Source organism: Saccopteryx bilineata, chromosome 5 (genome assembly GCF_036850765.1).
Source record: "Saccopteryx bilineata isolate mSacBil1 chromosome 5, mSacBil1_pri_phased_curated, whole genome shotgun sequence".
Taxonomy (NCBI): Eukaryota; Metazoa; Chordata; class Mammalia; order Chiroptera; family Emballonuridae; genus Saccopteryx; species Saccopteryx bilineata.
The window spans coordinates 131412792-131556970 of NC_089494.1; the positions used below are offsets into that span (position 1 = coordinate 131412792).

General features: G+C 39.7%; 1 protein-coding gene across 3 annotated transcripts; it reads left to right on the forward strand.

The window, feature by feature from the left end:
* The first annotated feature begins 2908 nt into the window (after positions 1-2908).
* On the forward strand, positions 2909-74437 carry ITGB1 (integrin subunit beta 1). 3 transcript variants are annotated; one of them, XM_066279173.1, is made up of 17 exons: positions 2909-3063; positions 27099-27165; positions 30128-30213; positions 33751-33973; positions 41257-41427; positions 42577-42815; positions 52112-52267; positions 56007-56102; positions 56521-56610; positions 58355-58495; positions 58692-58891; positions 60043-60281; positions 60497-60719; positions 61366-61598; positions 64334-64500; positions 65448-65532; positions 73248-74437. In XM_066279173.1, exons 2-16 carry the CDS (start codon positions 27099-27101, stop codon positions 65520-65522), a joined length of 2406 nt encoding a protein of 801 aa, XP_066135270.1. In that variant the 5' UTR covers positions 2909-3063; the 3' UTR covers positions 65523-65532; positions 73248-74437. The 3 variants fall into 3 exon arrangements, with proteins under 3 accessions (XP_066135270.1, XP_066135272.1, XP_066135273.1); XM_066279175.1 differs by having other exon boundaries at positions 65448-65528; XM_066279176.1 differs by lacking the exon at positions 65448-65532.
* Positions 74438-144179: the final 69742 nt, after the last annotated feature.

The following is a 144179-nucleotide window of genomic DNA, read 5'->3' on the forward strand; positions in this document are numbered from 1 at the left end:
TAACACTCACATTTTAGATGTCCTCAAAGATAATGTAACCAATAGATTTGATTTTACTAATGGTAAGGTGACCAACTTTTTTACAATGAAAAGGACAAAAATAAATTGAAGAAAACAATATTGTAAATAAAAGAAACATTCATTGCAACAATATACAGTATAATATAAATGCATAATAAAAACATTTGTAATATTTTATATTGTAATTATGCTTACATGCCTATTAATTTTTTAATAATAAATGTAAGAAAAGAGTGCTCATTTAGATACAAATATGTCACATCTGTATGGCCAGTTGCCGCAGCCACCATCACAGCCACCTGGTCCATGCAGGTTCGCATTTGATTAGGACAGAGGGTAATGAAACAACAGAGCCAAGAACTGGCGGGCCATTACCTGTATCCTAGCTTGCACCCAGCGGATGAGAAATATACACAGTGGGAAACACTTCCCTTTCCATTCAGGGCTCCCCAAACCACTGATTCATCCAAGTTTCATAGAATCAAATGTTTCTACCTCACCAGTCTTATTCACCTCTGTAAAGCCAGTAGCCGCGGCCACCATCACAGCCACCTGGGTCGTGCAGGTTTAAATTTGATTCAGACAGATGGTAATGAAACAATGGAGCCCAGAACTGGTGGGCCATTAGCTTTAATCCTAGCTCACACCCGGCGGGCAAGAAATACACACAGTGGAAAAACACTTTTCTTTCCATTCAGGGCTCCCAAAGCCACTGACTTATCTGAGTTTCCTAGAATCAAAGATTTCTAGCTCACCAGCCTTATTCACCTCTGTTCCCCATCTTCTTTTCTCTGCACAAACTGGCTTTTCCTTCAGCACTCCACTATCTTGGCTGCTTCTCCTCTCCTCCACATGGCCTTTCTCTGCTCACCTCAAGCAGGGGCTCCTCTGCCCCATTTTATAGTGTAGAAATCAAAACCTTTAATTCAATATACAAACAAGTAAGTCTCTGATACAAAGTCACTTATCTGAGGCATAATGGGATTCCTCATCAGAGTGTACCAACCCACATCATGCAACAGTCAAGGGTGTGTGTGTGTGTGGGGGGCAGGGGGAAAGCTTAGTTTTGAAAAGATTTTAGGATTAAAGGGGTGGGAAAGGCTTAGTCTTAAAACTAAGCCTTAGGCCCATAATGGCGAACCTTTTTATAAAAACCTCCCACTTTTGCAGTGCTGGTCAACCTGGTCCTTGCCGCCCACTAGTGGGTGGTCCAGCTTTCATGGTGGACCAATTGTGGTGCTGTTTGGTTGCTCCACTACCACCCACCATAAAAGCTGGAACACCCACTAGTGGGCGGCAGGGACCAGGTTGACCAGCACTGCAAAAGTGGGAGGTTTTTATAAAAAGGTTCACCATCAGGGTCATAGGCTATATAACTACCCTGCCTGCTTACAGCCTGTCCCCCACACCCAATGCAAACTATAAGCGAGCAAACATATACTTTATTTACAAACTTATTTGACCAACAACCTCTATTCCCCATTCCTTCTCCTAATCTGCCATTCTGACTGCCTCCTCCATGAGGCTTCCCTGCCCTGCCTCCATGGGCTCTTCCTAGAATGTAATCACCCTTCCCTGAACAATGTGATCTCCCTTCCTTTTAAAACCTTTTGTTGCAAAAAGCCCTCCCTCAACACACATTAGTATAACTACACCCAGCCCAAGGAAGAAGGGCAACTGGTATCACCTGGGCAACAGGCATCCACGTGGGCAGCTCCATCTTCAACAAAGTGAGCACAATATATTTTATCTGCCCAAATCATTACACGCAATGGATTGACTCTGCATAGATCCAATACAGACATTTACAAATTAGTCTTCCAATATGAAAAAGCAGGACATGTAAGAGGACACTTTTGGAAGGAGGATGGAACTTACAAAAGAAAGGCTGGTCACCTTACTAATGAGGAATGTGCAAATGTTCCACAGGTGGGATTACTATACTTTTTCCTGTCTAAAAGGGCAGCCAAATGGGTACCCTAGCTTCTGAACTGCTACTTTTTCAGTTTCACAGATCTCAGCATCTGAGCTCTGCCCCCAACAGGGTGCCTCAACTCACCAGGTGGCAACGCACATCGTCAGCTTGCCAGCAACCTCTTCTGAATTACTGAGTTTCAGTATAATATTGGTTGGTACAGGTTTCACTCAACCTACCAATTGTGTCCAGCCATTCTCATAATGAATGCTACCCTTCTCTCTTAAATGTTCCTTCTCCAGCCTCCATCTCCACCTACTAAAAAAAAGTGATAAATAGAAACTGTATTCCTAAGGATGAAACTTTTCCTTCTCATCTCCGCTTCCCATAAATGGACCGCCAGATTCATCTAACAAAGAAAGCAGTCTCCCACCCCACACACACAAAAAAACTTGCCTCCTCTCCATCTTTCCCGGTACCTGTCTCTTTCCCCAGTCTTCAACTTTCTTGTGGACACAGGTCAAGAAAACTATTACTCCAGAAAACCAAGAATGGCCTTAGCTAATAATTCCTTTTTCAAAAGAAAACGTTTGGGGCCCGCGGAGCACTAAGGAGCAGCGGACTGAGTGTCCTGCCTTGCCCGGGGCTGCAGGGGTGCCCTGGACGGTGCGCTAGACAGTGGTTGTGCGGGCGCAGACCCAGCCCTGGAGAGCGAGCCCAGCCGCCTGTTCCCGGGGCGCGGGAGTCCGGAGTGCAGCCACACCTTCCCGACTCGCGGAGGAGGAAACCAAGGCCACGACCCACCCTCCCAGTCCGACGCCCGGGACAGCCCTTTGTCCAGCCGGGCTTCCTGCTCCCGGCCCCGCGCGCTCCCGCCCGCCCGCGCGCGCTGCTGACGCGGCCGGGAGGAATGCGTTTCCGCAGGGAGCCGGCGGCGGGGCGGGGCGGGGCGGAGAGGCCGGCTAGGGTCGCTGGCGGCGGGAGGCGGCTCCGGCCCGCGAGTCCCCGCCCCGCCATGGAGGAGGAGGAGCTGCCGCGCCCGAGACCGGAGGCCCGGCTCCCGCGGAGAACCGAGCGGAGCGCGGAGGAGCAGGCCCGAGCCAGCTCGGCCCGGAGCCACGGGGAAGGTAGGGCCAGGGCCGGGGCGGGCGCGGGCGGGCGGCGGTCCTCGGTCCGGGGCGGGTGGGCTGCAGCCGGAGGGGCGGAAGTGCGGGCCGCCCGCGCTCTCGGACGGTCCCCGCCGCCTCCACGCCCCGCAGTGGCCGCCAGGGGAGGGTCGGTTCCGGGTGCCTCCCCTCGGGGCCGGGACTGGGTGCGGGGACCGGGGCGCCCGCCGGTCCGAGTGGTCTCGTTGCCGCGTGGCCCCGCTCCCCGCGCGGCGGTGGGCGCGCCGGCGGGAGCCAGTGGAGGCCGCTCCAGACCGGCGGCCCCCGGCGGTGCACTTCCCCGGTCGAGGAGTTGTCCGCGTGTCCTGCGCGCGGCGGCGGCGCGGCTCTCGCCCGCGGGAAGTGCGGGCCCGGCGGCGGGCGGTGCAGGCGCGGCCCTATGCTCTCGCCCTCCGGGTTGGGAGCCGCGCTCAGTTCCCGGCCCTACGCTCCGGGCGCGTTCTCACGGGGCGCCCCTTCCCTTTCCGACGCCCTGGGCCGGTTCACTCTGTGTCAATTCTTAGGCTTCATGATGACCAGTGCTGTTTGAAGCAGGACCAGTGTTTAATCGCTAAGCAGTTTTTATGGGATCAAATTTGTGCTTTTGAGTCAAAACCTAGCCCAAGTTTGTGTGATCACTGGTAAATGATACTTTGGGCTTCCGTTTTCTCGTCTCCAAAATGGGAACAAGACTACCTACACCAACAACAAAAGTAATAATTATTGTAATAACGACAGTGAGGACCATCCTTAGCTCTGTGCGCTTTATCGGTGTTCTCATGTAATCCTGAAACCGATCCAATGCGGCAGGGTCTGTTTCATCCCCATTTGTAAAATGGTGAAACTGAGGCACAGGGATCATAAGTAAACAATTTGGTCGTCCCGCTGGTGAATATAGAAGCCATAGCATGTAGCCAAGAGCCCGTGTTTGAGTCACAGGTCACTTTTGGTAACTGCAGTACAGTTGTGAAGATCAAATGTATAAACTGTAAAACACTTAGATTCGATGCTTAAGAGTTGATTCCTCATCCCCTTTTGGTATATTGCAAAGGTTTTTAAAACTCTCACTTACATAGCATGTAATTAATAACCTCACTGGTAACTTTTTGTCGGGTCTGCATCCACATACATACTTAGTTCACAAAATTGTTGGATGGTTTGACTTCGGATGGCACAGAGATAACATGCTAAAAGGATTTTGATTAGGCATCGTTTTTCAACAACACACCACCTTTAATATAGATTGTACAGTTGACCACTTTTACGAGTGATTAAGGAATTTTAATTTAAGTTACCTGGTCTACATTTGGGGTCATCATGGTCCAGAGTGGGCAAGACTCATCGGAGAGTCCCACTATAATGTTCATGTTTTTAAATAATTTTGGTTCAGTGATCGATATTAAATGAGTGACTGAAGATGAAATGATAAAGAGAAAACAGATGAACCAAAGTGGTATTTTGATCACAGTCATTTGAGAAGAAAGCCATTTTACTTACCCTAAAATTTGGTATAAAATGGAAGGTGTTGTTAGAATGCTAGTTTAAAAGACGGGATGTGGTTAATACTTCTATACATAGAAAGCAAATTAACAAGTCATCTGTGTTGACTTCACAGATCTAAATTTTTAAGTTTTTATCGTATTAAGATTGTTTTCTAAATCTCCCTCAACTTTCTGCCCATGAAAAGTAGAGAATCAACAATGCTGAAAATTCTGGGTTTAGTAATATTAACAAGCTTTCTTAACTTGCTGGTTGCTAATTAAAATCTGCGCCTATTTGCCACCATTGAGTGAATATGCAGTTCTATATTCATAACAATAAATTCCGAACTCTAGGAGCGACTCTGGGAAAGGACATCTGGTTGCTTTATAAAATGAAAATTAGCCTGACCGGGTGGTGGCGCAGTGGATAGAGCGTCGGACTGGGATGCGGAAGGACCCAGGTTCGAGACCCCAAGGTCGCCAGCTTGAGCGCGGGCTCATCTGGCTTGAGCAAAGAGCTCACCAGCTTAGACCCTAGGCCCCTGGCTCCAGCAGGGGGTTACTCAGTCTGCTGAAGGCCCGTGGTCAAGGCACATGTGAGAGGGCAATCAATGAACAACTAAGAAGTCGCAACGCACAACGGGAAACTGATGATTGATGCTTCTCATCTCTCTCCGTTCCTGTCTGTCTGTCCCTGTCTATCTCTGCCTCTGTAAAAAAAAAAAAAAAAAAAAAAGAAAAAAAAAAAGCAATAAAAAAAAAAAAAATGAAAATTAACCAAATAGTTTAACATGGTGCAGGTTTCCATGGAATGCTCGCCACTTTATGTCTTTATTTGGCCTCTTGACAAATAAGGAGTGGCTCACAGCATGGAACCGCAGCATAATAGTCTATCTAAAGCAAGTTTTTCTTTAATATCCTGTCAGTACACTGGCTAACTCTTAACTGCACTGCTAGAGTGATGAGATCAAACACCTAACTGCTAAATATTTCAGCACTTTGAGGTCTGAGAATTTCAATTTCTGAATGTGTAACCAGCTGAACTTATCTGAGGATTCACACAGGCTGTAGTTGGAAAGTTAGGGTCGGCCAGGTTGTGGGTACACCATAGAGGATTATATGGTTAAAATATGTAAATGTCTCTTACATTAGTAGGTCTGTTCTGATTTTGGTAACATATATGTGGGATTTTTCTCTTTTGTGTTGTTGCAGAGGTGGGAGTCTCCTTGGGTAGGGAGGATGCATTGACAGGGATAAAGGTGGGAATCTAAAAGGTCATGAAATAGCAGTATCTACAGATGTAAAAAGTTGAAAACTGTTACAGTGTGTACCTCAGTTAAAGGCAGTGCAGTGCACAGCCTTAGACCAGGGGTTCTCAACCTGTGGGTCGCGACCCTGGCGGGGGTCGAACAACCAAAACACAGGGGTCGCGTAAAGCCATCGGAAATCCGCTGGGGTCGCGACCCACAGGTTGAGAACCGCTGCCTTAGACTATTTCAGTTGGTTGGTAAGTGAAAAGAATGTGACTTTTCAGGGGCTGTGTGCAAAGGGGTCCAAACCATACTTGGTAAATTCTCATCTTTTTAAAGATGGCTCATTCTAAGACTTTTACACAGTTTATTTTTATTAATGGAATAATAAAGTGTGGGTTTTTAGAAGTCAGTTACCTTTAAACTTTTTTTTTGTGACTTTAGAAGATAAGGTTAACTGTTTAGCAATATGCTAAAATTCATGCGTATACCATCTCATCGTGAAATACGTGTGGGCTAGGTCTGGGTAGATGCAAAGGTGTCTAAAAAAGCATTTCCCTTCCCCAGGTTCTAATTTCTTTGTGTGACAGTTCAGTGAGTGATTTAAGTGTTTGTGGGTTTTCCCTTTGATTGGCATGCATGAGGTTGAAGCCAGACCTGGTAGTCTTTTAAGACAATTCGAGGAGCAGTTTGATGCAGTCAAGGTTTCTTGATTGAGAGGTGGAAAGCCTGGCTTTCATGCAAGCACCACCATTGCCTTTCTCTGGGAGCTTAGTGAAAACATTTCACCCCATGGTTTCTGTGTCTACACCAGAAAGTAGTGGTCTCTCTGTCTCCCTCATTCTGTGAGCAGAAGGCTACCTCCTGCTCAGCTTGAGCAGTGCATAGAGTAGCTCTTCTCTGTCCTCCACGAAGACCATTTTCTTGTGTCCTCACCAGAGATGGGGAGGAGCTGTGCCTAGCACTCATCTAGAGAACACCTGACAGTGCTAACCAGGCAAATCCAGCTCTTTGTGGGGACATGGCTCTGTGATCCATTGCATTTTAACCTGTGTATTGAGTGGCTGTTACCCAGGAAATGCCAAGCTGAATGGGTGAGCAAGAGGTTTGACATGGGCATTGTTGTTATGTATATTGTGGAGTTGGGACAAGTTGTGTGCCATCGAAGGAGACATAACAAATACCAAAGAATATTTTATACAGTGTGCAATATCAAATATTCTCTAATAGGTTTGGAGAAAACTATCAGCCCTGGGGGAAGTGGTGAGGGGAAGGCGTTGTAGTGGAGCTTGCCATGGTTGAGAGCAAAGCTAGGGATGACGGATGGGTCTCTAAGGACAGTGTGGTTACAAAGCAGAACCCAGTCTGATTTAGCAAATATTGTGTGACTACTTTTACAATTGAAGACCTAGATCAGGGGTCCCCAAACTACGGCCCCGCGGGCCGCATGCGGCCCCCTGAGGCCATTTATCTGGCCCCTGCCACACTTCCAGAAGGAGCACCTCTTTCATTGGTGGTCGAGAGGAGCATAGTTCCCATTGAAATACTGGTCAGTTTGTTGATTTAAATTTACTTGTTCTTTATTTAAATATTGTATTTGTTCCTGTTTTTTTTTTTTTTTTACTTTAAAATAAGATATGTGCAGTGTGCATAGGGATTTTGTTCATAGTTTTTTTTTATAGTCCGGCCCTCCAATGGTCTGAGGGACAGTGAACTGGCCCCCTGTGTAAAAAGTTTGGGGACCCCTGACCTAGATTCTTGCCCTCCAGCCGTGGTGTAGTGAGGTTCACAGCCGCACACAGCTACAGTAGAAGTTGATGATAGAATTAAAATAACACTCTTATTGAGCATCATTAAAGATCTGTTGTTTACTGGACTAGGCACTATGAAGATGTTTTTTGACCACAAAGAAAGGAATAGTTAATCTGCTTATTGTGTTTGGTGAAGAGGTGAAGAGATGAAGAGCCAATGAAGGCCAAAAAACCCCCAAAAAACCAGAAAGGTAGAAGAAAAATTAGTATTTAAGTTTGTTGTAGGGAATGTAATTTCAGTGGAGTGATGAGGAAAGTACTTACATGAAAAAAATGTTTTGGAATGTACCATATGAAGTATGCTTGTCACAGGCCAGTGTACATATTTATTGAATGAATATGGAAGTGACTTAGCTTTCATATTCTATGAAATAGGGGTAGTAATTTATTAGCTGTCCAGTGTTTTCTAGCTTATGTGTGATTTATTTCATAGTATGATTTTAATGCTTCTTTAAAGAGGTGGTGGTGGGTCATACTTGATTATTGCAGGAGGAGGTTGTAGTTTGTAAAAGTGCATTTAATGTTATGTTACAGTAGGAAAACACAACAGAAACAATAGGAGATGGATGTGTGCTTATAAAGAAGCATGGGTTTGAAAAGATTAGGAACCATTTATTAGCTAGTCACTTAGGTTCTTCTGTTTGGAGGCCTACGACCTGTGAATGAGTTGAAAACTAAGAAGAAAATTCAATTAATCAAGTAAACTGGTCTGTACATCACTATAGAGACATTTGTTGCTAAGGATTCATATTCATGGTCATATTTTATCCTTACAACAATTCTGAGGTAGATATTATTCCCAGCTTAATGCTTCGTAAAATGAGAAAAAGTTATTTCTCCCTATGTTTAGTTAAGTTTTAAAACATTATACATTTAGGCCCTGGCCAGTTGGCTCAGTGGTAGAGCGTCGGCCTGGCGTGCGGGGGACCCAGATTCGATTTCCGGCCAGGGCACACAGGAGAAGCGCCCATCTGCTTCTCCACCCCTCCCCCTCTCCTTCCTCTCTGTCTCTCTCTTTCCCTCCCGCAGCGAGGCTCCATTGGAGCAAAGATGGCCCGGGTGCTGGGGATGGCTCCTTGGCCTCTGTCCCAGGCGCTAGAGTGGCTCTGGTCGCAACAGAGCGACGCCCCCTGGTGGGCAGAGCGTCGCCCCCTGGTGGGCGTGCCGGGTGGATCCTGGTCCGGCGCATGCGGGAGTCTGTCTGACTGTCTCTCCCCGTTTCCAGCTTCAGAAAAATATAAAAATAAAATAAAATAAAATAAAACATTATACATTTAAATCATACCCAGTGCTGCTTTTCCCCCTCCACTGCAGGGCAGAGGGGAGATGTGGCAAATGATGTCAGGATTTATTAAAGTTTTGGTCAAGTAAGAATTTTGGGGTGATCTACCTAAAGGGAGGCTAAAACGACACAATCTGGGAATGTAGCTTCTCACTCTCCTTGTTTGAAATTATGTAGGAGAAATCTTGCTTTCAAGTGCTTACTGATTGATACCACTAATCTAATATGGATGGATAACTGATTTTGCTAGTTCCATTCACAATTATTTTTGTAAATTTCCTCAAAGTAAAATATCCTAACTGTAAGAAGAGTCACTAAGTTTTTCTTTTCCTCTCACAGGGAAAGGCAGGCTCTATAGACACAGCAAGTGTAGAAGGAACAGCTGTCAAGGCTGGTTGGAAGCAAGTTGTTTGCTTGGTAATGTCTTAACTTTTTTGAGTGGAAGGAGGAGCTGGGAAGAATTGAGTTCAGGCAACTTTTCGTGCTGAGTTTGCATCAGTCCTTAATAAAATGGCTTATCGTTTTGTTTAAGTGTTTATTTTTCTGCTTGTGTTTAAAGTCTGTCCTTCTGCAGTCTTGGGGTTTACTTTGTGCCCCTTCGCCAATTTTGTTTTTTAATTTAATACTTTTCCCACTCCTTACACAAGGTTATCCATTTTCTGAGCATTGTGGTGGTATACCAGTTGTCCACAGTGGTAATCAACCTGGTCCCTACCGCCCACTAGTGGGCGTTCCAGCTTTCATGGTGGGCGGTAGCGGAGCAACCAAAGTATAAATAAAAAGATAGATTTAACTAATGTAAGTTGTTTTATAAAGATTTATTCTGCCAAACTTAGTGACAATCCGACATAAAGTACTTGGTAAGTAATTATTATTATATGCTTTAACTTGCTGTAACTCTGCTTTATAAATTTTATAAAGTTAAGTTACTTCCCTACTTTATAAATCTCCATTACTGTGGAACCGGTTGGTGGTTGGAAAATTTTACTGACAGAGATATAAAAGTGGGAGGTAGGTGTAAAAGCAGGGGTCTCAAACTCGTGGCCCGCGGGCCGCATGCGGCCCGCCGAACAATTTTGTGCAGCCCACAGACTAATCCACGAAGTTCAAAATATTTTGGATAAAATTAAGTAAGCCCGTGGATTAGTCTGCGGGCCGCACAAAATTGTTCGGCGGGCCGCGAGTTTGAGACCCCTGTGTAAAAGGGTTGACTACCCCTGGTTAGATCACCATGGATTGTATCAAAATGTATCTAGTTGTTTTGTGTTAGTTTAAATTCTGTGAGGCTTTTCCTGTCTCTTTGATTCTGTTCCTTGTGTTGATAAGCTCTATAGAGCATTTCAGCGTAAATTTCTGTCCTTAGCTCTGCACTTTCTGTACAGTTTTTGATCACTGTTAGATCTACTTGAGATCATAAATTCATCTAGATTTTTCTCCTATTTTCAGAAAAGATTCTTCACTTCCTTTAACTTTTTGACCTGACAAAGTTTTTCCTAGTTCAGTTTTATACCCTTCTCTCCCTGCACTTTCCATGTACTTACCTTGGAGGCGTTATATTGTACTTGCCCACATGCAGTATATCCATTCAGGTGTACCTTTCCCTGGCACATTGTGGGCTGGGTGCTGGGTGGTGATGATTGATCTTCCTCCCATGTGTTCATTTTCCTGGGGAAGCTGGGTATGCTGTCTTCAGTCTGCTGTTCTGTCATTTCCTTAGGTAGTAGCCTTGTTAAGAGCTACTTTTAGGTTTCACATTCCTTTAGGAACCTGTAGCTTTGGAGCAGCGAAACCTTTGTTGTTGGCAGCTTCAGGCTGGTGTTATCACTGGCTAAGAAGGGGTCTGCTCAGAAAAACTTGTTTTCTGGGTGGGAGTAATGAAGTTCAGGAAGTTTTCCAGGTAAGGTACTGTTCTTGTCACCCATGGAGGGTGGAAAGAGCGTCACCGGAGCCGTCAGTTGCATCTTTGACTTGGAGTACTTATCCTTTCCTTTTTCCTGGTCTCTAGTTTTTCCTTCCTTCTTCATCCCTTCTTCTAAGTTTTTGTTAATCATTAATTCTTACTTAATATTTGGGCCATAAGCATTTCTATGGTTACCTCCACATACCTTTTCCTATCAAACAAGGGGGAAAAGTGTGGGTTTTGCACTTCCTGTAAGGAGCAAGGTGCTCTCCCTCCCAGCTCTCGCCCTCTCTTTTGGGGTGTAGCTGGAGGTCAGCAGGGTTTCTCAGATATACGCATCCCCCATGGTTCTCCGCGTGGGGGAAGCAGGGTGCACACAGCACTCCAACCCCAGTCAGGGCCTCAGGTAAATTGCAGCCCAGATGATGGCTTGACTGCAACCTGAAAGAGACCCTGGGCCAGAACTACCCAGCTAAGATTTCCCTGGATTCCTGACTCTCAGAAACTGAAACACAGTAAATGTTTTAAGCTGCTAAATTTGGGGTCCGTTTGTTATGGAACAGTAGATAACTAGAACAGAGGCATTGTCCACAAAGTAAGGGAGATTAACAGTTGCACCTGGAAATTATAGTCGATTCACAGGTTAGAGCAGGGGTCTCAAACTCGCGGCCGGCGGGCCGCATGCGGCCCGCCGAACAATTTTGTGCAGCCCGCAGACTAATCCACGAAGTTCAAAATATTTTGGATAAAATTAAGTAAGCCTAGGGGCCTACTTGTATTTTTCATTTCTCTAGCATCCTAGCTAGATATTAGCTTAGTTAACAGCAGTTGTGATGCGAACTACAGTTTCTGGTCGTTTTGTGACACTGAGTAAACTGCATGTACGATTGTGCTTGTTGTACTGATTTTTTTTTGTTTTCAACTGCAGTGAGAAAAGTGTTGTGTAACAGTTGCCTTTTGTAGACCTAGTGCGGCCTGCCAGCTGTGATCTTGCTCTGCGGCCCACATGCTGAGTTGAGTTTGAGACCCCTGGGTTAGAGCCAGGAGTGCCCCTGGCTACGTGCTTTTGTTGACGGTGTTCTGAGAGGCTGAGCAGCAGCAGAGCTTCCCATACAGCTTTGCTCATTGGAAACCTACTTAACAGAGAAAGCATGGGCATTTATTTTAAGCAGATGGGGTAGATATCCCAGCTCTGTTACTTATACAGGATGGGGCAAAAGTAGCTTTACAATTGTGAGTACATGACGGAGTTGATTCTTGTATTATTATTTATTCTTGTGTTACATATTTTTATATGAACAACTGTAAACCTACTTTTGCCCACCCTTGTATACGGGCACATGGTAGATATGCAGTAAATACTTATTGACTTGAATTTAATTAGTTGTATTGAATAAAAATATGTCCTTGTGCAGATATTTTTGTGAGCAGAAATCTTTTGCAGATGACTCCTTTTTATATGAGTTGGCTTCTGGGCACCTTATTTTAAACCTTGAGATAAATGTAATTTACCACATTTTCCTAAAGTAATTTTTCTCTAAAGGGTGATTGTTTAATTTCTACAAATATAGTGCATGTAAAGTTTTTAAGGATTTTTATCTGTAAATGTAAAAGGAAATGCCAAATGAGTTATTCGTGATATCATTAAACACATTAATAAATAATAAATATGTATTAAGAGTTTGAATGGGACATAAAACCATACTTAACCTTGAAGAAATGAGGTGAGTTTACAGCAGGGATTATAAAACAATTAGGTACAATTTTTAATTTTTTTAAAAAATTTATTCATTTTAGAGAGGAGAGGGGGAGAGAGAGAGAGAGAGAGAGAGAGAGAGGAGAGACAGAGAGAGAGAAGGGGGGAGGAGCTGGAAGCATCAACTCCCATATGTGCCTTGACCAGGCAAGCCCAGGGTTTCAAACCGGCGACCTCAGCATTTCCAGGTCGATGCTTTATCCACTGCGCCGCCACAGGTCAGGCCACAATTAGGTACAATTTTTGCCAGTGTGAACACTTGCACATATTTGTGGGTGTTAACCACTAAAATGAGATTATTTGGGGGAGATGCTTAAGATTCTTTATTATTCAAAGAATGAATTCTGACTCCTTAGATAAAATTGAATATGGTAGAATAGGATATTAGGATGAACTGCTTTTATAGGAATGAGACATACTGTAAAACCTGTCAGTATACTCATGAAATTTAAGAATTAAAATAACTTTTGTTAACCTGACCAGGTGGTGGCACAGTGGATAGAGTGTTGGACTGGGACACAGAGAACCCAGGTTCAAAACCCTGAGGTTGCCGGCTTGAGTGCAGGCTCATCTGGTTTGAGCATAGCTCACCAGCTCGAACCCAAAGTCACTGGCTTGAGCAGGGGTCACTCGGTCTGCTGCAGCCCCCCAGTCAGGGCACATATGAGAAAGCAGTCTTTGAACAACTGAGGTGCTGCAACGAAGAATTGATGCTTCTCATTTTTCTCCCTCCCTTTCTGTCTGTCCCTATATGTCCCTCTCTCTATCTCTCTGTCACACACACACACACAAATAACTTTTGTTAGCCTCCATTCACTTTGAAGGCCTAAGAAATAAACTCATCAAACGTTTTTTAGGTCCTTTTCATTTTTGTGTTCTGAGTCAGTTTTAGCACTGGAAGGATGTTCTTTCCTTTAAAATAGTGACTAAGTTGGTTGTCAGAAAATTACTGTATTTCCCTATGTATAAGATGCACCTTAATATTGGGGCCTGAAATTTGAAAATAAAGTTATTGAATTCAAGTTTATTCATCATAAAATTCATACAACTCCTCATCTATGTCAAAACTCCCATCCATTAGCTTGTCCTCATCTGTGTCTTATGATGAATCACTGTCTTCATATATTGCCTCGTCCTCAGTTCCATCTATGGCATTTGAAATGCCACACTTCTTAAATGACTTGGCAATGATCTCAATCTTGATATTATCCCAGGATCTTTTCACCCAGATACAAACTTCTCCTATAGTTGGTTTCTTCACTTGTCCTGCTGGTGTCAAATTGTCCCCAGAAGACTTTATCCATTGGTTTCATTTGTGTCTCACGGCAGCTTTGAAGGGTTTGTTAATGCTGACATCAAGTGGTTGGAGCTGGGATGTCAAGTCTCCAGGTATGACGGCAAATTTTGTTTTTGGCTCTGCAGCAATCTTCTTTGTGTTTGTTGTTATGTGTGCCCTGAACTGATCAACCCAATAAGGCAGGGTTGTGTAAGAGCCCACCTGGTCTCCTTCTCCAAACTTTCTCAAACCAGATCTTCATCTCATCCTGATCCCTCCAACCCTTGTCATGAATGTGGATAATCACTCATCAAGGAATGTCTTCTCTTGGCATTGTTTTGTGTTTGAAAATTGGCATACGAGGCAGCTTGATTCCATAGAACAACTTTATAACAACTCTTTTCATGTCCACTTGTCTTCACAGTTACAGTTTTCACCCCCTTCTTATCAACAGTTCTGTTACTTGGGACATCAAATTGAAGGGGGACTTCGTCCATATTTGCAATCTGTCCCAACTCAAACTGATGTGTCTTCCAACACTGAATGACAAAATGATGAAATTCAAGGACCTTCTGCTCACAGCTTTCAGGCATCTTTTGGGCAAGTCTGGTGTGTGTGCGCATGCTCAGTTCATCCCATTTCATTAACCTGAAGCATCAACTGTGTCCTCCTTTGAAATCAGTAACTTCTTTTTCATTAGCAGTTCTTCTTGCCTCATGCTGAACCATCTTTATGAACACAGGAATTCCAACTGCCCTTTGCTTTTCAATCCATACCTTCAATTCCCTCTCTAAATCAGGCCATTTTGCAGACTTGCTTCTCACAGCCTTCTTCTGCCGTGGCGTTTTCAGTAGGGTTTCTTCTTCCTGTAGCCAGTCTCGGATTGATCTCTCAGTTGGAGGAGGACCCAACTTAGTTCAGCAGCATGATTTCCATTCACTTTTGCAAACTGGATCACTTTTAACTTGAATTCAGCACTGTATGAAAATCTTTTCAGAGCCATTTTTGGGCAGAACATGGCAAAATGTAACCTATCGTAATATACTGGTAACAAGTGCGAAACAATGAGCGCAAAGACAAGTGTGAAAAAGCTGGAAATGCAAGTAATCTTACAACCACTGTGTGAGACGTACCTAGTTTTTAGACCCCAAATTTTTTGAAAAAGAGTGTGTCTTAAACGTGGAAATACGGTACAGTTCAGTGAAGCACAGGTGAGGTTGCAGCTTTGGGACTTGAAGATCTGGTTTCAAGTTTACCTTTGTGACTTTGGAGACATTATTTAACATCTCTGTGGTTTGTTCCTCATCTGTAAAAACGAGGATATTGTAATGTCATTGCGACCTCTGCTGGAGGAAACAGCTATTTGTTTTTATCTTTGTTGTCATTGTTACAGTCATTGGAAGCAGTTGCAATAAAAGTGACATTACTTTTCGTTACAAAACTCAGCATCCGTGGTATTCTGGTCTGGGCCTGGGCCTGGTGATGCCTTGCCTGGCCCTGTGATACAATTCGGTCTTCCCGTTTTAGTCCTCAGAGGGCAGCGTTCCCTGATGAAATCAGGTGGTACACAGCCTCCTGATTCAAGTTTCTACTAGTATGATGTTTTTTTTCAGGGCAATTTCCATACTGTTTTTAGCTTCTCCTGTATTTGCTTCCCCATGAGAGAAGCAGCCTCAAATTATTTAAAAAAAATTTTTTTTTAGATTTTATTTATTCATTTTTAGAGAGAGAGAGGTAACAGAGAGAGAGGGAAGAGCAGGAAGCATCAACTCCCATATGTGCTTTGAACAGGCAAGCCAGGGGTTTTGAACCAGCAACCTCAGCGTTCCAGGTTGATACTTTATCCACTGTGCTACCACAGGTCAGGCCTCAAATCATTCTTTTTTATTTTTATTTGTTTTAGGTATGTTATTACCTACCCTGATCTTTCTTTAAGGTGGTCTGTGATATTAATATTCAGAAATGTAAGGTGGCCTGTGATATTAACATTCAGAAATAACCTGTATTTGTCTAATTTAGTGATACAAAATGTTAAGCCTAATCTGGAGGGACTTGAAACATTGAAGACATGAACAAAATCTGATTACACACCAAAGCTTTATTGTCTAGCTTGGCCAAGTGGTGGCAACTCCGACAGAAATCTGAGGGAGAGCGCGCTAGCACTTTGTTATACTTAGTTTTTATAGATTTGCAAGCGGGAAGTACAGAAGCAAAAATTGCAATTAGGTGCCCTTTACCACTATTGGTTATAGTCATAAGCCCTTTAACATGATAGGACCATGTTCAATTTGCAAGCCATGCATCATTTTGGAGAAAACAAAATTTACAAGTCAACACAATGATAGAAAAATGTCTCTTTACATATTAAGAGACATTCCTATATTTTCTAGTGTTTATCCGCCATCTCACTGTCCAGAGTCACACACATTAACTTCATGCATTCACATGGGAGAGGTAGTTTCCGTGGGGACAAATGCCCACAAATGGCTCATCACTATAAGAAAAGGTTTATTTTGGCTTCTCTCTTTCTGCACCTGGCTAGCCATTCACCCCTTTCCCCACAGGTGTGGTGGAATGTCAGGGAATCCATGTTTTCCTTCCCTTTGCATTTACAATACAATGCCAAGGGCCATCCTGGTTTTATGCCAATCACAGTACAGAGATTATTCACAAAATTTCTCTGCACACAGTAACCCAAATTAATAAAATGTTCTTTAAGCCTCTTAAAATATTAATATTGATTCTGTAGCTTTTGGTACTTTACAACACCTGCGGGTGAGGTGGCGCAGTGGCTCCTCAGGGCTCCTCACAAAACACCAGGGTTCTGCTGCTGCTTTTGTTATTTTACATACATATCATTATGAATCTGTTAGAAAGCACATTAAATAGAATATTCCTACTTAGGTGTGGAACTTAAAATAAGGATCTAATTATACTTGTTAAAATAATTAGCATCTAATTAATGTAATAATTAGCATTGGATTAAACTTTATTATTTGATATTGTATCAAAATAAGTACTGTATGAGTGGCAACATTGTTTACAGTTTTATTTTTGACCCTTATATCTGTCCTTTCTAACATATCTTGTGTCTCCCTTAGGGTACATCAGTCCAAAGTTTTCTGGTTTTAATTATGATTGAAAAAAGCTAACCATTCAAACATAGTTACTTTCTTATTCAATCAAGTTTGTTGTTGAACACCAGCCATAAAATGTATTAATGATAACAGCAGTACTTAGGCAGTGCTTACAGTGTGCCAAAACTTGCTTTTAACTTATCAACTTATTTAAACTTCAGGTAACCCTTATAATACAAGGACTGTTGTCTTCTAGAGGAAACCAAAGTATAGATTAAATAATTTGCCATTATCTCCTACCTAGGTAGTAGCTGATCAGAGATTTGAATTCATGCATCTGCTTCCACAGTCTAACCAGCAATTTTCAGCCTTTTTCATTGCGCGACACACATAACTAATTACTAAAATTCTGCAGCACACCAAAATTTTTATTTTTTGCCGATCTGACAAAAAAAAATAGGTATAAATGGACTCACTCACACTGGACAGTTATTGTGTTGTCTGTTGTCATTTTTTTTTATTTGACAATCTAAGGAGAAAGAGATCAGTGCCCCTGACTAAATAGGTAGTATATGTTTTAACAATTCTTAAGCACACCAGCTGAAAATCTGCACTCATAGCTCTTTGTCATGAATTGTCACGTAGTGGTGGTTACAATACATTGCTTGCCCGTGTTAAGCTTACTGTTTGTTTTGAGACTTTTGCATATTTTCCAGTTACCCATATCTATAGTTCCCTCATTTATTAAATATTAAGATGCTGTGCTAGATAAAGAAGACATGAAGAAATAACTTAGATGGCAGCTGCCAAGGCACAGCCGTGGTACACATCTACAGTAGGTAGGGAAGAGCTACATGTGTCTTAAATACTAAATCTTTTAAGCCAAGCTGCTTTAACTTGTTTTACTCTATGTATATGTGTTTAGAGGGGACTTACCTGGTATAAATCAGCCTCCAATTCTTCTCATCTTTAGGGGCTCAGTAATGTCTTCAGCGACACTTCTCCTACTCTGGCCTACCAGTTTTTCCGACCCAGTCCAGTCCAGTGGCCTCTGTGTACTGTGTTAGAAACCTGTTCTGGTCTCTTGCACCTGGCCACCACTCTGGCCTTGCTGCTGAGAGCAGCTCTGTGACTCACTTCTGGCTCACTGCATCGTGCCTCCAGCGCTTCCCTTAGCCCCTGGGGCTTCCCTGGCAAGCTCCTGGCTGTGGCCTTCTGCAGCAGCCTTCTGGGCAGGTGCACTGTCGTTCTTAGAAGTGTGGGGGTTAATGTCCCCTGGGGCAAGCTTAGCATTTGGGGCTGTAATTGCTAAAAACCCACTTTTGCATGTGCTTCTCCTGTGGAAAGACTTTATACACTTCTCAAAACTTCTCAGCAAGGTCAGGCCCCTAGGCACCTCCTGCAAGTAAGTCAGGTATCCTGGGGTTGGCTTTTTCTCTTCTTCTGGGTACTCTGTCTTGGTACCTCTCTCCTGGGGTCACCTTCTGAATACATTGCCCGCCTGGACTCCTGTTCTTTCTCAGGCTTTGCTTTGGGGAAGAACACTGCCTAAAACAAGTAGCCCCTGTAACTACAGTTTCTCTTAGCCCTTCTTACCCAAGCCTGCCTATCTGAACATTAGAGCCTCTGCTTACCTCCCAGCTTTTCCCCTTGTGTCATGTGAGCCCCGCCTCTCAGCTGCCCGGTGTGTGCGCGGCAGCCCTGCCTCTCAGCTGCCCGGTGTGTGCATGTGAACCCCTTTTCACACCTGTCTGGCATGGTCTCGAGGCCTTTGACTTTGTCCTCCTCTTTGTGTTAACTGTCAGCCCGCGCCCTGTGCACCCCTTCTGCACTTGCTCTGCACACTGGTGGGTTGAGTCAGTGATTTCCAATGGTGGTCTGAGAACCTGTGGGAGGTTGTCTCAGTAATCTGAGCATTTCTACACAATTTCTAAAAATAATTTTGTGCATTTGTGCCAACAATTATAATAATAAACAACATGTGGATGGTACTGAGTAATTATTTCAGTGCCTGTGTTTGTATTTGCTGGTATGTGTAAGTTAATTTTGGTTCATAGAGTATAAAAACTGGGAGCTTGAGACTTTTTATATCTAGCTTTAAGTTGGCTTATACATACTATAAATGAATTGAAAATTGTTATCACTAGAGTATCCATAGTAACCCTTTACTATTAAAAGAGGGTCTGCAACCTCACTAATCTGAGAAACTCCTCTTTTCTGGGCTTCTGAGTGATGCCGAAGAGAAGAAATGTTGTGCAGTTTAATATACTGTATTTTTCGCTCCATAAGATGCACTTTCCCCCCCAAAAGTGGAGGAGAAAATGCCCGTGTGTCTTATGGAGCGAAAAATAGAGTATTTTGTTAAATATTTTAACATACCATTTGGTTCAGAATATTTTTTTTTCTTATTTTCCTCCTTAAAATGATAGGTGTGTCTTATGGTCATGGAGTGAAAAATACGGTAGTCAGGCAGCAGTATTTGAGCATAGACTTGGTTCCAATCACTTCAAGGTATGGTACATGAGGAAGACTTCAAGGCCCTGTCTCCTTGGGGCCTAGAGCCCATTGGAGAGATGAGTATTAACAAGTCATTTCAAGTGAAACGAGTGTTACAGTTGTCCCTTTATGAATTAGGGTGCCATTACCTGCTGGGTTCTTGGCACTGCTCTGTAACTCTGTTGCGCTGTCCTGATGTCTACCCTCCTCCTGGCACTGCGCTGTCCTGATGTCTGCTCCCTCCTCCTGGCACTGCGCTGTCCTGATGTCTGCCCCCTCCTCCTGGCACTGCGCTGTCCTGATGTCTGCCCCCTCCTCCTGGCACTGCGCTGTCCTGATGTCTGCCCCCTCCTCCTGGCACTGCGCTGTCCTGATGTCTGCCCCCTCCTCCTGGCACTGCGCTGTCCTGATGTCTGCCCCCTCCTCCTGGCACTGCGCTGTCCTGATGTATGCCCCCTCCTCCTGGCACTGCGCTGTCCTGATGTCTACCCTCCTCCTGGCACTGCGCTGTCCTGATGTCTGCCCCCTCCCGGCACTGCACTGTCCTGATGTCTACCCTCCTCCTGGCACTGCGCTGTCCTGATGTCTGCCCCCTCCCGGCACTGCACTGTCCTGATGTCTGCCCCCTCCTCCTGGCACTGCGCTGTCCTGATGTCTGCCCCCTCCCGGCACTGCACTGTCCTGATGTCTGCCCCCTCCTCCTGGCACTGTGCTGTCCTGATGTCTGCCCCCTCCCGGCACTGCTCTGTCCTGATGTCTGCCCCCTCCTCCTGGCACTGCGCTGTCCTGATGTCTGCTCCCTCCTCCTGGCACTGCGCTGTCCTGATGTCTGCCCCCTCCTCCTGGCACTGCGCTGTCCTGATGTCTACCCTCCTCCTGGCACTGCGCTGTCCTGATGTCTACCCTCCTCCTGGCACTGCGCTGTCCTAATGTCTGCCCCCTCCCGGCACTGCGCTGTCCTGATGTCTACCCTTCTCCTGGCACTGCGCTGTCCTAATGTCTGCCCCCTCCCGGCACTGCGCTGTCCTGATGTCTGCCCCCTCCCGGCACTGCACTGTCCTGATGTCTGCCCCCTCCCGGCACTGCGCTGTCCTGATGTCTGCCCCCTCCCGGCACTGCGCTGTCCTGATGTCTGCCCCCTCCTCCTGGCACTGCGCTGTCTTGATGTCTGCCCCCTCCTCCTGGCAGTGCGCTGTCCTGATGTCTACCCTCCTCCTGGCACAGTCCTTACTTTCTATTTCAGAAGCACCGCTGGGTGTGACCTGGAGTGTTCGCAATCTCTCTCCCATGCCCTGACTTAGCGGGGAGCCAGCCCGTAAGGCCAGTACTAGCGGCTGTCACAGCCACCATTCAGGTGTAGGTTTACATTAGATTCAGATAGATGGTGATGAAATTGTGGAGCAGAAAACTGGTGGGCCATTTCTTTTACTCTAGCCTTGCACCGGGCAGGCTAGTAAACACAAACACACAGGGCTCCAAAACTCACTCATTCAGCGCTCACAAAGCTACTGACACATCCGGGTTTTCCTAGAATCAAAGGCCCCCACCAGCTCAGTCCCCTCTGGTTCCCCATCTTCTCTCTCTGCAAACTGGCTTCTTCAGCACCTCGCCATCGTGGCTGCCTCTCTGCAAAAATGGCTTCCTCTTCCTTAACCAACTTTTCTTGGCACGAAAACCCCTCCTCCAGCACACTTTACCATAGCCAAGCCCTTCCCAAGCAGGAAGGTAATTAGCCATTTCACGTGGGCAGTGGCCATTTTTAACAATAAAAGTGAGCAAAGTCAAATAACACTAATTTTACAAAATTATTTGCCCAACACAGCCCATCTATAGGGATGGACGCTCATGCCCCGGAGGACGCCCGTCTGCCCAGGGAGGCCTGGCCCTCAGTTGCTTTTACTGTCTTCCCTGTGTCTGCCCCTCTTCAGGCGTGCCCTCAGCTCCCGTCTCTTCCTCAGAATTCTTTCTTTCCTGTACGGCCAGGAGCCATCGCTGTGGCCTTCAGGGTCAAGTTGGACTTGGACAGATGGTACAGGAACTGTGGAGTTGGAAAATGGTGGGCCATCCTCCTGCCAATGCAAAATACAAGTGAGCAAACCTAAACACATTTTACAAACTTATTTGCCCAACACTTCCTAATCTCATTCATTTTCCTAATTTCAGCTGCCACCTGTCTAGTGACAGCTGTGGTGTATCTCCTGAGACCCAGAACCCTGACACACAGTCCACATCCCTAAAACAGCAGTTGTCATCTCCCTAAAACAGCAGTTGTTGCCCTGGCTGGTTGGCTCAGCGGTAGAGCGTCGGCCTGGCGGCCTGGCATGCGGGGGACCCGGGTTCGATTCCCGGCCAGGGCACATAGGAGAAGTGCCCATTTGCTTCTCCACCCCCACCCCCCTCCTTCCTCTCTGTCTCTCTCTTCCCCTCCCGCAGCCAAGGCTCCTTTGGAGCAAAGATGGCCCGGGCACTGGGGATGGCTCCTTGGCCTCTGCCCCAGGCGCTAGAGTGGCTCTGGTCGCAGCAGAGCGACCCCCCGGAGGGGCAGAGCATCGCCCCTGGTGGGCGTGCCGGGTGGATCCCGGTCGGGCACATGGGGAGTCTGTCTGACTGTCTCTCCCCGTTTCCAGCTTCAGAAAAATACAAAAAAAACCCCACAAAAAAAACAGCAGTTGTCATTTCCCGACTTCATTCTTCTGTTTTTGTTTGAAAGTGATGATCCCCCCCCTTCCTGTCTAACAACATAGCTCCTACTCTGCTACCTCCTCATCGCTCAGGTCTGAATTCGGACATTATCACCTTTTGAGCCTTGGCCATCAGTGTTGGATTTGTCATGGGGATCCGATCCTCTCTCATCCTCCTGTCCTCCACCCACTGATTTTCTGCTGTGTATGTGCTGTTACATCCCTGCCTGGCCCCGGGCTCCTCAGGGTCCCTCCTAACAACAAAGTGTGACCTCTTGAGTGGGACTGTGCAAGCCTTTGTCCCAGCTCCTCCTGCCCTGCTGGCCTCTTTCTCTTGTCTCCCACTTGTAATTTAAGCCTCAGAAACAGTTAAGGACTTTAAGATTCTTTTTAGCCTTTATGATGTTTTAAAATTTTAACATAATTGGTACTTAATGTAGAAAATTACAGGGATTAAATGATCACTCATTTCACCTACCAGATTTAACTACAAATAACACATAAATATATGTATTTTTGCTGGTCTTTCCTCTAAAGACAGAAAGAGGGAGACCATTCCATTAGTGGGTCGGTAGTCACCCCAACGTATACTGTGTTGAGAAACGAGATAGAAGGCGCCCTTGTGCTTGCCTAGAGCGCTTGTGCTCATTGGGCAACCGTTTCCTGAGCGTCTGTGTCACAGCTGGCATGCTGTCACCGGGAAGCCTGTGTCACCTGGCCAGTCGTGGGTCCTCTGTGTCCTTTGTTCTTATCTCCGCTGCAGACACCACAGCATCATGTTGTAACTGTTTGAATTTTTGTCTTTGAACTGGAAATTCCTTGAGATTGTGACCTTTGTATATCTAGAGAGGACACAGAACCTGACTTGGCTGTTTGAGGGAGAGAAACCAGTCATCTGGGCGGGCTGAGTGGAGGTTCCAGGAGAGTGGTGGAATGTCTTAAATGTTGCTTTGTGTGAATTTTATTGGTGGTAAACTGCTGGGACTCCCCAGGGGCATTTTGTGGGTGGTTGGATTTTTGAATGAATGAATGCATGCAGAGAGTAAGGTAAGGCCTGGGAAGATTTCTTTTGCAGGAGCAGTTTTACACACAGGGGAGCAAGTGGACACCCCTTTTAGCCAGTGAGGAAGTAGCTGTGAAGTGGAGACCAGTGTATTCTAGACCTTTGATTATGAGGAGGAGACAGGCAGTGGGATTAGGACAACACCTGAAGGCACCACACCCTGTTGGCCTGTAAGCTGTTCTGTGTGGGGTGTTTCTGCTGGGAAACTCCTCAGGGCAGCTGTTCTCTGTGTAAGAATTTCTGGGAGCCCAGAACAGTCCCCCCACCCATTCAGACTGTGTGTTTAGGCCTCAGGTGGGCCCCCAGGTATATCTGATGAGGGCCTTCCCCTAGGCCAGTGGTCCTCAACCTTTTTTGGGCCACGGACCAGTTTAATGTCAAAATATTTTCACGGACCGGCCTTTAGGGTGGGACGGATAAATGCACAAAATAAAATTATGCGACCTGCGTGAAAACTGGTATTTTAAAATATAATTGTCATACTTACGAGATAAGCGTCAAGAGTGAGTCTGGTCATTTTTTAAAAATAAAATATTGTTCAGACTTAAATATAAATAAAATGGAAATAATGTAAGTTATTTATTCTTTCTCTGCGGACCAGTACCAAATGGCCCACGGACCGTAAAGGTCCGCGGCCCGGGGGGTTGGGACCACTGCCCTAGGCCACACTTGAGAAGTGCTGCCTCAGGAGGGTTGAAGTAGAGGCAGCTGCGGGTGGTTCCCTTCTTCCCTGCCTGCATGCACAAGTGTCCCGTGCCTGTGAAGGCCGGCCGGGCTGTGTAGGGAGCCTTCTGGGCCTTCTCTCCCACTCCCCTCACCGTCCAGCTTTGCCCTGACTCCAGCCTGCTGTCCACACTGTCTTGTCCTGCTAGCTCTTCTTTCTGCTTCCTTGCTGTCTTCTGTCTCCCATGAGAAGCCTGGCCTTCCTCTCGTAGCTGGCGACCGTGCCTTTTTCTTCTGACCTGTCCTGCGTGGCTCCCACAGCTGTCCTGTTCCCTTGGCCGCCCTCAGCGCTCCAGCCATGACTCGCCTGCCTGCTGCTGGGTTTGGAGCTCCTCCGGGAGCCTGAGGGTTTAGAAAGGCTGGTTTTTGGCTTGTCTAGGTTTACAGAAGGACAATGGCATTTAAAGTAATACTTTAAAACCATGTAACCTAAGAATGTTAGGAAACATTTTCTGTTACCTAGTAACTTCATCTTAGTGGTGATTCTCTGAATTGTATAATATTTTAAGGGGTTTCTCAAGGTGGTCCAGTGGTCCTTGACATAGCCTAGGAAGTACCCTGAAGAAACATGGACAGTCCGTGTATGGCCTGTGTGCTGAAACTGCCCTCGATGCCCTGTTTGTCAGAGGCACGTGTTTCCTGGGGAATCTTAATGTTCCGGGTCCTTTTAGTCACAGCTTTGGAACTGGTAGCATTGAGTTGCTTAGAATTATGGTCTATGTGAACTTATTACACATCACACCTCTTAGGCAGCCTTAAAAGGTGAACTGTCGGGCATTTCACAGGGATGTGTAAGCAGAACTGGAAGCTCCCCACATCACAGGGCTGGCTGGGCTGCGCGCAGTCGCAGAGTGTCAGGCTGTGCCGGTGGCCTGGCTCTCCTCTGGGAGCAGGCGGAGGCCGGCGCTAGTCCCCCACTGGAAAGGCGGGTTCCCCAGCCGGAAGGGCGGCATCCAGCACTCTGACAGGCGCAGAAGAAGCTCTATGGGAGCTGGGGGATTGCATCCAGGAACGCAAGCGCTGAAGACGGAGGCTTTTAAAATAAATATTTTTACTCAATGAAGGAAATTTACCAAGTAAACAGTTTGCACAGTTACCCTGTCATAATTGTTTTTATTAAAGAAGCAAAAAGAGGAAAAGACTGACAGTTTAAAAACCAGTAAACCCATTGTCTATGTTATGCTTATGACTTTGTCATCTCCAGATCTGTTTTGTTACTCTATACACTGTTACAATTGCAAATGTGCCATCTTAATGTGTACCTTGCACCCAAAATTATTCTGTAAACCTCTTTTGTTTTTTTGGGTTTTTTTTAGAGAGAGAGAGAGACAGGAAGAGCAAGACATGAGAAGCATTAACTCCTAGTTGTGTCATTTTAGTTACTCATTGATTGCTTCTCATATGTGCCTTGACAGGGGCGGGGGTTAGTCAGGGGAGCTCCAGCTGAGCCAGGAACCCCTTCCTCAAGCCAGCAACTATGGGGTCATGTCGATGACCCCACGCTCAAGCCAGCGACCTTCAGGTTTTGAACCTGGGTCCTCAGCGTCTTAGATCATCTCTCTATCCACTGCACCACCACCAGTCAGGCAGTTCTGAAAACCTTTTGATATTACTTGAGTTTATTATTCTTAGGACTCTAATAGATCCCATTAAGTTGTAGTTGGCTGTTTCCTTGTTTAGGGATACAAGATGTTTGCACTTCTCCCTATTCTAAATATACAGGCTGGGCAAAGTAGGTTTACTGTTTTAAGTACATGAACAGTTTATTTCTGTGTCATTGTTTATCAATTATTGTATTAATTTTCATACAAACAGCGGTGCGCCTGCTGTTGCTGACCCAAGTTCTGTACTAAATGTGTGTGTGCATGTGTGTCACCTTCTATGGTTTCAGTTACTTCCTTCAGAGGGATTCCCAGTAGTTAGGTTACTAAGTCAGAGAAGCACTGTTTTTCATGGGTTTTGATGCAGGTTGTTAACTTATTTCTTCCCCAAATTATACTCATTTACAGAGCCATGTCTGGTGTGTCTCAGCCTTCTGCAGCAAGTTTTGTTGAGTATTTTTTAAAAAAACCCTTTTTTTGCTTGCTAGTTCACCTTCTGTTGTTTTAATTTTTACTTGTTTGGTAACAAGTAAAATTCTCTCCCCCCCTTTTTTGGTCTGTATTTGTTTTGTTTTATATTTGGGAGGGGCAAATATTTATGCATGATTAATTAGCTGCTAATCCAAAGCCATGAGGAGTTACAGGGTAGGGTCAGCTACCTGTGGCTGCAGCCGTCCTTGACCAACTCGGGAAAGTCACAGATAATAGAGTGAGCGCTTGAGTTCACCAGACTGTTAGTAATTTTTATTTAGAGATTCTGGAAGACACTCAGACCTCTTTTGCCGCTTATACCCCCCCACCTTTTTAAAAATCTAGTTTGTAGATCTGGAAGTCTTAGGGAGTTAGAACTAAGTAGCTTATGAATTCCATGCATGCAAGTTCATTTTCTTAAAAAAGAGAAATAATTATAAAATATAAAAAAATTGAGTCAGGGCATTTGGTCTTAGCCTTAGGAGAAATAAAAAACTGTTGAAAAATTGTAAGAGCTGACTGGTGGTGGCGCAGTGGATCAAGCATCGACCTGGAACGCTGAGGTTGCTGGTTCAAAACCCTGGGCTTGCCTGGTCAAGGCACATATGGGAGTTGATGTTTCCTGCTCCTCCCCCTCTTCTCTCTCTCTCTCTCTCTCTCATCTCTAAAATGAATAAATAAATAAAAATAATTTAAAAAAAAAAGAAAAATTGTAAGAGGATGAAACAATCAGATTTTGACAAGTTCACTCAAACTAACATTCAGTGTGGAAGCGCTCCTGTGTGGACTGCAGGAGCCACAGCTGATAACAGGTGGGGGTCTCCCTGCACAAAGACTGTTAATGGCTTTTCTGGTGTTAGGGGATACTTGACACTGGTTGTTTTTGAGGCATGGTTAATTAAATGTTGGAATATATTTGATTTGGATAAAAGCAAAAACGGATTCTGGGGATCAAGAATGAAAGTGATTTTAGTTGGAGGTGGGAGATGTACTTGGGAAGGAAAAGTGGGTGATGGAGTGGAGAGAGAGAAAGGTTGGAGAAAAAATGACATGTGAAATACTGTGTTTTTAAAATCAGTGGAAGATAAGGTGGGTGGGAATGTTTATGTTTAATGTATTTTTTAATATAATGTGCATTTTATATTTCAGATGAATTTACAACTGATTTTCTGGGTTGGACTGATCAGTCCAGTTTGCCATGTGTTTGGCCAAGCAGGTAAGAAAGAACCCTATTTGTCTTCTCATTTCAGTGTCTTGTGTTGCTTTTTGACCACCTATATTCTGGAGAACCTAAATGAGGTCCTGCAGATCCATCTGACAGGCCTGCGGTCCTATCACTCAGAGGGCAGGGTAGGGTCCTTACAGTGGCTGCCAGGCTTCACAGTGCCCTCTCACCTCTGCCCCCCACCCATGATGAGACACTACAGCAGGGGTCCCCAAACTACAGCCCGTGGGCCGCATGCGGCCCCCTGAGGCTATTTATCTGGCCCTCGTCACACCTCTGGAAGGGGCACCTCATTCATTGGTGGTCATTGAGAGGAGCACTGTATGTGGCGGCCCTGCAAAGCGCAGCATTGCTCACGTACAGCACTACTTCTGGTGACTCAGGATGCACGTGTCACGGCTCCAGAAGTGCGTCATATCACTTGTTACGGCTAGCAGTGACAAATATGGAATTGGACATTGACCATCTCATTAGCCAAAAGCAGACACATAGTTCCCGTTGAAATACTGGTCAGTTTGTTGATTTAAATTTGCTTGTTCTTTATTTTAAATATTGTAGTTGTTCCCATTTTGTTTTTTTACTTTAAAATAAGATATGTGCAGTGTGCATAGGGATTTGTTCATTAGTTTTTTTTAATAGTCTGGCCCTCCAACGGTCTGAGGAACAGTGAACTGGCCCCCTGTGTAAAAAGTTTGGGGACCCCTGCACTACAGTGATAGAAATTAATGCAGTATAAGAAACACCTGAGAATGTAATGGAATGTTTGAGTGTAGGAAAAGCAAAGACATGTAGTATACTTAGAGGAAAGATAGTGAAAGTGTAGAATGGTGGACTATGGACTATCCATTATAGCCTTAAAAAATGAAACCAGGAACAACCAACTTTCTAGAAGATGTCCTGCCCTTTGATCAAAAAGTTTTGCAAAATGTGGGCATCGTTAGAAGAATGGAAAATAAAGCCAAATCCAAAACTGTTTTTAATTATAAATTGTGGTGCATCCACATATGAAATAATAGGATATCCAATTCTATTCTCCAAATCTTAAAAAACATACTACATAGAATAATTACTTGATCTTGGGATGGGAAGGACTTAGAACACAGAAAAATGAAGAAACCATAAAAAAGAAATAATTGATAAATTTGAATTTTATAAAACTAACAACATACAAATCCCAAAATATATGTCAAAACACCATCAACAGTAAGACACTAAACAAAGGTTTAATTTCATTATCATGTGTAGAGATCCAGTAAAAACAGATGAACATAATAGAAAACTTTGCAAAAGACAAAATAGAAAATTTACAAAAGATGTGGTCAGTACAGGTATGAAAAAATGAAACCTTAAATAACTGACAGTTGAATCAATATTCTTGTAATTTATACCTGTTAAACGAGTAAAAAAAAAATCTGTATTAAAAAAGTACTCATTGCTGTTGAAGGTGTAATGAAATGGTATTTATTTACTGCTTGTCATAGTAGTAGTTTGGGGTAGAAGTTAGTGTGTACTAAGAATTTAAAAAGCGTTAATGCTCGTCAATTTGGTGTTTTTAAGAATTGATGATAGAGAAGCAGAGTTGTGCGTTGTAAGAATAGTCATCAGAGTGGGTGCGTCTGAGTGTGAGTGGGTTTTAGGGGCTCATGCTGCATGTGAGAACCAAGCTTGTGTAAACATAATGAAATATATCAAAAGCCATATTTTTGAAGAATTTATAATGAAACACGATAAATTATAAAAAGTAGTATGCAAAATGTATATTCTCAATTTCATTGAAATAATGTCTGTATAGTCATGCCTCCTTGCTATTTTTTATCTGTATAAAAAGACCGGAAAGAAGTACAAAACTACTTTAGATTTTAATAGTTCACTGCTCACAAAAATTAAGGGATATTTTAACGCTTCATTTTTGAAATATCCCCTAATTTTTGTGAGCAGTGTTTGAGCAGATTGTGGGTGATTTTTAGGGTTTTTAAAAAAATATATTTTGATGTATTTTTCAATTTTTTTTTTTGTATTTTTCCGAAGTTGGAAACAGGGAGGCAGTCAGACAGACCCCCACATGCGCCCCACCAGGATCTACCCGGCACGCCCACCAGGGGGCGATGCTCTGCCCATCTTGGGGCTTCGCTCTGCCGCAATAAGAGCCATTCTAGCGCCTGAGGCAGAGGCCACAGAGCCATCCTCAGTGCCTGGGCAAACTTTGTTCTAATGGAGCCTTGGCTGTGGGAGGGGAAGAGAGAGACAGAGAGGAAGGAGAAGAGGAGGGGTGGAGAAGCAGATGGGCGCTTCTCCTGTGTGCCCTGGCTGGGAATCGAACCCGGGAGTCCCACACGCCAGGCCGACGCTCTACCGCTGAGCCAACCAGCCAGGGCCCAAATTTTCTATGATGATAATAATCAGAAAAGACACATTGGAAACCATACCGTGCTTCCCACATGTAAGGCATGCTGATACATTTTCTACGATAGATTCAAAGAAATGTAAGACATGCTTTGAACACAGAGCCTGAAAACTGTGGGATTGTGGATTGGATGAATACAGACTTCTCAAGTATTTGTGTAATAAAAACGAAGGGAAACCCGCTCAAGGTACGTGGTTGTGGTAGTGTGAGTTCAGTAAAAACAAATAATACTTTGCCCAGTTGTAAGAAAACTGACAAGTATAACTACCTGGGATGATAGACCCTGAAGCTGTGCCTTTGACAAAAAGGAAAAATGCATATGTGGATTAATGGTACCTGGTCCTTGCTATGGAAGACAAGAAAGGTCACTGTGTTTTTATGGCTCTGTGTCGAGGTAATCGGAATCACCTGTCTTTGGGACAGGTCTGGGTCATAGTATTCAGTTAACATTCATGTATATTGCCTTATTTGTCATTGTGATGCTGATTTTTAATTATTTTCTCTCTTGAAACATCAAGCAAAGTGGTCTATTCTTTTTTCTCCTGACAGATGAAAATAGATGTTTAAAAGCAAATGCCAAATCCTGTGGAGAATGTATACAAGCGGGGCCAAACTGTGGGTGGTGTACAAATTCAGTAAGTACGATCACACACGTCCTCTCCTTTCGTCCTCTCACCCTGGGGAGAGCCAGATACGAATTTGCACTTAAATCAGTGTTCACTGAACAAGTGTCAGCGCTGCGTGGGGCCTGTGTGAGGCCTGTGTGAGGTCTAGAGTTGTGGGTTCACGCAGTAGCCTCTGGGCACGGGGACTCCAGCACTTGATGTGGGTGCTTGAAATGGAGAGTTGCTATAAACCTCAGTAAATACCAAAGTTTGAAGACTTAATGATTTTAAAAATTATTAATAATGTTAAAATGCTAATATTATATATATATTGTTAAGATTAATTTCCCATTTCTTTTTATTTCCTTTATATAATTACTAAACAGTTCAAAAATGCTTACAAGCTCATGTTTGTGGGATGTATTGTATTTCTGTTGGATGGTTTCCCCCAAAATGCTAGCTATTTAATTTGATTATTTTGGACATTCTTCCCTTTTACTGATGGGAGAAGAATAAATTAAACTTTGTAATTTTATTTGAGTTAAACTAATGTGAGATTGATACGCATCCTAATAAAAGCCCAGGGAGGTTAGGCTTTAACTGTCATTCCCTTTTGTCATCTCCACATATTACTTAACATGGTACCTTCCACAAAGCTTACTGAGTGTTCAGTGACAGAATGAACAACTGGATCGGTTAGATAGAACAGGAGGTGAAGGAGACTCATTTTGAAGATACATGATTTATTCATAGAGTGAACAATACCAGAAGGTCAGCAACTTGTTTATCTTCAGGCATTTGATCCCCACATTTCCAGTACTTGTTTTGTAGACATAACTGGTCAAATATGGTCTGACCATGTGAAAGACAAAATGAGGGTTTTTTGTTTTGTTATTTCAAAAGTTTTTAAGGGTGCTTTCTGTTAAGTTGGAGACAGTGGAGGAAGCAAGGAGTGTGTGTCAGGCTAGGCTTACTGAACTAAAACTAGTTTTATCATCTGGAAAATGAGCATGGTAATGGCAGCTCTGTCTGTGTTTGACAAGAATTTGAATTGATTGACCTTAATGCATTTTCACTTAGAATATTCTAAATGAGTGGTAGTGCTATTATCAACGACCATACCCGTTTTTGTTAGGTTATCGTTTATCTGGAGTTGAGGTTTATTCTACTCAAACTATTTTAAAATACTTTAGCCTTCCAGTCTGTGGCACAATTCTTTTTTTTTATTTTTTTTTATTTTTTTTTACAGAGACAGAGAGTGAATCAGAGAGAGGGATAGACAGGGACAGACAGACAGGAGCGGAGAGAGATGAGAAGCATCAATCATTAGTTTTTCATTGCACATTGCAACACCTTAGTTGTTCATTGATTGCTTTCTCATACGTGCCTTGACTGCGGGCCTTCAGCAGACCGAGTAACACCTTGCTGGAGCCAGCGACCTTGGGTTCAAGCTGGTGAGCTTTTGCTCAAACCAGATGAGCCCACGCTCAAGCTGGCGACCTCAGGGTCTCGAACCTGGGTCCTCTGCATCCTAGTCCAACGCTCTATCCACTGCGCCACCGCCTGGTCAGGCTGTGGCACAATTCTTAAATTATAAAAGGCTCTTTTGGAATATGTGCAGTGAAATTTTACTTGTGCATTACGATTTTAAAGTTTTCTGGATTGGCAATAATGTACGAGGCGGTACTTTTTGTAGTCGGATAACAACAAAGTTTAGGGTCTGGTAAATCATGAATGCAGAGCAGCCCAGAACCATCGAACCCGTGACCTTCCTTTCCAGTTGTTTCTCTAATTACATAAATGCTGTCATGTAGGATTATGTTTCCCTGTAAAAGTAATGGATCAAAAACCACTGTGTTTTTCGTATTTAAGTGTTCTCTCCTCCTGTATACGGCCCCCCAAAATTGGTAGATAATACAGTGCCATATAAAAGTGAACAGAAGTGACCCCAAATGAAAGGCATTCTCTCATTTTCCCAATGTGAAGGCTAAAAAAATATTGGCCAACTAAATATAAGATTTTTAGGGGTGTGTCAAATGCCTACTGTATTAATTGGTTTAGTTACATGAACACATTTTTAAATGATAACGTATGTATGTATGTATGTATGTATGTATAATCTGAGCCACAAGTACCATTTATATACCATTTAGGACTGTTTTTAATTTTTATCTTTTAAATTCACCCTATGGAAATATATTTATAACCCCTGCCAGATAATCACTTACTGTATTGTTTTCAAAATAAGTTTTAAAAGTCTTGTTTACAGGAATAGCCAATACTTGACATTTTTCAAGCCTCCGGGAATACTAAATCTGTGCTAAATTTTTTGATCTTTTAAAAAATAAAGTCATTAATGGAGATGCTTTTAGGACAACATGGTTTCCTTAAGCATTGAATTGTTGAAGATATTGTGATGGAGACTGCTACATAACATGAGAGGCTTTTAAAGATTTTTCTGACTTGTGGCAGCGCAGTGGATAAAGCTTTGACCTGAAAGATTTTTCTGACTTGTGGCAGCGCAGTGGATAAAACTTTGACCTGAAGGATTTTTCTGACTTGTGGCAGCGCAGTGGATAAAGCTTTGACCTGAAACACTGAGGTCGCCTGTTTGAATCCCTGGACTTGCCCAGTCAAGGCACATACAGGAAGCAACCACCAGGAGTAGATGCTTTCCGCTTCTCCTCTTTTCCAGTTTCCCTCTCTCTCCCTCTCCGTGCCTGCTCCAAAAAATCAATAAATAAAATCTAAAAAAAAAAATTATTCTAAGGGAAATTTTAGGGAAAATATTTGCTATGGGGTATCTGTACATTCTTAGTGGCTGTTAACCACGCTGAATAAATGATTTCACTGATGAAATTTCTTTGATTAGATACTCTGAATACATAGAGGTTAAAATGTACATTTAAATCAGCCGTAAGTGTTATTAAAATAATACATTACAGTCCTGGCTGGTTGGCTCAGTGGTAGAGCATCGGCCCTAGCATGTGGATATCCTGGGTTCAATTCCCGGTCAGGGCACATAGGAGAAGCGACTGTCTGCTTCTCTCCCCCCTTCTCTCCCCCTTCTCTTTCCTTCTCTCATTCATCCGCAGCTATGGCTCAATTAGTTCAACTATATCAGCCCCAGGTGCTGTGGATGGCTGGCTCCGTGGAGTCTTCTCCTCAGGTGCTAAAAATAGCTCGGTTGTGAGCAATGGCCCCAGATGGGCAGAGCATAGCCCCCTTGTGGGCTTGCTGGGTGCATTCTGGTCAGGGTGCATGCCTGAGTCTGTCTTTCTGCTTCCCTGCCTCTGACTTAATAAATAATAATAATAATAAATTACTACTAATATATTAGTAAAAAAGGTATTACATCCAAGAAAAATATTTTGTTTATAACAAAAGCACTTATTACAGTTTGGATAAAAAAAAACATTTAAAAACTAGAAATTAAGTACTTTAGATGTATCACCTGATTTTTATAATTTTAACTCTAACTCTATGATTTACGTAAATACGTATGATTATGGAAAAGGTTTGACCATCATACTTCTTATCTCTATCTATTTTTCACTTGTCGTTTAGACATTCTTACAGGAAGGAATGCCCACTTCTGCCCGGTGTGATGACTTAGAAGCGTTAAAGAAGAAAGGCTGCCACCCAGACGACATAGAGAACCCCAGAGGGTCCAAAGACATAAAGAAAAACAAAAATGTGACCAACCGCAGCAGAGGCACAGCGGAAAAGCTGCAACCAGAAGACATCACACAGGTCCAGCCGCAGCAGCTGGCTCTGCAGCTGCGCTCAGGTACGCTGACTGCACTTTGGCGTCTGCTCGAGCCCCCTCACGGCAGCTGTGCAGTGTGGAATACAGTAAATTTTAGAAATTATTTTCAGATGTAACAATTTGTAACATACACTTGAAATAGTAATAATAAGTGTGGCCTAATGTTCAAAGTAAATTCTGTTAAAGATTGAGAAAGTATTAGACCTAATGGGTGTTAAAAATAAAAATGTCCATCCTCTGGTATAATTACATAATATAAAGACATTGTAACCTGTATTTTTCCTTAGTGTTTTAGTATTATTAAAATATTAAGGTTTTTGTAAGAATCTGTGACAGTCTTGTATCTAAAAACACAACAACAAAAAGAAAACAAGTCCTCTTCCTCCTCCTTCCAGTCCTGTCCCCTTTCCCTCACCAGCCCACGTCTGGTGTCCCTGCTGTCCGGCGTCCACGGGCCCCTCCCCTCCTCAGCTCTGCTCTCACGACTGTGCTGGCAAACACCGCTGTCACTCAGTCTCCAAGCCTGGTGCGCCTTTGTCAGGACACAGCTTGACTTCTAACCTTTCTGTGCTGAGTGCTGACTTTGTAGTAGCTTGAAATGCTCTTTCTTCTGGCTTCTGTGATGTCACTCAATTTTTCTTCTTATATCTTAACATTGCTTTCTAATCTCTTTTGTGTGTGTGTCTTGTTGCAAGCCAGTACGACTCGAGTCATAATTTTGCAGTCTCAAGTGGGAATGTGGGAACAGAGGGAGGAGGATTAGAAAATAAACACAGAAAGAAAAAGGATGAGATGGGGGGGTCCTCCTGCCAAGCTGATGGCTTGCAAGAACTAGTCTCCACCCCCAAAACTCTTGAGTTATAGAGCAGAGAGCAAAGCTATTTGCAAAACAGAGCTCAGATACAAAGTCACATTTCTGAGGCAAACCAAGAATTCTCCCAAGTGCAGAAGACCTGCCACCATGCATAACATTTTAACTTCAAAAAACAAAGGGTGAAAATTGCCTCCAGTCTCTTTGAGGGACATAGAGGGTGGGAGGAGTAGAAACAATTAGCATCACAGCTAACATGGAGGTGTGAGGAAGGGCATATAAACTGCCTAGATCAACCTAATCAAACAAGGTTGTGAGGAAGAGCTTAGCCCTTTGGCTTAAGCCTTAAACTGCCAGGACTTTTGTCAGCTTGCAGTCTCCCAGTGTCTTTCTCTCTTTGCAGTCCACTTAACTGTTAGCTTCCTCTCTTAGCTTTAAGACCATTGTATTCTGTCACACGATTTTCTCTTACACATCAAACCTGTTTATAAAACTGCCTACTAGAAATCTATATGGCAGGGGTCCCCAAACTATGGCCTGCGGGCCACATGCGGCCCCCTGAGGCCATTTTTCTGGCCCCCGCTGCACTTCCAGAAGGGGCACCTCTTTCATTGGTGGTCAGTGAGAGGAGCACTGTTGTGGTGGCGCTGCAAAGCACGACATCACTCACGTACAGTACTACTTCCGGTGACGCAGGACGCACTCATCATGGCTCCAGAAGCACGTCATATCACTTGTTACGGCTAGCAGTGACAAATATGGAACCGGACATTGACCAAAAGCAGGCCTATAGTTCCCATTGAAATACTGGTCATTTTGTTGATTTAAATTTATTTGTTCTTTATTTTAGATATTGTATTTATTCCTGTTTTGTTTTTTTACTTTAAAATAAGATGTGTGCAGTGTGCATAGGGATTTGTTCATAGTTTTGTTTTTTTTATAGCCTGGCCCTCCAACGGTCTGAGGGACAGTGAACTGGCCCCCTGTGTAAAAAGTTTGGGGACCCCTGCTATATGGAGATAACCTACAAGTTAAAAGTTTAATGATTTTTTTCATCCAGACGTTGTCTTTCTCATGTATTACCTATATGAATCACACCTGCCTCTTCTTACACGTCTCTCCTCTCCTTCCTCATTGTTTCTTTTTAGATCTTCATTGTCTTCTTAGATTTCTGCTTTAGTATCTTAACAAGTCTCTTTGTATAAGTTTCTTTAAAACTTTTTACCAGGTTTTCAAAAAGTAAAAATCAGATTGTTATTTGCATATAGTAGGATCCTGTAAAACAGAATTTGGCTTAGAACTTCACCCTTTTTTTTTTTCGGGTTTTTAATTTTATTTTTTTAATCTGGTGACATCAATAAATCAGGATACATATATTCAAAGATAACAAGTCCAGGTTATTTTGTCGTTCAATTATGTTGCATACCCATTACCCAAAGTCAGATTGTCCTCTGTCACCTTCTATCTAGTTTTCTTTGTGCCCCCCCCCCCCCCGTAACCACCACATTCTTATCAATGTCTCTTAGTTTCACTTTTATGTCCCACCTACGTATGGAATAATGCAGTTCCTGGTTTTTTCTGATTTATTTCGCTTCGTATCATGTTATCAAGATCCCACCATTTTGCTGTAAATGTTCCGATGTCATCATTTCTTATGGCTGAGTAGTATTCCATAGTGTATATGTGCCACATCTTCTTTATCCAGTCATCTATTGACGGGCTTTTTGGTTCTTTCCATGTCCTGGCCACTGTGAAAAGTGCTGCAATAAACATGGGGCTGCATGTGTCTTTACATATCAATGTTTCTGAGTTTTTGGTGTATATACCCAGTAGAGGGATTGCTGGGTCATAAGGTAGTTCTATTTTCAGTTTTTTTTTTTTGAGGAACCACCATACTTTCTTCCATAATGGTTGTACTACTTAACATTCCCTCCAACAGTGAATGAGGGTTCCTTTTTCTCCACAGCCTCTCCAACATTTGCTATTACCTGTCTTGCTAATAATAGTTAATCGAACAGGTGTGAGGTGGTATCTCATTGCAGTTTTGATTTGCATTTCTCTAATAGCTAAAGAAGATGAGCATCTTTTCATATATCTGTTGGCCATTTGTATTTCTTCCTGGGAGAAGTGTCTGTTCATATCCTCTTCCCATTTTTTTATTGGATTGTTTGTTTGTTGTTGACTTTTATGAGTTCTTTGTATATTTTGGATATTAGGCCCTTATCTGAGCTGTTGTTTGAAAATATCATTTCCCATTTAGTTGGCTGTCTGTTTATTTTGTTATCAGTTTCTCTTGCTGAGCAAAAACTACTTAGTCTGATGTAGTCCCATTCATTAATTTTTGCCTTCACTTGTCTTGCCTGTGGAGTCAAATTCATAAAATGCTCTTTAAAACCCAGGTCCATGAGTTGAGTACCTATGTCTTCTTCTATGTACTTAATTGTTTCAGGTCTTATGTTTAGATCTTTGATCCATTTTGAGTTAATTTTAGTACATGGGGACAAACTGTAGTCCAGTTTCATTCTTTTGCATGTGGCTTTCCAGTTTTCCCAGCACCATTTATTGAAGAGGCTTTCTTTTCTCCATTGTGTGTTGTTGGCCCCTTTATCAAAAATTATTTGACTATATATATGTGGTTTTATTTCTAGACTTTCTATTCTGTTCCATTGGTCTGAGTGTCTATTTTTCTGCCAATACCATGCTGTTTTGATTGTCGTGGCCCTATAATAGAGTTTGAAGTCAGGTATTGTAATGCCCCCAACTTCATTCTTTTTCTTTAGGATTGCTTTGGCTATTCGGGGCTTTTTATAGTTCCATATAAATCTGATGATTTTTTGCTCTATTCCTTTAAAAAATGTCATTGGAAGTTTGATGGGAATTGCATTAAATTTGTATATTGCTTTGGGTAATATAGCCATCTTGATTATATTTATTCTTCCTAGCCAAGAACAAGGTATTTTCTTCCATGTCATTATATCTTTTTCGATTTCCCTTAACAATGGTTTATAGTTTTCATTATATAAGTCCTTTACATTCTTTGTTATGTTTATTCCTAAGTATTTTATTTTTTTTGTTGCAATCGTGAAGGGGATTATTCTTTTGAGTTCGTTCTCAATTGTTTCATAGTTGGCATATAGAAAGGCTATTGACTTCTGTATGTTAATTTTGTATCCTGCGACCTTACTGTATTGGCTTATTGTTTCTAGTAGTCTTTTTGTGGATTCTTTGGGGTTTTCGATGTATAGGATCATATCATCTGCAAAAAGTGATACCTTTACTTCTTCTTTTCCGATATGGATGCCTTTTATTTCTTTGTCTTGTCTGATTGCTCTGGCTAGAACCTTTAGTACCACATTAAATAACAGTGGAGAGAGTGGACAACCCTATCTTGTTCCTGATTTAAGGGGGAAAGCCTTCAGTTTAGTGCCATTTAATATGATGTTAGCTGATGGTTTATCATATATGGCCTTTATCATGTTGAGATATTTTCCTTCTATACCCATTTTGTTGAGAGTCTTAAACATAAAATTGTGTTGTATTTTATCAAAAGCCTTTTCTGCGTCTATTGATAAGATCATGTGGTTTTTGTTCTTTGTTTTGTTCATATGGTGTATTACATTAACTGTTTTGCGTATGTTGAACCATCCTTGAGATTCTGGGATGAATCCCACTTGATGATGATGTATTATTTTTTTAATATGTTGTTGTGTTCGATTTGCTAGTATTTTGTTTAGTATTTTAGCATCTGTATTCATTAGAGATATTGGAATGTAGTTTTCTTTTTTTGTGCCATCCTTGTCTGGTTTTGGTATGAGGGTTATGTTGGCCTCATAAAATGTGTTTGGAAGTATTGCTTCTTCTTCAATTTTTTGGAAGACTTTGAGTATAATAGGAACCAAATCTTCTTTGAATGTTTGATAAAATTCGCTGGTATAGCCGTCAGGGCCTGGACTTTTTGCGGGGGAGGTTTTTAATGGTTTTTTCTATTTCATCTCTACTAATAGGTCTGTTTAGGCTTTCTGCTTCTTCTTGACTCAGTCTAGGAAGGTTGTATTGTTCTAGGAATTTATCCATTTCTTCTAGGTTGTTGAATTTAGTGGCATAAAGTTTTTCTAGTATTCTACAATAATTCTTTGTATATCTATGGTGTCTGTGGTGATTTCTCCTCTTTCATTTTGGATTTTGTTTATATGAGTTCTTTCTCTTTTTTCCTTGGTAAGTCTTGCCAAGGGTTTGTCAATTTTGTTGATCTTTTCAAAAAACCATCTCCTTGTTCTATTAATTTTTTCTATAGTTTTTCTGTTCTCTAATTCATTTATTTCTGCTCTGATTTTTATTATCTCCTTTCTTTGGCTGGTTTTGGGTTTTCTTTGTTCTTCTTTTTCTAGTTCCTTAAGGTGTGAAGTTAAGTAGTTCACGTGGGCTCTCTCTTGTTTGTTCATATATGCCTGAAGTGATATGAACTTCCCTCTTATCACTGCTTTTGCTGCATCCCATAGATTCTGATATGTCGTATTGTCATTTTCATTAGTCTGTATATATCTTTTGATCTCTGCACTTATTTCTTCTTTGACCCATTCATTTTTTAAAAGTATGTTGTTTAGATTCCACATTTTTGTGGGATTTTTTTCCTCTTTTTGCAGTTGAATTCTAGGTTCAAGGCTTTATGATCAGAAAATATGCTTGGTATAACTTCGATTTTTCTGAATTTGCTGATGTTGTTTTTGTGGCCCAACATATGGTCAATTCTTGAGGATGATCTATGTACACTGGAGAAAAATGTATCCTCAGTCACTTTGGGATGAAATGTCCTGTAGATGTCTATCATATCCAGGTGCTCTAGTGTTTTAAGGCCACTATGTCTTTGTTGATTCTCTGTTTGGATGACCGATCTAGATTCGTCAGCGGTGTATTGAGGTCTCCAAGTATGATTGTATTTTTGTCAGTTTTTGTTTTAAGGTCAATAAGTAGCTGTCTTATATATTTTGGTGCTCCTTGGTTTGGTGCATATATATTAAGAATTGTTATGTCTTCTTGATTCAGTGTCCCCTTAGCCATTATGACATGGCCATTTTTGTCTCTGAGTACTTTTGCTGTCTTGAAGTCAGCATTATCAGATATGAGTATTGCTACGCCTGCTTTTTTTTGGATGTTATTTGCTTGGAGTATTGTTTTCCAGCCTTTCACTTTGAATTTGTTTTTATCCTTGTTACTTAGATGAGTTTCCTGTAGGCAGCATACAGTTGGATTTTCTTTTTTAATCCATTCTGCTACTCTGTGTCTTTTTATTGGTGAGTTTAAACCGTTTACATTTAGTGTAATTATTGACACTTCTGAGTTCCCTATTGCCATTTTATATCTTGCTTTCTGTTAGTTTTGTGTCTTGTTTGATCCTTCTCTTTCGTTTTTCTATCTTTTCTTTTTATTTGGTTGTATTCCATACATCTTTCCTCTGTTGCTATCTTTTTTATTTCATGTGCTTCTGTGGTGGTTTTTTCAATGGTGGTTACCTTTGAATAATGAAAAGGGTTCCTACCCTGTTCATTGTAGCAAACTATTTTGTGAGTACTTTTGCACTCCATCATCCTTTGCTACTGTTAATCTCCATCTTCTCCCCCCCCCCTTTCTTTTTGTTGTCACAGTTTAAATTTGGTTTTATTGTGTTGTTCTTGGAGCTTTTACTTGTGGCTCTGTTTGTTTTTTTTTTGTTCTTTGTATCTGATTGGAGAACCCCCTTTAGTAATTCCTGGAGTGGGGGTTTTCTGATGATAAATTCCCTCATCTTTTCTGTATCTGTGAATGTTTTTATTTCTCCTTCATATTTGAAGGATAGCTTTGATGGGTATAGTATTCGTGGCTGAAAGTTCCTCTCTTTCAGGACTTTAAATATTGGGGTCCACTCTCTTCTAGCTTGTAGAGTTTCTCTGAGAAATCTGTTGATAATCTAATGGGCCTTCCTTTATATTTTGTATTCTTCTTTTCCCTGGCTGCCTTGAGAATTTTTTCTTTGCCGTTGGTTTGTGTCAATTTCATTATGATATGCCTTGGAGTAGGTTTGTTGGGGTTAAGAAAACTCGGAGTTCTGTTTGCTTCTTGAACTTGAGGCTTTAGTTCTTTCCACAGGCTTGGGAAGTAGAACTTCACTCTTAACAAGCCAGGCACACCCTGCAAGGCGCGCTCCCTCCCACTGCAGTCTTCACTGGCTGCCTACCTCCTTGTCTTCTCTGCCACCTATAACTTGACTACTTCTGTGTCTTGTTCCCGGTGCTTTGGGGGTGTTGTCTTCTTCACCTTGCATCCCCAGGGCCTGGCATTGTAAGTGTTTGTGAATGAAATTGAATACAAACCCATTGCATTATTCGTAGACTTTACATAGGTTTTGTAAAAACTATGGGAATAATAGATTTTACTTGATGATGTTTACCTTATTAATATAATTTATTTAGTTTTCCTTATTGCTTTTTATTGTTGACAAGTTAATCTTGTTTTTTAGGGGAGCCACAGACCTTCACATTAAAATTCAAGAGAGCTGAAGACTATCCCATCGACCTCTACTACCTGATGGATCTTTCCTACTCTATGAAGGATGACCTGGAGAACGTAAAAAGTCTGGGAACTGATCTGATGAATGAAATGAAGAGGATTACTTCAGACTTCCGAATAGGTGGGAGTATTGAGAAAAAGGAATAATTTCCATTTCTGTCCATTTTGGTGGTGGTGTTCTTCACCTTGTACTTTGAGAGAACTAGGCAGGTTAAGTTAGCCTTTTCTTTCAGAGAGGACTGGTGATTCTTGTCACACATATGATCACTTTTCTTCCTCCTTGATCCTCTGTTATGTATGCTACCATGTTGTTTGACACAGATTACAGTAGTCCCTCGTATCCACAAGGGATTGGTTCCACGACCTTTTGTGGATTCCAGACTCCGTGGATGCTTAAGTCCCTCACAGAATGTTGTTCCCATTTAGGCCACAGCAGGGTCTGCCACACACCACGTTATTCACGGGGATTCATCATAGTGCTTGGGACGTGGCAAATTCAAGTTTTGTTCACTGGAATGTTCTGAGAAATTTTTTTTTTAGTATTTTCAATATGAAGTTGATTGAATCTATGGATACAAGACCCATGGATGTAGAAAGCTGACAGTCTATCAAATAGATAATGAAACACATGCTTGTGGTCATAGGAATTTTTCTTTGTTTTGTTGATTTATTTTCTAAATATGTTGAGTATGCAGATTTTATTTCATTACTATTTAACGTGACTGCACCAGCCAGTACCGCCTAGTGTCACTTCAGACCTCTAGTTTTCATATTACAATGATTTCCTTTCCAAACTTGATTATTTCCTATTAAGGGAAAAGATTGACTTACATGTGGTAAAGTTCTTGATATATAATTTTTTAATGCAAGTTTACCATCCACCTACCCACTATCCACCCACCATCCACCTACCTACCACTTATCCATCCATCTATCCACTTACCCACCATCCATCCATCCACCCACCCATACACCATCTACCCACCCACCATCCATCCACATACCCACCCATCCACCCACCCATTCACCCATTCACCCATCATCCACCATCCACCCATCCATCCATCCATCCATCCATCCACCCTCCACCCATCCACCCATCCACCCATCCATCCATCCATCCATCCACCCATCCATCCCTTCCATCCCTTCCTTCCTTCCTTCCTTCCTTCCTTCCTTCCTTCCTTCCTTCCTTCCTTCCTTCCTTCCTTCCATCCACCCATCCACCCATCCATTCATCCATCCATCTCTCTTCATCTTTTCTGCACAGGGTTTGGCTCATTTGTGGAGAAAACTGTAATGCCTTACATCAGCACGACACCGGCTAAGCTCAGGAACCCTTGCACAAGTGAGCAGAACTGCACCAGTCCATTTAGCTACAAAAATGTACTCAGTCTGACTGATAAAGGGGAAGTATTTAATGAGCTGGTTGGCAAACAGCGTATATCTGGAAATTTGGATTCCCCAGAAGGTGGCTTCGATGCAATCATGCAAGTCGCAGTTTGTGGGGTAAGTGCATTCCTTTTCTACAAAGGGATGCTATTTGTATGAATGTTAAGTGTGATTTTACTATCAGAAGGTAGAAAAAAATTACCTTTATTACCATATTGTACCTCAGTATTTTCATAGAAGTTACAGTATTTAATCCCCTAAATTCCCTCCAACTGCAGGTGCGTTATAAAAGCACACATAGTCCCTGTGTCTGTTTCAGAAGCAGGGACTTAATTTGTACAGGGTTTGAAAAATAGAATGCTCCCAGTTGAAAGAGTGGGGCATGTCAGCTGTGCTCTGGGTTTTAGAAAAAGCCCAGGCGTCCTGACTCCCGACTGTGCTGTAGATGGAGTGAGGTTGTCTGAGGTCCTGCAGGTCTCACAGGGGCACTCCTAGTGTACAGATGCAGCAGTGTCTCAGATGTCAGTTGCTTTTGGACTCTTCTGCTATCATCTTTAAAATACGCCTTTCCCTTTGTCTTAGTAATTCAAAGAGAAAGAACTTTTTTTGAGAGAGAGGAACACCGAGCTGCTCCTGGATGTGTCCTGACTGGGGAAGTGAGACAGCAATCTCCGTGCTCCGGGAGGACACTCCAACCAATCCAGATATTCAACCAGGGCTTAATTTTTTTATTTATTGATTGATATTTAGAGAGACAGAGAGAGGAAGGGAGAGAGACAGGAGAGGGAAGAGAAGGATTCATCTGTTGTTCCACTCAGTCATGCATTCATTGGTTTTTCCTGTATGTGCCCTGGCCAGGATTTGAACCTGCAACCTTGTTTTTTTTGTTTTTAATTAATTAATTTATTATTATTATTAAATTCGATGCAGTGACATTGATAAATCAGGGTATATATGTTGAGAGAAAACATCTCCAGATTATTTTGACATTTGATTATGCTGTATACCCCTCACCCAAAGTCAAATTGTCTTGCATCACCTTCTATCTGGTTTTCTTTGTGCCCCTCCCCTCTCCCAAACCCTCTCTCCTTCCTCACCCCATCCCCCCATACACCCCGCCCCCCGTTACCATCACATTCTTGTCCATGTCTCTGAGTCTCATTTTTATGTCCCATCTATGTATGGATTCATATAGTTCTTAGTTTTTTCTGATTTACTTATTTCACTCTGTATAATGTTAACAAGGTCCATCCATGTTACTGTAAATGATACAATGTCATCATTTCTTATGGCTGAGTAGTATTCCATAGTATATATGTACAAAAGCTTTTTAATCCACTCGTCCACTGACAGACACTTGGGCTGTTTCCAGATCTTCGCTATTGTGAACAATGCCGCCATAAACATGGAGGTGCATTTCTCCGTCTGGAACTGTTCTATGGTGTTCTTGGGGTATATTCCTAAAAGTGGGATGGCTGGGTCAAAAGGCAGTTCGATTTTCAATTTTTTGAGGAGTCTCCATACTGTTTTCCACAGAGGCTGCGCCAGTCTGCATTCCCACCAGCAGTGTAGGAGGGCTCCCTTTTCTCCACATCCTTGCCAGCACTTATTTTGTGTTGTTTTATTGATAGCGCCATTCTGACTGGTGTGAGGTGATACCTCATTGTGGTTTTAATTTGGATTTCTCTAATGATTAATGATGTTGAGCATTTTTTCATATGTCTATTGGCCATCTGTATGTCTTCTTTGGAGACATGTCTATTCATTTCTTTTGCCCATTTTTGGATTGGATTGTTTGTTTTACTGATGTTGAGATTTACAAGTTCTTTATAGATTTTGGTTATTAACCCCTTATCAGATGTATTGTTGAATGTGTTCCCCATTGTGTAGTTTGTCTTTTTATTCTGTTCTTATTGTCTTTAGCTGTGCAAAAGCTTTTTAGATTGATACAGTCCCATTTCTTTATCCTGTCTTTTATTTCACTTCCCCGTGGAGATAAATCAGCAAATATATTGCTCCTAGAGATGTCAGAGAGCTTACTGCCTGTGTTTTCTTCTAAGATGCTTATGGTTTTATGGTTTACATTTTAGTCTTTTATCCATTTTGAGTTGATTTTTGTGAGTGGTGTAAGTTGGTGGTCTAGTTTCATTTTTTTGCAGGTAGCTGTCCAATTTTCCCAACACCATTTATGGAGTAAAGAGGCTGTCTTTACTCTATTGTATTTCCTTACCTCCTTTGTCAAATATCAGTTGTCCATAGAGCTGTGGGTTTATTTCTGGGTTCTCTGTTCTGTTCCATTGATCTATATGCCTGTTCTTATGCCAGTACCAGGCTGTTTTGAATACAGTGGCCTTGTAGTATAATTTGATATCAGGAAGTGTGATACCTCCCACTTTATTCTTTTTTAAGATTGCTGAGGCTATTGGTGTTCTTTTTTGGTTCCATATAAATTTTTGGAATACGTGATCTATAACTTTGAAGTATGTCATTGGTATTTTAATTGGTATTGCATTGAATTTATAGATTGCCTTGGGTAATTTAGACATTTTAATGATGTTTATTCTTCCTAACCATGACCACGGTATATGCTTTCACTTGTTTGTATCTTTCTTGATTTCTTTTATCAATGTTTTATAATTTTCCGAGTACAAGTCTTTAATCTCCCTGGTTAAATTTACTATTAGGTACTTTATTTTTTTGGTTGTAATAGTGAAGGGGATTGTTTCCTTAATTTCTCTTTCTGACTGTTCATTATTGGCGTATAAAAATGCCTCTGATTTCAGAGTATTAATTTTATATCCTGCTACTTTGCTGAATTCGTTTATCAGGTCCAGTAGTTTTTTGACTGAGACTTTAGGGTTTTCTATATACAATATCATATCATCTGCAAATAATGATAGTTTTAATTCTTCTTTTCCAACTTGAATGACTTTTATTCCTTCTTCTTGTCTGATTGCTATATCTAGGACTTCCAGGACTATGTTGAATAAGAGTGGTGAAAGGGGGCACCCCTATCTTGTTCCTGATCTTAAGGGGATTGCTTTTAATTTTTGCCCATTGAGTATGATGTTGGCTGTTGGTTTGTCATAGATGGCTTTTATCATGTTGAGGTATGTTCCCTGTATTCCCACTTTGTTGAGAGTTTTGATCATGAACGGGTTCTGGATTTTATCAAATGCTTTTTCTGCATCTATTGAAATTATCATGTGGTTTTTCTCCTTCCTTTTGTTTATGTGATGAATCACATTGATTGATTTGCAAATACTGTACCACCCTTGCTTCCCCAGAATAAATCCCACTTGATCATGGTGTATGATTTTTCCATATAGTGTTGGATCCGATTTGCTAATATTTTGTTGAAGATTTTAGCATGTATATTCATCAGGGATATTGGCCTATAATTTTCTTTCTTTGTGTTCTCTTTGCCTGGTTTTGGAATCAGAATTATGCTTGCCTCATAAAAGGAGCTTGGAAGTCTTCCTTCCTCTTGAATTTTTTGAAATAGCTTGAGAAGGATAGGAATTAGTTCTTCTTTGAATATTTGGTAGAATACAGTTGTGAAGCCATCAGGCCCTTGACTTTTATTTGTTGGGAGTTTTTTGATAACTGTTTTGATCTCATTTGGTGTTATTGGTCTGTTTAGGTTTTCTGATTCTTCCAGATTGATTTTTGGAAGATTGTATGTTTCAAGGAATTTGTCCATTTCATCTAGGTTGTCTAGTTTTTTGGCATACAGTTCTTCATAATATTTTCTTACAATATTTTGTATTTCTGTTGTGTCAGTTGTTATTTCTCCACTCTCATTTCTAATTTTGAGTCCTTTCTTTTTTTCGGTGAGTCTAGTTAAAGGTTCATCGATCTTGTTTATCTTTACAGAGAAACAGCTCCTAGTTTGATTGATCGTCTGTATTGTTTCTTTAGCTTCTATATCATTTATTTCTGCTCTGATCTTTATTATTCCCTTCCTTCTACTACATTTGGGCTTTCCTTGCTGTTCTTTTTCTAGTTCTTTTAGATGCAGGGTTGTTTATTTGAGCTTTTTCTAGTTTCTTAGAGTGTGCCTGTAGTGCTATGAACTTCCGTCTCAGTACTGCTTTTGCTGTGTGCCATAAATTTTGAGTTGTTGTATGCTCATTGTCATTCATTTCTAGGAATTTTTTAAAATTTCTTCTTTGATCTCATTCTTAATCCATTCGTTATTTAACAACCTGCTATTTAGTTTCCATGTGTTTGAGAAGTTTTGAGCTTTTCTGTTGTGGTTCATTTCTAGTTTCATGCCATTGTGGTCAGAGAAAGTTCTTGATATGATTTTAATCTTTTTAAATTAGTTGATACCACTTTTGTGCCCTAACATGTGGTCTATCCTAGAGAATGTACCATGAGCACTTGAAAAGAATGTATATTCTGCTGCTTTAGGCTGAAAGGTTTTGAAGATATCTATTAAATTGAGTTGATCTAGTGTGTCCTTTAAGTCTACTGTTTCTTTAATTTTTTTTCTTGATGATCCATCTAGTGATGTTAGTGGGTTATTGAAGCTTAGTTTTTTTATTTATTTATTCATTTTAGAGAGGAGAGGGAGAGAGAGAGAGAGGAGAGACATAGAGAAGGGGGGAGGAGCTGGAAGCATCAACTCCCATATGTGCCTTGACCAGGCAAGCCCAGGGTTTTGAACTGGCAACCTCAGCATTTCTAGGTCGACGCTTTATCCACTGCGCCACCACAGGTCAGGCAATTAGTGGGTTATTGAAATCCCCTACTATTATAGTATTGCTGTTGATCTTGTCCTTTATATCCATCAAAGTCTGCTTTATATATTTAGGTGCTCCTATATTAGGTGCATAGATATTTATAATAGTTATATCTTCCTTTTGGATTACTCCCTTTATCATTATGTAGTGGCCTTCTTTATCTCCTACTATATCTTTTGTTTTAAAGTCCAATTTGTCTGATATAAGTATTGCTACCCCAGCTTTTTTTAATTTTCATTTGCATGAAATGTTTTTTTCCATCCTTTTACCTTCAATCTATGTGTATCTTTTGTTCTAAGGTATGTCTCTTGTAGACAACATATGTACGGGTCCTGTTTTCTTATCCACGCAGCTACCCTATGTCTTTTGATTGGATCATTTAATCCATTTACATTTAAGGTTATTGATATGTAGTTGTTTATTGTCATTTTATTCTTTAAAGGTGTATTCCTTTTTTGCTATATTCTTTTCCCACTTTGATCTGTTTACAACAGGCCCCTTAACATTTCCTGCAGCATTGGTTTGGTTGTAATGAATTCCTTGAGTTTTTTTTTTTTTTTTTGTCTGGGAAGCTTTTTATTTCTCTTTCGATTTTAAATGATAGCCTTGCTGGATAAAGTAGTGTTGGTTGTAGGTTCTTGTTCTGCATTACTTTGAATATTTCTTGCCATTCTCTTCTGGCCTCAAGTGTTTCTGTTGAGAAGTCTGACGTCATCCTTATGGGATCTCCTTTGTAGGTGATAGCTTTTTTTCTCTCGCAGCTTTTAATATTTTCTCTTTATCACTTAGCTTTGGTATTTTAATTATGATGTGTCCTGGTGTAGGTTTCTTTGGGTTTCTCTTTAATGGAGTCCTCTGTGCTTCTTGAACTTGTAAGAGTTTCTCCTGATTTAATTTAGGGAAGTTTGCAGCTATGATATGATTGAACAAAGTCTCTATCCCTTGTTCTTTCTCTTCTTCAGGAACCCCTATGATGCAGATGTTATTTCTCTTTATGTTGTCACGGAGCTCTCTTAAGAGTTTCCTCAGACTTTTTGAGTCTTTTTTCTTCTCTGCTTTCATGCCTTCATTCCAGTTGTCCTACAACTCACTGATTCAATCCTCACCTCTATCCATCCTGTTTTTAATTCCTTCCATTTTGGTCTTCATTTCTGATATTGTATTTGTCATCTCCGACTGATTCTCTTTTAATATTTCAATTTCCTTTTTTATACTTGCTGTTTCTTTATCTAGGTGTTCGTAATGACCATCCATTGTTGTTTTAAGATCCCTAAGCATCCTTACAATCATTATTTTGAACTCCGCATCTGGAAGTTTGATTATTTCCTTATCACTCTTATCATCTCCTGAAATTTTCTCTTGTGGTTTCGTTTGGATTGCACTTCTTTGTTTTCTCATTATGTCTGTTTTTGGGTGTTTTGTTTGTAGAGCTGGTTGAGTCTAAGCTTGGTGTTTTCTGCCTCCAGTTTTCAATTGTGTTATTTCTAGGTCTTCTTGGTTTGGCATCAGCTATTATTTGTAATCCACTTTTGGATTGGGCCTCTTTGAAGTCTTGAACTGTTTGTTTTTTTAAGGGGTGATAGCCTTGTTTACTGATCTCAGCAGGGGGCTTCCTTGAAACTGTATCCAGGAATGTGGTGGGTGTAACCTGAGACTCTGAAGGCCTGATTTGCCAGTTTCTCTCTCTGGGGGCGGGGTGTTTTCTCAGCTTCAGTAGGGGGAGGTGTATCTCAGATCTCCATGGAGACCTGAGTTACTGCCCTTCCTCCCCAGTTCTTGTTTTCAGCTGTGTCTTGTTGTGCTGATTGGAACTGGAGAGATTTCTGGAGATCTCTGATCCGGAAGTAATTTAGTCTTGTTTTGTGTAAGGATCAGTCCCTCCCCTAGCTCTAGCCGCCTCTAGCACTGGATGAGTCAGTTTAGGTCGTCTCCTGCATTCCTCTGCCCCTCACCATCTGTCCCTCTCTCTCTCTCCCCTTTCCACTTGGAAGATAAGCCGGTCCTTTCAACACACCCCATTCCCTGGTCACTGGGCAAGTGGCTGTGAGCTGTATTTTCTGCTCTTTTTCTTGGAGTGAGATCCCCTCTGGGTTCTCAGCCTCACCTCCCCTCCTCCGTTCCTGTAAGCAGGGGATATTCAAGTGCTCCCTGCCAGGTTTGTTGTGGCTTCTTCTTTGCTCCTTGGTTTTTGAGAGCTGTTCTTGTAGTCCAGAGTTGGTTTTTCACGCTGATTGTTCCTTATTTGATTTGTATTCCAGTTTGGTGGTGAGAGTTGGGCGTCTTTACGTCTGCGTACTCCGCTGCCATCTTCAGGTCTCCTCCCTGCAACCTTGTTTTAAGACAACACTCTTCACTAACTGAGCTAACTAGCTAGGGTCAAGAAAAAACTTCTAAAGTCCTAATTTGTAAGCCAGGAACATGTATTTTGAGAAGACATAATATTTGTCATTTTAATTGTAAGATTTTCAATAGTAGCAAGCTCATTCCCATTGGACTAGTGAGTAGGATTTTATGCTCCATCTACCAGCTGAAGATTTTGGAATGACTTTAGGATGATATAGCTGAGGTGGAAACTTGATGAGGTGGATAAAGTCTGTCCTTTTTTTTTTTTCAAACACAGCGTACATTCACAATTATTCTGTGTTAGTTTCAGACGTACAGCATAGTAGAGTGAGTAGAGTGGTCCTCTGATATTTCATGTATCCACTTGGCCTCTTCAATGTTATTGACTGTATTCCCTTTACTGTGCTGTACTTTACATCCTGTGGCTACTCTGTAACAACCAGTCTGTACTTGTCACTCCCTTCCCTTCCCTTCACCTTTTTCACTCAGTCATAACCCTCACCCCTTTGCCAGACGTCAATCTGTTCTCTGTATCTGGAGTCTGTCTCTATTTTGTGTATTTTATTCATTGGGTTCCACATCCAAGTGAGATCATATGGTAGTTGTCTTTCTCTGACTGACTAGTTCCACTTAGCCTGATACCCTCTAGGTTCACCCATGCTGTTGCACATGGTAAAATTTCATTCTTTTTTATGGCCGAGTAGTATTCTATTGTGCAAATGTACCACAGCTTTTTTATCCACTCACCTACTGATGGGCACTTGGGTATACTTTGTCTTAAGTTACTATTGCCCCCCTTTTTTCCATTGTAGTACCCCTATTCCCTAGAAGTTCTTTCTTGATTTCAGATGCTACTTAATGGTACTCTTCAACCAGTTTTTGCCAGATAATAATGTGGTATAACACTGGTATTAGCGGTGAAGGGAACAGGCTTTAAGACTCTTAGGACATGGCTTTTTATTTTCCCATCACCCCTGATCTTAGGCAGTTTACTTAGCCCTCTAGAGAGCTGCTTCCTTCTCCTTAAGGGATAAAAATGGACATGCCTCCCAGGGCTGTTATAAAGTTTAAGTATAGTAATCCATATATAGTGCACTTGGCAAATATTAACTGCTATATTGCTACTTTTGACTTCTCTCTGGGTAGTTGCTATTTAAGGAGAGTCTCCTTTTAAAGGGGAAGAAAGAGTAATATTCTAGGTAATGTCTACCCTGACATCCGTTCTTTCCAGCCGTCCCTTTGTGATCCCATTAGCATCTCACAGGGAGGAAGCACTCTCTGGGTGGCCACAGCCACTGCTGTCCGGACCCTTACGCTGCCCGAGAGTACCTGCTTCACTTACCTCTCTATATGCAGGAAGACATGCTCCTGGGCCTCGTCAACATCCCATAAACTTAATTCCTGCCTTCCAGTAATTTATAGTCCTTTGAGGATGTAAACAGATTTGTTGAGTAAATTTAGACAAATAATTACAAAGTTACTGAGAGAGGATTTTACTGCTCTAGTAAATTCTTTGTTGAATAAGGTGGAGAAGAAAATAAAGAATAAATAATACTGATTGATGTGTTAGATTAAGCAGGTAAGTCTTTGATAAAAATAATTTTTTTCTCTAATTCAAAAAGGAAGGCCTAATATGGAGTGCCAAAAAAGGGGGTACGTGCACAGGAGGTAGGCAGGGATGGAGGCTGGGAGGGAACAGACTGCCGTGGGGGACAGGAGGGGCGGGTGAAGCGGTTCATTTCCCAGCAGGCACCCGGAGCACCAGGGGGAGGGGAGCACCAGTCTGTGCTGAGCGCTGTGCTCACTGTTGCAGGTAGAAGATGAGAAAAGCCAGATGGGTTCCCTGCCACCCATGGAGTCAGTTAGCTTACCTACTTAGTGGGGAGACAGACATCAATTTGAAAAAAGAGCTGAGAGAATTCGACAGCCAGGCAAGATGCAGTGTTATGGTGGATGGAGGAGGTCCTGTGGGCTGTGTCTTCATCAGCGAGTGCAGCGTTAGCCTTGTGCAGGGAGAAGCAAAGAGAAGGTGCAGAATAAGGTTAAAAGTGCCCTGTAGCCTGTACAAATCATTGAATTATTTTAACTAATCTCTATTTTTTTGTAAGATTTTATTTATTCATTTTAGCGGTGGGTGGGGGGGTGGGAAGCATCCACTCGCAGCGGTTGCTTCCGTACATGCCTTGATTGGGCAAGCCCCGGGCCTTCAAAATGGTGACCTCAGGGCTCCAGGTCAATGCTTTGTTCACTGCACCACGTAGCTCTCGCTCATATGAGTTACTATGAGGAGTATTTTAAAATTAAAATCCTGTTCTTTTTAAGTCATTGATTGGCTGGAGGAATGTTACACGGCTGCTGGTGTTTTCCACGGACGCCGGGTTTCACTTTGCTGGTGACGGGAAGCTTGGTGGCATTGTTCTACCAAACGATGGACAGTGTCACCTGGAAAATGATGTGTACACAATGAGCCATTATTATGTAAGTGCTTAACTCCTTACACATTGGATGGATTCATGCTGAATTTTAGTGCTTAATACTAAGAGTGTGTGGGTGACAGGCTTGTTGGTGTTTCAGGGTTTGGGGTTTGTTATTTGGTAAGTATAGGCCTGACCCAATGTGCAGAAATGCTAGTACAGCGGTACCTTGAGATACGAGTTTAATTCGTTCTGTAACCAAGCTTGTAAATCAGTCAACTCGTGTATCAAACAAATTTCTCCCTTTTAAAATAACTGAAATAGATTTAATCCATTCCAACCCTGTGAAACATCCCCAAACCATCCTAAATTATAAAAAAGACATTTTTAATTAAGAAACACACATGTATACTTTACCAATGCATAACAAAATATATGAAATAAAAGAAAAAAGTGTTATTTAGTACTGTATTCTTACCTTGGAGACAGACGAGTGGGGCTAACGTAGGTGAATGGTGGTGGAGGAGGGAGGGAGGAATGGATGCAGGCACTGTAGACACGTAAACTAAAACTGCACTTTGTTAACACTAAATGTAAACTGAAACTGCATTTTCTTTACTTTAAACAAAACTAAAACTGCACTTTCTTTACTTAAAATGAAACCACAAAAACTTAATTGTAAAAAAATGCACTTTCTTAATTTTAAACTTAACCTAAGCTTAACATTATGTATTTTTTATTTAATCATCACCTGTTTTTGCCTTTTTGGCTGTACTTTCGGCACTTTCACTTGCAGGGCTTTGGAATAAAAATCTATCCAAAGAGGTTTGCTTTTGCCTGCCTTTTAAAATGTTATGGAAATGTTACAAACAAGTGTCATTAAAAGGTGCTGAAGCACGACCAGTTGAAACTTTTTCTAGGTGTTTCTTTTCAATGAAACTTGAAAGCTTCTCCCACATTGCCAGTATGTCTTTAATTTCACTTGTAGAAATCAATTCCTCCGACTCTACCTCCTCCTCACTACTAATCTCTTGCAGAAGCTCCATTTGTTGCATCATCTGTAGCTCCTTCTACTCCTCAGTTGAGAGTTCCTCCTCATGTTCCTCTACGAGCTCATTTACCTCACTCTCATCTACCTCCAGACCCATCGACTTTCCGAGGGACACAATCTCCTCCAGTGCTTCTACCTCAGTCTCCGTCTCTGGTTCAAATCCTTCGAAGTCCCTGTCTGCAACAACATCAAGCCATAACTTTTTCCATGCTGAGTTCTTCTTGTAACCTCTTGCCATGCCAAGTCAATAGTGTGTAAACATATGATGATGTTGTAGTGATCTTTTCAAAACTCTCGAAGGGTTAGATTTGTATTCTCAGTCACCTCAAATCAACGGCACTAAAAAGCTTTAGTAAAGCTTTTTAAAGTTGGAAATAACCTGCTGATCCATGGGTTGCAAGATGGAAGTCGTGTTGGGTGGGAGGTGGAGGACTTTCACGAATTTGAACTCGAGAATATCATCTTCAAGACCAGATGGGTGGGCTGGAGCATTATCAAGGATTAGTAATGCTTTCATTGGGAGTTTATTTTCTTGAAGATATTTCTTCACTGCAGGACCAAAGATGAGATTTACCCATTCAATAAAAAACTGCCACATAACCCATGCCCTAGCATTGGCGCGCCACATAACCTGCAGTTTTTAAGAATCTTGTGAGTCTTAAAGGCTTGAGGATTTTCGAAATGATACACTAGCAGTGGCTTTACTTTACAGTCACTGCTAGCATTTGCACACAATGCAAGGATCAGACGGTTCTTCATGGGTTTATGGCCTGGCAGCTTCTTCTCCTCTGCGGTGATGAAAGTCCTCCGGGGCATTTTTTTCCAAAACAATCCTGTTTCGTCACAGTTGAACACTTGTTGGGGGATGTAACCTTCCTTTGTGATAAGTGCAGCAAAACGAGCGATGAACTCCTCAGCTGCCTTAACGTCAGCGCTCGCAGCTTCACCATGCCTCACCACCGAGTGGATTACCAGATCTCTTGAAATTTTCAAACCAGCGTGACTTGCCTTAAACGTATCTTCTGTTGCCTCTTTTGAGGTTGATGGTTCTTTCTTCTTCAAGTCACTGTAAATAATATGTGTGTTTTCACATATTACAGTCTCCATCCCTGTATCTCCTGCCAGCTCTTTCTCTTTCACCCACACCAGCAGAAGCTTCTCTGTTTCTTCATGGATGTTTGTCCTTAATTGGGACAGAATTGTAATTCCTTTCACTGGATTTGTGCTTTTGATGGCATCCTTTTGTTTAAGAATGGTACAAATTGTAGATGTATTGTGGTCGTACAGCTTTGCCAGTTCAATCACTCGTATACCACGCTCATGTTTTTCTGTTATTTCTTACTTTACTTCTATCGACATCATTCTCTTCTTCTTCTCACCACTGTCCTTTACACTCACTTTCTTCAGCTCCATGATAGCACACAAAAAATGTTAGTAAAAAATGCAAAAATGCAAGAACAAGTAGAGTGCACAAGATTTGACTTGATTCTGCGGGTAACACGTGAGAAAGAACGAGATGCTGGTGTTGTGCTGCCAATACTGGACCCGTGCGCCAACTAGCATCAGCTTCCTGAATCACGACTCCTATCTCGGAATTTTGCTCGGATCTTGAACAAAAATATGGACAGAGTTGCAGCTCGTATTGCCGCGGACCAGTGCAGCTCCAGATAACGGTGCGGAATTGAGGAAACACACTTTGTCAGAACAAAACCGATGGGACCGGGAGGACTCTTCAAACTGCCTGGCAGTATCTGAGTGCCTCACAGCCCCAGTTCGCTTTATTATATGGACCTATGCAAATCAAGGACCCTGATACAAAGTTGCACATCAAAGGCTAAGACAGGAACTCTCCCAAGGCAAAAACAGGATACATTAGTGAAATTTACAAACATCTGAAACAAACAGAGTCAGAGGAAGGGTATGTATATTGCTTCCTGCAACCCAAGGAAGGAAGTGGAGTGGGTGCAAACACTCAGCATCGAAGCCAAATATGGAGATGGAGGGGGTAGAACTTAGCCCCCTGCCAAGCCTCGAATCTATAATGGCCTTTTGTCATTAATGGTCCACAACATCGTATCTTAAAAATAAATAAATAAATAAATTGTATGTTGGTCTGCTCATATCTCAAGGCATCATGTACTGCTGTTTGTGACAGCGTGGCTTGCGCTGGTTTCCTTCCTCTTGGACAGGCCTCCGCGGGTGTAAGGCGCTGTGCAGACACACTTCCTCCAGGCCTCACCGTGGCTCTCCTCTTACACACGTGCAGCATTTGTTAGCACATTTGATGTTACTTCTAAACAAGTAATTTATGTAGTTTTAACACCCCATATCTTATTTACATGTGAGTTTCAAAATAGGCACCTCACTGTTACTAAAAATAAAGATTCCCAATTATTTAGGATCTGGAAGAAATTTAAACCTTAGTGAATGTTAACTTTTTTTAAAAAAATTAGATAGTATAATTGTTAATTACTGGCAATTCTTTAATTTCATTGTTCTGACATTTAATACACATAGATAATCTTGCTTTATAAAACCTTTTTATTATGAAATACTTACACACACCTAAAGAGAGAAGAGGGTTAGAAACCCACATTTAACTCCGCCCACTTCAACAATTCCTTGCGTTGTTTCAAGGACTCTTGTGTAAGTGATGTAGTTAGATGTGCAAATCTTTGTGATTTTTAGAAAGGACTGAGAAAGGTATTGATTGGATGTAGTTAATACTAGATTTTATTGCTTGATTTCTTAGGATTATCCTTCTATTGCTCACCTTGTCCAGAAACTAAGTGAAAATAACATTCAGACGATTTTTGCAGTGACCGAGGAATTTCAGCCTGTTTACAAGGTAAATATAGATGTGTAATGTAAGAGGAACAAATTTCTAGACCCTTTTTGTTTATTCACTAGAGGCAAAATTATACGCCTGAATTCAAGTGTGGAAAAATGTCACCAGCTAGACAGACTGGATTTTACAAAAGTGGTTTATATTAATTTTTTAAATTAATTATTTTATTGTTATTTTTAGAGAGAGAAAAAGGGGGAGAGAGACATACAGACCGCGCTCTAATCAGCTGAGCTGTTTGACTTGGTTGGTTTAATACATCTTATAAAGAGCTAGTTGTTTTTTCTCAGGTCTGACTTCTTATGTTATTTAGAAAATGTATAGGGAACTGGTATTTAAAAATAGTAGTTGGTACTCCTTTTGGTGTTTTCTGGTTGAATGTACCGCATTTGTATTTTACATGTTTATTTTTCAATTGCAGGAACTGAAAAATTTGATCCCTAAGTCAGCAGTAGGAACGTTATCAGCAAACTCCAGCAATGTCATTCAGTTGATCATTGATGCATACAATGTGAGTACTTTTTAAATAAGATGTATTTGGACAATATTCTGTTAATACTTTGCTCAAAGAAGGCAAAACTCCCTTTCTACTCAATTTAGCAAAAACCCCGAGGGCAACATAAAGTTTAGATCCTGTATATCTGGAGGGAGATCTCACCATAGTCTCTTACAAAAGCATAATTATTTACATAGTTTAAACAAAACAAAAATATGGTAAAGGCATGTGTGGAAAATATCTTTTTTAACATCATTAAGCAGTAAGTCCCTTGTTGGAAAGCAGATGGGAAGCTCCCTCACTCAGATGTGTAGGACTGCCTCCGCTCTCTTTTTCCTCCCCAGGATCTTCTATAGACTCCTCTCTTTTGCTGAATTGTACCAGAAAAGTTTTTTGCCGTTCTTTTCTAACTGTATTCAGCAGATGTAGTTCTCTGTTCTCAGGAGGCACATAAACATTTATATACATGCATGCCGTATGTATTTACAGGTACAGATGTAAATATCTACAACTTTTCTATTTTAAAAAGATTTTTAATATTTCCCCACACACACATAAAAGGAAGTTGAATTGTTTGCTCTACCTAGAACTTAATTCAGAGTACCTTTAGTGTAATACTCGTTAAGTATGGCTACTAATCATTTTAAGTAATCTGAAGACATTTGTAACACCATGGTGAGCATTGCATATATACACCCCGCCTCTCCGCGTGACAGGTTGAATTTCAGGTGTCTTTTTTTTTTTTTTTTTTTTTAGTTTGTGTTAGGGGTTCTCAAAATTTTTTAGGAAGACCCCATTCAAAAAAAGAGAGAGAGGTTTTTACAAAGATTTCTGTTTTTCATATTCTTCCACATAGTAGTTCCCCATCTTACCAGCACAAACACACGTCCGTGTGGGGTGTGAACAGCGATAGCTTGCTGCTGCCTTTCGCATTTGTCCTGCACACTCTGATACTCTAAAAAGAACTAGCTGGAGCCCTCTTAACCAGTGGTCCCCAACCTTTTTTGGGCCACGGACCGGTTTAATGTCAGAAAATATTTTCACGGACCGGCCTTTAGGGTGGGACAGATAAATGCAAAAAATAAAATTATGCGACCGGCGTGAAAACTGGTATTTTTAAATATAATTGTCGAACTTACGAGACAAGCGTCAAGAGTGAGTCTTAGATGGATGTAACAGAGGGAGTCTGGTCATTTTTTAAAAATAAAACATCGTTCAGACTTAAGTATAAATAAAACAAATAATTAAGTTATTTATTCTTTCTTTGCGGACCAGTACCAAATGGCCCACGGACTGGTACCGGTCTGTGGCCCAGGGGTTGGGGACCACTGCTCTTAACTCTAGGTTTTCTTTTGGCCATAGTTTCTAAGCAGAGTTGTTCCCAGACTTTAGAGTAGACTGTTCACTTTAGTCCCAGGAGAGCTGAAGTCCAGGGCTATGTTGCCAGTGGAAGAGAAGATGTCGCTTCTGAGTTCTTAGGATGCCTCCTAATTACAATAATATCAGGCTTATTAATATTTTAACTTGGTATTAAAACAAATACTGTTACTGTATTATCAAATCATGTACATTATTGTGAAGAATTCCTCTTTGTTAATTAGAACCTGTTTCTCTTGGTTCTATGTTATCTAGACACTCAGGATTTGGCTTTAAATATTTTATTTAAATGATACTGTTTTCTTATTGGTTTATTTGTACCCATTGGTTTTATGTATTCAACTTACTTTATAGTAGCATTTTGTAATTAGTCTCTGTTTAGTCCCTTTCCTCAGAAGTGATTTTAGAAAACAGCAAACTGCCAGAAGGAGTAACAATAAATTATAAGTCTTACTGCAAGAACGGGGTGAATGGAACAGGGGAAAATGGAAGAAAATGCTCTAATATCTCCATTGGGGATGAGGTAGGTTTTCTGAAGAAAAGAAAAAATTGCTTGTTTATATAAGCTGTCTAGTTTACAATTTGAGAATAAAATAGATGAGTAGCTTTTTGGAATATTTTTTAGTAGATTTAAATTGCTTAGTTGTTAACCTAAAACTTAATCTTTTTTTTGTTGTTGTTGTTTTTGTTTGTTTGTTTGTTTTTTGTTTTGCTTTAAGGTTCAATTTGAAATTAGCATCACTTCAAATAGATGTCCAAATAAGAATTCTGAAACCATTAAAATTAAGCCCCTAGGCTTTACTGAGGAAGTGGAGATCATCCTTCAGTTCATCTGCGAGTGTGAGTGCCAGAGTGAGGGCGTCCCCAGCAGCCCCAGGTGCCACGAGGGCAATGGCACGTTTGAGTGTGGGGCGTGCAGGTGAGCTGCCGGCGGCGGGGGGGGGGGGGGGGGGGGGGGGGGGGGGGGGGGCGGCACCGGTCCCGACCGGTCTGGAACGTTACAGCTGTGTTTCGGAACATCCACAGAAAATCTCTCTCTATGGAGCAGATACGTTTTTTTTGTCCCAACCACAGTTGCTCACCAGAAGGTCAGTTTTATGACCTTGTTTGTGATATTTATAGAATGTTCTTTCTTGCCTTTTTTTTTTCTTAAGACTGCTTCTTAAAGTAAAATCTTTTATAGACAACCAAGAGGTATATTTAACAAACTGTTATGGTAGCATTTGGGTTTTCCCCTTCAAGAGTAATAGGTGGGAGGATATCTGATTAAATGTCAGCTCCAAATGACTAGGCTCTTAAGAGTTTTAGTCATGAGAAAAATAAATGGCTTTATTTCACCATCACTTATTTAACTGTCTATACTTAAATAGCAGTTAAAATACTAGATTTTTATTTTTCACGTCATATCCTGAGTCATGTTGATCCACTTTTAGTAAAAATATCATTTAACTAAAAAAATTAGCTTGAAAATGTTTTGCCTTCCTTCCCTTTCTATATTTATCAGCTACAGAATTAGTGCGTAAGCATTCAGTGTTTCAGAAGTACACAGTGTGTCTCAAAGTCTGGACCTGCAGAACACATTTATTTTCAAACAGTCCATTTCTTGTATTTTGAAATGATATGCTCAGTGTTTTTTCTTCAACTTCCATGTGCTTTGGGGTGTGTTTATTGTATTTTTTAAGATTAACAATTGGACTGTTGCTTTAAATTTAGAGATATTTCACCTATAATAGCAAATGTAATAGGATATCATTTGAAAATATAATAAACTCTTTAAAAAATAAATTTATCCTGTTTCCAAATGTTTTATTTACCTGTATTTCTAGATTATATTTTCATCTTAAGTAAAATGGTTATTCTCCTGAAGAAAGGTTTTCCCTTGACCTTAGCATCTATTCCGTGTGAATGCCAGTGCTGCTGCACGTGCATGCGGACGCTTTGTGGACACGAATACTGCAGTGTGTACTATAATTGTAATTTAAAGGCGTGGTCAACAGTCTTATGTCCTCGCACATGTAACTGATTACTTGCTTATTTCTTTTATGATTGAAACGTTGGACTCTTCTTTAGGTGCAATGAAGGGCGTGTTGGCAGACACTGTGAATGTAGCACGGATGAAGTAAACAGTGAGGACATGGATGCCTACTGCAGGAAGGAGAACAGTTCAGAAATCTGCAGCAACAACGGAGAGTGTGTCTGTGGGCAGTGTGTTTGTAGGAAGAGGGATAATACAGATGAAATTTATTCTGGCAAATTCTGCGAGTGTGATAATTTCAATTGCGATAGATCCAATGGCCTAATTTGTGGAGGTGAGAAAGGGGTCAGAAAATGGTTGTCAAATGGGATTCCCATCTCATCCAATAAAAATGTTCAGAGTTCAGTAAATAAAGAGAAAAAGGACAGCACCGAGGGTCTGTTCATTCCTTAGATAAACTTTCTTCCACATTGCTAATTTTTACTTTTAAATCAATGTGATTTTTGTATGTTTTATCATTGTTAAGAAAAACTATATTATTAATTGCAGGAAATGGTGTTTGCAAGTGTCGCGTGTGCGAATGCAACCCCAACTACACGGGCAGTGCGTGTGACTGCTCTCTGGACACGAGCTCGTGCATGGCTACCAATGGGCAGATCTGCAACGGCCGAGGGGTCTGTGAGTGCGGCGCCTGCAAGTGCACGGATCCCAAGTTCCAGGGGCCGACGTGTGAGATGTGTCAGACCTGCCTTGGTGTCTGTGCTGAGCACAAGTAGGTATTTTCTGAGTGTTTAAAGCAGTTGATATGTGTGGTCTGTGCCCTACTGGTGTATCGTCTATCACCAGCCTGGAACAACACCACTGTAGTAAATTACTCTCTGAGTGAAGTATCTGCCAAAGGAGTCCCACCTTTAACTCACATATTCTTTCTCAATGGCTAGTGTTGGTCACAGGGTATTGGAATGTGTCATATGAGAGTGGTGCTATTATTTTTATTTGAATTTCTTACGTAATTAAGTCCATATGGTAACCTTTGTTAAAACAGCATTACCGATCGCTTGAATACTGTCTTTTGAGTAAGCAGAATTCAGGGTTTTGCTCCTTGAGGAGCAAACACATTATTTAGATTATTTTGGTTTTATGTTACATATTTAATATCTGATAGGGCTAGTTTTACTTTACTATTTTCTTTTTTAGGGTTTTAATTTGAACTGTAATAAAGTGTAATTTCACTTGGGAAACTAGTATCTTTATATTTAGTTTCTCGTGGAGAAATGTTGCATGCCTCTTCATTCAGATCATCATTTATAGCTCTTGGTTGAGTTTCCTCAAATTTTGAGTCTAGCTCATGAAATAATCATTAAGCAAATACTTATTTTAAATAATACATTTTGAACGTAATGATCTGTGTTTAACAGAGAGTGTGTTCAGTGCCGAGCCTTCAGTAAAGGAGAGAAGAAGGACTCCTGTGCACAGGAGTGCTCTCACTTCAACATCACCAAGGTCGAGAGCCGGGACAAGCTGCCCCAGCCGGGCCAGGTGGACCCCCTGTCCCACTGCAAGGAGAAGGACGTGGATGACTGCTGGTTCTATTTCACGTACTCAGTGAACGGGAACAACGAGGCCATTGTCCACGTGGTGGAGACTCCAGGTAGAAATATGATCATTTCAAAAGTCCTTTTTTCTTTTCCTTTTATATCTTGTTTCTACTACTTAGGATTATTGGCAGTTTTTCTAACATCCAGAATGGCGTCCAGCTTGATTATTTTAGGTTCAAGTTGGGACATTTTAATCTCAAAGTTTAAAATACTACTTACTTGACCAGGTGGTGGCGCAGTGAATAAGAGTGTTGCCTTGGGATGCTGAGGACCCAGGTTCAAAATTCTTAGGTCGCTGGCTTGAGCACTGGATCATAGACCCCATGGTCACTGGCTTGAAGCCCAAGGTTGCTGACTTGAGCAAGGGGTCACTGACTTGGCTGTAGCCCCCTAGTCAGGGCATGTATGAGAATGCAGTCAGTGAACGATAAAGGTGCCATAACTATGAGTTGAAACTGCTTATCTTTCTCCCATCCTGTCTGTCTCTCTTGCTTAAAAAGAAAAAGAATAGTACTTAATTAACTAAATAAAGCAATGGGGAGGAGAGAAGCCCGGCCCAGGCAGCTCGGTCAGTTAGAACATCCTCCCGATTCAGCAAGGTTGTGGGTTCAGTCTCCACTCAGGACACATACAAGATTCAGTAAGTGAATGCATAAGTAAGTGGAACAACAAATTGATGTTTCTCTCTCTCTAAAATCAATAAATTTAAAATAAAAAAGTTGCCTGACCTGTGGTAGCGCAGTGGATAGAGCATCAACCTGGAACGCTGATGATGCAGGTTTGCATCGCCAGGTTTGCCTGGTCAAGGAACAGACACTGAGCAACTACTGTGAGTTGATGCCTCCCATTCCCTCCCGCTCTTCTCTCTCTCCTCTCTCTAAAATCAATAAGTAAAATCATTAAAGAGAAAAAGAGAAGGCAAGTTTTAAGTTTTACGAGTGGAGAGTTTGCAGGTGAAGTGCAGTAAGCCACACAGAGCTGACGCCGCCACAGTTCTAGCACCTGGCAGGGACTCGTACTGAGTCCGAGTTAAGCTGGGACACTGGAAGGACACTGTTGAGGGACAATATACAGTGTGAGTTTGTTCACCTCAGAAGGTGAAACACTTTATATTTTGGTGTTTCTGTGTGCATTTTTTTGGGTGGGGTTGGAAGGTAACTTTCCATTTCTCTTGGATAAATATTAAGAATGGATTTGGGCATAGGGTGTGCATGTTTATAAGGAGCCAAACTGTTTTTTACAGGCTCTACATGGTTTTGCCTCTTCAGATTTGGATTTTTGTTTTGCAGTAGTGTCTCCCAGTCTTTTCCTCCTTGTTTTTTCACTTCTATTTTTTTTAATGGAGAGGAAGGGAGATAGAGACAGACTCCTGCATGTGTTCCAACCGGGGTTCACCCTGCAGTCCCAGTCCGGGGAAGATGCTGGAATCAACCAAGCTGTCCTTGGCAGCCAAGGCTGATGCTTGGACCAATTGGGCCACTGGTTGTGGAAGGGGAAGAGAGAGAGAAGGAGTGGGAGAGAAGCCGATGGGCGCTTCTCCTGTGTGCCCTGAGTGGGAATTGAACCCAGGACTCCTGCACGCCAGGCCAATGCTCTATCCACTAAGTCAACCAGCCAGGGTGTCTTTTTATGTTCTTAACAGGATTTTTGAAGACCAGAAGCTTTCATTTCAATTGAACTAAAATTTATCAAGTTTTTCTTTTGTATCTTGCTTTTCTTATTTTACCTGAGAACTCTGCCTAACTCAAGTTCGTAAGGATTTTTCTCTTGTGTTTTCTTCTAGAAGTTTTATAGTTACAGTTTCTCATTAGGTCTAGACTCCTTTTGATTTAATCTTAGTATATGGAGTGAGATTTGTTTTTTTTACATAAGAATGTCCAGTAGTTCTAGCACCATTTGTAAAAAAAGACCATCCTTTGTTGAAAATGAGATAACCTTGTATGCATGAGCTTGTTTCTGACTCGATTCTGTTCCATTAATCTGTGCAGCTGTCTATGCTTAATGCCACACTGTCTCAATCCCTGTTGCTTTATGCTGCTCTTGAGGTCTGGGAGATGTGGCAATGTGAGTTGTCCAGCTTTGTTTTTTCCCAAGTGTTTTTGAAACACTTTCTTAGTTCTCTGCCTGCCTTGTAAATTTTAGAGTTAACTTGCTGATATCTATGAAGATCCTGCCAGGATTTTGATTAGGATTATATTGGTCAAATTAGAGGAGAATTGATATTTTAACAATATTGTGTTTTTTAATCTATGAACATAGAATGATTTCTTTCATCAATGTTTAGTAATTTTTAGCATGCAAATCTTGTTGGTTAATAAATAACTATTTCATAACCTTTGAAGATACATAGAAGATACTAATGTAAAATTTAATTTCCAATATGTAAAATAAGTTTTTATATAATATGTAGTACAATTTGTGGCCTATGGCCTAACTCACACATTAGTTCTGGTGTCTTTTTTATGGACTCCGGGAGCGTCTCCATTTGCATGGCTCTGGAGGGGCCTGCCCAGTGCTCCTGTGCTGGCTGCCTCACCCGCGTCAGTCCCTGCTGCTCTGGAGGGGTGGAGGGGTCTGCTCAGTGCTCCTGTGCTGGCTGCCTCGCCCGCATCAGTCCCTGCTGCTCTGGAGGGGTGGAGGGGTCTGCCCAGTGCTCCTGTGCTGGCTCCCTCGCCCGCGTCAGTCCCTGCTGCTCTGGAGGGGTGGAGGGGTCTGCCCAGTGCTCCTGCGCTGGCTGCCTCGGCCCCGTTAGTCCCTGCTGCTTATTATCTTCTCTCCGCACTTACAGAGTGCCCCACTGGTCCAGACATCATCCCAATCGTGGCTGGTGTGGTTGCCGGAATTGTTCTGATTGGCTTGGCCTTGCTGCTGATTTGGAAGCTTTTAATGATAATTCATGACAGAAGGGAATTTGCCAAATTTGAAAAGGAAAAAATGAATGCCAAATGGGACACGGTAAGTTGCAAAACATCCAAATAGTAAGGTGGGTTGTACAGTAATGTAACACTTCTGAGACTTGTTTATTAACTCTAAAACGGATGATTAAAGTCCTCATTACATGTTTTATTCCTCTGTAAGCTCATTATTCAGAGAACTTACATTTAGTGAAAAACAAAACATCCTAAATACATTTCATTAAAACTAAATAGCATAAGAATGTATCTTCTAGTTATTTTGGTCAGTTTTTTCATTTCCTTAATAATTTTGATCTCAAATCTGCTCTTCTGCCCTTTTGTCTCCTATAACGCAGTCCTATTCAGTGGAAAGATTTTCTCTCTCATATTTTATTCCCCCGAACAAAGAACCTTAAGTGGAAAGCAGCCAGACTCACAAGGCTATAATTATATATAAATGATTTCTATTTATATGACCTTCCGGAAAAGACAAACAGTTGTAGGGTCCATGGTTTCCCCGGGGGGCTGGGTAGGGGTAAAGGTCAGGAGGATGTTCTTGGGATGACCTTGACTCTAGGTGTGTTTATATAGTTGAGAGTTCATGGAACTGTACTTAACAAGAATATATGAACTCTACAAATTATAACTCAATAAACCTTGCTTTATAAAAAAAGTTAAAAGCTATTAGTGGCCGTGAGTTTGTGCTAGCATTCAGGGTGTGGTTGTGTGGAGCCCGCAGGGCAGGGTGGGAGAGGGGAGGGGAGGGGACAGGCACTGGCCCCTGTGCATTTGTCTTTTGATGCAGAAAGGCTGTAGCTGTTTTCACTATTTTTAAATGATACATAAATTTTAGTCATGCGCATGTTAGTACAATTTGCATGGTTTTTTAAAAAATAATTTCAGAAATATAAAAACAGTAAAATAGTAAAAATTCTCTTTTATAGTGTTAAAACACTATATGTCAGTTTTTTCTGATGAAATCCTTAGAAAATGTTTCTTTTACTTTAGCAAGAAAACCCGATTTACAAGAGTCCTATTAATAATTTCAAGAATCCAAACTATGGACGTAAAGCTGGTCTCTAAGTTGCCGTTGGTATTTGCTTTCATTTCCAGTCTTTGCATGTGAACATGTCCCCTTTCTGACTGCACTGTGTGTCCCCTGTTACTGTTTTCACTTTCTGAAAGTCTGGCTTTATTGATATGATGACATGATGGCTTTCCTCTCTGTGTGTTAATTTAGAGCGATTGTTAAAAGTGCTTTAAGCTAACGGCCTGGAAGCCTGGGCGCACAGTGGTGGGAAGGGCCGCGGGCTGTGGTCGGGCTGACCTGGGTGAGGTCCTAGTTCCCACTGAGTGGGTCCAGTGGGCTGCTTGCTCTCCAGAGCTGTATTGTTCTTGTTTTTACACAGGAGTCAGTAATGTCTTTTGCGTGGCGTGGTAGTTTTTGGTCAACACAGTATCAGCATGTTGGCTGTAATCCTCACTCCAGACCAGTGCTTTAGATAGTTATCCTTACAGAAAAAATCACGCTATGTAATTTTTAGGGGGAAATAGTGACATATGATTGTGAAATCTAAATTGCAAAATAGAAAAAAATAAATGAAACCTTGCATAGCATTTATTCTTTCTAGAACTACTTTGAAAGTCTTTATTCTTGACTGTAACTTAAAATCCTTTTAAAAACTAGACTTTTTATTTATATATACACATAAATAAGTGTTAATGGCTGAATTTGAGTGTTAGATATAATATTGAAATCACAGAATTTTTAAAAAAGCTAACAAAGGCTTTAAAGAAAAAAGTCCTATTATAATTATAAATGTTGAAAATTTCATAGTTGCAATAGGCTTGCTTACCCTCCCCTCTAAGCAGGGGCAGTCTATTTTGGTGACTGTGTTTTACCTGGATGACAAGTTTATCATGGTCACTTACCAGTAGTGGACAGGATTCTTCCTTGTATCTGAATTTGCATGACATGCTTCCTGCCTATTTTAGTATAGGCCCCTAAAACTTTGTACAAAAGATTGTGATTAGAACACGTTATCCTGTCTGGTGATCCAGAATTATTCTTTCCTCTCCCAACTAATTTTATTCTTATTTCACACATGAGGAAACTGAGGCACGAGGAGGATTGGGTGACTTGCCCCAGTTCACATGTCTGGTTGGTGGGATGGCTGAAACTCAGAGCCTGTGGCTGGGCTCCAGGCCCAGGTTGTCCTCAGTATTGTTCCAGCAGCAGTCACATGCCTGGGGGTTGGGGTGGCACCTGGTTAGGACGACTTACTCTATATAGAGAATTACAGCTCTTTGACATTTCATAACTTCAGGGTAACAAACACTTCTGTGTTGGGCAAGCATTGGATCAGGGAAATCACTTTATTACACAGAAACCAGCACTATAGTTTTGCTTATAAAATAATAACAAATACGGTCTCATTATAGGATTGTTTAATATTTTTAGACATCAGTAATATTAGAAACCAAGCCTGACCAGGCGGTGACGCAGTGGATAAAGCATCGGATTGGGACGTGGAGGACCCAGGTTCAAGACCCTGAGGTCGCCAGCTTGAGCATGGGCTCATCTGGTTTGAGCAAAGCTCACCAGCTTGGACCTAAGGTCACTGGCTCGAGCAAGGGGTTACTCGGTCTACTGAAGGGCCGCGGTCAAGGCACATATGAGAAAGCAATCAATGAACAACTAAGGTGTCACAACAAAAAACTGATGATTGATGTTTCTCATCTCTCTAGGTTCATGTCTGTCTGTCCCAATCTATCCCTTTCTCTGACTCTCTCTCTGTCATTGTAAAAACAAAACAAAACATAAAAAAACAACACTGGTCTGATTTTTCTTTTATTACTTAGTAGATTTTAAGATTTTTGAAATGGCAAAGTTCAACTTAATGGCAATAAATTATAGTCAGATTCATATATGGGCAGGTTGCTCCATTTTCATATTAGTCTGAGACTTGCCACTTTCTTATCTAATACTTTCCAGAAAGTCACTTTTAGAAGGAAACATTTGCTTGGTTTTCTTTCTTTTTTGTAGTAGGTCTCAAACAGTTGAATACTGACAATTTCATATGGTTACTTCTCATAGGTAAAAAAATTCTCTATGTCCTACTGAAAAGTGAAATTTTCACCTTTGCTGTATGTTAAGTTGTACTTTGAAAGAAGTTACCAATAACAGTGAAATTTAATGTTTGTATTACTAATATAATTTTTGGCTAAAATGTTACTGCTTCAGCCAAAATAAGCATTTTGGGTAATTTAAGAAGCAAAAGTAAAAATGTCTCTATTCGTTAGTGAAACCCAGAATAACAGCTGCAGATTCTTCTGAGTTGCTTTTTCAAGAAAAGTTCAAGTAGCAATAAAAAATAGAAATTAATGAATGAACATCAAGAAATGAAAATAAATCATGGTATGTTTCTGATACGGGACCGAAGTCTGCCAGTCAGTTATGTTGTCTTATTAATTGGCCCCTGTGATTATTTCAGCACATAAGATGCTCTTGTAGGGACATGAGAAAAATCAAATTGCCAATTTTATAATAGTTAAAGTGGATTAAAAAATTGTCTAGTGTTTCGTCCCTGCTGTTATGGAAAATAAATGGGTCCCTAGTCTCAGAGCAGCGCATCGTGTATCTAGTGTGGCTCACGGAGGCGCTCCTGTGCCACCGTCAGCCCCCCCAGAGCGGCACAGAGGCAGCGTTGCTGAGCTGACATTTCCTGTCTGAATCTAGCCCTGTGCTCTAGATTTACAGCCTTTGCTTTTTACTGGGAGAAGGGTGGCTCTGCATTCTGAACGATGAACACTAATCTGAATTATTTTGGTTTACTTCCATTTAAAATGATGCCTAATGCAGATAGTTTCATTTTACCTCTAACCTTGCATGCTGAATTTTGTTTGAGTGGACTTTGAATAATAAATATAAATGTTTGTATATATGAAAAGGCAAGCTTTTCTCCAGAGGTAAGTTCTGCCATATAAATTATACTTTGGACTCATCAGTAACAGTGTTTTTTTTGTGTGTGTGTGTTTTTTATTTCTGGAGTATTTTATGTACCTCTTTATAATTCTTAAGTATTAAAAGTTAGATTTACCTAATGCAATATTTTAAATAAACTTAAGTAAATGGTAATTTATTTTCCTAGCATTTGAAAGAGTGGGCAGTGCTGACATGTGCGGATTGGAAGACAGAAATAACAAGTGTGTCTTACCTGTGCTGTATAATTTAAGAATGCAGTTGCTAGGTCCAGTTTCCTGGCTCCACGTGAAATGTCTGCTGTAATGTATATATGACAATACATTAGCTCCAGTTGGGATGAAGCTCAGAATTTAATATCTTACGTGATTTTTATCATCCAGATTATCTAATGTCTGTGAGCGATCCTGAGTTCCTCCATGTTTCTGAAAAGATGACCTATCAGGTTGTGTTTTGCTCTCTGGGAGGATATGCTGTCCTGTTCTCATTGTTCTCTGACTTGCTTCTGAGCTGAAGTCATGGTGTCTCTCAGGACCCACCCCTGACACACCAGCTTCCCCCTCGACGATCTTCTGTCTACAGGGGGAAATCCCAACATGTTAGCATGCATCCAGGATCTTCTCTGACTGGGCACTGTCTTCTTTCTTGTCCATTCTCCACTTTCCGGCTGCAAAACATGCACTCACCCACACACCCTGAAACTTCTGAGCTGTGGCTATTTTCTACATAAATGTGCTGTTCCTTTTCCTACACCTGACTTTGCAGATGGTTCTGTTTGCCTTTTGACGTCTTACCTGTACTTAGTCCCTTTTTATACCGTTCCTTTATTATCTATGTAATTCTGTTTTGTAGTATATCAAAGGGACTTAATTTATTTTCATATTTACCATCCACCAGACTGTATCCTTCTCTAGAGGGCAGAAATTTTTGCCAATGAAAGCCAGATCCAAATATACTCTGTAGTGAAGTGTGAATAAAATTTAAAAGCAAAAATTACTGTTTAGATGCTTTCCATAATATTTTTTTAAATTACTGCAAATAGTTCTATAGTGAGATAAAAAACTAAACCGTATTTTAAAATCTTAATTTTTGTCTAAAACCTCAGTATTTTAAGTTTTTTAATATTTGATTTGTACTCACTGTAATTTTCTCTAATAGGGAATTATATGGCTGTACTTCTCACTTGGCTTTCAAGCCTACTTTCAGTTTATAAGAACTAGAAAGAAAATACTACAGCAGGTATTTGAATGTATCAATTAGCATCAGAAATTTTTAGGAAAATGGTGCTGTGAGGTTTTATGTTATTTTCCTTTTATTTTTATTTTTTATTTTTCTTAACCTGAGCTGCCCGTCATGAATTTTCTTTTTACTTTTATTTTTTTTTAACTTTTCCATTGATTTTTTTGGGGGGTGGGGTGGGGAGAAGCATCAACTTGTTCCACTTAGTTGCTCCCTTTAGTTGTGCACTCACTGCTGGCTTCTCATCCGTGCCCTGATTGGAGATCTGATCTGCAACCTCAGTGTGCCAGGAAGCGCTTTGTCCACTGAGCCACCCGGCCAGGGCCTTTCTTGTTATTTAAAATAATTTTTTTCTTAGTTATTTTCCTACTTAAAACATCACTCAATATATTGTAGCATCTTGAAGGATCTCTCGTGTTTATATGGTTTGGAGTCATTTACTGGACTTGACTTTCAGTACTCTATTAAATTATAGTAGTGCAATAAAAATAATTTCAGCAGTACAATATTAAAGAATAACACTTATTTTATGAAGAATGGAAATTATGTTTGTTAACATTCCAAGCAAATTGGGCAGCATGGTGACTGGGTGGAGGCCCAGTGGTGCCCTTGGGGCCACTGACAGCCTTGCCCGGAACATCCTTTATAGGTCTGACTGTGAAGCACCACCCTTTCTCCCTCTTTCCCTCCCAGGATTGAAAGCCAAGGATTCCTGTTAATTATCAGCACCTCCGTGCACATTGAAAGGGTTAAGAATTAGGCAGTTGATGAAAACAGAGTTACTGTATTTCCTCATATATAAGTTGCACCCTTCTCCAAAAAATTCTGACACTCAGTTTTTACTGGGTGTGTCTTATACAGTGGTTGTAGATTTTTTTACTTGCATTTCCTGCTTTTTCACATTTGTCTTCGAGCTCATTGTTTCGTACTTGTTACCGGTATATTACGGTAGGTTATGTCTTGCCACGTTCTGCCCAGAAATGGATCAGAAAAGATTTTAATAGAGTGCCGAATTCAAATTAAAAGTGATCCAGTTTGCAAAAGTGAATGGAAATTGTGCTGCTGAATGTAAGTTTGGTCCTCCTCCAACTGAGAAATCAATCCGACACTGGCTACAGGAAGAAGAAACCCTACTGAAAACGCCATGGCAGAAGAAGGCCATGAGAGGCAAGTCTGCAAAATGGCCTGATTTAGAGAGGGAATTGGAGATATGGATTGAAGAGCAAAGGGCAATTGGAATTCCTGTGACCACAAAGATGGTTCAGCATGAGGCAAGAAGAATTACTGATGAAAAAGAAGTCAAAGATCTCAAAGGAGGACACAGTTGGTGCTTCAGGTTCATGAAACAGAATGGACTAAGCATGTGTACATGTACCAGACTTGCCCAAAAGATGCCTGAAAGCTATGAGCTGAAGGTCCTTGAATTTCATTGTTTTGTCATTCAATGTTGGAAGACACATTAGTTTGAGTTGGGACAGATTGCAAATATGGACAAAGTCCCCCTTCAATTTGATGTCCCAAGTAACAGAACTGTTGATAAGGGGGTGAAAACTGTAACTGTGAAGACAAATGGACATGAAAAGAGCCTTTATCCAGTGTTCTAGCTTGTTGTGCCGACAGAACCAAGCTGCCCTCTATGCTGATTTTCAAACACAAAACAATGCCAAAAGAAGACATTCCTTGAAGAGTGATTGTCCACGTTCATGACAAGGGTTGGAGGGATCAAGATGGGATGAAGATCTGGTTTGAGAAAGTTTGGAGAAGGAGACCAGGTGGGCTCTTACACAAACCTGCCCTATTGGTGCTTGATCAGTTCAGGGCACACATAACAACAAACACAAAGAAGATTGCTGCAGAGCCAAAAACAAAATTTGCCGTCATACCTGGAGACTTGACATCCCAGCTCCAACCACTTGATGTCAGCATTAACAAACCCTTCAAAGCTGCCATGAGACACAAAAGGAACCAATGGATGATGTCTTCTGGGGACAATATGACACCAGCAGGAAGAGTGAAGAAACCAAGTATAGGAGAAGTGTGTACCTTGGTGAAAAGATCCTGGGATAATATCAAGATTGAGATCATTGCCAAGTCATTTAAGAAGTGTGGCATTTCAAATGCCATAGATGGAACTGAGGATGAGGCAATATATGAAGACAGTGATTCATCATCAGATACAGATGAGGACAAGCTAATGAATGGGAGTTTTTTGGGTTTTTTTATAAATAAATTTTTTTTAATGGGGTGACATCAATAAATCAGGGTACATATATTCAGAGAAAACATGTGCAGGTTATCTTGTCATTCAATTCTGTTGCATACCCATCACCCAAAGAGAGATTGTTCTCCGTCACCTTCTATCTAGTTTTCTTTGTACCCCTCCCCCTCTCCCTCTCCCTCCTTCCCTCCCCCCCCCCCCCGCCCCCCGTAACCACCACACTCTTGTCCATGTCTCTTAGTCTCGTTTTTATGTCCCACCAATGTATGGAATCCTGCAGTTCTTGTTTTTTTCTGATTTACTTGTTTCACTCCGTATAATGTTAACAGGATCCCACCATTTTGTTGTAAGTGATCTGATGTCATCATTTCTTATGGCTGAATAGTATACCATGGTGTATATGTGCCACATCATCTTTATGTAGTCTTCTATTTTTTTTTTTTTTTACTGTGATTAAAGCCTGTAAGCAAACCCTTGGCCAATACAGCAAGAATCCATAAAAGAGTAGTGTCCTTAACATGTTCACCAAGTCCAAGTTGGCACCATCACCATGCCAAGTCCCTGATAAATGCAACCCAACCCCAGTTCAGTCTGTTAGGAGCTGTCACAAGGAGCAGGAGTCCAGGAAAAGTCCACATCCAGGAAAAGTCCGCATGGCACTGGAATTGTCACAATTCTATACTTTGCAGCTCACGTCCAAGTCCCAATGACCGCTGCTTCTAGCTGGTAATGATTCAGGTAGACTGGAAAAGCCATCTTGCAGCATGCGTGGATATGGAGCTTCTGTTCTCCTCTGCCTGGAGAGATGAGACCAAGTTGCTTTTCCCTGGAGCTCTGTGACTGTGGCGTGGTAAAGAGAACCTTGGGATACACTAAGCTAAACGGATAGTTTTGACAGTGATGAGGAGTTGTATGAATTTTATGATGAATAAAACTTGAGTTCAATAACTATGTAATACACTTTTTTTCCAAATTTCAGGCCCTAAAATTAAGGTGTGCCTTATACGTGGGGCCATCTTATACATTATATGGGGAAATATGATAATTCTTTCTTAAGACAGGGATTCAAAACTAACTAAAGAGAGCAAGTGGAACAGCCTCCCCTCTTCACTCCACCCCTCTGGACTTGGCCAGCCTGCTCCGCAGCCGGGGAGGGCCCACAGGGAAGCAGCGCCTGGCCAGGGGCAGTGTTCATTGCTTTCATATTTGTGTAGTTTTATGAATACCTTTTTAAATAATTGAGCATGATACCTGGGCCGATAAAACAGAAGTGACTTCTGAAAATGACTGTAGCTTTTAATATTGTTTTATAAAATAATACTACATGATTTCAGTACAGTAACTGACCATTTCTCACTTTTTTTTTTAGGGTGAAAATCCTATTTATAAGAGCGCCGTGACAACTGTTGTCAATCCGAAGTATGAGGGAAAGTGAGCACTGCCTTGCAGACCAGGCAGTGCTGAATGCAGGGTAGTGACTCTCAGCTAAGATTGCCCAGGCAGTGTCACCATGTGTCTTGCTCATGTGCAGGTTTTGAAAATGTACAATATGTATAATTTAAATTTTTTTTGTTATTTTGAAAACAATGTTATAATCAATGCCAGGGACTAACACAAAGGCTTGCGACAGGAGTGTTATCCTTGTCAGCTAAGGTCATGTGGTGCCTTTTTGACCTTTTCTCCTGGACTCTTCAGTCAGGCTCTTATTGGATTAAGTGATATTTTAGAATAACTGAAACAGCAATAGTTAAGTAGTGGGTATGAGAGTTTAGTCATCAAGTATGCAAATTGATTTTTAGTTTTATAGATATGTCAGTTTTCAGTTTAAAAAATCCAAAGTAAATGTCTTACTAACTAGCTTAGAATTGTTTCAGAAATACTTTTTTCTGAAATATTTGCCTATTAGACACGACTGGAGACACATCTGAAAGATGAGAGTATGTTAATTGTGTAAAATAGTTTTGAAATATTGGCTATACAAAGGTCATGGGAAAATGTCAGTTAGGAAGGGAAAACAGCTTTAAAAACCTTTGTGCTATTGTAAGAGTTACTTAATTTTGGTAACTTTTATGCCTTCTCTAAATTCCAACCTTGGATAAAGTATTGGGAAATTTTCTGCAAAAAATCCCCTTAATTTAGCACTATTTACATAAAGTCCTTAATTTACGTCATTTTTTGTTTGAACTGGGGACCTTCGGGCAAGTTTATTTTATTTTGTTTAAAACCTGGTGCTTTTTATCACCACTGCTAATCATTTAATGTGTTTGCAATCTGAGGGTAAATTTTTTTTAAACAGTACTTTCTTTTCCGTGTTTCCACTGTAAACCCGCCTGTGTATGAGCATGTGCAACAGTACTGTGGCCTGCACTGTTGCTGCCTAAGTGCCAGCCTCACTTCTTTAGTGCTAATGACAGACCACTGTACATCTGCTTCTCGCTGTTTGGCCATTTAGTTTCAGATTAGTCACGTTCTTATTGTAACTGCCTTTTAATTTTAACAGTTCACTTTTTACAATGCTGTTTACTGAAGTTATTTATTAAATAAAAATGCCAAAAATAATTTAAATTGGGTATTTTTACTTTGCATTGATACATTTTGTCAGTTTGTTTGCACGACAGCTTGATACCTTAAAGAAGTTGATGTAAAACATTTTCAGTTGCTGGGTATTTCACTTTAGAAGCTAAAACAGGCCTTGGCCAAGTGGCTTCGTTGTTGGTTAGAGCATCATCCTGAAGCGCAGATTGCTGGTTTGATTCCCCCGACAGCACATATAGGAACAGATTGAAGTTCCTATCTCTGTCTTTCCCTCTCTCCTTCCCTCCCTCCCTCTCTTCCTCTCTAAAATCAATAAAATATATGTTCAAAAAATTCTTTTTTAATTAATAAAAAAAGAAGCTAGAACAGTCCCCGGCTGGGTGGTTCAGTGGTTACAGTATCATCCCGCTGTGCTCAGGTTGTGGGTTGGTTTGATCCCTGATAAGAGCACACACAAGAGTCCACCAATAAAGGCATGAATATGTGCAACAACAAATGTTCTTTCTTTCTCTCTCTCCATCTTTTCATGTTTCCATCTCTCTCTAAAAATCAATAAATTAAAAAAAAAAAACAAAGCTAAAACAATCCTTTTAAAAAAAAAAAGTATGTGCTAGGAACATAAGTAATATGGGAAAATAGACTTTCAGATTTTTATTTCATTAAGATTTCAAGTAGATAAGAAACCAAAGTATTAATAATTATAAATATTAGAACTATAAAGTACTCTAGAAATAAATTTTTGAATCCTCATATAAAAAGAAGGGGCACATGACTAGGTGATGATAATAAGGAAAAGCCCCCAATCTTGGAGCCAGAGAAGAAAACGACAACATAAGACACTAGACCGCCGACTTTCCAAGTTTTTCCTCTTGCTGTTTTCAGTGCCCCTTTTAATTCTAGTGTCAAACTTGATATTTATTAATAACATTCCCATGCAAAATAAATTCATTGAGTTTTTAAATATATTTCATACTTCAGCTATTTCTACTGAGATTTATTCTCTCACTGGTTTTAATGAATGTTACATAAATAATGTTACATAAATAAGACTTCTGAAGATCTCTTCAAAGAATTTTTCATTTCAATATGACAAAAACAGTAGCAAGATCTTTTCTAAATTCCATTTCTTTACCTGGAATTTTAAGAAATATATGGAAGTCACTTTATAGTATCATGCAGAATAGATTTGCAAATAATATGACAAATGATCAGGACATTATCAAAGCAGGCAGAGCACAAATTTGATTTAATTGCTTTTACACACCAGAAGGCATTACAGGGACGTTGGTGACTAGAAGCAAACTGTAACTTCAACACAGTTAGTCCTTAATGCCAGCAACCAAGAGGCTTTCATCTTAAGTTTCAGATTTGTTCCAGATAGTACAGAAGAGTTCTGAAAATAAACCAAGTAATTGTAACTTTTATGAAATTCAGCCTCTAATATACACACACAAAAGAATTTGTAAAACTTTCAGTTTTGTGCATTTCTTCTTATCACAATATATTTTATACCAGCCATTTTCAGCTCTTTTCATCTCATGGCACATAAACTAATTAAATTCTCTGACACCAAAAAATACATTTTTTGCTGATCTGATAAAAAAAATAGGTATAATTTTGATTCATTCACACTGAATGGCTATTGCTGTGTTGGTTGTTGTCATTTTTTTTATTTGACAATCTTTAGGGAAAAGAGGTCAGTGCCCCTTACTAAATAGTCAGGTTTTGTGTGTTTTAAAAATTCTTGTGGCTCACCAGTTGAAAATCGCCATTTAATACCAATGTTACGGCATTTTTCAAAATATTATCTAAAGCTTTGGTTTTCAAAATCAATGATCTTTCAATGCTAGAAAGTCTGTTTTAGCTGTATGTTGACAAAGACTCCCTCCTTAGCAAACTAGGTGGACTTTTTTAGAAGCTCATTTTCGACCAGACTCACTGGAAGCAAGAACACCTTTTGGCCACCATGGTGCACACCCCTCCCCTTGCTGCCTCCTGTTACTCATTTTGCATCCTCACTGCTCATTGGCTGTTAAGTCCCCAGCTTGCTTTCCTGTATGTGAAGTTGAGGTCAGTCTCCCTACCCTATTACAACATTCTTGTATAAATTCTTCATTACCATTTTTAACAAATGCCAGATTTTTAAAAGCAACATTGTGAGGCTGGCTCTTAGGGATTTGGCCTGGTGGTGGGATGTACACTAGAAGTTAAGTCCTGGACTGTAGAGTCCATTGTATAGGTTCCCACCTTTTACCTGCTGCTTTTGTACTGTATGGCCTTGAGTGATTAAGGAGAACCTGTGTCCTTGGTCCTCAGATGATCCACATATGCTCTGAAATATTTGACTTAACTATAAGAATGTAGTCATATGTGAGAACCTGTCCACATAGTTTCTACCACTGTGAACTCTTCTCAAATGGAAGGGCCTGAGGGTTCTGTATTTCTAGGTTAGGAACTACTCTTCTATTTTGGGGGGTGGAGGCGTATAGACCATGGGCATCAAGCTTGCAGACTTATCCTCTGCAACTCGGGCACCTGACTAGCTGTTCAAGCAGGTGATAGAAGGGTAGAAAAAAGACAAGAGGACAACTACAGTATTTTTACTCTTCCCTCCCAGTCTGGATTCAGCAGCAGATTATGTTTCAGTGGAACTGAGCTGCGCATTCTGCCGTTAGTTTAAAGTAGTGATAGAGTGTTAGGCAGCTCATGAACCAGAATCTCACTCACCTAGAAGATACTAATCCCCTGCACTCGAGTGACCAATCCTCATTTCTTACTGAGCCATTTCTGCTGAAAATTCATGTCCTTTAAGTCAGTGTTTTTGAACCGCGGTCTGCCTGAGGTTGACAGCCACTGCTGTAAGTAACAATTACTGCCCACAACCTGTTAAAGATTTTATTTTATTTGCCACCCCAGTACTCATTGATCTAGATAAGAGCACAAGATCCTGAGGATTATTTTCTAAATAGAAGACAAGTGCATATTGCCCCTGCATGATGAATCAACTGGTACCCAAGAACCTCCAAGCAAATACCACAAAACCACGACCCTGTGCAAAAAGTTAACCACTAACATTTAGAGGGAGAAAATAAGTTTCTCTACTCCCCTAATCCCCCCACTCCAAGTAATCACATGTTCTTGAGGAAAATTGAAAGGATTTTTTTGTTTTAAAAAATACTAAGTCATCGCATGATCATTACCTCTGACATTTTGGATGTTTAGGACACCACAAATTTTATTTCAATTAGATACAGTGACAAATGGAAAGCAATATTAGAGGCACTCTCTGCCAACTGAATAAGCCTCAGCAGCATGAATGAGCTCATCATTTTTATGAACAAAAAATTATTCCACTACCTTCTGGACAGAGCGTGTTGAAAAAGACATTCTAACTTATATACCAAAGCAGACTTCACAGGAAGCTTCGGCTCAGGTAGTCACATCAATCGTTAGCAGTACCACTGTTAGAACAATCAGTAAAAATCTATTCAAAAGATGAGAAAAATACTCCCTGGACCTTTTTCCATTTACTTAAAGCATTCATCTGATAAGCAGCAAGTTTTCACCTTTTGAGTGACTCATAATAGAACCAAAGAAATCTGAATTTCTAGGGTTCATCAGATATTTATTTTCATATCTATATAATACCATTTTCTGACCTCTTCAAGGTGTATGGGATTTGCCTTATCTTGGATGGCAGTCAAAGCCTTCCAAAAGCTGTAGATTTTAATCACTTTGACCTAATTTGAAGTATGGGGAGTTCTTGGTTGAAACAAATCAGCCGCCCAATAGTAAGGGCCATTATGCTATCCTAAGAAGCTTAACACCTTGCCCAACAGTTTTGCTGAAATCTGCGCCTGCTTTGACATCTCCAGCTGGTTTCAGTTGTACCAGTCTAGCCAGCAAACAGCTTTCCTGGATATCCTTCCAACAGTTCACCGTTTCCAGGTCTCTCTGGCTATTGGATAACTGATAATTCTTGAGTGTTCTGACCAATATAGGAACCACATACCACATATAGCTACTTTGATTTAATTAAAATGAAATAAAATTAGACATCTAGGTTTCTAGGTACACTAGCCACAGTCCAAGAGCTCAGTAGTCACATGGCCCATAGTGCCTGCACTGGAGAGCAGAGATGTAGAACATTACCATTATTACAGGAGCTTGTATGGGGGATTGCCAGGGAGAAGTGATTGCCATGAAAGAGATGGTCTGGAAGGCGCAGCTTAAGTCAACACAGATGGAATCTGTTCACTGGCCCCCTCTACCAGTAGGTATGGGATCTAGATGAAAGGATATGGCACAGAATGGTGGAGTAGGTAGAAGTTGCATGCCCCTCCCCCCTTGACCACACTAAAATTACAGCTATACTCTAGGAGACTCAACCTGGGGAACCATCTAAAAACTGGCAGAATAGTCTTGTAAGGCCATACAGAAGAAGCTACGTCAAGACTGGTGGGAAGGGCGGGGGCAGGAAACAGTCTGCCCTAACAGCTCCATGTGACAGTTGATAATCTGGAGGGGTATCTCAACTGCAAATATCCCTCCTGAGGAATGTGGAGTCTCAATCCCATCCCAGGCTACCCAGTGCAGAGCACAAGTGTCCGAAGAGGAGCCCATGTAAGATCGGCTATGAAAATCAGCAGGAGCCCTGGCCTGTTGCCTCAGTGGTAGAGCATGCAGCCCGCATGGGGATGTCCCAGGTTTGATTTCTGGGCAGAGCACACAGGAGAAGCACCCATCTGCTTCTCCACCCCTCCCCCTCTCACTTCTCTGTCTATCTCCCTCTCCTGCAGCCACGGCTCTATTGGAGTGAGTTGGCCCCAGGAGCTGAGGATGGCTCCATGTCCTCTGCCTCAGGTGCTAAGCAGAGCTTGGTTGGAGCAATGGAGCAATGTCTCAGATGGGCCAGGTGAAGCCTGTTGGGGCCTCTGCCTCCCCTCCTCTTACTGGAAAAGAAAAAAAAAAAAGGCAGGAATTCCATCTGCCCTCACGGAAGGCTACTGGAAACTCACTTCTTAAACAGCCAACACAAAAATTTTTTTTTAGGGACAGACAGGAGGGAGAGAGATGAGAATCATCAGCGCATAACTGTGGCACCTTTGTTGTTCATTGATTGCTTTCTCACATGTGCCTTGACTGAGGGGCTCCAGCTGAGCTAGTGACCCCTTGCTCAAGCCAGTGACCTTGGGCTTAAGCCAGTGACGTTGGAGTTAAAGGCAGTGACTTTTGGGCACACACCAGCAACCTTTGGGCTCAAGCCAGCTACTATGAGGTTATTATGTCTGTGATTCCCACACTCAAGCCAGCAACCCCATGCTCAAGCTGGATGAGCCTGCACGCAAGCCAGTGACCTCAGAGTTTCAAACATGAGTCCTCAGCATCTAAGGTTGACACTCTATCTACTGTACCACCACCTGGTCAGGTCCAACACACAAACTCTTCCTTGTAAGCACTCACTCAGGGCTCTAGGGGAGGAATGGTGGTTTGGAGGGTGCCAGAGTCCTACAGGAAGAGACTGAGGAGTATGGCTTTGGAGAGAGGGTTGGAGGGACAGACATCAATGATCTTGTGTTGAATCCTTCTGCACCATCCACAGATGCTGTCTTTCCTAGATCAAGCACAACTCCCTCAGAGCATTATCCTGGAAAACTACACTAGCCCCATGTGATGATTCCCAGAGGCCCCTCTTCCCAGTCACCTTGTTCACTGCTTGAACCTCTGCCCACAGCAGCCAGGCTGGGCCCAAATTGCAGTCTTTCTTTAAAAAGTCTGGAGAAATTCTAGGCAAGCTTGGGGGGGAGAATGTGCAGAGACACACAGGAAGAAACTGAGTTGTTTGGCTTTAGGGAGAAGGGCATGATCCCAAATTCTCGACAGATACCCCCTCTGCTGTGTTAAGCCCTTCCTCCACAAAGCCAAATATTAATCTGCTTTAGCCTGATGAGCTCTATTAGCTCTATCCTGACGACTGCCTGAGATCCTGCCACATTGCAAGGATACACTGGTGGGCTCCAGACAGGTGGTACCTGGCCTAGGTGAACCCTGAGACTTGTTGAGTGGCCTCAGACCAGCACTGATGCCAAATTTGAATCCACATTAACCTGGTGAGCACCATTCTCTCCACACTGGTGACCCCTGAGAACCTGCTCCTGTAACTCATGCACACCAGAGGCTCCTTCAGTGACTGAATCTAACAGGAAGCTAGCAGGCAATGGGGGTCTCAGGTACTTGGGCCTTTGGCCAAACGGTCCTAGGACTAGTACTGGCGGCAGCCAGCCTTGATGTATGTGTAGCTTGGCCCATCCCACATGCACCCAGGCCCAGCACAGGCTGCTAACAATGTGGATCACTGTAGCTCTTTTTTCTAATTTTTATTGATTTTAATTTATTGTGTTTACATAGATTAAAGTATCTCCCCCCACTCCGTGTCCCGCACGGCACCCCTCTTGCCTGCTTCCCCCAACACCTTCCCACCTTCCCTCCAGGATTTGCTATCCTGTTCTCTATAACACTCTGTGATGTGTATATAATTTCACTAATCTCTTTCCCTTCTCTGATCCTATCCTCTCATCCCCTTTCCCTCCGTCCACTTTCTCTCTGGTCCCTTTGATCCCGCCTCTGTCTCTATTCCATTCCTCAGTTCACATGGTTCATTAGATTCCTCAAAAGAATGAGGTCATATGACATTTTTATTTCTCTGCCTGGCTTATTTCACTTAGCACAATAGTTTCCAGGTCCATCCATGTTGTCGCAGAAAGGTAAGATTTCCTTCTTTTTCACAGCTGCATAGTATTCCATTGTATATATGTACCACCACTTTTTAATCCACTTGTCCACTGACAAATGGGCTGTTTCCAGATTTTGGCTAAACAATGCTGCAATAAACATGGGGATGCATTTCTTCTATTGAATCAGTGATTTGGTGTTCTTGGGATATATTCCTAAAAGTAGGATGGTTGGGTCAAATGGCAGTTCCATTTTTAATTTTTGAGGAATCTCCATACTGTTACACAGTGGCTGCACCAGTCTGCATTCCCACCAGCAGTGCAGGAGGGTTCCCTTTTCTCCACATCCTCACCAGCACTTATTATGTGTTGTTTTGTTAATGAGCGCCATGTTACTGATGTTGAACATTTTTTCTTATGCTTATTGGCTATCTGTATGTCCTCTTTGGAGAAGTGTCTATTCATTTCTTTTGCCCATTTTTGATTGGATTATTTACCTTCCTGGTGTTGAGTTTTGTAAGTTCTTTATAAATTTTAGTTATTAACCTCTTATCAGACCTATTGTCAAATATGTTCTGCCATTGCCTTTCTATTTTGTTCATATTGTATTTAGCTGTGCAAAAGCTTTTTAGTTTGATATAGTCCCATTTGTTCATCCTGTCCTTTATTCCACTTGCCCGTGGAGATAAATCAGCAAAATATATTGCTGTGAGAGATATCAGAGAGCTTACTGCCTATGTTTTCTTCCAAGATTATTATGGTTTCATGACTTAAATTTAAGTCTTTTATCCATTTTGAGTTTATTTTTGTGAATGGTGTAAGTTGGTCTAGTTTCATTTTTTTTTTACAACTACCTGTTCAATTTTCCCAACACCATTTGGCAAAGACTGTTTTTAATCCATTGTATGCTCTTACCTCCTTTAACAAATATCAATTGTCAATAAAGGTGTGGGTTTATTTTTTAGTTCTCTGTTCTGTTCCATTGATCAATATGCCTGTTCTTATGCTAGTACCAAGATGTTTTGTGTACAATGGCCTTGTAGTATAATTTGATATCAGTAAATGTGAAATCACCATTTTATTCTTTTTTTTCAAGATTGTTGAGGCTATTTGGGTTCTTTTTGGTTCCATAAAAATTTTTGGAATGTTTGCTCTATATCTGTGAAGTATGATATTGGTATTTTAATAGGAATTGCAATGAATTTATAGATTGCTTTGGGTAGTATAGACATTTTAATGATGTTTATTTTTCCTACTCATGAACACGGTGTAGGCTTCCACTTGTATCTTTCTTGATTTATTTTATCAATGTTTTATAATTTTCTGAGTACAGGTCTTTAACCTCCTTGGATAAATTTACTCCTAGGTACTTTATCTTTTTTGTTGCAATAGTGAAGGGAATTGTTTTCTTAATTTCTCTTTCAGACAGTACATTGTTGGTGTATAAAAATGCCAGTGATTGCTGAATATTAATTTTATATCCTGCCACCTTGTGGAATTCATTTATCAAGTCCAGTAGTTTTTTGACTGAGACATTACAGTTTTCTATGTACAGTATCATGTCGTAAGCAAATAATAATAGCTTTACTTCTTCTTTTCCAAATTGGATGCATTTTATTTCTTCTTCTTGTCTGATTGCTGGGCTAGGACTTCCAGAACTATGTTGAATAAGAGTGGTGAAAAGGGGTACTCCTGCCTTGTTCCTGATCTTAAGGGAATTGCTTTTAATTTTTGCCCATTGAGTATGATGTTGGCTGTGGGTTTGTCATAGATGGCTTTTATCATGTTGAGGTATGTTCCCTGTATTCTGACATTGCTGAGAGTTTTGATCATAAATTGGTGCTGGATTTTATCAAATGCTTTTTCTGTATCTATTGATATTATTATGTGATTTTTCTCCTTCTTTTTGTTTATTTGATAAATCACGATTGATTTGCAAATATTGTACCAGCCTTGCCTTCCCAGAATAAATCCCTTTTGATCATGTTGTGTGATTTTTTTTCATGTATTGCTGGATCCAGTTTGCTAGTATTTTGTTGAGAATTTTAGCATCTGAGTTCATCAGGGATATTGGCCTATAGATTTCTTTCTTTGTAGTGTCTTTGCCTAGTTTTGGAATGTGGATTATGGCTGCCTCAAAAAAGGAGCTGGAAGTCTTCCTTCCTCTTGAGTTTTTTGAAATAGCTTGAGAAGGATAGGAGTTAGTTTTTCTTTGAATATTTGGTAGAATTCACCTGTGAAGCCATCTGGCCCAGGGCTTTTCTTTGTTGGGAGTTTTTTGATAACTGTTTCAATATCATTTGTTGTATTTGGTCTATCTTTTCTGATTCTTTCAGATTGCTTTTTGAAAGATTGTATGTTTCAAGGAATTTGTCCATTTCACCTAGGTTTTCTAATTTTTTGGCATACAGTTCTTCATAGTATACAGTTCTTCCATAGTATTTTCTTACAATCCTTTGTATTTCTGCTGTGTCAGTTGGTACTTCTCCACTTTCATTTCTAATTTTATTTATTTGAGTCCTCTCTTTTTTTTTGGTGAGTCTGGTTAAAGGTTCATCAATCTTGTTTACCTTTGCAAAGAACCAGCCCTTCATCTCATTGATCTTCTGTATTGTTTTTTTCAGCCTCTATGTCATTTATTTTCACTCTGATCTTTATTATTTCCTTCTATTTCCTCTGGGCTTTACTTGCTGTTCTTCTTCTAGTTCTTATAGATGCAGGGTTAAGTTGTTTATTTGAGCTTTTTCTTACTTCTCAAAGTGTGCCTGTAATGCTATGAACATCTCTCAGGACTGCTTTTCCTGACTCTCATAAATTTTGAGTTGTTGTATGTTCATTTTCATTTGTTTCAAGGAAATTATTTATTTCTTCCTTGATCTCATTGTTAACCCATTCATTTTTTTAATAACATACTCTTTAGTCTCCAAGTGTTTGAGTGTTTTTCAGTTTTTTTTATTGTAGCTGATTTCTAATTTTATGCTATTGTGATCAGAGAAGATGCTTGATAGGATTTCAATCTTGTTAAATTTATTGAGGTTCATTTTGTGTCCTAACATGTGGTCTATCCAAGAGAATGTGCCATGAACACTTGAAAAGAATGTATATTTTGCTGCTTTAGGGTGAAAGGTTCAGAATATATCTATTAAATCCAGTTGATCCAGTGTGACTTTTAGGCTGCTCTTTCTTTGTTAAATTTCTTTCTTGAGAATCTATCCATTGATATTAGTGGGGTATTAATGTCCCCTACCATTATAGTATTGCTGTTGATCTTGCCATTATGCCCATCAAAATTTGCTTTATATAGCCCTGGCCAGTTGGCTCAGTGGTAGAGCGTCGGCCTGGCATGCAGGAGTCCTGGGTTTGATTCCTGGCCAAGGCACACAGGAGAAGCACCCATCTGCTTCTCCACCCCTCCCCCTCTCCTTCCTCTCTGTCTCTCTCTTCTCCTCCCGCAGCCAAGGCTCCATTGGAGCAAAGTTGGCCTGGGCGCTGAGGATGGCTCTATGGCCTCTGCCTCAGGTGCTAGAATGACTCTGGTTGCAAAAGCACGACGCCCCAGATGGGCAGAGCATTGCCCCCTAGTGGGCATGCCAGGTGGATCCTGGTCAGGTGCATGTGGGAATCTGTCTGACTGCCTCCCCGTTTCCAACTTCGAAAAATACAAAAAAAAATTGCTTTGTATATTTGGGTGCTCCTATTTTAGGCGCAGAGATATTTATATTGGTTATATCTTTCTGTTGCAGTGCTCCGTATATCATTATGTAGTGACTTTCTTTTTCCTTTACTCTAGAGTTTGTTTTAAAGTCTATTTTGTCAGATATAAGTATTGCTACCCCAGCTTTTTTTTCATTTCCATTTGGATGAAATATTTTTTCCATCTCTTTACTTTCATTCTATGTGTATCTTTTGTTTTGAGGTATGTCTCCTGTAGACAGCATATGTATGAGTCCTGTTTTCTTATCCACCCAGCTAGACTATGTCTTTTATTTGGAGCATTTAATCCATTTACATTTAAGGGTATTATTGATATTGTAGTTGTTTATTGCCATTTTATTCTTTAAATCTACATTCCTCTTTTTCTAGATTTTTATCCCCTTTGTTCTGTTTACAACAGGCCCCTTAACATTCCTTGCTACATTGGTTTGGTTTTAATAAATACCTTTGGTTTTTTTTGGTCTGGAAAGCTTTTTATTTCTCTTTCAATTTTGAACTATAGCCTTGCTGGATAAAGAAGTCTTGGTTGTAGGCTCTTGTTTTGCAATACTTAGAATATTTCTTGCCATTCCATCTGGCCTCAAGTGTTTCTGTTGAAAAGTCAGATTTCATTCTTATGGGGGCTCTTTTGAGTTGATTGATTGCTTTTCTCTTGCACCTTTTAGTATTCTTTCTTTATCTCTTAGCTTTGGTGTTTTAATTATGATGTGTCTTGAAGTAGATTTCTTTGGGTTTCTCTTTAATGGAATTCTCTGTTCTTCTTGAACTTGTGTGACTTTTTCCTTCATCCATTTAGGTAAGTTTTTAGCTATGATTTTTAAAATTAGGTTCTCTATCCCTTGTTCTTTCTCTTCTCCTTCAGGAAGCCCTATGATGTGGATGTTGTTTCTCTTTATGTTGTCACAGGGCTCTCCTAGAGTTTCCTCAGACTTTTTGAGCTTCTTTTCTTTCTGCTGTTCTGCTTTTGTGCTTTCGTTTATCTTTTCCTCTAAATCGCTGATTCAATCCTGTGCTTCATTCTGCCTGTTGTTAATTTCTTCTAATGTAGTCTCAATTTCTGATATTGTATTTGCCATTTCTGGGTGATTCTTTATTATTTCAATGTCCTTTTTGATGCTTGCTTTCTGTTTATTTAGGTGCTCATTATGTCCATCCATTGTTGCACTAAGATCCTTGAGCATCCTAACAATCATTATTTTAAATTCTGCATTCAGTAAATTGGTTATTTCCATTTCATTCAGTTCTATTTCTGGGGATTTCTCTTGTTGATTCATTTGGATTGCATTTCTCTGTCTTTCCATTTTGTCTGTGTATAGACCACTCATTTGAGTGTGCTATTTGTGTAGCTAGCTGAGTACAGGGTTGGTGTTGTCTGCCTCCAGCTTCTGGTTGTGTTGTTTCTAGATCTTCTTGGGTTGGCATGAGCTGTTGTTTGTAATCTGCTGTGGGCTATTTGTCTGCTGCTACTGCTCTTTTTGCTCTTTGTGTGAACTTTTTCTATGCCTTAGCTCGGTCAGGTGTGAGGAGCCCTTCTTAAGATACCACTCTAACAAGGGTTGTTAGGTCCTGAGCTGATGCTTTCTGTATCTGGTGCTGGATGTGCCAGCTGTGGACCTCCCTGGCTGGAACCTGGTGCAGACCAGTGGGGGTCACTGCTTATGACTGTCTGTTAGCAACCTTCTTGGAGCTACAGACAATCCAGAATTTGTGGCTGCCTCTTCTGGGCCCAGGTTCCATTGTAAATATCAGCTGTACTCCTAGGCTTTCTTTTATCTACTCTTAGCCAGTGGGTGTTGCCTCTGTGTTCCCAAGGTGTGATCTACCCGCTGGCTGACTGCCGTCATCACCTCCTCCTCAGACATTTGGGCATGAGCACCACCAGGTGTGTGGGTGCATGGCCACCTCACAGGCTGCCACTGCAGGCTGCCTCGTGAATATGCATACTGGGTGCCGCCCTCACCACTGTGAGTATGCCACCGCCTCCACCACAGCGAGCCCACGTGCCTTTGGGGGATACTCTGGCAGTGTAGTCCAGACTTCAGCACTCAAACCTGTTTACCTGACTCACCCCCTGCTTTTAAGTGACTCTTTGTTCTGACTGGAGAAGGAGAGCCTCCAGTTGGTGGAGTAATTGCTTCCCTTTGCTTGTGTTGCTTCTTCCAGGAAAAATGGCCACTTTAGATTTGGGAGTGACTCAGTCCAGGGGTTAGGGTGGTTGTCTCCCAGAATGTCTCTCCCTGTGCCTCCATGACTACCCTCTCCTCTTGCAACTCCAATCCTCTCGGTGCTCCCCGCTCCCAGAGCCCCAGGTAAGTGGCTTGAACTAGGTTTTCTGTGTGGCCCTTTTAAGAAGGAGCCTGGGTCTGAGAGTTTTGTCTCCCTCTCACAAACAGTAACCCAGCTCTTCTTGCAGCTAAATAGTGTCTGTACTCGCCTGACCTGTGGTGGCACAGTGGATAAAGCATCGACCTGGAAATGCTGAGGTCGCCGGTTCAAAACCCTGGGCTTGCCTGGTCAAGGCACATATGGGAGTTGATGCTTCCAGCTCCTCCCCCTTGTCTCTCTTTCCTCTCTCTCTCTCTCTCTCCCTCTCTCTCTGTGCGTCTCTCTCTCCTCTCTAAAGTGAATAAATAAAATTAAAAAAAATATTAAAAAAAAAAGATTTACTCATTTAAAAAAAAATAGTGTCTGTACTCTTCTCCTAGTTTCTGGGGCTCTAGGCTGGTGATCCAGTCCTGGGGCTGAGCACCCACAATTCTCATACAAGCCTCCCCACCGGGATGCTGCTTGCTCCTGGGAGCAGGCCAGCCCTTTCTATGTCTTTGTCCTTCCTACCAGTCTCAGTTTGGTTTCTTCGGTGATCCTTGATTATAGATACCTCTTAGTTTAGTCCAAAATTGGTTTTTCAAGATGATTGTTCCCAAGTTAAATTGTAATCCACTTTGGTTCTGGGAGGTGGGTTTTGGAATGTCCTCCTACTTTGTCGCCATCTTCTTGCTCTCCCCTGTAGCTCTTATCTTCTTCTTTTTATCTTTTTCTTTCTTTCTTTTTTTTTTGCAAAGACAAAGAGTGAGTCAGAGGGAGGGATAGATAGGGACAGACAGACAGGAATGGAGAGATGAGAAGCATCAATCATTAGTTTTTCATTGCATGTTGCAACACCTTAGTTGTTCATTGATTGCTTTCTCATATGTGCCTTGATCGCGGGCCTTCAGCAGACCAAGTAACCCCTTGCTTGAGACAGTGACCTTGGGTCCAAGCTGGTGAGCTTTTTGGCTCAAACCAGATGAGCCCGCGCTCAAGCTGGTAACCTCAGGGTCTCAAACCTGGGTCCTCCGCATCCCAGTCCAACACTCTATCCACTGCATCACTGCCTGGTCAGGCTCCCCCGTAGCTCTTAATAGGTAGCCCAGAATGGGTCACAGGCAGCATCTAACATTGACCTGCACTGAGTCCCTCCCAAGAAGCCCCCAAACCAACACACTCAGTGGCTGGCCTCAGACCACAACAGAACAAGACCTGATTAGCTCTGAAAGAGGCATACCCAAAGGGAAATCTCAGGCACTAGACCCTGCTGGGGTGAATTCTACCTTGTGGGGTCATCACTTGCTCAGCAGCTTGTACACTGTGGTAATGGTCAGTCCTCACACCCAGCCAGTCTGAGGGCTAACCTCATCCATGGAAAAGCCAACAACAATCAAAGCTCAACTACAACAGCTGGGCATACACAACCCACACAAGAGACACTCCATGAGCACCTGGCTCAGGTGATCAGAGAATATGACAACTGGGCCCCACAGGACACCTACTGCCATCAGGCTATGCTGCAAAAACTGGGAGACACAGTAGATATACCTGAGTCACAAACACAGAGAGGCAGTCAAAATGGGAGACCAAGAAACATCCCAAATGAAAGAACAGGAGAAACCTCCGGAAAAACAACTAAATGAAATGGAGGCAAGCAATCTATCAGAGACAGAATTCAAAACACTGGTTATAGGGATGCTCAAGGAGCTTAAGGGAAGAATAGATTAACTCAGTGAGAACTCAACAAAGAGACAGGAAGCTGTAATTCTTCTGGCTGAGGCAAGGCAGGTTCACATTGGGTACCAGGAGATGGTGGAGGAACTGCAGAGCCAGAAAGCATTGGGCCATTTCTGTTTAATAGAGTCCTGCAATTACAAACAAGCAAACAAGAAGGGGAAAACCTCTTCTCAAGCAAAGGAACAGCAAAATTGCCCCTCACAGTGGTGGGCAGATAATCCACAATCCGCACTGAGGGCAAGCACCTATAGCCTTACATAGACTATGCACACGTGGTGTTGCCATGTGCTCATGTACTAATCAGGCAAAGCACAAGCAAGCAAGCCTAACACAGCTGTTTTCCCAACAAAACATTATTAAAAAAAAAGGATATAGAAACCACAAAAAGGAACCAGTCAGAACAGGAGAATTTAATAACCCAAATGAAGACTACATTGGAAGGAACCATGGCAGATTAGATGAAACAGAGAACTGAATCAGTGATTTGGTAGACAAAGTAGCAGAAACACACAATCAGAGCAGGAGGGGAGGAAAAGGATAATTTCTTTTTCAGTTTTATTATACTCTACTGCATTTTTCTCAACTTCCATTCATGCAGTATTAAACTACACATTAATTTAAATATACCTTTTTCCACCCCAACCACTTTCTTTTATAACCTCCTAATTTATTTTTTAAATGCATTCTACAAATATATATAGATGTATATATTTAAAATATATTTATATATTTCTTTTTAAATTTTATTTACACAATTAATTTTAGCAGGGTGTCATTGATCAATTAGAGTACATAGATTCAGAGAACACATCTCCAGATCATTTTGATATTTGATTATGTTGTATACCCATTACCCAAAGTCAAATTGTCTTCCGTCACCTTTTATTTGGTTTTCTTTATGCCTTTCCCCTCCGCCCAACACCTCCTTTTCCTCCCTTCCCCTCCCCCTGGTAACCACTGCACTTTTATACATTTCCATGAGTCTCAATTTTGTGTCTCACCTATGTATGGAATCATACAGTTCTTCGTTTTTTTTTATTTACTTATTTCATTCAGTATAATGTTATCAAGGTCTATCCATGTTGTTGTAAATGATCCAATGTCTTCATTTCTTATGGCTGAGTAGTATTCCATAGTGCATATGTACTACATCTTCTTTATCCAATTATCTATTGAAGGGCTTTTTGGTTCTTTCCATGTCCTGGCCACTGTGAACAATGCTGCAATGAACATGGGGCTGCATGTGTTTTTACATACCAATGTTTTTGAGTTTGGGGGGTATATACCCAGTTGAGGGATTGCTGGGTGATATGGTAGTTCTATTCTTAATTTTTTTTCTATTCTTAATTTTTTGAGGAACCACTATACTTTCTTTCATAATGGTTGTACTACTTTACATTCCCACCAACAGTGAAAAGGGTTCCTTTTTCTCCACAGCCTCTCCAACACTTGTTTTTACCTGTCTTGTTGATAATAGCTAATCTAACAGGTGTGAGGTGGTATCTCATTGTAGTTTTGATTTGTATTTCTCTAAAACTAGTGAAGATGAGCATTCTTTTATTATATCGTTTGGACATTTATATTATTTCCTGGGAGAAATGTCTTTTCATATCCTCTTTCCATTTTTTTTATTGGATTGTTTGCTTGTTTGTTGTTAAGTTTTGTGAGTTCTTTGTATATTTTGGATATTAGACCCTTATCTGAGCTGTTGTTTGAAAATATCATCTCCCATTTACTTGGCTGTCTGTTTGTTTTGTTATCAGTTTCTTTTGCTGTGCAGAAGCTTCATTCATTTGTCTTTGCTTTCACTTTCCTTGCCTTTGGAGTCAAATTCATACAATGCTCTTTATGGCCAATGTCCATGACTTTAGTACCTATATTTTCTTCTATGTAATTTATTGTTTCCGGTCTTATATTTAGGTCTTTGATCCATTTTGAACTAATTTTAGTATAAGGGGACAAACTGTAGTCAAGTTTTCTTCTTTTGCACGTGGCTTTCCAGTTTTCTCAGCACCATTTATTGAAGAGGCTTTCTTTTCTCCATTGTGTGATTTTGGCTCTGTTATCAAAGATCATTTGACCATTTATATGTGGTTTTATTTCTGGACTCTCTAGTCTGTTCCATTGGTCTGAGTGTCTGTTTTTCTGCCAATACCATACTGCTTTGATTATCATGGCTATATAATATAACTTGAAGTCAGGTATTGTAATGCCCCCAGCTTTGTTCGTTTTCCTTAGGATTACTTTGGCTATTTGAAGTTCTTTATAGTTCCATATAAACCTGATGATTTTTTTGTTACATTTCTTTAAAAAATGACATTGGAATTTTGATTGGAATTGAATTAAATTTGTATATTGCTTTGGGTAATGTGGTCAATAACTATATTTATTCTCCCTATCCCAGAACAAGGAATATTTTTCCATTTCATTGTATTTTTTTCGATTTCCCTTAACAATACTTTGTAGTTTTCAATATAGGTCCTTTACATTCTTTGTTATGTTTATTTCTAGGTATTTTATTTTTTTGTTGTCATCACTGTAAAAGGGATTTTTTTTTTTTAGTTCATTTTCTGAAGTTTCATTGTTGGCCTATAGGAAGGCAATAAACTTCTGTATATTAATTTTGTATCCTACGATGTTACCATATTGGTTTATTGTTTCTAATAGTCTTTTTTTGGAGTCTTTGGGGTTTTTGATGTACAAGATGATATCATCTGCAAAAAGTAAAACCTTTACTTCTTCTTTCACAATATAAATGCCTTTTACTTCTTTCTCTTCTCTGATTGCTCTGGGTAGAACTTCCAGCAACTTCTACATTGAATAAAAGTGGAGAGAGTGGGCAGCCCTGTCTTGTTCCTGATTTTAGAGAAAAAGTTTTCAGATTTTTCCATTTAATATGATGTTAGCTGATGGTTTGTCATAAATGGCTTTCATTATATTGAGATATTTTCCTTCTATACCCATTTTGTTGAGTATTTTAAACATAAAATTATGTTGTATTTTATTGAATGCCTTTTCTGCATCTATTGATAGGGTCATATGGTTTTTGTTCTTTGTTTTGTTGATATGGTGTATTACGTGAACTGTTTTACATATTTTGAACCATTCTTGTGGTTCTGGGATGAGTCTCACTTGATCATGATGAATTATTCTTTTAATGTATTGTATTCAATTTGCTAGTATTTTGTTTACGATTTTCACTTATGTATTCATTAGAGATATTGTTCTGTAATTTTGTTTTGTTTTGTTTTTTTTGGTTTTGTCCTTGCCAGGTTTTGGTATGAGGGTTACCTTGGCCTTATAAAATCTGTTTGGAAGTATTGCTTTTTCTTCAATTTTTTGGAAGATTTTAAGTAGAATAGGAACAAAGTCTTCTTTGAATGTTTGATAAAATTCACTAGTATAGCCGTCTGGTCTGGCCCGGGACTTTTATTTTTTGGGAGGTTTTTGATAGTTGTTTCTATTTTCTCCCTGCTTATAGGTCTGTTTAGGCTTTCTGCTTCTTCGTGACTCAGTCTAGGAAGATTGTAGTGTTCTAGGAATTTATCATTGTCTTCTAGATTGTTAAATTTGGTGGCATATAGTTTTTCATAGTATTCTACAGTAATTCTTTGTATATCTATGGTGATTTCTCCTCTTTCATTTTGGATTTTGTTTATTTGAGTCCTTTCTCTTTTTTCCTTAGTGAGTCTAGCCAAGGGTTTGTCAATATTGTTGATCTTTTGAAAGAACTAGCTCCTTATTTTATTGATTTTTCTATAGTTTTTCTGTTCTCTATTTCATTTATTTCTGCTCTGATTTTTATTATTTCCTTTCTTCTGCTGGTTTTGGGTTGCATTTGTTCTTCTCTTTCTACTTCCTTAAGATGTGAAGTTAAGTTGTTTACTTGGGCTCTCTCTTGTTTGTTCATATACGTGTGTAGTGATATGAACTTCCCTCTAATTACTGCTGTTGCTGCATCTCACAGATTCTGATATGTCATATTGTCATTTTTGTTTGTCTGTATATATCTTTTGATATCTGCCTTTATTTATTTTTTGACCCACTCAATTATTAGAAGTATGTTGTTTAATATCCACATTTTTGTGGGTTTGTTTACCTCTTTTTTGGAGTTAAATTCTAGTTCAAAGCTTTATGGTCAGAGAATATGCTTGGTAAAGTTTCAATCTTTCTGAATTTGTTGATGTTAATTTTGTTTCCCAACATATGGTCAATTATTGAGATTGTTCCATGTACACTCTGGCGTTTTGGGATGAAATATCTTGTAGATCTCTATCATATCCAGTTGTTCTAGTGCAGGGATTCCCAAACTATGGCCCGTGGGCCGCATGCGGCCCCCTGAGGCCATTTGTTCGGCCCCTGCCGCACTTCCAGAAGGGGCATCTCTTTCATTGCTGGTCAATGAGAGGAGCACAGGATGCGGATGCATCTGTAACTATGTCCCATTACATGGGATGTACACGTCACGACTCCAGAAGTGCGTCATATCACTTGTTATGGCTAGCAGTGACAAATATGAAACTGGACATTGACCATCTCATTAGCAAAAACAGGCCCATAGTTCCCATTGAAATACTGGTCAGTTTGTTGACTTAAATTTACTTGTTCTTTATTTTAAATATTATATTTGTTCCCATTTTGTTTTTTTACTTTAAAATAAGATATGTGCAGTGTGCATAGGGATTTGTTCATAGTTTTTTTTTTATAGTCCAGCCCTCCAATGGTCTGAGGGACAATAAACTGGCCCCCTGTGTAAAAAGTTTGGGGACCCCTGTTCTAGTATTTTGTTTAAGGCCCATATTTCTTTATTGATTTTCTGTTTGGCTGAATGATCTAGTGCCATCAGTGGTGTATTGAGGTCTCAAAGTATGATTTTATTTTTGTCAGTTTTTATTTTTAGATCATTAAATAGATGTCTTATATACTTTGGTGCTCCTTGGTTTGGTGCATATATATTAAGAAGTGTTATGTCTTCTTGATTCAGTGTCCCCTGTATAATTACGAAATGACCATCTTTTACTTTTACTGTCTTGTAGTCAGCATTGTTAGATATGAGTATGGCTACCCCTGCTTTTCTTTGGATGTTATTTGCTTGGAGAATCGTTTTCCAACCTTTCACTTTGAATTTGTTTTTATCCTTGTAGTCTAGATGTGTTTCTTGAAGGCAGCATACAGTTGGATTTTCTTTTTTGATCCACTCTGCTACTCTGTATCTTTTTATTGGTCAGTTCAATCCATTTACATTTAACGTAATTATTGACAGTTGATGGTTTTTTATTGCCATTTTATATATTGCCTTCTGATAGCTCTGTAACTTGTTTGGGTCTTCTCTTTTATTTTTCTGTCATTTGTTTTTTTTGGTTGTATTCCATACTTCTTTCCTCTGTTTCTTTTTTTTTAAAGCCATTTATTTCTGTAATGGTTTTTTCAGGGGTGGTTACCATTAGGTAATAAAAAGGACCTATATCATATTCATTGTAGTACATTATCTCATGAGTGCTTGTGCACTCCATTCTCCTTTGCTACTGTTAATCTTTGTCCTCTCCCCTTTTTTGTTTTTTGTTGTCAAAAATTAATCTTGTTTTTATTGTGATCTTGTTGGAGCTTTTACTTGTAATTTTGTTTTGTTTTGATCTTTTATCTGGTTGGATAATCCCCTTTAATATTTCCTGAAGTGGGGGTTTTCTGGTGATAAAGTCCCTCATCTTTTCTATATCTGTGAATGTTTTTATTTCTCCTTTGTATTTAAAGGATAACTTTGATGGATATAGTATTCTTGGCTGGAAGTTCCTCTCTCTCAGTACTTTAAATATTGGGGTCCACTCTCTTCTGGCTTGTAGAGTTTCTGCTGAGAAATATGATGATAGCCTAATGGGCCTTCCTTTATATGTTGTATTTTTCTTTTCCCTGTCTGCCTTGAGAATTTTTTCTTTGTCATTGGTTTGTGATAATTTCATTATGATGTGCCTTGGAGAAGGTCTGTTTGGATTAAGGTAACTCGGTGTTGTATTTGCTTCTTGGATTAAAAGGTCCTAATTCTTTTCACGGCTTGGGAAGTTCTCATCAATATTTGTTTGAATGTGTTCTCCATTCCATTTTTTCTCTCTTCTCTTTCTGATATACACATTATTCTTATGTTGCTCTTTCTGATGGAGTCAGACAATTCCTGTAGGGCTTTGTCATTTTTTTTATATTTGTGAGTCTTTCTCTTCTCTCTGTAGTACCTCTAGTTGCCTGTCTTCTATGTCACTAATTCTCTTGTCTATCTGCCCTGTCCTATAGCTAAGCTTGTTACCTCATTTTTCAGTTCATATATTGAGGTTTTCATATCTGTTTGCTTCTTTTTTATAGTTTAAATTTCCTTGGTGAATTATTCTTTTTTGTACATTAAATTGTGTTTTGAGTTCTCTAAATTGTTTTTCCATGCTTTCTTGTATTTCCTTGAGTATTTTTAGGATTTCAATTTTTAATTCTCTGTCATTTAACTCCAAGGTTTCTAAGCAATTGAAATTTTTTTCTAGCGATTTTTCATCTACTATCTGAACTACTTCACTGTCTTTTGTATCCATGATATTTTACTTCTTTTTTCTTAATGGATTTTGACAGTGGTATTGTTAATATCACTAATAAGAGATAATTTTAAAAAATAAAATAAGAATTGAAAAGATACATTGCAAAAATGAAAATTTTATAATGAGAAGTGGAATAAAAACTGCAGATAACAAGAAGCAGGAACTGAGGAAAAATGACAAAGGAGAGAAAAAATGAAGTAAAAAATATGCAAAATGGCACAAGGAAAAATATTAATCCAAAATATAATAATTTGTTGATAAATGATGAGAGACCCTCAAATGAGAGAATAAGAAAAAGAAAAAAGAAAATAAAAAGTAAAGGTTTTTGAAATGAAACCCTCATAATAAAACAAGAATGCACCACCATTTCCAACCCTCACACTTATATGGGTATGTCTTATGATTGTTCTGACTTTCTGCCAGGTTGCACTCGATGGACCATGGCAAAAGGAGGGAAAACTCTAGCAGAGTATTGTGTTTTCCTGAGTTTTGAAATTAAAGTTTTACTTAGATTTTACAAAAGAAAAGATTGCTGGACTGGAAATCACAGCAACAGAAAGTGTTCAAATTATAGTATAGGGAGAAAAAGGGATAAAAAAAAACAAGAATGAAAAACATAACAATTATGGATAATGAAGTTCAAAAAGAAATGGAAAGAATAAACAGGATAGAAGATAAAATTACCAAAATGGAAAAAAAAAGTTATAAAAATGTAATTTTTTCCTGGTTTTGAGAGGTAGCGTCTTCCTTTTTTTTTTTTTTTTTTTTTTTTTTTTGCAGGTAGTACTACAGGTTTTGCCCTTGTGGGGTTCTTGAGCTGACGTTTGCTGTTGTGTTGCTTTGGCAATCATGTAGGCTGGGCCTCAGTCCCATTGGTATGCAGGGCTTGTTAGGGCTTGCAGGCTCTGACAATGGGAGTCTCAGTTTTCCAGGTGCCTCTCCCCAGTTCTCTCCCTCTTGAACTAGCAGCCTGGAGGTTGCCCCAGCCACTGCTTGCAGAGCAAGAGGCTCTAAGAGCAGCCAGGTCCTTCCGCCAGCACTGCTCAAAGCATACTTCTGAGTAAGGCTGTGCCAAACCAGAGCCGCCAGTGAGAGTAGGCAGGTCTGGGAGCCAATTGCTGATCACGCACCTTTCTAAGGGCTCCTGGGCATGTCTAGTTTGCCTCAGTGCTCCGTGGTTCTAATATCCACAGGCTTCTCCCTGTGCACTGTTTGGTAGCCTGCAGCAAGACACATGCACATCCAGCCCCTAAAACTTTAGGAGGGTACATGGAGGTTTGCACTCACCCACTTTGGCACACGGCATCTGTGATCTCTGTCAGAGATCCAGGAATGCAGGAATGTGCTTTGAAGCCTGTATCAGCCCTCAGAGGTGCTATGCTCAGGCAGTGCAGGCCCATTGATCCCGGGCCCTTGTGCACTTCCTGTGCTAGTGGTCATGGAGCTGGGAATGTACAAAGACACTGGCAACAGCCCACGCAGATGCCTATCACTGATAATCTCAGGCTAAGCCTTCCAACCCATGAATGTGCCCGCTCTGGTGGAGCCACCTGCACATTGCCCATGGTCATGGAGCTGGGAGCACACAAAATTCTGATGCTGGTGCCAGCTCCCATGGGTACCCCACCCTGGTAACCTTTGTCGGAGCCTGCAGCACATGCTCGCCCCAAATCCGTGACCTCAGGCAGAGTTAGAGTGTTCTTTCTTCTGCTTAATCATCTGCCCTTACCCAGCTTCTTCCCTCTGCCACAGACCCTCTGCTTCTCTTGGATTAAGATGAATTTGGCCCTTCCTCAGATCAGTGAGGGAAGCAGAATACTCTGTTCTCCGTCTTATTTCCTTCAGAGTGGATTTTATATTCAGCCACCTTTTCGTCCAATCATTACCTTTGTCTGGTTTGTGTATATTTCAAGTGCTCCTGAGATTTTTTTCCTCTGTCTTTAGTTGTTGAATTTGTTGAAATTTCAAGTGGGGATATCAGGAGCACCCCTCACGGTGCCATTTCTCTGATGTCAGATCTATTTATATATTTTATATAAAAAATATGGCCCTGACTGGTTGGCTCAGTGGTAGAGCATAGGCCTGGCGTGCAGAAGTCCTGGGTTCGATTCCTGGCCAGGGCACACAGGAGAAGGGCCCATCTGCTTCTCTACCCCTCCCCCTCTCCTTCCTCTCTTTCTCTCTCTTCCCCTTCCGCAGCCGAGGCTCCATTGGAGCAAAGATGGCCTGGGCGCTGGGGATGGCTCCTTGGCCTCTGCCCCAGGCGCTAAAGTGGCTCTGGTCGCAACATGGCGACGCCCCAGAGGGGCAGAGCATCGCCCCCTGGTGGGCAGAGCATCGCCCCTGGTGGGCGTGCCAGGTGGATCCTGGTCGGGCACATGCGGGAGTCTGTCTGACTGTCTCTCCCCATTTCCAGCTTCAGAAAAATACAAAAAAAAAATATATATATATATAAACAATATATTAAATATATTTCAAATATATATACTATTTTGTGTTATTTTATCTATTTTATTTTATTTATTTTACTTTATTTTTTAGTAAGAGGAGGGGAGGCAGATACAGACTCCTGCATGCGCCCAATGGGGGGTCCACCTGACAAGCCCACTAGGGGGAGATGCTCTGCTCATCTGGGGCCCTTGCTGGGTTACAACCAGAGCAACTTTTTAGTGCTTGAGGTGGAGGCCACAGATCCATCCTCAGCACCTGGGGCCAATTTGCTCTAATTGAGCTTTGGCTGCAGGTGGGGAGGTGGAGGAGGAGAGAGGGGAGGGGAGGGGATAGCAAGGAGGAGGGTTGGAGAAGCAGATGGGCTCTTCTGTGTGCCATGACTGGGAATTGAACCCAGGACATTCACACATGGGGACGGCTCCAGGCCTAAATATTCATACATTTAAAAAGATTAGTTGCAATCATTTGTATATGGGCTTGGATATTAATTGATTTCCCTTATATCATCAAACAATAGGCACCATGCTTTCTAGCTCTGGCTGCATGTGTGAATTATCTATGGAGAATGTGGTTTAATTGATCTGGGTATAGGGGCAGAGAATTAGGGCTTTTAAAAGCACATCAATTAGATCATATTCTGTAGAAAAGTCTTGAGTAGCACTAAGTACATAATATTAGCTCATTTAATCAAAAAGACCACATGATTAATATATAAGTAACACAGTTACCTAGGTAGCTCATGGGAGCAAACAGAAACGAGATTGGTCCCAGTTTAGATAATATCGGCAGTGCTGGCAGGCTGCTACACTCAACTGAACTTTAAGTTATGAGGGACTTATGTTTGCTTCCTTTTTTGTGTGTGACAGAGACAGAGTGTCAGAGAGAGGGACAGTTAGGGACAAATAGGAAGGGAGAGAGATGAGAAGTATCAATTCTTCATTGTGGCACCTTAGTTGTTCATTGATTGCTTTCCCATATGTGCCTTGACTGGGGGGCTACAGTAGACTGAGTGACTCCTTGCTCAACCCAGCGACCTTGGGCTCAAGCTGGTTAGCCTTGCTCAAATCAGATGAGCCTGTGCTCAAACTGGTGGCTCAGGATCTTGAACCTGGGTCCTCCCTGTTCCAGTCCAATGCTCTACCCACTGTGCCACTGCCAAGTCAGGCACTTCCTTTCCTTTTTGAAATAGATTGTGCAGTGTTCAAGCATTTTGAATTCACCCTATTTTGAATAGAATGAATATATTCATCACTCGTCATTTAAAAATAAATTTTTTTTTAAAAAAAGAGAAAGCAATTTAAACATTCAAACTCACCTGCTGTGGAAGAAGATGCTCTTGACCAGACAGAGCCTTCCCTATTTATCAGGTGACCTCCCACTGCTGTTCCACAGGCACTGTCCACTCAGTCAGTGGGGTTTCCTTAAGGCTCTCACACTTGCACTCTTCATTGCTGTCTCCATGGATTTGCATATGTTGTTTTGCTTGCCCAAAATGCATTTAATTCTCAAGACTAAGGGAGGGTTGAAGGTTTTCCAGTACTGGTTTGTGGCACTTAAAGAAAAGGTGTGTGATTTTTAAAAATCTTTTTCCTTAATTGCAGTGTAGTTGATATAATTTTCATTACATGTGGCATTATGGAAAACAATATTACTATATATTAATGCTAGTAATAATGGACATGGAAATGCAGCACATAAATCTAACTACCTATGTTTCTATAGAAATAATACTGGGGCACCCTTAACTTAGAACAGTATAGATATGGTACAATGGGACTCCAAGTTCAGTCTGCATCAGACTCACCCAAAGGACTTGTTAAAACAAATTGCTGAACTCAAGCCCTACAGCTCCAGATTAAGTCAATTTGCATCAGGGTCCAAGAATTTGTATTTCTAATCACTTTCCAGTTAAGGCACAGGTTGCTGGACCACAGATACACAGATCACACTTAGAGAAGCATTAATAGAGAAACTTTAAAGATTCAAGTTTTCTGGAATATTGTTATTTGGAATAAATAAAATGTGAATGCTTAATATATCCATGGTTCTTCTTCAAAGATAAAAAGAGTCTGTTTTAAATGAAAGGCCAATTTGTGAACCGAATACATAAAATATGTATGCTTAATATATCTGTTGTTCTTCAAAAAAAATAGTTTTGAATGAAAGGCCAATTTGTGAACTAAAAGAAAGAGATCAAAAGAAATCAGGGTCATGGAGAAAGGAGCAGTAATTTCTTTTACTACAGACTCATCTAGAGCTAATGGAAATCAAGACTAGATTATAAAACATTGGTTGATTCCAAGATGTGTGCTGCAACATTGTTTGTTATAGAGAAAAACCTGGAAAGAATCTCAGCATCCATGTAACAGAGGCCTAGTTAATAGACTACAGTAGCCCAACCATAAAGGACTTAAAAAGAATTAGATAGATTCGGATGTGCTGATGTGGAAAGATTTAGAAGATTTGTTATTTATGCTTTAAAAAATGTAGGAACAGAGAGATCATAACTTCTTTGAATAAATAATATTAGAAGTGACATCAAGAAGATGGAGGGCTAGGAGTGTAGTCTCCCCCACAAACAACAAAAACAGTAAACAAACCACTAAAACAGCTCTGGGAAACCTCAGCCCCACAATGAAAAAGCAGCAGTAATCTTGAGGAGCTCATAGCAAAGATGGAGGCCTAAAGAGGCGCGGCCTTGCCATACAGCCTAGGGCAGCCAGGAGGGGCCCCTGGAGGGACCCCCTATCCCTAGGGGAAGAATAGCAATGTGGACATTTGCAGTGTGCACCAATGCTGATCTCACACTGCTTTCATTACTGTAGCTTTGTAGTAAGCTCTGGAATTATGAAATGTGAGTCCTCCAACTTTGTTCTTTTTCAAGATTATTTTGACTATTCAGGGGTCCTTAGAATTCCATATAAAATTTAGGATGGATTTTTAAAATTTTTAAAAAACATCATGGAGATTTTGATGGGGATTGCACTGAATCTGTATCAATCTGGGTATATTGACATCTTAACAATATTGTTTTTCAATTTATAAGTCTAGTGCTGGCTAAGATGCTGGGAAACAGCCCTTCTTGAATTACCTAGAAGAATGATTAAAATCATTTGGAAAGTAATTTGTCAATACCTATTAAAATAAAGACATACATATCTTTTACTACAGCAATCCCACTTTACATGCTCTATAGAGATACAATTACCACAATATAAAATATATGCACAATATTTATTGCATCATTGCTTGTAGTAGTAAAAACCATTTGATAAAAATGTAAATATCATTCAATATTATGCAGCAACTTCAAGTTGTGAAAGATAAAAGAAATCTATATCACTATACCTGGATCGGAGTATCCATGCATATGATCCTATTATTGTATAAGCAGAAAACATACACGTTTGAAGATAGGTTTGGAAAAGTATATCTGGCTCATAAGATTTGTTGTTTGGGGAGGGAGACCATAGATTTGAAGTGACTGGTAAACAGAGACAATGAAAACATAGTATAATATTCTATTTCATATATCTTTGGATAGTAGCGATTCTTTTACCTTTATAGATAACTTTTCTTCCTTTAAAGATTGTAGGAGGCAGAATATTTGTCATTTCAACATTTATTGAGTTTATGATTGAAGTTCTTGGATGCCCTAAAAAAATGAAAATAGTGTTATTAAATTACTCTAGATATTACCTGATTTTAACTTCTAAAAATTTAAAAATAAATCTTAATCCACTCCTTAAATCTTTTTTTTTTTTTCATTTTTCTGAAGCTGGAAACAGGGAGAGACAGTCAGACAGACTCCCGCATGCGCCCAACCGGGATCCATCCGGCACGCCCACCAGGGGCGGTGCTCTGCCCCTCCTGGGCGTTGCCATATTGCTACCAGAGCCACTCTAGCGCCTGAGGCAGAGGCCACAGAGCCAACCCCAGCGCCCGGGCCATCTTTGCTCCAATGGAGCCTTGGCTGCGGGAGGGGAAGAGAGAGACAGAGAGGAAAGCGCGGCGGAGGGGTGGAGAAGCAAATGGGCGCTTCTCCTATGTGCCCTGGCCGGGAATCGAACCCGGGTCCTCCGTACGCTAGGCCGACGCTCTACCGCTGAGCCAACCGGCCAGGGCTACACTCCTTAAATCTTAAAGTACAACTTCCTATATATATTTTTATAGCAATTTTGATAAAGCAACTTTATTAACACCAATGTTTTCTTTCTGGTTTTTTCTTGCTGGGTATTTGATATTTATGAATATAACCAGTAGGAGCACAAATCAATAAAAAGAAATGCTATACCTGTATAGAGAAATGTCAGAAAAAGAGCCTTTTTTATGTATATAGCAGGACAATAAAAATCTTTAATAAATAAATTCTCAGATGAAGTTTTTATCTCTATATGCAACAGCATGGCCTTATTTAAAAGGTTTACATTCCAACAGTAAAAAAAAAAAAATCTAGTGCTAGAATGGAGGGAGAGATACTTAAAAATGCTATTATAAAATACATATTTTGAGCATTATTAAAAACAAAACTATGCCATAATAAAAATTATTACAACATGCTCACTTAGAGAAAAACTCTAAAAAAAATTGAACATTTAGATGGTGCTTTTTCTTTTTTTTTCTTTTTTTAATTTTATTTTTCTGAAGTTGGAAACGGGAGGCAGTCAGACAGACTCCCGCATGCGCCCAACCGGGATCCACCCGGCATGCCCACTAGGGGGCGATGCTCTGCTCATCTGGGGCGTCACTCTGTTGCGACCAGAGCCATTCTAGCGCCTGAGGCAGAGGCTATGGAGCCATCCTCAGCACCTGGGCCATCTTTGCTCCAATGGAGCCTCGGCTGCAGGAGGGGAAGAGAGAGACAGAGAGAAAGGAGAGGGGGAGGGGTGGAGAAGCAGATGGGCGCTTCTCCTGTGTGCCCTGGTTGGGAATCAAACCCGGGACTCCTGCACGCCAGGCCGATGCTCTACCACTGAGCCAACCGGCCAAGGCTAGATGGTGCTTTTTCAAAGTTAGTGTGAAAAGTGTACATTGATATGTTTAATTTCTATAATGCATGTCTTGCAAAGAAAAAAATTCAACCCTTCTATTTTTAAGACAATATTTATTTTAAAAATGTCATTATTTTTAGACTAAAAAGCTTATGATGGAAAATAGAAACAAGTATGCAGCATCATTTTATTCAACCCATAAAAGAAGACTATTACTATTGTTTTCTAATTATGGAATAAAAATTTAATGAATTATTTGTTCTTACTCTCTTCCTCTGTTGTTTCTTTAGGCAGTATTACTACTTATAATTAATATCTCCTCCAAAGTGAAGGCTTAGAAAAGAAAAACAAAATTATAGGTAAAACTAGGAGCTATATAAATGAGAGCAGTTTGTAAATGATATAAAGTGGCTGGTGAATCTAAAATCAGTTACATTTTTCTGAAATAGGCTGAAAGATTCTGATCTCACTGTCTGACAGTTGGAAGAAAGAAAGATATAGCCTGTTTGAACATAAAGGGCATACAGCACTATAATTAATTTTGGTTTTGCAGGTTTATTTGCCTATTACATCTCTCTTCAGTTAACAACCAACTGTATCTTAACTCTGAATTACACATATGTCCACAGGATGGTAAAATGTAGGCAATAGACATGGTAAGAGAAAAAGATACAGATTAGAATGAAAAACTGGCAAAAGTATTGATAGCATATATATGATTATTTAAGGTTTTAGAGAACATAATAAATCAAAGAAAAATCATCTACATTTAAAAAAAAGTTCAACCTCAATCTCTGTAGGAAATGTACTAAGGTAATGATTATATATATAAACATATATATTTAACTGCTCACAAAAATTAGGGGATATTTCAAAGTCAATATGAAGCAATAAAAAAAGAAGCATTAGTTTTTTTTATTAAACAAGAACATCAGAAAATCAAATGACAAGTCAAAGAAAGTTGTTCAATTATGCAAATGAAATTCAAAACCAACTTTTATTTCCTTGATAAAAATGCACTATATCTTCATGTTCCCTAATCTTAAAAGTGCATTTAAAAATATCCTCTAATTTTTGTGAGAAATATATATTGCCTCTGGAGCAATGAATAAGAAATCGAGTCTGTAAATTAGTTCTTAGATATTAGTGGATTAGATGGCTGAGAAAATGGTAATGAAGGGAAAGGGAAAAATCAATATAATGTTTATTTTCTTTCCCACCAGTCCTCATGTTAAGTCTTTCTATTGCCAATCATATCTTGGATTGGACAAAAGCCAAACATATGAGGAAAAAGATTATGAAATGGGTTTATCTCAGTCATCTGCAAGATCTATCATAGTGCAAGAAAGGAAGGTTGAGGAAAAAAATAGAATTCCAATTTAGTGGCAGTGGGAAAAGAAGAGCCCTGCTAGGGACACTAGTCATAAATGCATGTATGCTAGGTGAACTTAATTCATCATTTACATTCACTTATGTTTTTGTTAAACTGGGAATATGACCAAGGCTAATAAAATCTAATTATTTTTATACAATTAATACTTTATAAATTTAAAAAGCCACATTTTATATTTTATCAGTGGCATTAAACTGGAAAAATTTGCTGGTACATGGTAATCATTAAAAGTATGTCAACTTAGCCTGACCAGGTGGTGGCGCCGTGGATAGAGCGTTGGACTGGGATGTGGAGGACCCAGGTTTGAGACCCTGAGGTTGCCAACTTGAGCGCGGGCTCATCTGGTTTGAGCAAAAAAGCTCACCAGCTTGGGCCCAAGGTCACTGGCTTGAGCAAGGGGTCACTCGGTCTGCTGAAGGCCCGCAGTCAAGGCACATATGAGGAAGCAATCAGTGAACAACTAAGGTGTCGCAACAAAAAACTGGTGATTGATGCTTCTCATCTCTCCATTGCTGTCTATCTGTCCCTATCTATCCCTCTCTCTGACTCTCTGTTTCTGTAAAAAAAAAAAAAAGTATGTCAACTTCAATTTTATTATTATTTTTAAAGTTCTTTAATACCTCTTATTACCCTATAATGGACCTCCCCCACTACTCTCTGAAGACCTTTGCATGAAGTGCTGGAAACCTCAAAAAAGGTAAATAGCAAATACCCTGTCACAATCTCTGGCACACTCTGCATTTATATTTATCATTCTTTTTTCTTTTTCTTTCTTTCTTTTTTTTTCTTCTCATAAGTGATAGGAGAGGAGATAGAGAGACAGACTCCTGCATGAGCCCCTCGGGATCTATCCAGCAACCCCTGTCTGGGGCTGATGCTGAAATCAACTGAACTATCCTCAGCACCTGGGGCTGACGCTTGGACCAACTGAGCCACTGGCTGCAGGAGGGGAAGAGAGAGAGAAAGGGGAGAGGAAGGGGGAGAAGCAGTTGAATACTTCTCCTATGTGCTCTGACCGGGAATTGAACCCACAGCATCCATATTCTGGGCAGACTCTCTATCCACTGAGCAAACCAGCCAGGGCCTGTACTTATCATTCTTAAGTGACCTCATCACTGTTTTTTTCTCTTTCATTTTCTCCTCCAGTTTGTTCAATGTTAAACATTTTACAAAGGAAACAGTAAAGTTGAATTTAGATCTTACTGAATTATTAGGCTGGAATAGGGAGAAACAAGACTAAAGTACTGGTCAACTAGTAAAATGCAGGTCTTGTAACATGAACTATAATATTTCAGAATGAAGATAAATAGTCAGAGCTTTTTAGTTGCTAGATAAAATGAGCAGTGAGCTGTTGTTAATTAAATAATTAAACATTTTTGGGAAAGTCTAATAAAATAAATAAACTCACATTTTACCCTAAGAATATTATTACCTAGCAAATGCTGGCTAGGCTGTGAAGAAAAAGGAACCCTCATTCACTGTTGGTGGGACTGTAAAGTAGTGCAACCATTATGGAAGAAAGTATGGTGGTTCCTCAAAAAACTGAAAATAGAACTACCATATGACCCAGCAATCCCTCTACTGGGTATATACCCCCAAAACTCAGAAACACTGATACGTAAAGACACACGTAGCCCCATGTTCATTGCAGCATTGTTCACAGTGGCCAAGACATGGAAACAACCAAAAAGCCCTTCAATAGAAGACTGGATAAAGAAGATGTGGCACATATACACTATGGAATACTACTCAGCCATAAGAAATGATGACATTGGATCATTTACAACACAATGATGGGATCTTGATAACATTATACGGAGTGAAATAAGTAAATCAGAAAAAACCAAGAACTACATGATTCCATACATTGGTGGGACATAAAAACGAGACTAAGAGACATGGACAAGAGTGTGGTGGTTACCGGGGGTTGGGGGGATAGGGGGGCGTGGGAGGGAAGGAGGAGAGGGGGAAGGGGAGGGGGAGGGGCACAAAGAAAACTAGGTAAAAGGTGATGGAGGACAATCTGACTTTGGGTGATGGGTATGCAACATAATTGAATGACAAGATAATCTGGACATGTTTTGTTTGAATATATGTACCCTGATTTATTGATGTCACCCCATTAACATTAATAAAGATTTATAAAAAAAAAAGAATATTATTACCTGAAGGTTCATTATCTAGTGCAGGAAATTGGATGGTTTTATAAATGCTTGACCCAGCCCTCGATGTTCTGCTTAGTGCTTTTGAAGGGTCAGTCACTTGAGGTGAGATGTCCTCATATTTGCCTAGAAATATTTAGAAAATATGTTAGATATAAAATGAATTACATTTATAACTTCTAAATACAGAGTGAGTTAGTTGCCAATAGCAATACAATGTTTTAAAATTGGAGGTACAAGAGGACAGGAGGGCAATACCTAAGAAGTATGGACAGTTTTTTTTCACATAATGAAAATGTTCCAAAGTTGAATGTGGTGATGAAAGCACAACTGTGTCCTATAAGCCATTGAATTGTACACTTTAAATGAATATATAGTGTGATAAATGAATTATATCTCAATACAGCTATTAAAAAGACTAACATCTGAGTTATCATCACAAACAATGGAGGACAGAAGGCAGAAGAATGACATATCCAAAGTGCTAAAAAAAAAATTCAGAACCAAGAATTTTATACCCAGAAAATTATTATTAAAAATTAAGATGTCCTATGGTCACTGGCCTAAAACCCAAGGCCTCTGGCTAGAGCCCAAAGTCACTGGCTTCAGCAAGTGGTCACTAGCTTAGCTGGAGTCCCCACCCCACCCCTTTAAGGCACGAATGAGAAGCAATCAATAAACAACTAAAATGAGAAGCAATCAATAAATAACTAAAGGTGCCACAACTATGAGTTGGTGGTTTTCATCTCTCTTTCTTATATCCTCTTGTTGGGTTACTCTCCTTATCACTATGTAGTGCCCTTCTTTGTCTCTTTCTAGAACCTTTGTTTTTAAAGTCTGTTTTGTCAGATGTAAGTATTGCTACCCCAGCTTTTTCTCTATTTGTAATTGCATAAAAGGTATTTTTTCATCCATTTACTTTTAGTCTTTGTGTCTTTCATGCTGAGGTGGGATTCTGGTAGACAGTATACATCTTCTTGCTTTCTTATCCATTCAGCTACTCTATGTCTTTTGATTGGAGCATGTAGACCATTTAAATTTAAAGTGATTATTGATAAGTATTATTTATTGTCATTTCATTCTTTTAACTCTGTTCCTCTGTTAGTTTGCTTTTTGCTTTTTTATCTCTTTGTTCTTCTTCAAGCCGACCCAGTAACATTTCTTGTAATACTGGTTTGGTAGTAACAAACTCCATTAACTTTTCTTCTCTGGGAAGCTCTTTAATTCTTCTTTAATATTAAATGATAGCCTTGCTGGAAGTAGTCTTGGTTTTAGGTCCTTGCTTTTCATTGAGTAGTTCATGCTGATCCCTTCTGGCCTGAAATGTTTCTTTGAGAAATCAGCTGACAGTTTTATGAGAGCTCCCTTGTATGTAACTAACTGTTTTATCTTGCAAGATTTAAGATTCTCTCTTTGTATTTAACATGTCATTTTAATTAAGGTTTGCCTTGGTGTAGGCCTCTATGGGTCTTTCATGTTTGAATGCTCTGCACTTGTTGGACAGTGTGACTATTTCCTTCACTAGGTTGGGGAATTTTTTTGTCATGTCTTCAAAAAGGTTCTCAATCCCTTGCTTTCTCTCTTCTCCTGGTACCCCTATGATACAAATGTTATTATGCCTCGTGTTGTCCCAAAGGCCCCTTAAACTATTCTCATTCTTTTAAATTCTTTTTGCTTTTTTTGCTACTCTGATTGGGTGTTTTTTCTAACTTGTCTTCCAAATCACTGATTTGATCCTCTGCTTTAGCCAACCTATTCTTTATTATTTCCAGTGTATTGTTATATTGACTTTTTAAAAAATATTTTATTTTATTTTAAAATTATTTTTATTTATTCATTTTAGAGAAGAGAGAGAGAGAGAGAGAGAGAGAGAGAGAGAGAGAGAGAGAAAGAGGGGAGGAGCAGGAAGCATCAACTCCTACATATGCCTTGACCGGGCATGCCCAGGATTTCAAACTAGCGACCTCAGCATTCCAGGTCGACGCTTTATCCTCTGTGCCACCACAGGTCAGGCATCCATTGTATTCTTTATGTCAGTTATTGTTTTCTTCACTTCCGACTGTCCCTTTTTATGGTTTCTATATTTCTTTTCATGTTTTTATAGCTATTTGTTGAAGTTCTCACAGTGTTGCTTGATCATTTTTATAAGCATTTTTTGAACTTTATATCTGGTAAATTGCTTACCTCCATTTTGTTTAGATCTTTTTCTGGAGATTTCTCCTGTTTCTTCATTTGGGACCTCTTTTTTGTCCCCCATTTTGGCTTCCTCTTTATGTTTCTTTCTATGTATTACATAGATCTGCTATTATTCCCAGTAGGATGACCATAAATAGTAGGTGCTCTGGGTACAGTCTCCTTGATCACCTGAACTGGGTGCTACAGGAATGTCCCTTGTGTGGGCCCTCTTGTTGTAATCGTGTCTTGATTTCTATTGTGCCATTGTGCATGGGACTGGCCTTTAGTATCCTGACTGTAAGGCTCTGCCCCAACCAAACCATGTGAGCTCCTCTGCAGGTACAGGAAGTAGAATTTGCCTCTGCTGGGTTCGGTGCTGACCAGATCTCCCTTTAGATATGCAGTTTGTGTAACATATTGGATCCTGTTCTGAAGTTGTGTGAATCTGGTCAGTGGGTGTGTTTGTTCTGGGCTTCTTGGGAGGAACTGTGGTGCAGGCCAAAGTAAGACACAGCCCATTACTGGCTCTCGGCAACCTGTTTGGAATTACAAACAATCCACAGTTTGTGGCTGTCTCCTGGTCTTGTGTATACCCAGGAAGAACCAAGCTGCACACCAAGGCCAGTTTATACCAGCACCAGGCCTGGGAGCAGGTCAGTACAAGTTCCAAGTTCCAAGGTACCCCAAGATCTACCTCCAGCTACCTGTTAGACTCATCCTCTGAAAGAGCCTCTGGGCTCTTTAATGGGATTAGTGGCTCTCTCATGGAGTGGAGGTGCTGGTCAGGCTTCAGGAAAGGTGGTGGGAGTTACTCCCACCTCTGAGCTTCAAGACTTAGTCTGTTCTGGATTTTGCCCCTACCTTAGCTGGAAGGAGCCACTAGAAGCTGGACATGTGGGGCCTTTGGAGCCATGAGAGTGGTTTTACTGAATCTTTTGTTAGGGGAAAGCACCAGTCAGATTCATGTGACACTTACCCTCTGGCCAAGGCAGCTGACTTAGCAGGGCCTAATATCTGCAGGATAGAGTAAGAGGGAGTCCAGAGGGTGAGGCAATTGCTTTCCTTTAAGCTGATGTCTCACAGAATGGAATGCTCCACCCAAGAAAGTTAGTGTCTAAGGTGTGGGAGAAAAATTTAGTATAGGGATCCTCCAGAGCCACATATTCTACTCTTTTCACACAACTCTAGTCCTCTCAGCCCTCCCTTTGTCAAAGCCCAGGGTAAGTGTCTGCAAATGAAATTTTGTGCATTGGCCGTTTAAGAGTGTGCCTACATTTCTTCTCTTTCTGGGAGACAGAAACTTTGCTGCTTTTCACAGCCACATGTTTTGTGGGCATCGTTTTCCCAGATCTGGTGTTCTGAGATGGGGAGCCCAGCTTGGGGATAGGCCCCATACTTTTCAGGGGGAACAACTCTACAAGTGAGATATCCCTCTGGAACTCAGCTGCTGTTTATGGGAGCAGGGCCAGCCCTTTTCACATTTCTGCCTTCCTACCAGTGTAGCTTCTTCTGTGAATCTTTGGCTATAAGAATCTTCTTCATTTAGTCTTCTTCATTTAGTTGGTTATTTAGAATGATTAGTCTTAAATTTACTGTATTTTTCGCTCCATAAGACTCACATTTTTTCCCCCAAAAGTGGAGGGAAAGATTCCGTGTGTCTTATGGAGCGAAAAATATGGTATTTTATTAAATATTTTAACATACCATTCGGTTCAGAATATTTTTTTTCTTATTTTCCTCCTTAAAACCCTAGGTGTGTCTTATGGTCAGGCGCACCTTATGAAGCAAAAAATATGGTAGTTGTAACTCCAGTTTGGTTATGGGAACAGGTGAGTACAATATCTACCTACTCTGCTGCCATCTTGCATCTCCCCTTACCTTCAACTTTAAATGATAGCCTTGCTGGGTAGAATAGTCTTGCTTGTAGCTTTTTCCTTTTCATCACTTTGACTATTTTGTGTCACTTTCTTCTGGCCTGAAAAGTTTCTATTGAGAAATTTTCTGACAGTCTTATGAGAGCTCCCTTGTTGCTAAGTGTCCTTCTCTTGCTGCTTTTAAGATTCTTTGTTTTTAACATTTGCCATTTAAATTAGATGTGTTTTGGTATGAGCCTCTTTGGGTTTATCTTTTTAAAAATTCTCTGTGCTTCCTGGACTTGTGTGTATTTTTTTCACCAGGTTAGAAAAGTTTTCAGTCGTTATTCTTCAAGTAAGTTCTTGATCCCTTGCTCTCTCTCTCTTCTTCTGGTCCCCTTAGGATACAGGTGATATTATGCTTCATATTTTCTCTTCATTTTTTAAATTCTTTTTTTCTTTTTGCTGCTCTGCATGTGTGTTTTTGGCTACCTTGTTTTTCAAATCACTGATTCAATCCTCTGCTTCATCCAATCTGCTGTTGATTAGATGAAGAAATGTGCATTCTTCATTTCATATATGGTATTTTTCATTTGAATGTTTTTGTGCACTCTGTGTTATTTTTATACTTATATCGCTTCATTGAAGTTCTTACCAAGTTTATCTTCTCTTTACCTGAGTTCCTTGAGCATCCTTATAACCATTATTTTGAATGCTGTATCTGTTAACTTGCTTATCGCCATTTTATTAAGTTCTTTTCCTGTGGATTTCTTCTGTTCTTTTGCCTGGATCATTTCTTTTTTACCCCATTTTGGCTCTCTTTGTTTTTGTTTTGGTATACTAGGTAGATCTGCTGTCTTTCAGTTTTGGTGTGTTTTTCTAATGTAGTAGGTGTTTTGTGGGACTCAGTGACATAGCCTCCTGATCACTTGAACTAGGTGCTCTAAGAACATCCCTTGTGTAGTTTATGTGAGCCCTCTTGTTTGTTAACTTTTGATTGCTGTTTGCCTATACATGGTTAGGGTTGTCCCTCAGGCTGTCTGACTATGAGGGCTGACCCCAGTCACAGTGTAAGAGTTGCTGTGTGGGAGCATTGACACCACAAAGCAGAATTTTCCCTAGTACGGTCTAGTGACTACCAAGATGCCTCTTTTGATGTGACATATGGGCTAATTGGGTTGTGCTCTGATGTGAATTGAAGTCTGCCACTAGGTGTCTTGGGTCTGTAGTCTCCTAGAAGGGTCTCTGGCAATGATCAGTGTCAAGACACCATTACAATAGGAGTGCTCACCAAAGGGACATTCATGGTATACCCAGTTCAGGATGACTGGCCCTATGCTACCTGTTTGGAGCTACAATGTGACCCAAGTATGTGTCTGTTTTTTCTTGGCCCATGATTTGCTGGATGGACCAAGCTTAACACCTGGCTAGCTTTGACTAGCATTAAGCCCAGGGGCAGGTATGCAACAGGCCTAAAAACTCTGAGGTCCAATTTTGCCTGCTGGCCACTCTGTGACCCTTTGCATCTTCCTGGGCCTCTTCAAGGGCCTATGAAGCATGTCTTCACAAGTAGGCCCTGGCTAGCTATAGCCAGCCATCTCCTTTGTAAGACATGCACTCAGTTGGGCAAGAGTCAGGATTGTGGAGCTAATGAATACCCCAAAAGGGGTTGGCACTGGTGGGGTGAGAAAAGGAACAGTCCCCATCTCAGAGCATCAATACTCAGGTTCTTCCTGTGCCCATCTTTGACATTCCCTGAGATTTCCCAGACCTCAAGAGCTCTCCAAGGAAGTCTGCACTGCAAGTCCAGGCCGCTTTCAGCCAGCATACTCCTCTACAAGTAAGGAGCTTAGCAGGGTTGGGCCACCAGGAGGCAGGGGTGGAACTAGTGGATCTCCCATAAGGAGACACACTGTCCAGCATTTGGGTAGGAAAATGGCCTCTACTCAGGAGCCTCACAGCTCAGTCTCTCTCAGTTCTCATCTTTGACAATCTCTGAGACCAATGGACCTCCTCAAGAGCTCTTCAAGAAAGTCTACACCACAGGCCAAAGCTGGCAGTAAACTGCTACATAGGGCCTGAGTTTGGCAGGGTTGGTATCATAAAGAATCTTAATAGAAGCTACAGGAGAGTAATGGTAGTGTGAGATATACCCTTGCTCTCTCTCCTTGAAATTTCAACAAACTGAACAGTTATAACTCAGCATAGGAATCCCACCTGGGCTCAAAGGCCTGCCTGGAGGGTCCATGCACCCAACTGACTAAAAGTAAGAAGGGTAAAACACAGGGGTTTCGGCTGAGGGTGGAAATAAGAAGCACTCACGGTCAGGCTCTGGAAAGGGTAGAGTCTTGGATGGTCTGGACTTTCGTCTGTTGGAGCTCCAGGGAGAAGAAGTACCTGGAGTGACTGGGTCTTCTTCTTCTGGGGGGAGTGGAGAGATTGGGGGAAATTTGGTGTGATGCTGAACCAAAGCAGCACAGTGTGAGGAGTGGGGGTCACCACCAGTGTTCCCATGATATGCTTGCAGCCCGCACTTGGATAAAGACATAAAAATACTAAGTGTGACCCCCAAGACTCCCAAATACCACCACCATTCCATCATGTGTATGGAGAGTAGCAGTGACATATACCCCACAGCAGAAGAACAGAGGTGCTCTGTGTCTTAACTCCACTCTGCTGGGACACAGAAGTTCCCAGAAGCCTGAGATCACCATTGCTAAAGCTGTAATGCCCTCACAAGTCCCACCCATCATTGAAACTGCAAACCTGTCACCACCTTTATAATAGCAGCTTCTCAGCAGAGTTCAGCCTGGGATTTTATAAAGCTAAAACTTGTAATCCAGTGCCACTTACTGGAAAAAAATAAAGAAAACCTCTTGGACATTTTTTCTTCTAATTTCTTGTTCCTCTTTAGTTTCTGTTGTTGTTTTTATTAGTTTTTCATTACTGTATTTTTGGGTTTTTTTTTGTCTTCTGTGCTCTTTCTATTTAACTTATTTAATTTTACTTTATTATTAAATTTATTTTTATCTTTATTTTCATTGTTTCTTGCTTAATTTCTTAACAATACTACTCTCAAATGTCCTCAAGGCAAAAAAAAAAATACCATGACTACCCAAGGACACAGTTCAGAAAGAAAAAGAGTATTTTCCAGAAAGCAACCTCAATCACATGGAAACCTTGGAGTTAAACAGTAGAGAATTCAAAATTAAAGTAAAAATACTCAACAAGATATGAAAAAACACAGACAGGCAACTTAATGAGCTCAGAAAAAAAAATTAGTACCTCACATGGAGACTGAATCTTTAAAAACAGAGATGAAAATTCAACACATGAATTGAAAAATGAGCTAGTAATTTTAGCTAATAGAACAAGTTAGACAGAGGAAAGAATCAAGAATCAGTGATGTTAAATACAGGCAACTAAAGATGATATAGAAAGAAAAGGAGAGAAACTCAAGAATTAAAAAAAAATGAGAGCGCTCTACAAGAATTGTCTGACTCCATCAAAAAGAGCAACATAAGAATAGTGGGTATTTCAGAAGAAGAAAGGGAGAAGGGAATAGAAAGCCTATTCAAACAAATAATTGTTGAGAAGTTACCAAGCCTATGGATAGAGTTAGCTCCTCAAATCCAAGAAGCAAAAAGAATGCCAAGTTACCTCAACCCAAACAGGCTTTATCCAAGGCACATTGTAATAAAACTGTCAAAAATGAATGACAAGAGACCTAGAAATAACACAACTGAAAACTGGAGGCAGAAAACACCAAGCCTAGACTCAACCAACTCTATAAGCAAAACACCCAAACACAGACATAATGAGAAGACAAAAAAGTGCAAACCAAATGAAACCCCAAGAGACACCTTCAGGAGATGAACTGAGTGATATGGAAAAAATCAAACTTCCAGATGCAGAGTTCAAAATAATGATTGTAAGGATGCTTAGGGATCTTAGAACAACAATGGATGGTCATTATGAACACCTAAATAAAGAAATAGCAAGTATAAAAAAGAATCAGTCAGAGATGACAAATACAATATCAGAAATAAAGACCACAATGGAAGGAATTAAAAACAGGATAGATAGAGCTGAGGATCGAATCAGCGAGTTGGAGGACAAGTGGAATGAAGGCATGAAAGCAGAGAAGAAAAAAAAAAGAGACTCAAAAAGTCTGAGGAAACTCTTAGAGAGTTCTGTGACAACATGAAGAGAAATAACATCCGCATCATAGGGGTTCCTGAAAAAGAAGAAAAAGAACAAGGGATAGAGACTTTGTTCAATCATATCATAGCTGCAAACTTCCCTAAATTAATGCAGGAGAAACTCTCACAAGTCCAAGAAGCAAAGAGGACTCCATTAAAGAGAAACCCAAAGAAACTTACACCAAGACACATCATAATTAAAATACCAAAGCTAAGCAATAAAGAGAAAATATTAAAAGCTGCAACAGAAAAAAAAGCTATCACCTACAAAAGAGCCCCCATAAGGATGACATCCAACTTCTCAACAGAAACACTTGAGGCCAGAAGGGAATAGCAAGAAATATTCAAAGTAATGCAGAACAAGAACCTACAACAAAGACTACTTTATCCAGCAAGGATATCGTTTAAAATCGAAGGAGAAATAAGAAGTTTCCCAGACAAAAAAAAACTCAAGGAATTCATTACAACTAAACCAATACTGCAGGAAATGTTAAGGGGCCTGTTGTAAACAGACCAAAGTGGGAAAAGAATATAGCAAAAAATAAAAATAAAAAAATACAGCTTTAAAAAATAAAATGGCAATAAACAACTACATATCAATAATAACCTTAAATGTAAATGGATTAAATGATCCAATCAAAAGACATAGGGTAGCTGCGTGAATAAGAAAACAGGACCCATACATATGCTGTCTAAAAGAGACACACCTTAGAACAAAAGATACACTTAGATTGAAAGGAAAAGGATGGAAAAAAACATCTCATGCAAATGACAATGAAAAAAAAGCTGGGGTAGCAATGCTTATATCAGACAAATTGGACTTTAAAACAAAGGATATAGTAAGAGATAAAGAAGGCCACTACATAATGATAAAGAGAGTAATTCAACAGAAAGAAATAATTATAAATATCTATGCACCTAATATAGGAGCACCTAAATATATAAAGCAGACTTGGATGGATTTAAAGGGCAAGATCAATAGTAATACTATAATAGTGGGGGATTTCAATACCCCACTAACATCACTAGATAGATCCTCAAGAAAGAAAATTAACAAAGGAAGAGCAGACTTATTGGACACACTAGATTAATTTGATTTAATAGATATCTTCAAAACATTTGACCCTAAAGCAGCAGAATATACATTCTTTTCAAGTGCTCATGGTACATTCTCTAGAATAGACCACATGTTAGGGCACAAAAGTGGTATCAACTAATTTAAGAAGATTGAAATAATATCAAGCACTTTCTCTGATCACAACAGCATGAAACTAGAAATGAACCACAACAGAAAAGCTCAAAAATTCTCAAACACATGGAAACTAAATAGCAGGTTGTTAAATAATGAATGGATTAAGAATGAGATCAAAGAAGAAATAAAAAAATTCCTATAACCGAATGACAATGAGCATACATCAACTCAAAATATATGGCACACAGCAAAAGCAGTACTGAGATGGAAGTTCATAGCACTAAAGGCACCCTTTAAGAAGCTAGAAAAAGCTCAAATAAAAAAACTTAACCCTGCATCTAAAAGAACTAGAAAAAGAACAGCAAGTAAAACCCAAATGTAGTAGAAGGAAGGAAATAATAAAGATCAGAGCAGAAATAAATGACATAGAGGCTAAACAAACAATACAGAGGATCAGTGAAACTAGGAGCTGGTTCTTTGAAAAGGTAAACAAGATTGATGAACCTTTAACTAGACTCACCAAGAAAAAGAGAGAGAGGACTCAAATAAATAAAATTAGAAATGTGAGTGGAGAAATAACAACTGACACAACAGAAATACAAAATATTGTAAAAAAATATTATGAAGAACTGTATGCCAAAAAACTAGACAACTTAGATGAAATGGACAAATTCCTTGAAACATACAATCTTCCAAAAATCAATCTGGAAGAATCAGAAAACCTAAACAGACCGATTACACCAAATGAGATTGAAACAGTTATCAAACAACTCCCAACAAATAAAAGTCCGGGACCTGATGGCTTCACAACTGAATTCTACCAAATATTCAAAGAAGAACTAACTCCTATCCTTCTCAAACTATTTCAAAAAATTCAAGAGGAAGGAAGACTTCCAAGCTTCTTTTATGAGGCGAGCATAATTCTGATTCCAAAACCAGGCAAAGACAACACAAAGAAAGAAAATTATAGGCCAATATCTCTGATGAATATAGATGCTAAAAACTTCAACAAAATATTAGCAAACCAGATCCAACAATATATAGAAAAAATCATACATCATGGTCAAGTGGGATTTATTCTGGGGAGGCAAGGCTGGTATAATATTCACAAATCAATCAATGTGATTCATCACATAAACAAAAAGAAGGAGTAAAACCATATGATAATTTCAATAGATGCAGAAAAAGCATTTGATAAAATCCAGCACCCATTCATGATCAAAACTCTCAGCAAAGTGGGAATAGAGGGAACATACCTCAACATGATAAAAGCCATCTATGAGAAACCCACAGCCAACATCATACTCAATGGGCAAAAATTAAAAGCAATACCCTTAAGATCTGGAACAAGGCAGGGGTGCCCCCTTTCACCACTCTTATTTAACATAGTCGTGTAAGTCCTAGCCACAGCAATCAGACAAGAAGAAGAAATAAAAGGCATTCAAGTTGGAAAAGAAGAAGTAAAACTATCATTATTTGCAGATGATATGATATTGTATATAGAAAACCCTAAAGTCTCAGTCAAAAAACTACTGGACCTGATAAGTGAATTCAGCAAAGTGGCAGGATATAAAATCAATACTCAGAAATCAGAGGCATTTTTATACACCAACAATGAACAGTCAGAAAGAGAAATTAAGGAAACAATCCCCTTCACTATTACAACCAAAAAAATAAAGTACCTAGGAGTAAACTTAACCAAGGAGACTAAAGACTTGTACTCGGAGAATTACAAAGCATTGATAAAAGAAATCAAGGAAGATACAAACAATTGGAAGCATATACTGTGCTCATGGTTAGGGAGAATAAACATCATTAAAAAGTCTATATTACCCAAAGCAATCTATAAATTCAATGCAATACCAATTAAAATACCAATAACATACTTCAAAGATATAGATCACATATTCCAAAAATTTATATGGAACCAAAAGAGAACACGAATAGCCTCAGCAATCTTAAAAAAGAAGAATAAAGTGGGAGGTATCACACTTCCTGATATCAAGTTATACTACAATGCCATTGTACTCAAAACAGCCTGGTACTGGCATAAGAACAGGCATAAAGATCAATGGAACAGAACGGAGAACCCAGAAATAAACCCACAGCTCTATGGACAACTGATATTTGACAAAGGAGGTAAGGGCATACAATGGAGTAAAGACAGCCTCTTTAATAAATGGTGTTGGGAAAATTGGACAGCTACCTGCAAAAAAATGAAACTAGATCACCAGCTTACACCACTCACAAAACTAAACTCAAAATGGATAAAAGACTTAAATGTAGGCCGTGAAACCATAAGCATCTTAGAAGAAAACATAGGCAGTAAGCTCTCTGACATCTCTCAGAGCAATATATTTGCTGATTTATCTCCATGGGGAAGTGAAATAAAAGACAGGATAAACAAATGAGACTATATCAAAGTAAAAAGCTTTTGCACAGCTAAAGACAATAAGAACAGAATAAAAAGACAAACTACACAATGGGAGAACATACTTGACAATACGTCTGATAAGGGGTTAATAACCAAAATTTATAAAGCAGTTGTAAATCTCAACACCAGGAAGACAAATAATCCAATCAAAAAATGGGAAAAAGAAATGAATAGACACTTCTCCAAAGAGGACACACAGATGGCCAATAGGCATATGAAAAAATGCTCATCACTAATCATTAGAGAAATGCAAATTAAAACCACAATTAGATATCACCTCACACCAGCCAGAATGGCTCTCATCAACAAAACAACACAGAATAAGTGCTGGCGAGGGTGTGGAGAAAGGGGAACCCTTCTGCACTGCTGGTGTGAGTGCATACTGGTGCAGCCACTGTGGAAAACAGTATGGAGATTCCCCAAAAAACTGAAAATTGAACTGCCTATTGACCCAGCTATCCCACTTTTAGGAATATACCCCAAGAACACCATAGAATGGCTTCAAAATGAGAAATGCACCCCCATGTTTATAGCAGCATTGTTCACAATAGTGAAGATCTGGAAACAGCCCAAGTGTCCGTCAGAGGTCGAGTGGATTAAAAAGCTTTGGTACAGCCCTGGCTGGTTGGCTCAGCGGTAGAGCGTCGGCCTGGCGTGCGGGGGACCCAGGTTTGATTCCCGGCCAGGGCACATAGGAGAAGCGCCCATTTGCTTCTCCACCCCCCCTCCTTCCTCTCTGTCTCTCTCTTCCCCTCCCACAGCTAAGGCTCCATTGGAGCAAAGATGGCCCGGGCGCTGGGGATGGCTCCTTGGCCTCTGCCCCAGGCGCTAGAGTGGCTCTGGTCGCAGCAGAGCAACGCCCCGTAGGGGCAGAGCATCGCCCTCTGGTGGTCAGAGCGTCGCCCCTGGTGGGCGTGCCGGGTGGATCCCGGTTGGGCGCATGCGGGAGTCTGTCTGACTGTCTCTCCCCGTTTCCAGCTTCAGAAAAAAAAATACAAAAAAAAAAAAAGCTTTGGTACATATATACTATGGAATAATACTCAGCCATAAGAAATGACGACATCGGATCATTTACAATAACATGGATGGACCTTGATAACATTATACGAAGTGAAATAAGTAAATCAGAAAAAACTAAGAACTATATGAATCCATACATAGATGGGACATAAAAATGAGACTCAGAGACATGTACAAGAATGTGATGGCATTAGGGGTGAAGGGTGGGTGGAGGGGGGATGGGACGAGGAAGGAGAGAGCCTGGGGGTTGGGAGGGGCACAAGGAAAACCAGAGAGAAGGTGACAGAAGGCAATTTGACTTTGGGGGAGGGGTATACAGCACAATTAAATGTCAAAATAATCTGGAGATGTTTTCTCTTAACATATGTACCCTGATTTATCAATGTCACTGCATTAAATTTAATAATAATAAAAAAATGAAAAACAATGACAAAAAAAGAATCCTCAAAGAATCTAAAGAAAAAAAGAACATAGCATATAAAGGAAGGCCCATCAGGTTATCATTAGACTTCTCAGCAGAAACTCTACAAGCCAGGAGAGAGTGGACCCAAACTTTCAAAGTAATGAAAGAGAAGAATTACCAGCCAAGAAGACTATAACCATCAAAGTTATGCTTAAAATATAAAGGAGAAATACACACTTTTTCAGACATGCAGAAGCTAAGGGTATTTATCATGAGAAATCCTCCACTGCAGGAAATACTCAGGGGGGTTATTCTTTTGTATACAAAGAACAAACAACACAAAACTACAAGTAAAAGCTCCAACAAGGTTACAATATAAACAACTATTATCTGTGACAACAAAATATAAAAGGGGAAAGGATAAAGGTTTGACATAGCAAAGGAACAATAGAGTTCAGAAGCACTGATAAAACAAAGGATTCATATATATAAGAAACTTTTTTCTCAATAATCTAAAGGTAAAGACCCATGAAAGAACCCAAACTGCAATACATAGCTTATAAAAAGAGGACATAGAAGGAAAAAGCATGGAATACCACCAAACAAAAACAACAGAGAGAAACACAAAGGAAAAGAACCAAAGGAGACACAAAGCTACCAGAAAAAAAAATACAACAGCTATAGAAAATTCGCATTTGTCAATAATTCCCCCCCCCACACACACATGTATTGAACTCACCAATAAAGAGGCACAGAGTAGCAGATGGAATCATAAAGCAAAACCCAAATATATGCTGCCTTCAGGAGACACACCTAACATGCATGAACAAAAGTGAACTCAAAATGAAAGATTGAAAAATGATTCTATAAGTAGAAATACTATCTGACAATACCGAATGCAAGAAAACAAAGGTAACAAGAGACAAAGGTGGACATTTCATAGTGATAAAGAGGACAGTATATCAAGAAGCTATAACACTTTTTAATATATATGTACTGAACAAGGCAGCACCAAAATACATAGAGCATCTACTATCAGAACTAAAAATAAGCAAAACTGCAATAATAGTTGGATATTTCAATACACCATTGATGGTTTTAGATAGATCCTCCAAACAGAAAATAAATAAAGAAATATTAGTCTTATATGACACACTAGACCAAAAAGACATAATAGACATTTACAGGACATTTCATTCCAGAACATCAGGATTATACATTCTTTTCCAGTGTGCATGGATCATTCTCAAGGATAGATCATCTCTTGGCTAAAAAACTAACTTCAACAAATTCAAGAAATTTAAAATTACACTATGCATGTTCTCTGACCAAAGGGCTTTGAAATTAGAATATAACTGCAAAAAGGAAGTAAAGAAACTCACTAAAATGTGGAAATTAATCAGCATACTTCTAAAAATGACTGGATCAAAGAAGAAATAAAAGCAGAGGACGTCACGGAAATGGCGCCGTGAGAAGCGCGTCCGACAGCTCTCCCCTAAATCACAACAAATTTATCAACTAGAAACAGAAAAATTTATCCTCGGAGCATTCCGGAGTTCCACACAAACTGAAAGCAAAAGGACTGTTATCACTTGAATCTGAGAGACGAGGGTGTGGAGGAAGCTACCGCAGCGACGCTCATTCAAGCCGCCAGGGAGTGCGCCCGCGTGCTATCAATAAGACCACCCTCAGATGCCGATAAGAAAGAGGAAATCGAATATTATGGATACAAAAGAAAGAGAGGTAACACAAATAGATGTGGAAAAATCTATGGAGAAAAGACTTAACATATTGGAAGCCTTGGAGCTAAATGACAGAGAATTTAAACTAGAAATGTTAAAAATACTCAGAGATATACAAGAAAACACAGAAAGGCAATATAGGGAGATCAGAAAACAACTCAATGAACACAAAGAATATATTACCAAGGAAATTGAAACTATAAAAACAAATCAAACAGAAATGAAAAACTCAATTCACGAGCTGAAAAACGAGGTACAAGCTTAGCTAACAGAACAGCCCAGATTGAAGATAGGATTAGTGAAATAGAAGACAAACAACTTGAGGCACAACAGAGAGAAGAAGAAAGAGACTCAAAAATAATAAAAAACGAGAAAGCCCTACAGGAATTGTCTGACTCCATCAGAAAGAATAACATAAGAATAATAGGTATATCAGAGGGAGAAGAGAAAGAAAATGGAATGGAGAATATACTCAAACAAATAATAGACGAGAACTTCCCAAGCCTGTGGAAGGAACTAAAGCCGCAAATTCAAGAAGCAAACAGAACACCAAGTTTTCTTAACCCCAACAAACCCACTCCAAGGCACATCATAATAAAGATGACACAAAACAATGACAAAGAAAAAATTCTCAAGGCAGCCAGGGAAAAGAAGAGTACAACATATAAAGGAAGGCCTATTAGATTATCATCAGATTGCTCAGCAGAAACTCTACAAGCTAGAAGAGAGTGGACCCCAATATTTAAAGCCCTGAAAGAGAGAACTTTCAGCCAAGAATACTATACCCATCAAAGCTATCCTTCAAGTATGAAGGAGATATAAAAACATTCACAAATACAGAAAAGATGAGAGAATTTATCAACAGAAAGCCCCCACTCCAGGAAATACTAAGGGGGGTTTTCCAACCAGATTCAAAGAACAAAAGAAAACAACACCACAAGTAACAGCTCCACCAAGAACACAATAAAACCAAACTTAAACTGTGACAACAAAGGAAAAAAAGGGGGGAGAGGATGGAGATTAACAGTAGCAAAGGATGATGAAGTGCAGAAATACTTATAAGATAGGGTACTACAATGAATATGGTAGGTACCCTTTTCATTACTTAATGGTAACCACCCTTAAAAAAACCACCACAAAAACACTTGACTTAAAAAAGGTAGCAACAGAGGAGAGAAGTATGGAACACAAACAAACAAAAACAAATGATAGAAAAACAAAAGAGAAGAATCAAACTAGATACAAAACTAACAGAAAGCAATTTATAAAATGGCAGTAGGGAACCCACAAGTGTCAATAATTACACTAAATGTAAATGGATTAAACTTACCAATAAAAAGACACAGAGTAGCAGAATGGATTAAAAAAGAAAATCCAACTATATGCTGCCTACAAGAAACACATCTAAGCAACAAGGATAAAAACAAATTCAAAGTGAAAGGCTGGAAAACAATACTCCAAGCAAACAACACCCAAAAAAAAGCAGGTGTAGCAATACTCATATCTAATAATGCTGACTACAAGACAGAAAAAGTACTCAGAGACAAAAATGGTCATTTCATAATGATTAAGGGGATACTGAATCAAGAAGACATAACAATCCTTAATATATATGCACCAAACCAAGGAGCACCAAAATATATAAGACAGCTACTTATTGACCTTAAAACAAAAACTAACAAAAATACAATCATACTTGGAGACCTCAATACACCGCTGACGGCTCTAGATCGGTCATCCAAACAGAGAATCAATAAAGATATAGTGGCCTTAAACGAAATACTAGAACACCTGGATATGATAGACATCTACAGGACACTTCATCCCAAAGCGACAGAGTATACATTTTTCTCTAGTGTACATGGAACATTCTCAAGAATTGACCATATGTTGGGCCACAAAGACAATATCAGCAAATTTAGAAAAATTGAAATTGTACCAAGCATATTTTCTGATCATAAAGCCCTGAAACTAGAATTCAACTGCAAAAAAGAGGGGGAAAAACCCACAAAAATGTGGAAACTAAACAACATACTTCTAAAAAATGAATGGGTCAAAGAAGAAATAAGCGCAGAAATCAAAAGATATATACAGACAAATGAAAATGAAAATACGACATATCAGAATCTCTGGGATGCAGCAAAAGCAGTAATAAGAGGAAAGTTCATATCACTTCAGGCCTATATGAACAAACAAGAGAGAGCCGAAGTAAACCACTTAACTTCACACCTTAAGGAACTAGAAAAAGAAGAACAAAGACAACCCAAAACCAGCCGAAGAAAGGAGATAATAAAAATCAGAGCAGAAATAAATGAAATAGAGAACAGAAAAACTATAGAAAAAATCAATAAAACAAGGAGCTGGTTCTTTGAAAAGATCAACAAAATTGACAAACCCTTGGCAAGACTCACCAAGGAAAAAAGACACAGGACTCAAATAAATAAAATCCAAAATGAAAGAGGAGAGATCACCACAGACATCATAGAAATACAAAGAATTATTGTAGAATACTATGAAAAATTATATGCCACCAAATACAACAACCTAGAAGAAATGGATAAATTCCTAGAACAATACAACCTTCCTAGACTGAGTCATGAAGAAGCAGAAAGCCTAAACAGACCAATCAGCAGGGAGGAAATAGAAAAAACTATTAAAAATCTCCCCAAAAATAAAAGTCCAGGCCCAGACGGTTATACTAGTGAATTCTATCAAACATTCAAAGAAGACTTGGTTCCTATTCTACTCAAAGTCTTCCAAAAAATTGAAGAAGAAGCAATACTTCCAAACACATTTTATGAGGCCAACATAACCCTCATACCAAAACCTGGCAAGGATGGCACAAAGAAAGAAAACTACAGACCAATATCTCTAATGAATACAGATGCTAAAATACTAAACAAAATACTGGCAAACCGAATACAACAACATATTAAAAAAATAATACATCATGATCAAGTGGGATTCATCCCAGAATCTCAAGGATGGTTCAACATACGCAAAACGGTTAATGTAATACACCATATCAACAAAACAAAGAACAAAAACCACATGATCTTATCAATAGATGCAGAAAAGGCTTTTGATAAAATACAACACAATTTTATGTTTAAGACTCTCAACAAAATGGGTATAGAAGGAAAATATCTCAACATGATAAAGGCTATATATGATAAACCATCAGCCAACATCCTATTAAACGGCATAAAACTGAGGACTTTCTACCTTAAATCAGGAACAAGACAGGGTTGTCCACTCTCTCCACTCTTATTCAACGTGGTGCTAGAAGTTCTGGCCAGAGCAATCAGACAAGACAAAGAAATAAAAGGCATCCATATCGGAAAAGAAGAAGTAAAGCTATCACTTTTTGCTGATGATATGATCCTATACATCGAAAACCCGAAGGACTCCACAAAAAGATTATTAGAAACAATAAACCAATACAGTAAGGTCGCAGGATACAAAATTAACATACAAAAGTCCATAGCCTTTCTATATGCCAACAATGAAATATTAGAAAACGAACTCAAAAAAATAATCCCCTTCACGATTGCAACCAAAAAAATAAAATACCTAGGAATAAACATAACAAAGAACGTAAAGGACCTATATAATGAAAATTACAAAGCATTGTTAAGGGAAATCGAAAAAGATACAATGAGATGGAAAAATATTCCTTGTTCTTGGATAGGAAGAATAAATATAATCAAAATGGCCATATTACCCAAAGCAATATACAAATTTAATGCAATTCCCATCAAAATCCCTATGAGATTTTTTAAAGAAATGGAACAAAAAATCATCAGATTTATATGGAACTATAAAAAACCCCGAATAGCCAAAACAATCCTAAGGAAAAAGAATGAAGCTGGGGGCATTACAATACCTGACTTTAAACTATATTATAGGGCCACGATAATTAAAACAGCATGGTATTGGCAGAAAAATAGACACTCAGACCAATGGAACAGAATAGAAAGCCCAGAAATAAAACCACATATATATGGTCAAATAATCTTTGATAAAGGGGCCAACAACACACAATGGAGAAAAGAAAGCCTCTTCAACAAATGGTGTTGGGAAAACTGGAAAGCCACATGCAAAAGAATGAAACTCGACTACAGCCTGTCCCCGTGTACTAAAATTAATTCAAAATGGATCAAAGACCTAAATATAAGACCTGAAACAATAAAGTACATAGAAGAAGACATAGGTACTAAAATCATGGACCTGGGTTTTAAAGAACATTTTATGAACTTGACTCCAATGGCAAGAGAAGTGAAGGCAAAGATAAATGAATGGGACTACATCAGAATTAAAAGTTTTTGCTCAGCAAGAGAAACTGATATCAAAATAAACAGACAGCCAACTATATGGGAACTGATATTTTCAAACGACAGCTCAGATAAGGGCCTAATATCCAAAATTTACAAAGAACTCATAAAACTCAACAACAAACAAACAAGCAATCCAATAAAAAAATGGGAAGAGGACATGAACAGACACTTCTCCCAGGAAGAGATACAAATGGCCAACAGATATATGAAAAGATGCTCAGCTTCATTAGTTATTAGAGAAATGCAAATCAAAACTACAATGAGATACCACCTCACCCCTGTTAGATTAGCTATTATCAACAAGACGGGTAATAGCAAATGTTGGAGAGGCTGTGGAGAAAAAGGAACCCTCATTCACTGTTGGTGGGACTGTAAAGTAGTACAACCATTATGGAGGAAAGTATGGTGGTTCCTCAAAAAACTGCAAATAGAACTACCTTATGACCCAGCAATCCCTCTACTGGGTATATACCCCAAAACCTCAGAAACATTGATACGTGAAGACACATGTAGCCCCATGTTCATTGCAGCACTGTTCACAGTGGCCAAGACATGGAAACAACCAAAAAGCCCTTCAATAGAAGACTGGATAAAGAAGATGTGGCACATATACACTATGGAATACTACTCAACCATAAGAAATGATGACATCAGATCATTTACAGCAAAATGGTGGGATCTTGATAACAGTATAAGGAGTGAAATAAGCAAATCAGAAAAAAACAAGAACTACATGATTCCATACATTGGTGGAACATAAAAATGAGACTAAGAGACATGGACAAGAGTGTGGTGGTTACCAAGGGTGGGGGGGGAGGGAGGACATGGGAGGGAGGGAGGGAGAGTTAGGGGGAGGGGCACAGAGAACTAGATGGAGGGTGACGGAGGACAATCTGACTTTGGGCGAGGGGTTTGCAACATAATTTGATGACAAAATAACCTAGACATGTTTTCTTTGAATATATGTATCCTGATTTATTAATGTCATCCCATTACCATTAATAAAAATTTATTAAAAAAAATAAAAATAAAAATAAAAGCAGAGATCAAAAGATATATACAGACAAATGAGAATGACAACATGACACAGCAAATCTTCTGGGAGGCAGCAAAAGCAGTAGTAAGAAGGAAGTTTATATCATTACAGGCTTACATCGAGAAACAAGAGAAATCCCAACTAAACAATCTAACATCACATCTTAAAAAACTAGAAAAAGAACAACAAAGGCCACCCAAATTCAGCAGAGGAAAGGAAATAGTAAAAATTTGAGCAGAAATAAATGAAAGAGAGAATAGAAAAGTTATAGAAAAAATTAATACAACAAAGATTTGTTTCTTTGAAAAGATCAATAAAGTTGACAAACCACTGACTAGTCTCAATATGAAAAAAAGAGAAAGAACTCATAAATAAAATATGAAATGAAAGAGGAAAAATTACCACAGATATCATAGATAGAATAGGGATCACATTAAAATATGATGAAAGATTATGTGCCACCAAATTCAAGAATCTAGAAGAAATAGATCCATTTCTAGAACTATACAATCTTCCTAGCTTGAGTCACAAAGAACTGGAAAATCTAAATAGACTTGTAAGCAGGGAGAAAATAGAAACAACTATCAAAACTCTCCCCCAAACAAAGTTCCAAGACAAGATGCCTACACTAGTGAATTCTGCCAAACATTCAAAGAATATCTGGTACCTATTCTTCTCAAAGTCTTCTAAAAAATTGAAAAAGCTATACTCCCTAACACATTTTATGGGGCCAACATAATTCTGATACCAAACACAGATAAAGACAATACAAAAAAAGAAAACTACAGATCAATATCTCTAATGAATACGGATACAAAAATCCTAAATAAAATACTAGCAAATCAAAAACAACAATACATTTAAAAAACCCAACAAAATATCACCACCAAATGGGATTCATTCCAGAAGCACAAGGGTCTTTCAACACATGCAAATCAATCAATGTAATATGTCACATCAACAAAACAAAGGACAAAAATCGTGATTCTCTCAATAGATTCAGAAAAGGCATTCAAAAGCTAAAACATCCATTTATGTTTAAAACACTCAATAAAATGAGTGTATAAGAAAAGTAACTCAACATAATAAAGACCATATATGACAAACCATCAGCCAATATCATACTAAATGGTGAGAAACTGAAAGCTTTTCCTCTAAAATCAGGAACAAACAATGATGTCCACTTTCTCCACTCTTATGTAACATAGTTCTGGAAGTCTTAGCCAGCACAATTAGTCAAGAAAAAGAAATGAGGCATCCATATGGGGAAAGAAAAAGTAAAGGTATTACTTTTTGCAGATGACATAATCCTGTATATAGAAAACCCCGAAGACTCCACTGAAAAAACATTAGAAACAATAAACCAATACACTAAAGTCACAGGATACAAAATCAATATACAAAAGTCTACTACTTTCCTATACACCAACAATGAAACTTCAGAAAATAAGTTGAAAATAAATTCTTTGGAGATTCCAAGATGGTGCCAGAGTAGGTGGACGTTTCAACTGCCACCTCCCAAAACCAAACTGGACTACAACTTAAGAACAATCATCATGAAAAACCAACTTTGGACTAAATGAAGAAGAGTCTATAATGAAGGATCACAGAAGAAGCCACACTGAAACTGGTAGGAAAGGCGGAATGCAGAGGGAACTGCCCACTCCCAGGAGTGAGTGGTGGCTGAAAGTCTGGAGGGACTCTCACTGTGGGAAGGATCGCTCTGAGAAGTGTGAGCTCCAGGCTCACAGCCCCAGTCTAGAGCTCCAGAGCCTAGAAAAGGTACCCACACAGTATTTGGAGGTGAAAAGCGCCAGGTTTCTGTCTGTAAGAGACAAAGATCTCAAAGATGCAGGCTCCATCTTTAAGGGCCCACACAGAAAATCTTGTTCACAGCCACTTACCCGGGGCTCTGGTGGAGAGAGAGCTGAGAGGACTAGAGTTGTATGAGGAGAGTGTAAAGTTGGAGGCCCAGGGAGAGACACTGTGGGGGACGGCAACCAGAACCCCTGTGCTGAGTCATTCTCCAGTACTGCAGTCACCATCTTTCCTGGGTGGAGCAGTCCCCTCTGAGCACCATCAGCCTGGGGAAAAGCAACTGCTCCATCCTTGAGAGTCTCTCCTGCTCCAATCATGTGACTGGGTCTTTCTGAGAAGCCAGGAAGCAGGGGAGCAGCAGGGACACAGTTTTCTGGTGTTGAGGCTGGAGCTTCCCCTCAACCCCCAAATTCCCCAGTCTAAGACTGATAATTCCACCTCACTGGAGACTCAGTAGAAACTGTCTAGAATGCAGGCAGATCACATCTCTGGGTCTCAGAGGTTACACCCACTGGACTCTTGGGGCCACACCCTCCTGAGGTCCATGAAAAAACTCTGGAAAGACTGACACCTGGGTCTGGGCCAACCCACAACACTTTCTAATCCCTGAATTGCTGCAGGCTCTAGACTCTACCAGAGGTTTTTCAGTGGCCAAGCCCAACAAGCAGCCAGCAAGCAGACAGAGGCTGCAGGAGGTGGGACTCAGAGAACCTTCCCCCAGAACCAATGTGGGTAAAAGCCAACCTAGGTGGGCAGCTTGGTGTTTACATGTGCACCTGGGCCCAGCAGAGGCAGCCACAAACTCTGGATTGCTTGTAACTCCAAGAAGGTTGCTGAGAGCCAGTCACAAGCAGTGTCTCCCACTGGTCTGCATTTGATGCTAAATCCCACAATTCCCACAAAGGCAATTTTGTTTATGGGTGGATGCCTAGTTTTTGTTGTTGGCTGGCAGACAAAAACAAGGAGTGTCTTATGCCATTGTGGTGCTGATACATTTGTAACAGTCAGTTCCACATGTCCTAGTCTGCACTGCATTCTCTGATCTCCTCAAATCCTATTATTTGCTCTTGCATTTACATTTTTATGGAAAAATATAGAATTGAATTAAAATATAATATAATTAAAGGATGGAAAGAATGCCTACGTGTATGGACCATTGGCTGCTATGTACCTGTTTCCTTTCTACCATGTGGAAGAGTTCCTACTGTGGCACCTGCCCATCTTGCTATTGTATTGTCTAGTGTGTGTGTGTTTGTGTGTGTGTGCATGTGTGTGTGTGTGTGTGTGTCTTATGGGAAGTCACATTATATAATCTGCCTTTGAAAATGATTATAGATCACAAGATTGTGGTCTTTGGCCACAATGCTAAATTTAAATGAGAATTTGTGAGATTGTGGGAAGAGCACATGTGTTTTGCATGTGGGCAGGTCAGGAATATTTGCAACCAGAGGGAACACTAGTGGATTGCTTTCAATAATGGTCTCAATGTCTTCTTGACTACTTGTATTCATGTCCCCCAACACAACCCTGGTCTTGGCTATATGACTTTAGTGAATGGAACAAAAGCAAAGAAATGCAAGCAGAAACTTCAAAATTGCTTGTACATTGATGCTCCAGATGTCACTCTTAGAACCTGAGGTTACACCATGATGACTCCTGAGCTAATCAGCTCAATGATAAGTGACATGTAGCTAGGTCACCTTCAGGGCCACTTGAAAAGTTAACTTTTTCTAACCTCCCAAGCCACTCATCTATACTCTGCTTTGTGGTACTTAATCTGGGACTCTGAAGACTACATCTTTGCTCTACCAGGTAGCTCTAAGTTAGGCAGTGAAACAGGGCATGCTAGTGGGAGACGGAGTTTACAGAAGAATCATGGGATTTGTTTCACCTATTTGGTTACCTGAGAGCTTGATGCTTCTTTTCAGTTTCTGTGAACATCATTCCAGCAATTTTTCTTTATTCCAGGAACAGAAGTTCTTTGTGTGACATAAATTGTTTGCATTTTTTCAACATTTGCAGAACCAGTTTTATTCAAACTCTCACTACCTGAGACACTAGCAAGTGTCCCATCTTCAGAGACATCTGAGTCCCCTTCTGAAAAACTAGACACAGCACCAGCCAAGCTACATGCTCCACTCAGAGGTCTCCTGTAGCCACAGGGTTGACAACAGTTTCCTGAAATTGCTTCCTCCATGTTACCTTCCATATTTTACACTTCCTAGTTAAAATTACCTAGTTAACAAATTTATACAGTTAACTAGTTTTTTCCACTTTTTTTCTTTGTTCAAACAACTATGAAATTTCTATTGCTGGAACCCACTGTCCCAAATAACAGCCAGCTAATTGCTGGATATGTGGGGGACATTACAGACCACAAGCTGACCAAAGATGTGTAAGTTAGTCCAAACCAGTCTACACTCCCACTGTCAAATCATGAACTATATAAATTGTTACTCTTATAAGCTAGATAGTTTTGGGGTAGTTATGCAGCAAAAGAATAACTAACAAATATGGAATAAAATAAAATAAGACTGAGATATGATTTAATAACTGTCATAGGAGCATACATAAAAACACAAACACACACCCCACCAACCTGCATGGCTGATGACTATACAGGGAAAAGTATTTTTCCCCCAAGGTTGCTGGTAAAAATAATCATTTTAATAGCCTTAGTAATTTAATAGCATTTAGTAATGCAGTCTGAAACTGTCTTTTAAAATTAAAAATCTATCTATGCTTTAGTAATATCAATCCTGAGACCCTACCCAAAAGAAATAAAAGCACGCATATATAGGAATATGTTTATATGTTCATAAACATATTTAGTAGTGGCAAAAAGCCAAGCAAAGCAAACCAAAACTTAATTCCCCTTAATAAAAAAATTATAGAGTACATAAAGATAAAGCCATTTCATCTCAGGCTTGCAAGGATTTAACTAAAGTATTTTGATAAAAAATAATATGCAAAATGAGCAAAATGAAGAATAATACTATAATTATATATGTACTTTATGTTGTATTTATATAAAATTTTTTACCTTTAGTGTCAAAGGGTGATAAATTGGCTATTTTTCTTGGGGATTTACTTGGTGTGGTGTGCCTGGTAAAGAAATCTTGATGATATGAGGACATATTTTTGTTTTTAAATAAATTCATACCTAAAATAAAATTTAAAAAAATTACATGAAGAGTGAATATTCACACTACTCCCCAAAATCCATGCCATTAGTTATGGATATATAATGTTTTCTTCCCATATCGTTATTACTCTACGTCTTTGTTACTCTAGTTTCTATAAATTATTTCATGATTTTTTCTTCCTTGTCTTTATTTTGTGTTCCTTAATAGCATCTTATTGTAAGGTTAATCAAGGTAAACTTTTATACAAAATTTTCCACTTATTTAATTTATATATTTTGATGTTTGAACATATGCATACACTCGTGATACCATCACCACTCTTAAGATAATAAACACATTCATCATCTTCAAAAGATGTCTTGTGCTTCCCTGTAGTAAGAATAGAGTACATGCATTCATCTTTTAACAATTTTAAGTTCACAGCACTGTATTGTTAATTATTATATAAATACAATGCTATACACAAGATCTCTATACCTTATTCATCTAGTATAACTGTAAATTTATGCTCATTGAATGAGTATCCATTTCTCCCTAACCCCAGCCCCTGGAAACCACCATTTTTTTCTGGTGTCTGTGAATTTGACTATTTTACATCTCATATAAATGGAATTAGGCAGTAATTCACTTCAGTAACTGGCATATTTTACTTAGCATTAGTGTCTTCCAGATTCATCCATGTTGTTGCATATGGAAAAATTTCCTGTTTTTAATAAAACCAAATAATAGTCCATTTTATATCTATACTAAATTTCATTTCTTTCCCCCCACCTTTGCTGAGATATAATTGACACATAATATTGTATAAGTGTAAGGTGTACAACAATGATTAATTAATACATGTATATATCATGAAAGGATTGCCACAATAGTGTTAGTTAAAACCTCCATCACCACATATAAGTACCTTTTTAAAATTTGTGGTAATAGCATTGAGTATCTACTTTCCAAGCAACTTTCAAGTATATAGTATAGTGTTGTTAAATATAGTCATCACACTGTACATTAAATCCTAGAACTGATTCATCTTTTAACTAAAAGCTTGTACTCTGACCAACATCTTCCCATTTCTTCTACCCCATAGCTCTTGGTAACCATTGTTCTACTCTGTTTCAATGAGTTAAGTTTTTAAAATTCCAAATATAAGTGAGACTATACAGTTTTTTTCTCTGTCCCACTTCACATATATAATATAATGACCTCAAACTCCATACATATTGTCACAAATAGCAGGATTTCCTTTTTTATGGCTCAATAATACTCCATTGTATATGTTATATCAAATTTTCTTTATTTTGTCATTTGTATACAGACATTTAGGATGTTTCCATATCTTGGCTATTGTAATGCTGCAATGAACAGGGGAGTGCAGATATCTCTTTAAAATAGTGATTTCATTTTCTTTTATATATGTGTTCAGATGTGAGATTGCTAAATCATATGGCAGTTCTATTTTTAATTTTTGGAGGAACATGTTGCCCATAGTGACTGTACCAATTTACAATCCTACCAACAGTGTACAAGGGTTCCATTTTCCCCACATCCTCACCAACGCATCTTTTGTCTTACTTGATAATCATCCAAATAGGTATGAGATAATATTTCATTGTGATTTTGTTAAGCATTTCTTTAATTAGTATTGTTCAATACCTTTTTATGTACCTGTTGACTGTATGTCTTCTTGGAAAATTATCTATTCAGACCTCTGCCCATTTATAATTGCATTGTTTTGTTTGTTTGTATTGCTATTGAATTGTATGAATTCCTTACATAATTTGGATATCAACCTCTTATCAGGCAGATGGCTTGCAAATATTTTATCTCCTTCTGTAGGTTGACTTTTCATTTTGCTGATGGATGCTTTTGTTGTTCATAAGCTTTTTAGTTTGATGTTATCCCACCTGTTGATTTTTGCATTTATTGCTTGTGCTTTTGATGGAAGGTCCAAATATTGTCACCAGGACTAATGTCAAGGAGATTTTTCTTTTATTTTCTTGTAGAAATATTAAAGTTTTAGATCTCCCATTTAAGTCTTTAATCCATTTCAAGTTAAACTTTGTTAATGATATAAGATATAGGTTCAATTTTATCCTTGCATGTAGACATCCAATCTTCCAAAGCCATTTATTGAAGAGACTATCATTTCCTCATTGAGAATTCCTCTTTTTCAATTTTTTAGCATTTTTATTGACATGTTGACAAAAATTGACTCATACTTAAAGTGTACCATCTGAAATATTTGACATATTTATATAGCTACAATACTCACTATAATGAAGATAAAGAACATATCCTTCACTTCTCTAAACTTTCCTCATACTCCTTTGTAATCCCTCCCTATTTCTGCCTCCATTTTCCCCCAGCCAAACACTGGTTTGCTTTCCATCAGGATACATCAGACTCGTTTTTTGTTCTTTTTAAGAGAATTTACCATAAATGGAACTTTGAGGATCATCTATTTTGTTGCACTATACATTTAAGCATATACAGGTATATGCCCACATACAATGAATAAATAGTCCATTCCTTTTTATTGCTGAGTAGTGTTCCATGCTATAGATATACCACATTTTATTCACTTACGTCACTGTTGATGAATATTGGAATTCTTTCCTCTTTTTGAATGTTACATAAAAAACTGCTATGAATATTTGTATACAAGTATTTGTAAGGACATATGGTTTTTGTTCTTTTGGGTAAAAACTAGACTAGAATGGTCAAATCATGTAGGTATATTTTTAAACTTTTAAAAATAAATTAATTTTAATTTATTGTGTTGACATTGTTTTGAGTTTCCCACTCAATATAATGCCCTCAACCCTGCATCATGTCCCTCATGCCCTATGCAAAGTCTCTTTCCATTCCCATTTTATTCTCTTTGCCCCCTATTCTTCCCCCTTTCCCCCTTTCTCCCTGGGACTTGCTGCCCTGTTTTCTGTATCTCTGTGTTATGTATATATAATTAGGCTAATTCCTTCATTTTCTTTGATCCGATTCCTTCATCCGCCTTCCTTCTGACAGCTGTTTTTCTGTTCCTTGTGACCCTGCCTGTTTCTATTTTGTTCCTCAGTTTATAGTGTTCATTTGTTGTGAACCAGCATGACTAGTATTTTCAGGTCCCGAGCGAAAACAGTGCGGAATTAAGAAAATAGACTTAAAGAATTAAAGAATTAAAAGATGGGTTCTGGAGGGCTCTGCAATTACTGCTAGCAGAAACAGACCGCCCTCAAAAACTGCAACTTCTTTTATTTTATAGGGCAAAGTGGCTATTAGCAAATCAATGACTTTTCTGATTACAGTTTCCAAGGCAATCCAAGAATTCTACCAGGTGCAGAAAACCCCCAGCTTTCATGGAGGTGTGGAGAAGGGCTCAGTCTGTTGCAACCTAATCAGGCAAGCGAGGTGGGGGGTTGGGCAGGCTGTCAGCTTAAGCCAGTTCCCCACACCTCTGTCCCCCAGAAATCCAAACTCTAAAAACCCCGTTGATTTTTCGGTCCCTACATTCATTAAATTCCACATATAAGTGAGATCATATGATATTTGTCTTTGTCTGGCTTATTTCACTTAGCATAATAATCTCCAGGTCCATTCGTGCCATCATGAAAGGTAAAATTTCCTTCTTTTTCATGGCTGCATAGTATTGCATTGTGTATACATACCACAGCTTTTTTTTTTTATCCATTTGTCTACTGTCAGACGCTTGGCTGTTTCCAGATCTTGGATACTGTAAATAATGCTGCAATGAACATAGGGGTGCATTTATTCTTTCAAATTAATATTTTGGGTTTCTTCAAATAAATTCCCAGAGGTGGAATCACTGAGTCATAGGCTGTCCCATTTCTAATTTTTTGAGTTAACTCCACACTGCTTTCCACAGTGACCGCACCAATCTGCATTCCCATCAACAGTGTATGAAGGTTCCCTTTTCTCCAAACCCTTGCCAACTCTTGTTTATTTATTGATGATAACAATTCTGATGGGTCTGATGTGGTATCTCACTGTGGCTTTAATTTGCATTTCTTTGATGATTAATAACATTGAGCATCTTTTCATAGGTCCATTGGTCATCTGTATGTCCTCTTTAGACAAGTGTCTGTTCAAGTTCTTTGCCCATTTTTTAATTGGATATTTTTTGGTGTTAAATTTTATAAATTCTTTATAAATTTTGGATATTAATCCCTTATTAGATATAACATTGGTGAATATGTTCTAATGGCTTACATTTTTCTTTGTATGGATATATGTATAACTTTATATATGTATTGTTTTTTTTTTTTATCTGAAGCTGGAAATGGGGAGAGACAGTCAGACTCCCGCATGCGCCTGACCGGGATCCACCCGGCACGCCCCCCAGGGGGCAACGCTCTGCCCACCAGGGGGCGATGCTCTGCCCCTCCGGGGCATCGCTCTGTTGCGACCAGAGCCACTTTAGCGCCTGGGGCAGAGGCCAAGGAGCCATCCCCAGCGCCGGGGCCATCTTTGCTCCAATGGAGCCTCGGCTGTGGGAGGGGAAGAGAGAGACAGAGAGGAAGGAGAAGGGGAGGGGTGGAGAAGCAGATGGGCGCTTCTCCTGTGTGCCCTGGCTGGGAATTGAACCCGGGACTTCTGCACGCCAGGCCGACGCTCTACCACTGAGCCAATTGGCCAGGGCCTGTATTGTTTTTTTTAATTCTCTACTCGGTGTCTTATTTTTGGTGAGTTTATCCATTTATATTTAAGGTGATTACTGATGTATGAGTATTTTCTACAGCCATTTAATCTTTTGTTTTCTGGTAACTCTGTCTCTATTCTTTCTTTTTCCTTGTGTTTCTGTTTGTTGTTTTAAATTCATGGTATCCTATACATTTTCCCTCTGTTTTTTTTTAAGTGATGTTTCTGTTTTATGATTTGTGTGTGTGTGTGTGTATGTGTGTGTGTGGGGGGGGTTTCAATGAAGTTTATAAAAAAAGGGTATTTTAAAATATATATATATAAGGTAGTATATATAAAAATATATACAAGGTAATTCTAAATGTATCTTATCTTCATCTCCCTTTGGTAATTCATACATATATCCCCTCCCCTTTTATATTTTTTGCTGTCAAAAATTATCCATATTTATACTGGAGGTTCATTTCTGAGTTGTCATAGCTATTGTCTTCTTTTTCTCTCTTTTTAGATATTTTATTTCCTTTAACCTTTATGTGATATTTAAGTGTATAGTACCCTATATCCTGAAAAGGTGTTATAATATCTTGCTTGTCTGCTTGTTGGTGACTTTTTTCATAGTTTTGTATCCATTTGTTATTTCAGCTATAATAATCCCTTTAAGTATTTTTGTCATGGAGGTCTTCTGGTAGTAAATTTTCTCAGCTTCTGTATGTATGGAAATTTATTTCTCCTTCATTTCTAAAGGATAACTTTGCTGGAAATATTATTCTTGGCTGGTAATTTCTCTCTTTCAATAGTTTGAGTATTTTATTTCACTCTTTCCTAGCTTGTAGGGTTTCTTCAGAGAAATTTGATGATACTCTAATGGGATTTCCTTTATAGGTTATCTTCTTTCCCCTGGCTGCCTTGAGAATTATTTTTTTGTCATTAATTTTTTTTGTCATTAATTTTTGACAGTTTTAAAACAATGTGACTTGGATAAAGGTATTTTTGTATTGAAATGATTAGATGTTCTATTTGCTTCTTGAGTTTGAGGATATGGCTCTTTTCATAGGTTTGAGAAGTTCTTATCAACTATTTGAATAAACCCTCTGTTTCCTTTGCTCTCTCTTCTTCTGGTATGCCTATTATTCTTATATTAGTCTGTCTGGTAGAATAATATAGTTCTCACAGAGCTTTCATTGTTTTACGCTCAAGTCTCTCCCTTCTTCCAACAGCATCATTTCTGGATTTCTATCTTCAATACCACTAATCCTTTCCTTCATCTGCTCAGCTCTCTGTTTAAGCTCAGTAGTTTACTTATCTCTGTTATTGAGTTCTTCAAAATTTCTAAATGATTCTTTTGTTAAAGTTTCAATCTCTTTGGTAAAATACTCATTTTGTTCATTGATTTTATTTCTGAATTCATTAAAGTGCCTATCCATGTTTTTCTTGTATCTCTTTGGCTCCCCCCCCCCCGAACTGCAACCTTGAATTCTGCCATTTAAACCATATATTTCCATGTCTCTAAGTTTATTTTCTGGAGATTTCTCATTTTCTTTCGAGTTTCTTGTTGCATTGTTATTCATGGTATTTGATGAATTCTTTCTCTGTCGAGTATCTGTGTATGAGTGGCACTTCTCTAATAGATTGATAAGTCTTTTTATTACTTTCTAGTCAGTAGTGCCGAAGCATAAGTTTGTTTTTAGTTTTTGTTTTTTTTAGTTTCTCTTGCACTGAACTGGCTTTTCAGATCTGAGTAGGGTTATGGAAGATGTCCTATGTTTCTTGGGAAGGTGGTTGTCCCCTCTGTGATCAGGTCATCTTGGTCTCACGGCACCAACACCATGGGGGGATATAATGGGTGATGAGATTCCAAACCCTTCAAATCCCAGTGCTGCCCTATAAAGCCAGATCTGTCGGCAGTGCAGCTGCAATGAGTGGGAGTGGCAGGAACTAGGGAAGGCTGGCTGGTGCCTTTGTTCTCCCAGTAATAGTGACTGGCAATCTTCAGCAACCTTTCTTCTACATTTCCACCCATCTCTAGGATTAGCCACTGAGCTTGCTTGTCACTCAGGGAAAAGAATATTTCCATAATTCCAATTCTTAGGTTGGCAGCTAATGTGCACTACGACCCAACACTTACTACTACAGCTACTTCTGAAACCTGCATCTAGCTCTGGGAGAGTGAGAGAACATGACCAGGCTCTATTGGTTTTGTCCTTCTGTCTCATGATGGTGCCTACTGAGAAACTATAGCTTCCCCTCTGTGCTTTTTCCCTGCCCAGTGTCCTGGTTACAGCCATAGCACGTAATGACCACTCCTGCATGAGTGCTCACTGTATCTCTCTGCTCTTCCTGGCTGAAGCATAAGCTAGCAGCAACTTGATTCTTCCCCTCTCTGGGCTGAGCCATACAATGAGATCAAGGCTACAGATTGGTTCTCTCTGGGGTGGGGGTAAGATTGGTTTTCCCTGGAGTGGGGTAAGATTGGTTCTCTCTGGGGTGGGGGTAAGATGGTAGAAAACCCCTACTGATGTTCACTGTAATCTTCCTTCTCTCTTGCCAAATATTCTTCAGGAAATGTCACTTACTGTCTTGGTTCTCCAATATGTCAAATTCGTCAAAATTCATGAACAGTTTTCTCCCTTCTAGTTGAGAAAGTTTCTTTTGTAACATTTTGATGGAGTAGTATCTTTAATATATGCAAAGCCCTCATTGTTTTTTCTTTTTTTATTTACCTGATATGAAGGACAGCATATGGCTTTTGTCTGATGGAAAAAATATCTATTCTCAGCACCTTCCTTAATTTTGAGCCTTAACCCAACTCATTTTAATTTAAACCAAAGTATTTATTTCTGTACTTTATCTGTACTCTATATTTAGAAAAATACAGTTATAGTGATAGTTTTGTAGATCAGAGCTCCGTGCATAAATCACTAGCTTTCCCCCACTAGCTTTCCTCCCACCCATTCAATGTTTATTAGAATTATTTTTCATAAGACTGTTTGTTACAAAAGTGACATGTGCTGTTATATAACACTTTTATTTAAATAAATAATTGCAAACTACATATTATTTAATTATTAACTAGAGATTAAACTATAGCCATGGGCTGAGAAATTTAGTAAGGCAGTAATTGAGAAAATAAAATATTGTTTACACAATTTATTTCAGAAGCCATGACTCTAAGCTCACTCTTAACATTTGTCAAATAAGAGAAAAAGCTGCAGAGATTTTTAAGTCATTAAAAATTACATGTTGGTGTAATGGCCCCTTATCATCAAACTTATTTTTATTCTTGATATTATCTTCATGAAAGCATGAAGTCTAGATGGTTTGCATGAAGATATTTTGCTACATCTTGGTATTTAAAATTGAATATGTTTTTGGATACAAATGGCATAAAAGACTAGCTATCTAAATGACCAGCCTAATTCCAGTAACTAAACTGCTAGATTTGTATTTAAAGAGTATTGCTGAGTTACCAAAAAAGTACTCTAGAGAACAAAAAGGAAATAAAAGTATTTAAGTTAGGATTTATGCCAAAAAATTTATGTGTGTATACGCTTTTTAAATAAAATTAATTGACTTGGAGTAAGGTGTATTGTGGGGAAGAAAACAAAGTGGGGAATCCCACAAAAAAGAAAAAAAAGTAAAGAGCACAATACATTATTTTGAAAAATTCCTGTATAGAACACCATAACACATAATTTATGAATATATATGATAAAAACTGAGAAAGGAGGTAATAAAATTTTAATGACTAAGAAAGGAAATCATTAGAATTCAGTATTTTTTAATATGTTGGATATTTTATGAACATTTTAAATATTTTATAAAGAGTAAAATAAAAAAGCATACTACAAAACATATCCTGAACAAATAGATACTTATTTTTATATGTTATTTTTTACCTTGATTGTCAAAGGGTGAAAAATTAATGACATTTGTTGCAAATTTACTTGGTGAAATAAGCTTGGTAAAAACATCTTGATGTTGTGTGGGCATATCTCTGCTTTTAAACAAATTCACACCTAAAATAAAATTAAAACCTTTTTTTTACAAAGATATTATGACTATTTGCATAATAGTTTACAACTTATCCACATATATTAGTTTTATTTCTGCAACTGTAATTTTTTATTACCATGTTTAAATGGCCATTTATCTATCTATAACTCGAATTTCTATAAACTAAATGTTAATTTTCTATTCATTTTCTTTGTTTTGGGTTCTTAGATATAGCTTCATTAATTCTGACCTTTAAATAAACTCCATTTTTATCTTAAACAAGAAAATTTATTTTTATATTTGATCTGTAGTCTCCTTTCAACTTTTTTCCACTTGGCAATTTTGATCTCATGAATACTGTTTAGAGCTTTTAATCATAAATTCACTATTAATAAATAAATATAAATTAAGAAACTAATTTAATTCCATTCTTAAAAGGCTTGAAGGCCAAGATGGCAGTGGAATAGGTAGGAGTTACACTCACCTTTTTCCAAAACCAAACTATAATTACAAATAAATTATAGATATCATCCTGAATAACCAAATGAAGACTAGATGAAGAGAAGACTTAAAACCAAGAATTTACAGGAAAACCACATCCCGATTGGTAGGAAGGGCAGAGACATGAAAAGGGCTGGCCTCATTTCAAAAGGTGATGGCTGAAGCTCTGGAGAGGTATTTCAGCTGCAGGCAGTTCTCCCTGAGAAGCATAAGGTCTAAACCCCAGTTGGCCTCCCAGCCCAGAGCACCAGAGCTGGGAAAAGGTGCCCACATAACATCAGACTGTGAAAGCAGTGAAGTTTCTGTCCACCAGTGAGAGACAGGAGTCCATAGAGATCCAGGCAGACTCCTAAAGGGCCAGTGCACAGAATTTCATTTGTAGTTGTTCACCCTGGGCTCCAGCAGAGGGAAAGAAGAGCAGACTAGAGTTGCATAAAGAAAGTCTAAGGTTTATGGTTCTGGGGATACCGATAAAAACACAGCTGCCAGGTTCTCTGGGCTGAGTCATTCTCTCACATTGTAGATGTCATCTTTCTTGGTAGAGCACTCCCCTCCATGTAGCATGAGCTTAAGAGAAAGCGATAGCCCCACAGTCTGGACTCACTCTTGCCCCACCCTATGCCCTGTTGAGGAGTAACTCCAGAGGCTCTTTGAAGTGACTGAACCTAACAGGCAGCCAGGATGCAGTGACAGTGGTAGGAAAGCAGAAGCAGACTGTGGAGGCCTTGAAACATCTGTAAACAAGTCCTTGGCCCTAGTGGGGGAAAATCCAACCTGGGTACACACACTGATTCTTCCCATGTACATCCAGGCCCAGCAGTGGTAGCCACAAACTGTGGATCACTTGTAGCTTCAAACATGTTGCCAAGGAACAGGCACAGGCAGTGTCTTACATTGGCTTGCACTAGAGTCCCTCCGAAGAGGCCTAGAACCAACACATCCAGTGGCCAGCTTCAGACAGAATCAGAGTAAGACCCAATAAGCTTTATAGGCAGCATATCCAAAGGTAGATCTCGTTGGCATCAAACTCTGGTGTGGTGAATTCCACTTCATGAGGTCAGTACCAGCACAGCACCTATCACACTGTGGTTGAGGCTGAGCTTCATAGTCAGCTAGTCTGAGAACTGATCCTATGCATAAACAGGCCAATCAAGACTCAATTGCAACAGGAGGGTGAACATACTACACAAGGGACATTCCTGGAGCACTCAGTTTAAGTGATAAATAGACATCACCACTGGTCCCCAGAGGACACCAACTACAATTTGCCACATCACAAACATTAGGAGTCATAGCAGATATATCTAAAACATAGAAACAAACACAAAGAGACAGCCAAAATGAAGGGACAAAGAAATAGAACCAAATGAAAGAACAAGAAAAATCTCCAGAAAAGAGCTAAATGAAATGGAGACAATCAAATGATCAGATCTTGAGTCCAACACAATGGTTATAAAAATGCAGAAGAAACATAGTGAGAACTATAATAGCATGAAAAGGGCATAGAAACAATAAAAAGGACCATTCAGAAATGAAGAGTACCCTGAAGAAGTAGACAGTAGGCTGGATAAAGCATAGGATTGATGAGCAATTTGGAAGAGAAGGTAGGAAAAGCACCCAACCACCTAAACATGTAAAGCAAATCTTGATAGACATAAAGGAAGAGATTGATAGCAACACAATCGTTATTAAGGAATTTTAACACCCCATTGACATCAATGTAGAAATCTTCAAGAAAGAAATCAACAAGAAAATGTCAGCCTTAACTGATACACCATATCATATGGATTTAATTGATACTTTCAGAACATTTCACCCTGCAACAGTAGAATGTACTTTCATTTCAAGTGTATATAAAACATTTTCAAGGACAGATCACATGTTAGGACATAAAATAAGTCTCAATAAATTTAAAAAGACTGAAATAATATTACGTATTTTCTCCGACCATAATTGCATGAAACTAAACATCAATCACAAGGGGAAAAAAAGCTGAAAAACACACAAAGACATGGAAGCTAAATAACATGTTACTAAAAATCAATGGGTTAACAATGAGACCAAGAAGGAAATCAAAAGATATCTTGGGCCCTGGCAGTTGACTCAGTGGTAGAGCATCAGCCTGGTGTGTGGATGTCCTGGGTTCAATTCCCATCCAGGGCACATAGGAGAAGTGCCCACCTGCTCCTCCACCCTTCCCCCTCTCCTTTCTCTCTGTCTCTTCCCCTCTTACAACCAAGGCTCCATTGGAGCAAAGTTGGCTTAGGTGCTGAGGATGGCTCCAAGGCCTCCACCTCAGGTGCTGGAATGGCTCCATTTGCAATGGAGCGACACCCCAGATGGGCAGAGCATCGCCCCCTAGTGGGCAAGTGGATGAATCCTGGTTGGACACATGCGGGAGTCTGTCTCTCTGCCTTACCACTTCTCACTTCAAAAAAATACAAAGAAAAAGATATGTTGAAACAAATGAAAATGAGAACATAACAACCCAAGCAATGAGGCACAGCAAGAGCAGTCCTAAAAGGGAAATTCATAGCATTATGGGCTTATTTCAAGAAACAAGAAAATAACCACAACTTTACACATAAAGTAACAAACAACAACAACAATAACAAAGACCAAAATGATTAGAAGGTAGAAAACAATAAAGATCAGAACACAGATAAACAAAATAGAGTCTAAAAAAAGATACAGAAGAGCAATAAAACAGAGTTGGTTCTTTGAAAATATTAATATAATCAAGATTGACAGATCTTCAGCCAGACTCATCAATAAAAAGGAGAGGACCCAAATAATATCAGAAATTAAAGGAAAAGTTACAACTGATACCAGAGAAATACAAAGTATTGTAAGAAAATATTATGAACTATATGCCAACAAATTGGACAATCTGGAAAAAAAATGATAAATTTCTAGAAACATACAATATTCCAAAACTAAATCAGAAAGAATCAGAGACTCCAAATAGACAGGTTATAACTAGAAAAATTGAAGCAGCAAAGCAGTAATAAAAAAAAAAAACCTCCCAACAAACAAAAGTCTTGTACCAAATGACTTCACAGGTGAATTTTATCAAACACTCAAAGAAGTACTAAAATCTATCTTTCTCAAACATTCCAAAGCATTCAAGAGAAAGAAAGACTCCCAAGCTCATTTCCAAAGGCCAGAGTTATCCTAATTCCAAAAGCAGATAAAGACACTACAAA

Coding starts and splice junctions, on each gene's coding strand:
- ITGB1 (XM_066279173.1), top strand. CDS start 27,099: ATGAATTTACAACTGATTTTCTGGGTTGGACTGATCAGTCCAGTTTGC. Junction 41,428..42,576: donor TACTTCAGACTTCCGAATAG/GTGGGAGTATTG, acceptor TTTTCTGCACAG/GGTTTGGCTCATTTGTGGAG. Junction 58,892..60,042: donor TTTGAGTGTGGGGCGTGCAG/GTGAGCTGCCGG, acceptor ACTCTTCTTTAG/GTGCAATGAAGGGCGTGTTG.